The following is a 114,333-nucleotide window of genomic DNA, read 5'->3' as shown; positions in this document are numbered from 1 at the left end:
ATCAGTTGGGCACAAGGCAGGACACAGGCAGCAGGCAGCAATCAGTCCTGACAGGGCTGCTCCCTGCACCCACACCCAGCCCTTGCCCACCTGCTTTTGCACAGCGACGGAGATAAAGTGGGGGCTGTCTGGGGGCATCCCCCTGCCCCTCAGCAGTGTTTGCTCCAGGAACCAAATCCTATCAGATCAAAGGAATTTGGCACTGCCCTCACTTCCACTGCTGTGGCCTGGGGTTGGGCATTTCACCAGGCACCTCTGAGCATTCCCTGCCCACATAAAGAGATTATCCTGATCCACCTTTCCAAGGCTGTTATAGAGAGATGGATGAAACCCAGTGTAGCAACAAGATTAGTCTCAGCACCGAAGTCACGTCCTGCCCTCGGTTCTTGCTGCCAGCTTGCACTTAAAACTTTAAACATGGCCTGAGATAGCATCGCAGAAAGCAGAGCTGGGACTCAAAGGCTCATCCAGGCCCTGGCAGGAGCAGCCCTTCCTCTGTTATCCCTGACAGCTGTTAGCCTAAGCACTTCCAGCGTTCTGCAGCAGGCATAAACAACTGGCATGGAGGTTCCGTGAGATCCCCTCTGGCTGTGCACAGGCACACCTGCAGCCTGGGCCTGGCATGCTAAGAGCTCCTCAGCCAGGGAGGTCTAACGCTCAGATCCCATCGCCCGCGCTGGCTGTGCTGGGAGGAGCAAGACAATGATAAACAATGTGCTGAGCTAACCTGGACTGCATCCCATAGGTGGTAATAGCAAACATCCCAAGCCACAGCTGCCGCTGCCTCTCTTACAGCACCAAAAGATTGAGTGCCTAAGATGAAACTTGATAAACTTCCCCCTCTTGGCTCTCCCGAGGGCAGAGAGGGCTGCAGCCTCCCCTCGACGGCTGCTCCTGCTTAGGGTTCCAGGGAAGGAATGCAGATGGCTGGGGGTGGGAGGGGGGGGGGTTAAACTTCCTCCCTCTCTCATTGTTTTGCCTGAGCAGCTTTATCAGATTGAATTCCAGGGCGCAACCTGGACCCTGCTTCTGGTCTCCAGTTCCCTGCCTTTCGAGCAGTTTGCGTAACCAAAACGTCTCCGCCGCAGCCTCTGTGCTTGCCGAGATGCTTCTGGAATTTCTCACCCACTCAGGGCTCGTGTTGTGGGGTGTGGGTGGATCTGAATGGCTGCTGAGTGCATGACCCAGCAGACAATGTAAATCTTGACTGCATTAAGGCATTGGCAAGGAGAGGCCCGAGATGGGTGCCAGGTTTCCTTCTTCCTCCGGCAGGAGCAGTGCCATGCACTTGACACAGGGATGAGCTCACACCACGAGGATTATTTATGTCTGCTGCCGTCTTCACCTTGAGCACATATGGGGCCATGTGGGAACAACCTGATCTGACTAGAAAGCTGCGATGGGATCTCCTGAGACTGCAGCTCCATCTCCCCCAGCCCTCCAGACGTGTCAGGGAAAAGTTTCTGCTAACAGGAGTGGAGCTGAGCTCTGCTGCAAAGCGAGAGGCACCGAAGGACAGGGCTGGGTGCTCACATCTGCGGCTGCTGCAGACAGCTCCTCACGGAGCAACCTGCAGCTCCTCACAGCAGATGCAGCTGAGAGATTGCAGGGAGGAGGCTGTGTTTACTCATGGCTTGTTTGTTATCCTCCAGGTCCTCTGGAATTGCTCTGGCAGACGAGATCCAGCTACTTCCCTGCTCTTCCTTAGAGGCTCCAGAGGAAGGTGTGAGGCTGAGCAGTTTACACAAGAGCAGACAGCACGAGATTGAGACTTAATTCAGGAGAGAGCTACATGGCTCTGCCTGCAGACACAAAGATTTCCATCTCTCACACTTCCTACTTAATGTTCCTGTTGACGTTCCCATTATCCTCACAGAAGAGTATCCCGGGGAGTCCACAGAGTCCCAGAGCTATGTTGAACTCAGCTCCAAACTGTGCTTGCAGCGGGGAAAGGCTCTCAGGTTTCACTCGGAATTTGTCACCATTTCTCTCATTGAACAGCTCCTGGTGTCCAGAGGGCAGAGAGGCAGCTGGACCACAAGGAGGGGCTGGAGTGGGTCCAGGGAAGGGCAACGAAGCTGGGGAAGGGTCTGGAGAACAGGGCTGGGGGGGAGCAGCTGAGGGACCTGGGGGTGTTCAGCCTGGAGAAGAGGAGGCTGAGGGAGACCTCATTGCTCTCTGCAGCTCCCTGAGAGGAGGCTGGAGCCAGGTGGGGGTTGGGCTCTTCTCCCAAGGAACAAGTGACAGGACGAGAGGAAATTACCTCAAGTTGCCCCAGAGGAAGTTTAGGTTGGACATGAGGAACAATTTTTTCCCCAAAAGGGTTGTCCAACCTGGCCCAGGCTGCCCAGGTGCAGTCCTCACCTCTGGAGGGTTTCAGAGCTGTGTAGATGTGGTGCTGAGGGCCATGGTTCAGTGGTGTCCTGGCAGTGCTGGGGTAAGGATTGGACTTGATGATCTTAAAAGTCTTCTCCAGCCTAACCAACTCCAGGACTCCATGAACTGCCCTCTGTACAGCACTTAGCAAGTCTGATGAGCAAGCAAAGCAGCTTGCAGGCATGCAGGGCACTTAGTTCTCCACCTCACCAGTCCCCTGACATCCTGACATGAGTTTCTTGACCATTCCAAAATCACAGCAAGCAAAGGCTGCCTGCTAACAGGAAATCTTCTCATTTCTCCAGGTCCTATCTGCTGCTCTGAAAGTCTTTGGCAGCCACACAGAGGATTCTGTTAGAGTTATTTTTCCCAGAATCAAGGCTTGGCTCCATACCACCCTGAAGCAAGAAGCCTTCCCATGCTGCAGAGCTGATGTGGGAGCTGGTGGAGCAGCAGCCACTTCATGTCCTTCCAAAGACTACACTGGGATGGCAGGCAGGGCTCTGTGGGCAGCACCAAGCAGTGAGGCACCAGCAAGGACCCTGCACTTGACTGGAACAAACATCTCAGTACTCAGAGATTAGACCCTGGCAAAGCAAGGGGTGGGTCAGAGAGGCCTGCTCAGGAGCAGGATGTCTCCTTCCAGCAGATCCAGGTTCAGGGATGGCTCCCTGCCAATGAGCTACAGTCAGGGAACCATGGAATGGCTTTGCTTGGAGAAGCCCTTTCAGATTCTCCATTCCAACCATTCTCTAACCACCAAGGCTGGGGCTGAACCATGGCCCTCAGCACCACAGCTCTGGGGCTGTGAAACCCCTCCAGGGATGGGGATTCAGCCACCTCCCTGAGCAGCCTGGGACAGGCTTTGAGAACCCTTCCAGGGAAGAAGTTTCTTTTAATGTCCAACCTAAACCTCCTCTGGAGCAACTTGAGGCCATTTCCTCTTACTTGCTGCTTAGGAGTAGAGTCCAACCCCCACCTGGCTCCAGCCTTCTCTCTGGGAGCTGTAGAGAGCAATGAGGTCTCCCTTCAGCCTCCTCTTCTCCAGGTTGAACACCCCCAGCTCTCTCAGCTGCTCTTCCCCAGCCGTCTTCTCCGGACCCCTCCCCAGCTTTGTTGCCCTTCTCTGGACCTGCTCCAGCCCCTCAGTGTCCTTCTTGGAGCGAGGACCCAAAACTGAACACAGCGCTGGAGGTGTGGCCTCAGCTCCTGGGCACCTCCCCTGTGCTTGCAGAACATCTCTGCTCATCCAGGCACTAACCTGACCTCCTCCCGTGGGGATGCTCTGGTTTCCTTCCCAAGGAAAGGCCACACTTGGCACAGGGAAGCTTTCATCCTGCCAGAGCCCAGGAAGCAGGCAGCACTCAGGTCCTGTCCTGCAGACTGCACTTCAGGGCAAATTTCTCTCTTGCAAAGCTCAGTGAAGTTCAAACATTCCTCCTAAATCCAGCTGTAAACTACTGTCCTTGGGGCACTGAGGATCCATCCTGTCAGGGAGCAGAGCTGCCTCCATAAGGAGGCTTACATGTTGGAACCAGCCCCCAGGCCACAGAGAGGAGGGAAAAAGGAGACTCGTTTGGAGCTAACCATTGCAAATTTTGTAGGGAGCTGCAGGTCAGCAGCCTGATGGCAAACAGCAGAAGCCACCTGGAGAAGTCTTGTTAGTGCCTTTTGAAAGCAGTCTGACCCGAAGAGAGGCATCAAAACTCTGAGCCTCAGCTGACAAGGGATCAGTCCTGCTCTAGGTGCTGCACTTTCACTCGTGCAGTGGCTTCTGAAGCCTCACTCCAGCCAGAGAGCCTCGCAGCCAGCAGCAGCCTGGCTGGCAGCCTGCACAAACAAGCAAAGAATATTTTCATTTTTTAAGAAGCCATATAAACCACTTCAGCTAATTATGTGACAGGGCCCTGGGTGTGAAATAGCAACGGCAAAGCCTCAGGGACCGAGCCAGGAACCTTTTGATTTGCTCTCTGCAGCTCCTAAAACCTCCTGAAGAAGTTTCTGCACCAACAGCTTTTCTGCTTTCCATGGCAAGCTGCACTCAGAGCTCCAGCACTGCCCTCCTGCAGGACCCTGCCAGCACTCCTGACTCCATCTTTACCCTTTTTCTGATGATCTGAGGCTAATTTCAGGGTGCAGAGCTACAGCAGCAGCTGTTTCCAAGCAGAAAGCACATTTTGTGTTCCCTGTGTGGAACGGTCAGGGCTGGAGCTGTCGGAATCCTACCCACCCTGCAAATAAAAGTTTCAAACTTCCCAGCGAAATTCCCTCCAGCTGAAATATTCAACTGAGAAGTGCCAGACTTGGGTAACTGAGCTTCAGTTATTGGTTTGGAAGGAGACAGCAAAGTTCTGGAGCCTGTGGGCTGATCCTGTGTGCCTGCTCAGCATTAAAATGCAGAGCAGAATCGAAGCTGTCTCTGCACAAAACTCCCTTGCAGGCAGAGCTGTCTCTGAGCTGCCTGCTCCCAGGTGACAGCCAAGATGCTGAGCCCTGTGAGGAGGAGGAGGAAGATGCTCTGCAGCTCCACTCTTGACATGCCAGCAGAGCCAGGCCAGGCTCCGTTTGTTCAGCCACATTCACTTTTCATGGTTCTTAAGTCCCAAGTGCTGAAATCTCATTCATTTATGCAAGCAATTGAAAGATTTATTGTAAATAAAGTTCTGCACATTACACAACTGGCTAAAAATCATAATTAGAGCTGCACTGGGAAACATGTTTGATTTATTCTGACAGTAGTCTGGCTTCAGTGATCCCAGCATGATGAATATCCCTCAAGTTTGGAGAGTTTCAGCAACTGCAGCCCTTATCAGAGACCTACAAGTGGAAATGTCTGCCTCGGTTTGCTGTGGCTCACCAGAGGTCCCCAGCAGCTCTGCTGTGCAGTGTCAAGCTTCAGTCAGCAGCAGGGCCCTGGGAGCTGGGGGAGAGCCTTCCTGCCCCTTCACAAGGGCAATTTCCACCACCGTCAGCCTGCCGGGGCCAGGCAGGGAGGCTGGGACCTGTCTGCACACATGGGCAGGGCTCTAGGAGAGGGAAAAGCGCCGGCAGGGCCGCCGGGCTGACAGAGCCTCCCCAGAGGGCTTGGGGGCAGCAGCGATGAGATGCAGCCAGCCCCGGCCCCCAGCCACGCTGTGCCCTGCCAAGGCTGTGCTGCTTGCTTGCTTTATAGTTTTAAGTATAATTTCAGGCCCATAAAACACCAGAGAAGACAGAAGCTATTATCCTGGCCCCGGCAGGAGTCCCCAAAGGGACCTGCACACTTTGCAGATACCCAGGACTAACGATGCTGAGCTTTTACTGCTCCCCATCTGTCCAAGGGCATTTCCAAATGTACCAAATCAGCTTCACCCCCAGCACGTTTATGGCTGCTCTGAGACTAATAAATGACTCTGAGCTCAGTCAAACATTTATCTGGCTGTGCTCATTCCTGGGGAAGAGAGGAGCCCAGTCCTGCCCCAGTGCTTTCCACCTGGGGCATCCTGTGAAGGAGCTTCCCCCAGCCCAGCACCGCTCACATCTATCTCAGCCAGCAGCCAGGTGGCTGCAGGAAGGCAAAAGAATCAAAGCCATTGATCTGCAGAGTAAGTGATGCACAGAACAGCCCAGAGCCACACCTGCATCCTTCACAGGGATGAACCAAACTTTATTATCCATATGGATGATATGTCCACAAACATTTTAGCCAGGCTCTGCTAAATTTAGAACAGGCAGAGCACCTCCAGCCAAGGGTATGAAAAATAGTTCCTCAGATTGTTATAAAAAGAACATTCCAGTAACAAAGAGAGGGGATGCACAACCCTGGCCCAGGGAAAGGAGCTGGAAACCTTCCACAGCTCCCCTTGGCAGCGCCAGGGAATGGGAATGCAGGTACCAGGCAGGCAACAGCTGCTCTGGTTAGTAGAGTCCCAGCATGGCTTTGTGTCTCCTCCTCTGCACAGTCACCACCATGAATGAGCACAGAGGGGAAGTGCAGCTTTGCTGAGGTGACAGAAGTGACACCCAAGATGCCTTCTCAGCTCTGCAAGGGTCACTCTCCCTCCACCCACCTTAGAAGCTGCAAGTGACAAACCAAACACAGTTCCCTCATGCAGAGATGCCAGCCATAGGCACTTCTTTGGTGTGAGGGTGCTGGAGGCCTGGAGCAGGCTGCCCAGAGAGGTTGTGGAGTCTCCTTCTCTGCAGAGCTTCCAACCCCCCCGGCCATTATGCTCCTGGGCAAGATGCTGTATGTGTCCTGCTTTGGCAGGGGGGGTTGGACTGCGTGAGTTCCAGAGGTCCCTTCCAACCCCTCCATGCTGGGGTTCTGGGATTACGAGAATTAATCATATCCCACAAACAGGGAAGCAAGGAACCTCCTGTTTGTTACTAACCAGAGGAACCCTTCTCATAAACATATGGAAGTATTATAAGCAGCAAATCCACTCCTCTGTACCTTTGAAGCTTGCACTGAACTGCATTTCACCCTTTCAAAGTGTGTTTGTTGTCTGCCAGGGCTGCTCCACAGCCTCCCCAGCTTCTCTGCCAGCCCAAATGAACAGAGAGAATGGAGCAAATTAACTGCCTGAGAGCCAGGCAGTGCAACTGCAGCACTCTGCAGCAACAAGTTGCCTGCCATTAATTTATTAGCAGCAAAGAGAAGGCAGCAGCTGAAACTGGGGACCATTGCCTCTGAAACTGAGAATTCAGAGCTTCACCAAGCAGTCTGTGCCCTCCCCTGCCACAGCCAGAGCTGCTCTGATGTCAGTGCTAGAGCAAAATGTCTGGAAATGGGTCTGAGGTGTGGAGTTCTTGCTTCACACAGCCCTGCCCCATGGCTCCTCAGCAGAGCAGACACTGGATGCTGTCCCTCAAAGTCACTGCCCAGCATTCACTTAACTGCAAGCTGCTCTAGAAAGGAGACCACAGACGTCACAATCAAAGTGATCCAGGTACAAAACAAAGCCCTTGGAACAGAATACCTGATTGAAGGAGCACATTTCGATTCATTAATCAGTCAAATTAATTAGAAAGCATGGCTTGGAGGAAAGGAAAGTCCAGGGAGCAGCAGTGTCCCCTGCTGTAAACATGGATTTGACCAAAATGACAAAGTCCCCTCAAATGAATCTCTGGATTTAAAAATCCCCACTTGAAACAGCAACAACCCCCACCCAGGTCCACTGAGACTCCCCTCAAGTCATGGCACCAAGTCTCTTATTTACAAGCCAGGTGAGAAAACCTTCGAGATAATGCAGGACCAGCCCCCAGCTCCTCTGCTGCCCAGCTGCTGGTGGTGCAGGGATGGGAAAGGCAATGCCAGGGGGTTCTGACCCCAGAGCCTGCAGGTGCCAGAGTGGCTCAGCCCAGCAGGGCTCTTATTGCCAGGGAGGCCAAACAGGGATTGGCAGTTAAACAACTCCTATGGAATCAAGCTCTCCAGATGGCTTTAGTGTGGCAAACTCAGGACCCCAGGGCAGGGAGAGCTCCTGGCCTAGAGCATTGCTGCTCTCCGGAGGGGGTGAGGAAGGGAGCAGGCAACAAGAGCCCAGAGGGGTGCAGGGATAAATGTTCCCCTCTCAGGAGGGGTTGATAAAAGGAAGCCACCTCTGAGATGCAAGAATCTGCTCTCAGAATCCGAGCACCTGAGTTCTTGTAGCTCCTTTATTGCTTCTGGAGGTCAGGGTGTTTGTTAGACAGGGTCTGGGCTCTTTGTTTGCTGAAAGAACTCAGCAGAGTGACAGACAATGGGTTTGGAGTCACACCTGAGCTGCTTTAAACATCCCACAGCACCTGGTGACTGCTCAGCTGTCAATGCCTGCAGTGTGTGACACTGGGAAGGAGTTGGGAACTCAGCAAGATGCACCCCAAAGAGAGGGAAGGAAAAAGAGGCAAGGCAGGAGGCAAGGCAAGCAGAGCTTGCTCCTGCTGTAACATCTGTGCAGCCTAACTGGCTGACAAGTGCTGCTGAGGAGCCAGGCATGCCAGAACAGGACGCAAGAGGAGGAGGGACTGCATGCAGGAGGCAGCAGCAGCTCTTCCTCTGCTTCCCTTGCCCACAGAGCACACAGGACTGGCTGCAAACCACGGAGAAGGAGGAGGGCAGCCTGGCGAGGCGCGGCGGAGGTGATGCCAGGTCACCTCTGGGTGGGTACCTGGGGCAGGATGAGAGGGGCACAGGCGATGCCAGCGAAGGACTCTGGGAAGTGCAGGTCCCTCTCCCACTCGTCAGTCTCTGTGTTGTACACCTGCACGATGCTGGTGACGTTGTTCAGGTGCCAGTTGTAGCCCCCCACGATGTAAATCTTTTTTTCCAGCAGACAGCAGCCAGCCTCCGACTGCCCTGCACGCATGGGGCTCACCATGGTCCACTGGTCTGTCTCAGGCAGGTAGTACTCCACAGCCAGCACGTCAAAGCAGCGATCCACGTGGTCCATGCGGCCCCCCAGGGCGTAGATCCGGCTGTTGGCACTCACCATGGCGTGCAGCACCCGGGGCTCGTTCATGGGGGTTTTGAACTCCCACTGGTCCGTGCCGGGGTCATAGCAGTGCAGAGCCTTCTTGTCCTCCACGGAGATGCCGTAGCCGCCCGAGATGTAGAGCCTGTCCCCCGCGGTGGCGCCGGCGTGGCCCCAGGTCCTGCGCTTCAGGGAGCAGACATAGCTCCACTCGTTGTCCTTGGGGCAGTACTTCTCCACCGAGGCCAGGCTGCCCGAGCGGTTCCTGCCCCCCGTGGCGTAGACCATGCCACGGAGCACGTTGAGCTGGAACTGGATCCTGCTCTCCTGCATGGCCTGGATGCGCAGCCACTGGTTGAGGTGGGGGTCGTAGCGGTAGCAGACGTCCACGGCTCCCTCGCCGCTGCGGTACTGCAGCTGCTGCCCACCCACCACATAGACAAAGTTGTCCAGCACGGCCACGCAGGAGTGGCTGCTGCCCACCTCCATCTGGGTGAGGTCACGGAACTGGCGTGCGCCGGTGTGGGGCAAGCAGAAGGCCTTGGCGCTGACGGTGCGGTCGTTGTCCGTGTAGGGAGTGCCGCCGAAGGTGACCAGGGACAGCACGTCCGAGCGGATGGCCGTGCGTGGGGACTGCATCTCGTGCTGCCGGAAGGGCAGGATCTGGTAGTTGAAGGCTTCCAGAAGGTACTGCCGGCACAAGACATCCTCCACCATGATGTCCAAGGTCTGGACGCTGTCCACCAGCTCCGAGGACTTCATCAGGGGGAAGCGGATGTGGCACAGCACCTGGCTGGCACTGGCGCGGCGCCCGGGGTCGTGCTGCAGCCAGCGCACAGCGGCGCGGAAGAGGTCAATCTCCCTGCAGCTCTTCAGCTTGTTGCTCTGCAGGAAGAACACCAGGCGCTCCAGGGGCAGGTGCAGGAAGTCCTCCTCCTCCGAGATCTGCAGGAAGTGCCTGAAGGTGAAGGCATCCACGGACTCCTTGAGGGAGGCCAGGCTGAAGGTGGTGGCCATCTGCCCGATGTTGAGGCACGTCTCCACACTCATGGCAGACTTGAGGAACTCCTCGCAGAGCTCCACCACAGGCACCATCTGCAGGAAGACCGCAGCTCCCAGCACGTCCTGGATGCAGTCGAGGTCCAGGGTCACCTCGGCACTGTAGGCAAAGTCGATGATGTGCTTCAGCCCCTTGGCAGAGACTCCCTTCAGCTCGATCACGTCCTGGCTGGCCTCTCTCATCCCACCCGTGAACATCGCCCTGCAGGGCACAACACAGACAGCAGGTTTGCCTCTCTTCAGCAGTGTCCAGTGATGGAGCACCGCGGCAGCTTCACCAGCACCCCGATTCTCACAGGGAGGATGGGGAAGGAGGGGAACAATGGAGGCTAAACCTCTCCAAGGCAGGAGAAACTTGAGCATGCAGTCACCTGCAGCACCCCTGCACAGACAGCACTCAGAGCGATGCTCAGCGACCACAGCCTGAAGCTTTGCAGCCCTACTGGCAGCAGAACTTTGAACAAAGGACCAAGCTTCAAGGAGGCAAAGCAGGCAGTGCACCAGACACCAGCAAACCTGTGACACTCAGCAGCCAAATGGGACCTGCACCAGCAGGGCTGGGAACCATTCCCTGAGGGTCTGAGCATGCAGGGTAAGCACAGAGCAGGAACCTGCTCCAGCAGGCCCTGGTGCCAGGCAGGTCAGGGAGCCTCTGAGCTTGCCAGCAGCACTGCCTTGAGGCAAGGGCTTCAGTGAGCACTCTGCATCCTAGGCCAGCTACACGTCTCCTGAACAGCTCTGGTGATCCCAACAGAGCCTCCTCTCCAAGGTGCATCCCCAATGCCTTATGAAAATGCAGAGCTGCAGCATGGGGCTGCAGCCTGTGTCATGTTGCAGCATGACAGCAGGGGGCTAAGCAGGCAATTGAAGCCCGAAGGCCCCAGGTTTTGTTAGAGCACAGCTGGGAGCACATCAGTGGACCAGGCCCTAGATCACCTCCTTGGGAGGCTTCTAAATTCCACAGGAAGCACAGAGCAGGCCCAGAACTGCACACAGGCATCTCCCAAACCACTCCTGGGGAGCTGTGCTGTGCTTCCCAGCTGTGGGGGTGCAGGGGACACAGCAGCACCCTGGGGGTTTGCCTTTGTGTTCCACTCCTGCAGGTTTTGGTGTGCACAGGCAGCTCAGGGGCAAGGGACTGTGCTCTGTGCTTCAGCAGGCAGCAGCAGAGCCAAAGTGAAAGCAGGTTGCTGGAAGAACTGAGGTGGATGTTCACAGTAGGGTGCAGGCTGTCACACAAAGACCTAACCTGGGGGCAGCTGCCTGCACCTTTCCTCACAGGTAAGCTGCTCTCCCCCAGCAGAAGGTCAGCTCCCTGTGAGGGCAGAGTCAGCAGAGCTGCCTCAGGAAGCTGCAGTGACTCCATGGTGCAAGTTAGAAGGCAGGGTCAGACCCTGCTGCACTGACCCAGGAACAAAGAACATCTTGGGAACGCTGTCAAGAAGCACAAGTTCCAAGTTTCCTGTCCAAGCCAGGCTAGAAAATCTGCTGCCGTCCAGCACAAACCCAAGAAAGCCTAAGGAAGGAAATACCTGCATGTGGAGGCAGCTCCCTGCAGCCCAGCGACCAGCAGCACTGTTTGCAATTATTTGGCCCCTCCCATGCCACGGGGCTGTGCTCCTGCCTCAGCTCGGCGCAGCTGAACGTGCAGGGGGGAACAAAAGCAGGATTGTTGCCACGCTCAGGACAAATCATCAAGCAGAATGCAGCTCCTTCCCTGAGTGCTCTGCCTCTGAGGTGCTGATTGCAGGACTGCTGCCATTGCACTGCTTCCCTCCCCCTTCCCACAGCAGCCTGCAGTCCTTGCAGACTCCCTTATGCTGACCCCTCCTCAGCTCCGCGAAGTTCTAACAAGAAACCTACTCAGCAATCATGTGTCAGGAGCGAGCACAGCCTGGCAGCAGCACTGCCACAGCATCTCTGCATACAAATAGTGCCATTAGCATCTGGTGGGGGAGCAGCTCCATCCTTAACTGCTCTGTGAGCGAGAGCAGCATGCTCGGGAGGTTTGGCAGCAAAGGGAGAGAGAAGAGAGCAGCCTGGACAACACCTGTGTGCAGCAGGCAGGCACTGTCAGAGCAGCTGAAGAAATGGGTGACAAGACACATGCCAAGAGACACTGAAGTCCCTTCCTTTTGTTTACCTGCTCAGCAAACCAGTCTGCTTGGGTCAGGCAGGGACCTATGTGGCCGGGACCTGCAAGCCCTGCTGGTGGCCTTTCTCCACCTGTGTTTGCTGCAGCCTGCAGCCCAGCACAACACCCAGCTGCGTGCTCTCTTCTGACCCTTCCCTACACCCCTGCCTGCAGCACACCTCCCAGTCAGAAGTCAGAGAACTGTTACAAAGGAGCTGGTCAGAGGCAGGACCCAGACTAGGCAAAGGGATTTTATGTGATGAGGGTGGTGAGAGCCTGGCCCAGGTTGCCCAGAGAGGTGGGAGATGTCCCATCCCTGGAACCACTACAGGTCAGGTTGCTTGGGGCTCTGAGCAACCTGCTGTAGTTGCAGTTGTCCCTGGCTGCAGGGGGTTGGACTGGAAGAGCTTCAGAGGTCCCTTCCCACACAGCCCAGTCTGGGATTCTCTGGAGCTGGATAACTCCATAGCTTCACTCAGGACTCTTGCTCTGCCACTGCCTCACTGCATTCATGGGCCTGACAAATCTGCTCTCTGTGCTCCATGTCCTCACAAAGATGGGATAATTCTCCTCTGTCTCACCGGGGCCTGGAGAATGCTCCAAAATGGTTCAGGCTCCTCAGCCTGTGCACAGTGAGAACTGGAGACAGATCAGAGGTGTTTGCACAGAGCAGGAGTGGTTTGACACAGGGCACTCAGGGGATGACTCACTTCAGAGCCCTCCTGCCACGTGGCAGCAGCTCCAGGGCAAGAACCTGTTCCCTGCAGCAGGCAGAGCACCTACCAGGGCTGCCAGGTGGGGTCAAGACCTGGGCTTGAACTTGAGTCTGGCCCCAGCAAACCTCAGCTACGTGCAGAGGGCCTGACTACAATCCCAGGGCAAACCCTGCCTCCAGACAGGGAGGGCTTGGGGTGTGGTGGGAAGGTTGGGGTAGGGGAGGATGGGGAAACAGCAGACCAAGGGGAGAGGTAAAAAATGCCTGCTTCCTACTGGGTTCTCACCTGAAATAGTCACTGCAGGCAGCCAAGACAACTTTATGAACCTGAAACACTTCATTATTTATAGTGAGGATGACATCAAGCAGCTGAGCCTGAGCTCGGAGCGAGGCCAGTCCCTGCAGCAGCGTGGTGCTGTGGCCAGGAGCAGAGAACGTGCACTTCAGGGTGCTGCTCTTGTCAGCCATGCTAAAAACAGAACAAGAGAGACAGGCTGGTTTGAAATTAAAACAATATGTGGTATACCTCCAGAGCATGCTGGGGAGGAGAGGGAACATGAGGCAGTGTGAACACCAATCCCCAGCTCAGCAGCCACACCATGACATCAGAGCTCAGTTGTGTTCCCTTCTCCCAGCACAGCAAACACTTCCAAACCTTCACCTTACTGCCAGCCCGTAGGCTGCAGCACCCGGGGGCTTCCCAGCTGTTGCCTTCTCAAGGCACGGTGACCTGGTTCAGAAACAGCACGATGACCAGTCCCAGGTCGCTCAGGTCACCAGCACACTGACACCAATGTGGGGGATGGCAAATGGCATTTATTGGTATGCAACACCACATTATATAGCTTAGGTTTACAACGTAGCTTCCGTCTGCTTACATCAAAGGTTAGCACTATTGGCTAGCTGGAGGTGCCTTATCTTTCCGTACAGCGCGACATCTTCCGACCACCAGGCCCTAACTACCCACACCCAGCCCAGCCAACACCAGCTGCTGGGGCCAAAATCTCCAACCCACATTGGTGTCCCCACGCTGCAGCTTCTCCAGGATCCACCCTGACCTTGCCTTCAACCACCAGACAGAATGACAGTTGCTCTCTCCTCTCACCACCTCTCCTGACTGCAGCTGTTAGATCCTCTGGACCGTCCAAGGATGGCCCTGCCAGCCCCATTTGATCTCTTCCTTATGCCTGAACCTCAGGAGAAGAGCAAAAGCAAAACACTTGCACAGCCCTGGACCTCTCACTAACGTCAGCTGTTTGAACTGCACTTGTAAACAGTCCCCTCCCAGTGTAAATATTTCCTTGCTTTTCCCAGTGCCTCTCACATGCTCCCCACGCCGAGAGCATCACTCTTGGAGTCACTTGGCCTCAGATGCACTTGTCAGTGAGAAGGCTGCAGTTGGAGGTGAACACCAGCACTGGCTGTAAGAGGCTGGGAGATGCTCTGTGCCTCTCTGCAAACAGCCACAATCAGGCTGCAGCCTCCCCATGCCCTGCCCTGCCCTGCCCCGTCCACCCAGCAGGCTCCGTGCGTGCCAGCAGCACCAAGGGATCCTAAATCCATCTGCAAATTTAATCCCACTCTGAACTACTTTTCAGGATCGAGATCCAAGTGGGGATCTTCCTTCTGGGAAGAGAAATGCAGGAGCAGCAGGGTTTACATTTTCAGAAGAATCTCCTGGTTGGCCTCTGCTTTTGAAAGAACTATTCTGTGGCTGCATGGCACGAAGGAGAGTGAGGCCAGCATGGTGAGGCAGCTTCTGTCCCTCTACTCTGCCCTGCTGAGCTCACGCCTGGAGGACTGGGGCCAGTTCTGGGCTCCCCAGTTCAAAAGAGACAGGGAACTGCTGGAGAGGGTCCAGAGGAGGCTACAAAGCTGCTGAGGGGCCTGGAGCAGCTCTGTGAGGAGCAGAGGCTGAGAGCCCTGGGGCTGAGAGCCTGGAGAAGAACAGCCCCAGAAGAGATCTGAGCAATGCTCAGCAAGAGCTAGAGTGGGGGGCAAGAGGCTGAGGTGAGACTCTGCTCAGTGGAGCCCAGGGACAGAACAAGGAACACTAGGCACAAAGTGGACCCCAGGAGGTTCCATCTGAACAAAAGGAGAAAATTCTTCGGTGTGAGGCTGCTGGAGGCCTGCAGCAGCTTCCCAGAGAGGTTGTGGAGTCTCCTTCTCTGCAGAGCTTCCAACCCCCCCTGTCCATTGTGCTCCTGGCCAAGCTGCTGTGGATGCCCTGCTGGAGCAGGGGGGTTGGACTGGGTGAGCTCCAGAGGTCCCTTGCAAGCCCACCATGCTTGGGGTTCTGTGACAATATCCCAAGCAGCTCACACCAAATCTGAGATGCTGCATTGCTTGCTGCCAAGGCCCAGTGGGCAAGGGCACCCAGCTGTGCTTGGAGGGGACTGCGGTGGTGTTATTATTAACAATATTTAGGTCGACTAAGCCAACAAAGGCAGCAGAGAGCCGAGGTGCAGGGTGCTGGGGGCTGGACCATTCCATGTTTGCTAACAGCTGCCCCTCAGTTCACTGCCTAAACAACAACAGCCACACACAATGGAGGAAGCAGGCCGGCAGGGGCAGGGAGGAGTCAGGGGTTTGGATAACAAAACGGGGACATAAACAATCCCCAAACAATGAGTAACAATGGACAGGGCTTGCTCCTTGCCCAACTTATCGGGTTGCAATTTCCTGCAGGCTTTGCAGAAGAGGAGAGCTGGGGGAAGTCTGTGATGCTCATCAGAGCACCCAGGGCAGGGCTCCGTGTGAGCAGCTCCACAGCTCTTTGGGATGCTGCAGGATGCAGATATCAGATCCTTGCTGGCCGTTTGGAAACACCTCAGGCTTGGGAACCCACCTTGAAATTCATCGCAGTTCCTGCTGGCATGAGTGGTACTGGTCAGTTGTGCTGCTTGTGGCAGACATCTGAAACTCCTACCTTAAAGTCAAAGAATACTAAAAAGTCTCAGCTGAGAGAGTGGAGTCCAGCTACAACATCCTGCTTGTAATGAGAAGGATTAGCAGAGAGCTGCTGACAAGACCTTTATCCACTGCTCCGCCGGCCAAGAGTCCTCTCTCCACTCCAGCTCTTCCCATGGCCAAAGAGGAAGGAGCCTGGAGGGAGCAGCACATGAATATTCATCAAGTCAAACTCACTTCCCTCTCCCTTCTGGAACAATGGCCTCCATTCGCTGCTCTCCAGAGGAGGAAAGGCTGAGCACAGAAGGGATCCTGCCCTGAACTCGGGCTGCTCCCTGAGCAAAGCCTGGCCAGGGGAAACACACAAGGGCAGCTCTGCAGAGGGCAGCTCCCGAGGTGCGCAGAGCTGCCCTAGGCTCAACCCTCTGCAGGAGCCTTCTCAGGGGAATTCCCTTCAGCCTTTGCTTCCAGAACCATTTTCTAGAATCGTTTTCCTAGCCCAAGGGCTCACTCACAGGTGGCTGCTGTCCCTGGACCCACAGCCCGGCCAGTGCAGGAGCCTCTGCAAACAAGCAGCTTTCCCTGAGCAAACATTCTCCTTCCTTTCCTTTTTCTCTGCTCACTTGCACAGGCTCTCTGGACTCACATTCGAGTTGTTCAGGTGAGTGGAGGACTGAAGCTGGGCTGGGGGATGTTTCTGTGCTGGGAGAAGCATGTTTGCAGATGGGGGTGGTTTCAATAGGTCATTGTGAGCAGCTACCTCTGAAAAACTGCCTGTACTCCTTCCTCTGTCTGTTTACAGGGGTAGAATAAAAGGATCCAATGATTACACAATCGTGCAGGCAAAGCAGAAAAAAAACAGACAAACCACAGCAAAAGCGACCAGTAAGAGACACACTGATCAGGGCTGGGTTCTGGGAAAAAAGAAGTTTTGGAAGCATCAGACAAGCCGGGAGCTACACAAAGCAGGGGAAATCAAGGAGGAGACAACAAAGAACAAGGCAGGAGGAGGGGAGGTGATAAAGCAGCACTGAACAGGGCAGTTAGTAAGAGATTAGTGATCAAAGCAGGCTGGGATAACACCAGGCTGCCCAGCCACCGGGCACAGCAGAGCACGGCAGGCACTGTGCCACCCGGCCTCGCCTTCTGCTCCTTGCCCGCATTAGGAACAGAGGCAGGAGAGAGGCAGCAGCTGCATCTCAGGGGCTGAAAAAACCAAAAGGCATAAAAGGAAGGCTCGAGCATGGGAAAGTGGCTTGGTGAGGCTGTGCTGTCTCACTGCAGATCTGGCTGTGCCCTGCACTTGCTGCTTAACCATTTGGACAGGAGGAGCAGCCCTGCAGCCCAGCCTGGGGGGAGCTGCCTCCACTCCCCTGCCCTCCAGATAAAAGCCTTTCACCAGCAACAGTGAGGAAGCCTTCGTTCCACTCCTGCCCCCCTTCCCTTTCTGATGGAGGCAGGGCTGGAGAGCTTCTGGAATTTTCCTCTGGCTTTCATTTTTGTCCTCAAAAGGCCAGCACAGAGTGGAGCCCTTCCCCTGCTGCAGAGCTCTGCGGGGGGTTCCTGTGGCCGGAGCGTCCCTTGGCAGCAGCTGAGCGCCGCTGGCTCGGGGCAGGGTCAAGCGTGTCTGGCTGCTTCCACTCCCATTTATCCTTGAGACATGGAGAGCAGCAAATCACCCCCACACGGAGCAGCTCTGCCTCTGCACATCCCAGGGGCCTCTCAGTGACCTGCCAGGGGATCTGAAGTGTTGGTGTGACCCAGCAGCGTCTCTGGCATGGATGCATCAGTGTAAAGGGGATTTCTGAGGAGCACAAATCCTGCTTTCCACATCCTGCTTTCCACCTGGAAGCAGCTGTGGCAGAGGAAGGCAGCTTCCTGCTCCTGTCACTGCATCCATGGCACAGAGGCTGGGGCTCCACAGCCACACTGATCACCAGGGTGAGCCACTTGGGGCAGCAGAGCCCAGCAGCTGCTGGAAGCACTGGTACCCAGTTTTCAAAGAGAGCCTCTGCCAGGGAACAAGTAATGGGATTGAGGATTTGTCTCCAAGCTGCTGCTCGGAAGCCAGATTGCTTTCAATCCTCTCCAGTCACTGCAGGACAGAGTTCAGCACAGGGTGTGTGACCACTGCTTGGGGGAAAATCAACACAAAACCAGGCTGCAGGCTTGGGAATGCCTTCAAGCCAGGGCTGAGGGAGTGGCTGCAGGCAGGCAGCAGGCGGGGAAGGCAAACAAGGCCAGAAACACTCCTGTGCTGCTGCACCTACTGCAGGAGCTGGGCCACCTGCTCATCCTTGCCCTGAGCCTGCTGCCTGAGCTGCCTTGTTCCTGAGCAAGGGCTGCTTGGGTTTCAACCAGCAGCAGCTGCAGTGAGGAACCCTCTGCACTCAGGGCTGGATACCCAAGAGGCCTCGAGAGCTGCTGGGCTGAGAGAGATTCAAGGGCCCCACTCCAAGAACCAGTTGAGAGGAGGCACAAGGAGCATCCCAAGGAACAATCATCCCCTGTCTCTGCCTCCCTGCCTCTCCACACCATCACGTGTAACCCAAAATGTGTTCCAGGCTAATGAATCATTTTTACCAAATCTGTGCTGATGATTAAAAACATCAAAGCTGGAATTAAAGGCTTACCAAGCCTGAGTTCATATTTCAGCATGTTTGTAACTACTGCACAAGTACAAATGGAGGGAATTATCCTAGAGCAGATTAGAACATTTCAGTGATTTCACTTGAATCAGAGAAATCTTTTGCTACACAACTGCCTCTGCACAATCTTCCTCCTCCTCTTTGTGTAGCAGGGTCCTCCTTGGAAGGAGGGCCAGTCCACTGCTAACCAGGCTCATTCTGCAGCCTGGCTCAGCATCCCTGCTGACATCCACCCACGTTCTCCCACTCTCTGGGCAGGTGGTGCTTGGTCATTTTTCATACAGGAGGAAAACTCAAGGGGGTTGGCAAGATTGTGGAGCAGGGCAGCCTTCCAGCAGGCAGCCTCCCCAGCACACACAGGCTCTGGAGGCAGCACCCCGCAGGGCATGGCTGGGGTACAGAAGAGGAGGGAGGAAAGGCAGCAGCCTGCCTGTGTTTGCAGCGAGCCTGGAGTGCCACAGCCTCCCTGCAGGCAAACAAAGGCCTGGGCACTGCACAACAGCCAGAGAGGCACCTGGGGAGCACTCAAGCCTGCAAAAGATCCTGTATGGGGAGAGCAGCAGAACCAAGAGAAGGCTGAAGAGTGACTTTATTCAGAACCTCAGGAATGAATATTAAGGACCCTCTGTCAGGCCTCTGCCAGGCAGCATGATGGATGTTTGAACAATGCAAATCATTTAATGCCTTTAGTTTCATGCCCAAGGAAAAAAACACTCTCGGATTCAGATTGTTAAACTACAATTAAGACACTTAAAATCAAAACAAAAGTCAAACTCCCTCAGATAAGTCCCTGGTAGCCATGGTGACTGCAATATTTCAGATCCTGAGGCTTTCTGTCACATGCCCAAACGATGAAAATGAGCTTTCAGCACTTTGCACTAATGTTACGTTTGGGCTGAAGCCTTTGCTGCAGAGCTGCTGTTCCACAGATGCCTGGCAGGGCTCTGGGCCAGCACCCCCGTGGCCTTTGCACACCCCTGCAAAAAGGGTTCCTTGAAGTCTGGGTGCAGGGAAGATCAGAAGCTGCCAGGCAATGAGACTTAAAATACCTGCCCTGTTAACCTACTTCCACTGCCACCAGCAGCACCCCAGCAGACGCAACATTTACCATCACGTCCCTGGCCAAATTAGCAACAACAAGAAGCACTTAATGATTAACAACTAATTAAATATTAAGAGGTGGAGTGAAGGGGATGCTTTCCAGAGGAACACAATCACCCACAGCAAAGATATGGCAGCAAAATCATTTAATCCCTTCCTTTGTTCCTTCTCCACCTCAGTCCCTTCAGTTCTCCAGTTCCTCTCCTCTGCCTCTACTCACTCTCCTCTCCTGACACCTCCTCTTTCATCCAAGGCAACAAATAAAAGCAGAATGCCTGAGAGTAATATTTCCATTTAAAAGCAACCAGCAATTGGGAGCGCTCAAATAAAAGGACTCAAAATGAGTGTGAGTTTTACAAGAAGCAGTAATTTGTGTGAGAGTTTGTGTGCCACACTCTGCTCAGTGGTGCCCAGGGACAGCACAAGGGACACTGGGCACAAACTGGAGCCCAGGAGGTTCCATCTGAACAGAAGGAGAAAATTCTTTGGTGTGAGGGTGCTGGAGGCCTGGAGCAGGCTGCCCAGAGAATTTGTGGAGTCTCCCTCTCTGCAGAGCTTCCAACCCCCCCGGCCATTGTGCTCCTGGCCAAGCTGCTGTGGGTGCCCTGTTGGAGCAGGGGGTTGGACTGGGTGAACTCCAGAGGTCCCTTCCAACCTCTCCATCCTGGGATTCTGGGATCCCATTATTGGCTTATCTGCATCCTGCTTCTCCCAAGCTGGAAAAGCAAGGAAATCCACTACCCAAAGGTGAGGCAGCAGCTGAAGCCAGAGGCATTTCAATTTATTTTTCTGAAATATTATTTTTTGTCCCTTGAGGAGTCCCAGACACATTTCCAAATCTCTGTTTTTCTTTCTTTCTGAACTGGACTCACACAGGGCCCAGTAGACACATACAAACACACTCTGCTCCCGGGCTTCCATTGGGAGGCTGCTCCAAGTCAAAGGAGGAGGGATTTTGGGTTCTGCTATAAGCACCAGTGAAAGGGGATGGCTGTCAAAAGCTGGCCTGGTAAAAAGGAAAAGGCAACCAAAAAGCAGAGGGTGAAGTATCTGAACACATTAAATTCTGTGCCACCTGCATGGAGCCTCAGTGTGAGGGGCACACTAGGTGCTGTATCTGGATCAAACTGGGGTGAGAAGGAAAGAAAGAAACAATAGGGCTCATAAAAATCTCTCTCCATGCTGGTGCAGGGACCAATGGCAGAAGCAGATTGGTTCTCTTCAGTCAGCCCCCAAAGTGACCAATGTGACTCCCAGCTAAGGGCTCTGTGAGCCCCAGTTTGCATCCTGGTGGCATTAGGGTCGTGGAGGGGCACAAAAATGTCAGTCTGAGAAGACCATCGGCCAGGATCTGCCATTTTCTTTCTATCTATATCCAGAGCTACCACAGAGGACCTCAGTCCTGCCCCACATCTCCTCCAGCAGTAGGGAGTACAGAGCAGGGGGCCCATCACTACCACCACACTGCCCCTCCACAGTCTCAACCTGTACTTTCACAGAGACTAAGGATGAGAACCCAACCCCCCAAACCTCTGCGTGGTTTTATTCTTGTCAGCCCCAAACCTAATCCCACGGAGCCAGGAACAAACTGAGCAAATATAAAAATCCCTGGAAGCACATAAATTACTCTGGCAGCCAGAGGCACTGTGACAGCAATGGAGGAGGCAGCTTCTCTCCACTGCTCCCCAGCTCGGCCGGCCACAAGGACCCCCAGAAGCAGGGCGGCTTTGACACCAACCACCCAAACCCTGCCTGAGTGCCCTCGGCACAGCGCTGAGTGCAGGCTCCTCACTCCCTGGGTACTGCTGCTGGCAGCACTGCCCTAAACGCTTCCACATCGCCCCCACCACGTGCTCTCGGGGTCCAATCCTGCCAGCCCTCAGCTCTAGGAAAGCGCAAGCTGCAGCCATGCGGGATCAAACCCCCTCAAAAGCCAGAGGCAGAGGCGCCCCTCTGGCCAGGCCCCGCGGAGCACTGGGCAGCCAGCCGCGGGTACCAGCCCCACAGCTCTCCCAGCGGCGCCCGTGGCACAGCCGCTCAGCAAAGACCGAGAGGCACCTAGTGGTGTCGGGGAGCACAGCAGAGCCACCAAGGCCACCCCAAAAGTCACACCAAGCCCAGCTGTTTCGCCTTCTAGATGCCACCCTGCTCTGCCTTCCACCCTGCTCCAGCAACACATCTTCACCTTTGGAAACAGAGTGAAGCTGATCTGTGGCACGGCGACCACTGCTTCGGCCATGAATCCATTGGGATCTTCCCAGCTTGTCAACGATCAGCAGTGGCTGGGTTGTGCTCCTGCTGGGCACTGCCCATTTCAGCTCGACCAGCAGCTCTCAACAAGGCACAGAGCTGCCCCCACGGAGCATCTCCCTCATGACCACTCCAGGCCCCTCGCTCACAGCCTGGGAAACTCAGCAGAACTCCAAAGTCAGACTGCAGGGCACCTGGAGCCTTGTTTGCCTCAGCCTGCTGCTGAGGCATCTGATTGCATCCTCTGGGCTGTGTGGGAATGCCAAGGACAGGAGTAGTTACACCTGGAATAGCTACTACAGTGTGCAGCGAGCTGGAGCCTCTCCTCTCCCCTCCCCGCACCTCCACCCCCCAGATTACAGCCTCAGAGCAGCCGAGGAGCACAGAGGCAAAGACAACATGAGGTGAGTGAAGCAGCAGATGAGAAACAGAAGCCAGCATCCCTTCAGTGCAAGCTGAAGCAATCAGGTTTACTGGCAGATGTCAGCAGCTGCCCCAGCACTTGGCACAGTAACAGCAACTCCAGTTCAGCCCCAGGACCAAATGCTCTCACTGCCCTGGCTGCTTGCAGCCTGTTTTCCTCCTTACCCAAAACCTCAGCGCTTACCTTCCAGCAGACTAGTGTCCATCCTACACTTCATTACGCTCCCCAGCTCCTGGGGCAGTTCAGCTCTGCCACCCTCACCCTGCCAGCTGGCTGGGACAAGCCAAGGCCACCACAACTCCCTGATTTCTGTGCAGGTTCAGCATTTCTCCTCCATGTAAAGGAGGAACTGGAGGCACCGTCCTGTGCTGCAAGGCTGCTCCTCACGAAGCAGTCAGCACTACGCAACACTTGGAGGTAAGACAAGAAGAGCCTTCAAAGAACCACTGAAGTTTACTTTTGGCCTGAATAAAAGCTCCAGCTCAGAAGCCTCCCCACGTTGGAACAGAAAGCTGAAGTTATTTTTGCAGCCATTCAATGGGAGCGTAAACATTTACACCACGTCTACCAGATCTAACAACTAAATCTGTCTGCAGATCTCCATGTGGCAGGGCAGGGAACACAGAAACCACAAAACCAAACTTCCCACAGTTGCAAAAGCAAAAAGCCAAAAGTCTAATGGAAGACTGAAGCTACACAGGAGACCACAAGGCTCAGCATCACCTCCCTGCCACGGTCCTGCTCCAGCCTCCTCCACCTTCACCCTCTCTCCCACCACTTTCTGCAGAAGACACAAGGTTGGGGGACTTGAGGTTGACTTTCTCTGGATGTGAATCCAGAGACAGGGATCCACAGGCCTCTCTTGCCCATTTATTCTGCCTTTGACAAGTGGGGTTGCCTTCAGCAGGTAATGGTATCAGGGAGAGGTTTGAAAGGTGCTGGCTGCCCTCCTTCCTTCAGCCTCCTCCATGTTGCACAATCCCAGCTCCCTCAGCTGCTCCTCCCCAGCCCTGTTCTCCAGACCTTGTTGCCCTTCTCTGGATCCACTTCAACCCCTCCATGTCCTTCTTGGAGTGAGGGGCCCAAACCTGAACAAAGTGTCCAAGGTGAGGGCTCACCACTGTCAAGTACAGAGGGCTGGGAATAAAACAGAAAACTCATTTGTAACTCAGGAAATTCTATCCATAGAGGAAGAAAGGGAAAATTAATGTTTTGTTTTGTTTTTTTTTAAAGAAAAAGTTTATTTCAAAAGAGAAGATTTGGGCTGTCTGCTCTTCAGCCTCTCTCATGCCATCAGTGTGTTGAAAGCCTCTTGCCCACAGCAGCTCACACAGTGTGTTTCTTGTTGAAAGCAGGGACAGGCTCCTCAGCAGACAAGTTAATTTTCCTGCTCTGCAGCCTGCTCAGGGCAAGCAGCATCAGCCAGGCAGTAGCAATTCCAAAGATGGAAATTCTGCCCTGGCTGTGTGAGTAAGAGAGTGCCAGCAACATGGCACGGGAGGCCTCAGGCTTCTTTGCCTTAGAGAGGAAATGTTCAGCAAGTGCAAAAAGCCACAAGTGGAAGCACCTAACAAGGAATGGCTAGGGATGGGGAATGCCCTTGAAGGTCTCCTCTTGCTCTCTAGAGATGATGTGGCATGTCCAATGCCCCCACCTGGGTTCTCCCCAGTAATTCCATCCTTGGAAACAGAAGGCTAAGGACCAACAAGGAGCAGCTCCAACCTTCAGCAGGCTTTGCTTTGAAATTAACAAAGAAAATAAACAGGCAGCGATAGGGAACAGGCTGGAGCTACAGCTCAGGGAACAAAAGTGCTGCGGCTCCAGCCTGGGTGATTTATCACGGCCCTGAAACAAATTACTTCCATCTCTCACCGCTCCACACCCAGAACCAGAGACTCCCCAGCGCCCAGCCAGTGTCCCGACCGACACCTGTGTGCAAGAGCTGCTGTTCCTGTTCTGAGAGGGCAGCAAAGGAGGTGCAGGGAGGGAAAATGAAATGCCCCAAGCAAGACAACATCTAGTTTGCACAGGTGGTCATTAGATACAAAAATTATAGATCTAAGGTGAGAACTGAGAGAGGCTTCTCCAGCACTCAACAATGGCTGTGAGAACTTCCTCCACGGCAGGATTACTGCAGGAGTGCCTGCAGTGAGAGTCGAGGATAAATGATGCTCTGAAGCCAAGTGACAGGTTGACAGCACAACATCCGAGAGACAAACCACACAGCTCTGGACACTGTCCAACACAACAACTTCTGGAGGATGACAGAGGGAAGAGCCCTCAGAAACTGAAACTCCTCCACCAATGAGTCCCAGCCACAACCATCTGCTCACCACCACCAGCTCTGTGCTGCCTTTGCCAGCTGAGTGACCCCAGAGGGACCAAAACCAGTGACCCCAGGAGGGGTCTGCAGCCTGGAGTGGTCAGGGCACAAGAGAATGGACCTCAAACCAAAAACTTGGTGCTTCTGTAAGCCTATAAACATGGTGTCTCTACAGACCAAGGGCGAGCCAGGTGTGATTTGTAATACTCCATGTTTGAGAGCCTCCCCCAAACCTCACCCTTCCTCCTCAGAAGCCTCACCGGGCAAAGCATTACTATTAATTATTCTCCTCACCTTTCAGAGGACCCTCAGCCACCGGGGCCTGCTCTGGAACACCCCTACCCTCTTAACTCCCCCCTCCCCAAGACACCGGGACTCCCCGCCTCGCCAGGACCCCCGGGGAGCGGCAAGGCCAAAAAGAAATGGAAAAGAAGGGGCAAAGAAATGAAAGCCAGGGCGCTGCTGGGTGTCGTAGGAAAGCAGCAAACCAGCGCGGCCCTCGCCGGGGTTCACCCTCCCGATCCCCGCCCGCCGCCGGGCCCAGCCGGGCCGGGCCCCGCTTCCCCCCGGCCTCCGGCCTAGGCCGCGCCCGGGTCCCGCTCACCTGCTCGGCCGCTCCGCGGCGAACTCGGCCCCGCCGGACTCCGCCATCTTCGCTGCGCCGGGCCCCGAGCTGGGAGGCGGCAGGAGCCGCCGCGTTAAAGGCGCAGGAGCGAGCGGGGCCCGCGGCGGGAACCGGGGAACGGCGGCACCGCGCTGCTCCCGCCGGGCCTGGCACCGCCCCGCCGCCACCGGGGCCTGGCACCGCCCCGCCGGTGAGGGGACCCGGGCGATGTCGCTGCCCCGCGGCTGAGGGTTCCCCGGAGCTGTTACTTCCCTGTGGCTGGGGGGGCCCCGGGACTGCGAGTGCCCCGCGGCTTAGGGGGCTCTGGGGGCTGTCAGCATCTGATGGCCGTGGAGCCCAGGGGGCTGTCCCCTCCCCGTGCCCGCAGGGTCACTGAGAGCTGTCACCGCCTCGTGGCTGAGGGGACCTGGGAGAGGTGTCATCACCCAGCTGAGGGGTCCCAGCGCTCTGTCACCACCGCCCACAACTGAGGTGTCCCAAAGCTCTGTCACCACCCCAGAGGCCACCATGGGCCTGCTTGTGCCACCACCCTCCAGCTGACCACTGCCCAACAGCAGCCGACGGCCCCAGCCCATGACCTGCAGCCAGGCACATCCCATAGGGGCCGTGGTGCGTGCAGCCAGCCCGGGTCTGCGGGGACAGCCCTGCTCCCACCGGCGGGGGCACGAAGGTTGCTGCCACGCCAGCCGGGCACCCGTGGCGCAGGCTTGGCTGCCCGGGCCGTGCAGCAGCAGCGGTACCCTGCAGAGGGTGCAGTCTCGTTGGAGATCTCAGCGCTCCGGCGGCGCCGCTTCCGTGCCAGAGCTGCCAGCGCTGCCAGCGTCCACACACATGGTCGGCACCGGAGGCGCTCCCGGCTCTTCCCAAAGCGGCCGGCGGAGGCTGAAGCCGAGCCGTGTAATTTCTAAAGCCAGCACGCATCTGGAGAGAGCAGAGGGTCTAGAGGGCATTCCAGTCATCAGTGGAAATCAGGAAATTATTCATAGCGGTGGCTCTGCCAACGGCCGGGGGTAAATGTCTTTGATTTCTCATGCCTCAGTGTCCACATCTGTACGAGGGAGAGGGGGGATTCGTCCATGAGAATAAACGTGCTTGGAAAGCCGTGAAAATGCTCTTTCAAGTCAGCCTGATGAAAACTTCATGTTCTGGAGCTCTCTGCTTCAAGGAGAGCAATCTGTTTCAGAGGCAGGGATGTGTATTTTTCTTATTTAAACCTTCTAAATCTGCTGGAGCATTAAAAATATTTGGCATTTCCACAGCACATTTCATTCCCGGCTCCAAATGCGTTTTACAGACATTCATTAATTAAGCCTCGTAAAACCTTTGGGAGAAAGGGAAGCAGTGCTTATTAATTTGCTATTTGTATTGCTGCAGAGCACGGAGACCCCAGCCAGGACCTTGGGGCCCTGTTATTTTAGACCCGACCTACGCAGAAGAGGAGATGTCAGCGCGGGGAGCGGCAGCGGAGGGGAGTGAATGCCGCAGGTGATCGGCAAAGCCCGCAGCGGTCGCTCCCCAGCCCTTTCCACCGGGCAGTGCTGCCCTCAAGGCAGAGCAAGCGTGGCTCTCGCCCCACTTCTCTCCCCACAGCTGTCTGCTTTGCATTTTGATGGTGTTTGGGGGCTCCTACCCCTCGTTACCAACCCATTAGGCTTGTCCTGCTTCCTCACCCACCAGCTCTGCTTCATTCGATCCCTTCCATTGTCTCCTGCGGCTCCTTTCTGCAGGCTCAGCTTTGCAGCGCACCCTGCTCTTCCAAACAGGTTCGGAAGAAACTCTTTCCCCTTATCGTCTGTCAGGTCCATGTGGGCGTTTTCAGGGCAGTTGGTTTAGTGCATGCACAGCAGTGAAGCAGCCCTGCTGAGGGCTGCCCCGGCCGGGCTGCCTGCTCGCCGTGGAGTTCTCCACGCCAGGTGGGGCAGCGGATGGGAGCTGTGAACGTTACACCTCTGCTTCCCCTGCAGGAAAAGCCAGGCTGTGCCACATGCTGTAAATGCCTTTCACATGTTCCCCAGATCCAAGTTAAATCAAACCCCAGAAGGTCTCTCCAAGCATGAAAAATGCATTTTTAAGACGCTGGAAGGAAGATGTATTCCATAACTCCTCTGGTGAGCAGGCGTGCTGACTTGTGTCCTGTGGAGCAGGAACCAAGAGGGCCTATTTCTTGTTATTCCATCCTGCTGATGGGATTTTATCTCTCGCAGCAAATCCAGGAACTTTTTAGTTACCATTATTCTTTGATTTTTATGGGCCATTTGATATTTATTTTTATTCCTATTCATTATTTGTTGAGTGCACTTAGCCCCTTCCCCAAGGAGCCTGCCTTATATCTAAGGTGGTTTTTACGACAGCATCTGAGCAGCTTGCACAAGTTTAATACATCCATCCTGCACACACAGTATATCACAGCCCTGGGGCTCCTACTGTGGAGAGCAGCCCTCTGCTGTGAAATCACAACTCCAACCTGCTGCCTGAACAAAAAGAGAATGAACTCCAAACTCTTTCCATCCTTCTTTCTGCTCTTCACTCTAAGCCATCAGGATGTATTTGAGTCATCTTGTCACCTTTTTTTTCCCTCCCTTCCTGCAAAACATGAGGTCCTAGCAATGTACCTTTTACTGCAAGCCAAGCTCTCACAGATCCCAAGGCTCCCACAGCTGGGGCTTTCAAATCCACAGCCAGCACTGGGAGGCTAATGGCAAAATCATGAGCTGGCAGCTGCCTTTCCCCCGACCTCCTTGTTCCATCCCAGCAGCGCTCGGGAACAAGAATTCCTCCGGCTCGCAGCGCTCTGGGTCCATGATCTGTGTTGGGTGGAGGAGGCAGGCAGCTGGCCCCAGCAAGCTTTTGTTTTTTCCCTCCCAATTCTTGCTACATTTCCCCCAGCACGGCAAAGCCTCCCAGTCCCTTCCTTTGCTGTTGTGATGGAGGAGGCTGCGAGTGTCCTCCCTTCTGCTCACTGCCTCCTTGCAGCATGCATGGTCAGCACAGCTGCATCCCCAGCCAACACTGCTCCATCCACAGCCAGCACAGCTCCATCCTCTGCTTGCCTGGAGGGTGCTGTGGGCTCTTTGGCTGTCTGTGCTTCTGCCTTGCCTTATTCCTCCACCCTGTGCTTCTGGCTGCTTTCGTTCCTGCTCCATCCTAGCTAATCCCTGGATAATCCTAGCAAGCCTGGGGAGGGGTCAGGCAAGGGGCTGTGTGTGTTGGCAGAGTCAGGGTTCTCCATGCACATTTGGGGTCATGGCACTGCCTGAACTCGTCCTCCCCATCCCTTTTATTTTTGCCCCATCAGGACACCCTGCTGGCATCTCCCCATGGTCAGGGCTGGGGGAGAAGAGGAAATGGCCTCAAGTTGCAGCAGGGGAGGTTCAGGTTGGATGTGAGGAGCAGTTTCTTCCCCAAAAGTGTTGTCAAAGCCTGGAACAGGCTGCCCAGGGAAGTGACTGAATCATCGTCCCTGGAGGTGCTTCAGAGCCATGGAGATGTGGTGCTGAGGGACATGGCTGAGCAGCAGATTTGGTAGTGCTGGGTTAAGGCTGGATGATCCCAAAGGTGTTTTCCAGCCAAAACAATTCCACCACCACAAGAGCACGTGGGGAGGAGCAGGTGTGAGCAGGGAGCAGACACAGAGCTGCGTGGGGCCTGGCATCAGGGGAGGCTGAACACCTTCTGGTACAACCCTTGGGCTGTAGGCACGTCCTGATGCCCTCTGCATGTGCTGCAGTGCCCGAGGCACATCCTGATGACCAAGGCACATGCTGCAGTGCCCAAGGCACGTCCTGATGCCCTCTGCACATGTTGCAGTGCCCGAGGCACGTCCTGATGCCCTCTGCATATGCTGCAGTGCCTGAGGCACGTCCTGATGCCCGAGGCACATACTGCAGTGCCTGGGACACATCCTGCCCGTGGGGTCAGCGGGGTGGCCATGGTGACCGAAGGCAAGCAGGTGCTGCCCCACACCAGTGCCTCAGGGCAGCCCAATTCCCATCTGCTTGGCCAAGGCACAACTGGAGATCCCAGCTCCCCCTGGCCAGCTTGGCTGCGCTCCTCACCTGGCAGGAGAACACAAGGCAGGAACATAAACACGGCAGGGAGCGAAGCCCCTCACGGGCCGGCGAGCAGGGCCTGCGTTCCAAGAAGTAATGAAGGCCAGGGAGTGGAAAATGTTCGTCACTTGGCGGGCTGGATGTGCGCAGGCGCTGCCCAGAGGGTGCTTCGCCTCCACACGGCATCACCACGGCTCAGCAGCTGCGCCAGGCCCGGCCAGCAGCACCGTGCTGAACTCTGACATTTGAAGAGGGAGAACAATTTGGCTTCCTTAGCACCCCCCTCCCCCCCCCCAGCCCCAGCCCCGAGTGGTCCCTCGAGCCGGGCTGGAATGTGCGTGGTAGGGACAGAACCAATCCCATTAGCACGAGGAGATTGTTTTTCGTTTGGTTCTGTTGTTGTGGAGTCGGCCGGGGCTGAGCTTCTTTGGGGCAGGTTGCAGGAGGGAGGGTGGGGAGAAGAGGAACCCCCTGGATGCGTTCTCCCCTGTGGCATGGCGCTCCCCTGCCTGTCTGGCTGCCTGCTCTCGGCAGTGCCATGAAGTTTCCATCTTTGAAGGCCGCATGAGCTTTGCTGCTGGCTCCAGATGGTGCTTGGCATTGCTAAGGACGAGGGCTCAGCTATCCTGGGGAGTTGGGAAGGTGCTGCAAGCCAGTGGTGCTGCCAGAGCTCGCTTTGAACCCCCATCCAACTCCCCATCCCACATCCTCATCCTCACTCCATCTCTGGTCAGAGATTCACCTCTGCAGGGTAAATTTACAGCTCCACTGGTCAGGATTGCAGCCATGTGCTAGCAGGAGCAGGGCCAGGGGCAGCAAGAGGCAGCTGGAGCAGATAACAAATATCCTTTCCCCAGCTGAGAGGGGAGCCCAGGCTCTTTTTTCCATCATCTTCAAAAGCCCTGCTCTGGCAGGGCCCAGACCCTCTGTTTCTCCCTTGGCTATGCTTTCTCAGGAAGATTCTGGTTCCTCTAGCACAAGGCAAGAACAAGAAACCTCCCTCAGCTGCTCTGTGCCAGCAGCATCTCACTGGGACATGAGTAGGGAAGGGCAGCAAGGGGCAGAGAGTCAGGTGAGCCAAGAGTGTGTCCACTCTGAGCCACAGGTCAGGGGTGAGGGCTGGTTCCTGTGTACTTCTTGGAGTCATTCCCCACTCTGCTCTCCCAGTCCTGGGCCTTGTGCTCTGTGCATCATCCCTGGACCACAGACCCCAATGCTCTTCCCAAGAAGAGACCTCCTGGCTGGACACAGCACAGGGTTCCAGGTACTCAATAAGGGACATGGAGCTGCGAGGGCTCCTGAAAACATCCTCAGCAGAGAAGTGGGCAGGGGGGACAGCAGCGCTGGGAGCAGGCAGTAGCAGAGGAGGGAACCTGATGCCCGCAAACAAAACCGCCCCTGCTCGGCCCACGGCCAGCCCCCAGCGCTGGGATCGGGACATGCTCTGGAGGGGACATCGGCAGCCACAGAGTGGCAAGGGAGGGGACAGCTGGCAAGACCCCTGCAACCCTCATCACCAACTGCTGGAGGCTGAGCGACAGCATCTGAGGAGATGGAATCAGGGAGTCACAGAACCTCTTGGCTTGGAAGAGACCTTTCAGGGCATCGAGTCCAAGCTGTAACCCTAATGGCAGGACTGCAGGAGGCCAGCAATGCTGGCTGCTGAGGCCACACACCATGAATTCTGCTTCCCCGCCCCGTGAGCAAATGAAAGAGGGAGAGAGAAGGAAAAGGCGTCGGGTGGAACACCCCCGGCTGCCTGCTGGGGGGAGTGGAACCAGCTGATTTCATGCAGCTCCTTCTCGTTACAGTGGGGTCCTTCCTCACCTGCTCCTGGGCACAGTTCCCTGCACCCCGAGCCAGCAGCAAGGAATCTGACTCCAGTTTAAAGGCCAGGAGCTTGTCCACGGTTCCTAGCCCGGCTCCCATCCCAGGAGGGGACCTACTGCCCGCGTCAGGCAGATCTTGCCACCAGCTGTCTGCACCCATCTTGTGCCTTGCTACCTCCCTCTGCACCAGCCTGTGGCAGGGGCATATAGAGAACCTGGTGCTGGGGGTCTCAGCCCCTGGCAGCAACCATCCTGGGAGTAAGACCCCGGCCCAGGGTGCCCAGAGGGGTGGGAGATGCCCACCCCTGGAACCATTCCAGCTCAGGTTGTTTGGGGCTCTGAGCAACCTGCTGTAGTTGCAGCTGTCCCTGCTGACTGCAGGGGGGTTGGATGAGCTTTGAAGGTCCCTTCCCACCCAATCCAGTCTGGGATCCCATGATCCTACAGCTCCAGGATTCTCCTCGTTCCCATCTCCGCATCCCAGAGCAAGCAAGCAGCTGAGGCCAGCCCCAGCCCCGGTTCCTCAGGGGCCCCGCATTGCTGCTGGCTCCGAGGAAGGGACCCTGCTGAGCTACTGAAGTGCTAGAAACGAGGCTGCAGCCCTTGCGTGAGCTCTTGTGTCGTGCTTGGCATGGGGAGAGCTCGACTGTGGCGTGGCCACGGGCACCATGCCAGGACAAACCCCTGCTGCGGGGAAAGGTGGATGCACACACGTGCGAGCGTGCCCTAGCCCTGCCGCCCGGGGGGTGCCATGCCTGGCGCTGACGTCCGGGGCCTGATTTACGATTCTCCTCCACGGAGTGGGCGCCTGGGTGCCGCTGGGTGATCCTCGGTGGGAGCAGCCCTCGTTCCCCAGCCCTCTTTTGCGTGCAGCAAGAACACGTCCAAGCAGCCCTCCCCGCCGCGGCATCCCTTCCTCCTTTTCCTTGCTGCCAAGGGGTGGTGTTGGGGTGCACTGCCCCCTGCTCACCCAGCACCCCCCACTGAGCCCACCCCTCCCATGGGCGTTGGCAACAGCCCCCAGGGAACAGCACATCGGCTCTGGTACTCGGTACTGAATCTCTCCATGCAGATTTGCCATCCCCAGAGCAGAGCACTAGGTCGCTCTGCGTCTGGGCAGAACAGACCAGGCAGGGGTCTCTCTCTGCTGTGCCAGGGGTTTTATCCTGGCTCAGCTCGTAGAGACAGGATGACAGGTAACAGCCCTGTACCCTTCTCTCAGCTCAAACCTGCTCCCCAGCCACTGATGGGCACCTGATGTGCTTCTGTGATGTGCACATTGATGTGAAGCCACCAACTCAGCCTGGTCTGGTACAAACCTTTTATTTCCCCTCTGCCCACACCACCCAGCCAGCCTGGGGCTGGGTCTGCCCTTTGGAAACGAAGCTGGGGAGGGCTCTATGGCCACCCTTTGCCCCAAGCTCATGGACTGGTTACACCCCAGAGACAGAGAGAACCACCACGGCCAGGGTCAACACCTCAGACCTCCCCAAGCTCTACACCGAGCTGAGCGGCTAAAAAGCGACAATGAAAAGTGCACCCCAGAATGGACACAAGACCCCCTGCACCCCCTCCCCAACCCGGTTCCCTAACCCCAGATATGTTGCAATGGTGAAAGTGATACGGAGCAGCATGGAACTGTCAGGGATGGGGACAAGAGTCCCCTGCCCCACCATGCCATGGCCCCCCAGAGACCACTCAGCACTGGGGAGCATCTGGCACACGGAGAGAGCCCAAAAAACCCAGGGGAGGGAGTCGCAGGTAATAAGTTAAACTGTACAGATGTGTTAGGGGGACACGGGGATGGTGGGGACCGCCCCCCGGGAGCAGGGGTGTCCCCGCGGGGCGCCGGGGGCCGAGGAGCCACATGCCAGTGCAAATCAAACCACAAAACGACGCACAGTCAAGTGATGGAGAACGGTGGGGAGCTGCCCCGGCTCACACTGGGCCCGGCGGCGGCAGCAGAGCCCCAGGGAGTAGGGGCAAAGAGGGGACACCTCCGTGCCGAAGGGGTGTGCTGGGAACAGCCGAGGGGGCTTTGGCTGTGAGACCCCAGGGCTGGCCCCTGCTCCCAGGGCAGCACTGGCAGCCTGGAGACCCGGAGGCTGGATGCTGCCGAGTCCTGCCATCAGCTACAGTCCCTCAGGCTGAGCTGCTGCCGGCATCAGGCAGAGATGCTGAGCCCAGGCTGGAGGTGTCCCAGCAGCTCTCACCTCCTGCCCAAGCTTGGACACATCGCATCAGCAGCACAAGTCAGGGAAACACTGCCTCGTTCCTTGCTCCATCCCACCAGGAACCCATCGGCATCGGTGCCAGCCACCCCAAGGGCATAATGGAGCAGGGAGAGGAAGGAACCATCCCGGGGCCCCTCCACAGGCCCGGGAAGGGGCCGGCTGGGTCCTCGTGTGGGCATGGAGGCAGTGAGATCTGCTCCTCATTCCATCTGCCAACGCCAAATCCATTCGCCACGTTTCGGCTGCCCGAGGCAATGGCTCCGGCGGCGGAAGGGAGCTCCCAGGGCCGGAGCCGGCGCCTTGGAGGCTCAGCCCAAGGTGGGAGGCCGTGGATGTACCGAGCCAAAGCCCAGAACTCTGCAGGCATTCTCCATCCCCCACCGCAGCCGGCTCCCTCCTGCCCAGCGCTGGAGCCATGCCCGGAGGGCTGCGGGGCCCCGGGGGGCTCCGGTCGGGAGCAGACAGACCGGGAATGGGCTCCCCCCAGCCTCCCCACTCTGGCGGCTCCTCTCTTGGCTCTTGAGTGCTGGAAACCAGAGTCTCAGCAAACAGCACATCCACTGAGGAGGCAAAGCTGCTGCCCAGTTCGTGGGAGCCTCCTCCACAGTGGCCATTCCTGGGGAGCCACATTGCACCCTTGATCCCCCCCACTCCAGCACCAGAGATGTCCCTCCATGAACTGGGGACATGGGGCAGTGGAGTGGGACCAAGGTTGCTGCCTTGGGGATGGTGACAGGGAGGTGGCAGGGAGGTGATGGGAAGGGGTGGGAGCACTACAGGATGGTCTTGTCCAGGTCGACTTTGAGGGGCAGTGGTCCTGCATCCTCGCTGCCGTGCACGGGGCACAGGGTGACAGCAATGACAGGTGGCAGGGGGAAGGGGCTGGGGCTGTCCAGGTCCTCCAGGTACTCCTTGTCCCCGTTGATGCTCAGAGGCTGGAAAAGAGGCAGTGGGGCCTGTGCAGCCCAAGAGGAAAGGACAGGACCCCTTCGTCCCCAGCCTGGGACAGCATGGGGCTGGCTGGGGATGTACCACACAGCAGGGACAGTCCAGTGAACCCAGCAGCATGGCCAAAGACCACAGAGACCAGAAGGCCACATCTCAGCCCCACAAGGCTCACCCAGCCTGACAGGGAGCCCCTGGGTGTCAGGGACTCCCGCAGGACCCCCCTGGGCTGCATTGAGCACAGCTCACCCCATACCTGGGTCTTGACATGCTGCTCGGGGGCAGTCACCAGGCTGGCACAGCTCAGCCACAGCATCACCACGATGGAGAGGAAGAGGCAGGCAGCCAGGATCCAGCGGGGAAGGCCTGAGCGCCTGTAACACCCCCCCAGCCCCCACCAGAGGAGGACACCAGTTTATGGCAGGACACGGGGTGGGCATTGGGAGTGGGGGAGCATCAACTCCTGGTGCTCCCAGGCCCCCATGCAGCCCCTTCTGCACCTACTTGGCCATGCAGCCCAGGAAGTCATGCTCTGGCGGGGGGGCGTCCGGGTGCTGTGCCTTGGCTTTGCCCCGTGGCTCCTTCCTGGGGGGTTTCTCCCCCTTCCCGCGGGGGCCTGGCAGGGGAAAGGTGATGCTGAGCCTGGGCACAAAACTTGGGCATGCCTGCCCCTCTCATCCCCTTGTCAGTACCCTGGTTGGGTGCTGAGGAACCTGCTAGGGGGGCACAGAGAATCCCAGCAGCTTCTTGGAGTGGGTCCCGAGTCTAGACTCTCCCCACCCCCTGCCCCCTGTGTGGGTGTGGGGCATGGGATGCTGATCAGAGCCGAGAAAGGGGAATTTGCTCAGCTCTGGAGAAATCGGATGAGAGCCAGGAGGGCTCCAAAGCTCCCAGAATCCCTCCACCCCCAGCAGCCCAGACCCTCCTGCACCTGTGTGGGGCTGGGGAACGCGGGGACTGGCCCCCGGTGCTGCCCCTACTGGCTGGGCCTCTGGAGCCTCAGGCACTGGATACTCCATCTGGGGCCGGGACTGGTGGGTCAGAAGGGAGAGAGGGGTGAGCAAGGGGGTCCCCATCCCTCTCAGCAGCCAGCAGAGAGGGGACATGGGACACCCCCACCTGAAACACCACAACTTTGCCATCATCTGCCTGCAGGTAGAAGGTCCAAGTGGAGGAGATGAAGCTCTGGGCAGAGCTGACAATGTCGTTGCAGAAGGTGGAAACCAAATCGAACATGGAGAACGACGTCTCCTGCAGCTCCAGGCTCTGCAAAGGGACATCAGACCCCCAGCAGCCCCTCACCAGCCACCCCCAGACACAACATCCTGCCACAGGATGCGGACAGGCTGAGCCAGGCGCTCAGACTCGGGGCTCAGTAATCTTCTCCCAGGGATGGGGACGTGCAAGAGCTGTGCTCCAGCCCTGGGAGAGTCACCAAGGGAGGGGCTGTAGTCCTAAGGGCCCCAGCCCTTAGGGGCATCGCCCAGCCCCGGGTCCATGGCCCTGCCCCCTGCATTGGCAGCTTCGTGCTCCCACCCAGCTCTTTAAACGCCGGGAGCGGAGCGGTGGCGCTGCCGAGGGCGTTGCTCGCCTGGCAGCCTCTCCGTGCCCTGGATTTTTGGCCGTCGCGGCCGTTTGTTATTTTTAAAGCATCCCTGCTGGAATCCGCTTGGCTGCTCCCTGCCACTGGCTCCCAACATTTTCCGACAGCCCCTTGCACGGCCAGCCCAGCAAACAGGAAATAAATGGGTCAGATTCTGTGTCTAATTATTGTGCTAAATCTGCTCTGCCTGCCTGCCTGGGAACCCGAAGGAAAAACGCTTTGGGTGGGTGAAGGGGGTGACAGCCCCCCCCGGCAGCCTGTGCTCCCCGATGCTCATCCCTGACCTCGCAGAGGGCTGGGAAATGGGATCAGAAATGGGATCAGACAGAGAAGGTCTCAAACACAGGCTGCAAAGTGGCTTTCCAAGGCTCGCAACTTTCTGCAGCACAACCTCATCCCTGTCTGCACCCATGCGAAGCCAAAAGCCTCCACCTCGGGCTAAAGACTAATTTAATTAATTAGGCAAAAGCTGTCGTAGGGACGTTGCTAATTGCTGGGAAGGGTAACAGATAATTGAGGGGATCTGCAGCCACCGCCCGGCAGAACCTCGCACCCGGGGAGCTCGGTGCCATCAGCCTGCCTGGCCCAGCCCTGCAGGAGGGAGGGAGGGATGGGTGGAAGGAGGGATGGAGGGAGGGAGGGAAGGAGCGATGGATGGGTGGGTGGATTGATAGGGGGAGGGAGGGATCTCCCCACCCCTCACCTTCTCCTTCCTGCTCTCCACCTCGGGCAGCTGCTTGCTGCACCCAGTCACGCAGCCAAGCTGCTCCTCTGCCTTGCTGTAGGCTTCAGTGCATGCTGCCGGGCAAGAGAGGGGGACAGGGTTAAGGGGTGCCAAGTCACACCCCTAGTCTGCACCCAGTGGGTGCTGCTCTGCTTGCAGCAGGGTCAGGATGCAGCCATGTGGCACCACGTGGAGCTGAGCAGAGGCAGGGTGCTGGGGAGGGTGGGAAGCACCACAGAGGTGCTGGTGATGTGTGGAGAACCCCCTCCCGGGATAGTATTTAGGGGGCAGGGAGGGCCCTTGGCCGCCAGCTCCTCACCTGCCTCGCACTCGGCTCTGGTTGTGTTCAGCTCTGCGCTCACATCCACGAAGTGACAGATGGAGAGCAGCCGGCAGCCGCGGTAACAGGCGTTGAGAACAGCATCCTGCAGCGAGGAGGAGGAGGGCAGCCCCGAGCTGGCACCAGGAGCCAGCCCAGTCCCTCAGCTGCACCCCCACCCTGGCCCCCCTGCACCCAACTGGGGGGAACTGGACACTGCTACCTTCCTGCAGGACCGCATCCCAGGCTGGCATCCTGTATGCAGGAGGCTGGCATCCCAGGGGCCTCTGCCCCCCCATTTTGCATCCAGTGGAGGGGTTTGCAGGTGGCCTCATTCCCATGGAGGACGTGGCAGGTGCCCACATCTCTGTTAGAGTGCTTGGCACCATCCAGGAACCAGCATGGGCCGCAGGAAGCAGAGGCTGCACTGGTGGGCTGTGCAGGGGGGGCTGGGAACACAGTGTGGGGGCTGCAGGAGTGCATTGAGCCCATACAGAGGTCACTCTGTGTGTCTGTGGGGGTCCACATGCCCGTGGGGAGCGTGGGCAGAGGTGGATGCTGGCAGGAGGCAGCTGGAGCCCGGATGGGAAAACAACTCCATCCCTCTTGGCAGTGGAGGCTCCTGCCAAGACAATGGCCTAGATACAGCCCTGCCACCACGGGGGTTCAGCGACAGTCCCGGGTGCCACCGCGTGGCCCCTGGCACAGCACAGCCCTGCCGGCTCTGGTCCAGGCCTTTCCGTGGTGCCCCTTGCCCAATGATCAGCACTCGGCTCCATCCTGGTCCCTGCTGCCAGGGCTCAGGGCTGGCTCCCCCCAGCAGCAATGTCAGCTGCCAACCTGCCCTGGGAGCCCCCTGTGCCACTGCAGCTGGAGATTGCTCTGCCACGCCACTGGGGGTGGGGGGCAGGAGGGCAGCATGGGGATAACTGCCTGCTGTGTGCCCAGTAAGGCCTCACCAGTGCCATCCCCAGCCTGGGGTAGCTGCCACCACTGAGGGCAGCCCAAATCTGGCACCAGTGAGACCTGGGGGGCACCCCCAAAGCTGGCATGGGCAAAACCACTGTGGGCACCCCAATCTGGGCTGGATGTCCTTACTGGAGCATCCCAAAACTGCAGTGGAGACACTGGGGCTCCCACAGTGACCCTCCACGGTGCTCCCAGTGCCCCCATGGTGTTCCCAGTACTCCCCATAATTCTCTCCACAGGGGTGGTCCATTGTGGGACTGTGTGGCAGCAGTGCCCATGCAGGGCAAGCTGGAGCCCCCAGTGCTGCCAGTGCCCCCCAGTATTCTCGATTCTGTTGCTGCTCCCAGTTCCCACAACGCTCCCAGTTTCCCCTGTTGCTCCCAGTATCCCTGATGCTCCTGGTACCCTCGGTCCCTGCAGCGCTCCCGGTACCCCCGATGCTGCTGATGCTCCCCACGCTCCCGGTCCCCCCAGTGCCCACGGGTGCCCGGGCCCTCCTGGACTCACGGCAGCGGCCTGGCGCGGCAGGCTGCGGCCGCACTGCCCGCGGCACCCGGCGGTGTCTCCGAGCTGCGGCGAGAAGAGGTCGGGGGCGGCGGTAGCGGCGGCGAGGGCCAGGGCCAGGCCGAGGGCGAGCAGGGCCCGGGGGCTACGGACCGCCATGGCGGGCGCGGAGAGGCGCGGAGCGGAGCGAACCTAGCGCCCGCCAGCCCCGCCGTGACGCGCCGTGCGCCGGGCGGGGGCAGCCGGGGGCGGGGGGAGCCGCCGCAGCCTGCGCAGGTCCAGCGGCACCGGCAACGGCCCCGGCGATGGCAGTGGGGAGCGGGAATGGGGGGAGGGGGGTGCGGGAAGGGTTAGGGATGTGCGGGCACCGGGGGGTGCTGGCTTCGCGGGGTGCTTGGGCACTGGGGCATGCGGGGGTACCCCGGGATGCAGAAGGACTGGGGAGTCCTAGGGACTGGGAGATGCTCATGGACTGGGGGATGCAGGAGAATAGGGGTCCTGGGCACCAGGAGATGCTTGGGCACTGAGGGATGCAGCAGGACTAGGGGGGCAGGCACGGGGCATGCCCTGGTGGGAAATATACAGGGACCAGAAGGTACAGGGGGAGCAAGGGCTGTGGGAGGGACACTGGGGGATCAAGAGGTATGCAGGATCAGAGAGGCACAGCAGGACTGGAGGATGCAAAGGGAGTGGGGAGCAGCAGAGTGACACCAGCAATACAAAGGGTGGGCATCGGGGCGTGGGGGACATAATTTGCACAGGTGGCACACAGAGATGGGGTACAGGATGATGGAGCTGCCCTGACACTGGGCACCGGTGAGCACCAGCAAGCAGTAACACCGGAACCTCACTGCCCCCAGGGCCAGCACTCCAGGAGGGGGCACAAGCTTCTTGTCCCCAGCCAGCACTGGACCCAGCTGTGCTACCCTCCGTGGCCTTTGGAGTCTGCCCAAGGTGCCCTGGAGCACGGCACCCGCCTCCCCAGCTGGGCAGGGCCCCTCCCAGCCGGGCACTGGGCTCTCCCTGACACCCCAGATTTACAGCTCTGATTTCCCAGGCTTTCGAAGACATAAAAGTCGCAGGCTTGGCCCCGCGCTCGCTGTCCTCCCATCAGCCTTATTTATGGCAGCACCCCAAAGCCGGCCCGGGGGGGAGAGGAGGAGGAGGAGGGGGACTGGGACTGGGGGCTTCGCTAACCTCCGGCCCTAATGGGGAACACATGGCAGGACCCCGGCATGGGGAGACAGGGAGGGGGCTCCCCATCCCAGCTCAGGTTGAGAGGTGCTCCACGCCATGTGGTAGGAGGACAAGGGGGGGCCGTGGGTGTCTGGGTCCCTTTGGAGAGGTCTGGGGGAGCACAACCCTGTGCCCCACCCGGGAGCAGGAAGCGGGGCCTCTCCTCGCCCCGCTGCTCTCCGCCAGTTTATTCATCTTGTTAATCAAACCAGGGCCGTGCTCGGCCCGGGCCGGCGGCGCTGCCGGGTCGGCTCCGCTGCCCCTTCCCCCTCCCGGAGCCCCTCCAGCCCCTCGGCCTCGTGTCTGGCACCAGTGACTGATGGCCGAGCGAAGGGGATGGCCTGGGGCTGTCACCACGGGCCCGGCACCGTGCCGCAGGTGAGGTTTCCATCAGCTGGAGGGACAGAGCCAGACTCCCACATCCCAGGTGGTCCCAAACCCCCCGGATGGAAAGCTGGGAATGCCACATCCAGCAGGCAAGGCTCCCACCGCACCTGCCCACAGCGTGCCTGGCACCAGCCCATGCTCCCCCCACTCCTCTTTTAACAGCAATCCCCTTTTCCCAGGCAGTGATCTCCAAGTTGGCAAATATTTACTGCCCTCCCCCATCCCAACACTCGCTACCTTTTGCCTTGCTCTCTCCCGACCCACATTTTTCTGTCAGAGCCTCTCACAAAACCACAGCCTCCCCCCAGCACCCCATGGCAAGGGAAACCTTCACCCCACACCTCCATGCCCCAGAGCCCATCCCTGGTGCTCCAACATCCCTTCCACGCCAGCTGCATTTCCCACCCCCCCTCTAGAGATCCACAAACTCCATCTGGGGACTTTTTGTGCCTCCCAAAGCAAACAGAGGCGGGAAGGTGGGGCCAGCGCTGCGAAGATGCTCTTGAGCGAAGCGGCTGTGCCAAGCGGGGGTGGAGGGGTGGCAGAGAAGGGGTTAAGTGGGTTATAAATTACCCAGAGATGTGGAAATGTGACTGAGAGGAATAGAAAGCAAACTCTGACTGCTGGATTCTTTGCATTTCTAGCCTCTTTATTTTTCCCTCAGGTCACTTTAAAAGGATGCAGGCAGTCAGAGGCAGCTCCGCTGTGCCTTCTCCTATTGCTTTTTCTGGGGGTTTGGGTTTTTTTGTTGTTTGTTTTTTACACCCTGGCCCTTGAGCCAGATGCTGTCTCCATCCAAGGGCTTTATGGAGCAAGCTCTGGCTGGGAACTGGAGTAATTAGATTAATTCAGGGTAAGATGTGCTGGGCCCAGCCCCACATGGGACACAGGATGGAAGGCTAGTGGGAAGGTGATGGGTGGTGGGAAGCCAAAGCCAGGATGCTCAGTCTGGGTGTGGGGGTGTCACCAGGGCCACCCTGGAGTCCTGGATCCATCCAAAGGGATTTGCATCCCCCCAGGGCAGAGCAGGGAGACGAGGGAGCTGGGACCCATGGCCGGATTCTGCACCGCAACAGGGCAAAGAGGCCCTGGGAACAGAGCCACACTGGGGAGCTGAGGACAGCCGGACCACGCCAGCCCCGGGGGACCCTCATGCTGACGCCACAGCCTGGGCTGGGGGTCAGAGGGGGCTGCCTGGCTGGATGCTGTTGCGGGAGCCTGGCTGGTGCCTGCGATTGCAGCAGCTCATGGGCGGGAGGGAGCAGCTCTTTAAAGGTCACTGTCAAAGGGCAGCACTGACCACATCTGCCTGTTGACCACATCTGTCCACTGACCACATCTGCCCACTGACCACATCTGTCCACAAAACACATCTGCCTGCTGACCACATCTGTCCACTGACCACATCTGCCTGCTGCCCTTCACACTGACTTAGAGCAGGGCAGGGGCTCTGTCATCTCCAGCTACCCCCTGACACTGTCACTGACCACATCCTGCCACCACAGTGCCACTGCCAACCTTCAGGGACCACAAGCATGGCAGGGCTCACTCAGGGCTGCCTTTTCCCCTCAGCCTGTCCCCATCCCACAACATCAGGCCATGGGTCAGGGAGGGTGAATGTCCCCAAGCCACCAGGGGTGACATCCTGGACACATCTAGGTGACACCAGTGGAGACCAGCTCTCCTCTCCTCCCAAACCTACTGTGCCCCTGACTGCCCAGCAAAGTCTCAAGCCCCCTTCTGCTGATGCCTTTGCCAGCCCCTCCCCAGGAGCTCTCCCACCACAGCCGCACTCAATCCCACCTCATGCTTGGCTGTGGGTGGGAGCTGAGGAGAAGGCAATGGGGGCTGCAGTTCGGCGGTGCAGGTGGGCAGCCTGATCCTAGCTCCAGCTGCAAGGGGCGATTTCGCTTTCCTTGCTCTCCCTCCCCAGCACCCAGCGCTGGCTCCGGGCCCAGGGTGGCTGCCCAGGCGGGGGCCGTGGCCATGGGTCGGAGCGCGGGCGGCTGGCGGCCCCCGGGGCGGCCGTGATTCACTCGGCCAGACCGCGGCCGGCGGGGCTGAAGTTTCTCAGGCTGGGTGGCTCCCGGAGCCTGACATTTTTGGGAAATTTCAACAAAAACAATTCAGAAGCTTCCAAAAAGCAGGAGGATGGGAAAAGGCATCGCTTTGTCTGCCTCCCGCTCACTTTCATTGTTCTTTCTTTTCTGATCCATGCACTTCCTTCAGCCGGTGCCCAACACCTCAGAGCCTGGCAGTTACTTCCAGGCGATGTCACCCCCACCTTGTCCTCAGTCCAGCTCAGCCCCTCCCAGTGTCACTTCTTTGTGTTGGGCACCCTGGGCCACTCAGGTGTCCCCTGCCACCCCTGGTTTTGTCCCCCAATGCTCCATCCATGGCGAGGAGCCATGTCCCTGCCCTTACGGCTGAGCGGGCACAGAGCACAGAGCTGGGACAGGGAGCAAAGGGACAGGGAGTGCCACCGGGCAATGTCCTCATGGGATGGAATCCGTCCCCCCAGCTCTGAGCCCCCAGAACCACCCTCCAGCCTCAGCCACAGCAGCCAAGGTCCCATTGCCTCGGGGTCTCACCCCTATCCCAACATGAAGGTCAGGGTCACAGGGTCCCTCTGGGTCCCCTGTGCTGGGGAAGGCCCCCCTAGCATGGAGTGCTCTCGGGACACCCCACTGCTCCCCAGAGCTCAGGCACACCTGCAGCTGGGGACAGCCTGCGCTTGGGCACAGTGGCATTGCCACAATCAGGACCTGCCCTCCTGGGGCTCTGCCACCCATCTGGGGGCGCTGCAAAGTTCCTGGTGCCACCGAGTCTTGGGCAGGAGGACACGAGGGGACACGGGGACCAGCGTGCGATGCCTGAGCAGATCGCTTCACCACGGTGCTGGTGGCACAACTGGACATGCCAAGTGCGTGCCCGAGACTCTGGTGCCCCCACCCTGGGAGGGCTTGAAGCCACTTGGGGCATTTTCCTACTTTTGGAGGTGTTTAAGTGAGGAAAATCAGAGGTGATGGATTTGATGAAAGCCATCGGGATCTACCAGAGGATATTCCTGGTTTCACACCCCCAAAAAAAAGCTAATTCCGCAGTTTTTACCCTTTAAAGACACTTTTGATGGGGGGGACCTTCTCTGACGCCCGGCCCGGCCGCGGGTGCAGTCTCAGAAGCGGCCCCGTGGGCACGGGAGGGTCCGTGGCGGCCGCGTATGAGTCACCCGTGGGAAGGCTCTTACTCAGCTCCCGCGGGGCTCGGCGGGGAGCGGGACACCGGCTCCGGGATGGGCAGGGACGGGGGTTCAACATCCCGCGGCAACACCGGGAGGCGCGGTGCGGGAATTGGCACCCGGGTGTTGGTACCGGAGCCGGTACCGGAATGGGGCGGAGGGACCCTGGTGCCGGTGCCTTTCTGCCCCCCCGGGGGCGGGCCCGGGCCGGGCGGGGCGGGGCCAGGGCGGCATTTAGGGCTTTGGTTACCGGGGGCTGCTCAGACTTGCTCGGGACTTCCCCGGACGTGCCGGTGCGCTCCGCTGCCCCGGGCACCGACGGGCACCAGAGCCGGCCATGCCGTCCCTGATGTCGTTCCTTGTCCTGCTCCTGCTCTGCTTGCGGCTCCTCTGCGCCGAGCCCATCGCTTGTGAGTACCAGGAGCACCGGGCGGCTGCTGCAAGGTGGACGCGGGGTGGGAGGCTGGGGGATCCCGTCGGGGCCAGGGCGGGCGCTGCGCGGTGCCCCCCGGGGCTGTCCCGCTCGGTGCCGGCTACATGAGGCCGGTGCATGTGGAGGGTGTCTCGTCCGTCCCGTCTGTCCGGTCCGTCCCGCGCCCATCATCTCGCCCCGGGAGCGGCAGGGACATCACTAGGCGCACCTCGGGGCTGTATGTCTCAGAATAACGGGGACCCCCCCGGGGAGGGCAGCCGAGTCCCCACTCTCGCATTGATCCCGCAGCCCAGATGGGACCCCCCCTCCACCTCCCCGCAGAGAACAATAGAGGAACCTTTCTGTGTTCCCCCCCAAGCCCGGACAGCATCCAGAACCCCCCATCCTGCCCCGGGAGCAGCCAGTGCCCCTCTCCCCATGGAGATGGGGCACCCCCCTGCCCGAGAAGGGTCTGTCCCCCCTTGTGTGTTCCCCCTGCGCCGCGCAGAACCCCCTCCTGGAGAACAATGCAGCTCCAATCCCCACCCAAGACAATGGAAACCCCCGGCCGGAGAACAATAGCGAACCCCTTCCCCACTACCCCCGGGAGTGATGACCCCCCCTTCCCCTCCCCTAGAGCCTTTGAGACCCCCTTCTCCTGCTGAGAGCAACAAGGGACCCCCATTCCCCCCGGAGAGTTCTGCCCCCCCTCGTCCCAGAGAACAATGAATCCCCTTTTCCCCACCAGGAGCAATACGGAGCTCCCACTCCCGTGGAAAACAATGACCCCCCTCAAACAAAGTACCCCTGGGGGGCTCGGCCGTGATGCCCATCTAGGGGCCCCACCCAGCAGTGGCAGGTCTGGGAGATGCCACCTGTGGGCTGAGCTGTGGATGGCCTCAACCCTGTGGGGACCGAGGTGCCCCCTTGCTGTGTGTGGGGACACAGGAGGTTCCTCGCAACCGCTCAGTGCCCTAAACCCAAACTAGCCTCCAGTCCCCCGCCCCCACCCCAAAGCCTTCTTTCTTCCCCTCGGGCCCAAGCGAAGGGAGGCGAGGTCTTGCTCCCTGCAGCAGGAAGTTTGGCTTCCTCCCTATGATGAGAATTTCTCAGGGCTGGGGGTGTTTGGATGTTCTCTCTGACACCCAAACGGGTCCCAAACAGGTTCCAAACGAGTCCCCACCTCTCAGCACCTCCTGCCACCACGGCAATGGCAGGAGGACCTGGCCACCCAGGTCCTGTATCCGCCAACCCACACGTGTCGCTCCCAGGGGAGTCTCACACAGCAATAATTAGTTCAGGATTGACAAAAGCAATGGAAAAATATGAAAAAAAAGTCCAAAATTCCCTTTTGGACCCATTCACGAGAGCCCTGCGACCCCTCGACGTGTGGCGCTGGGGGAAGGCAACGCCAAATCTCCTTTTAGAGAGCGAAAGATTCCCCTCGGCCGGCTCGGCCGCGCTGGCTGCGGCGCCCGGGCTTTTTATAAACCCTCCTGCAGCTGAGGGATGACACCAGAAATGCCAGCTGGGATGAGAGAGAGGGGGGGATAAAGACTAGGAAAGGAGGGATGAAGTGTGGGAAGGATGAACAAGGCGTTTTCGGGCGCCGTGTCCGCCCGCAAGCCTTGCTGCTGGAGCTGCAGCAGAGCTCTCAGTGCACGTTACCTACATCGCTAGAGCAAATTTTTTTGCCCAATCCAAGGCTGCCCAAATCTCCCTTTGTTCTCCGGGGCAATTATTTGCACTTTTCCTTCCTCCCTCACACCCCCCCAACATCTTAATAAATCTTTTTTTTAACTGCCTGATCTCCAACACTTAGCGGAGGGTTTTTTTTTTTTTTTCCTTTTCCTTTCCCAGCCTCTTAAAACAGTGATAGAAAAAAAAAATGAAATGAAATCCAGCCCTTTGGAAGAAAAACATAAACGTTCCCGACACCTTGGCAATGTGGTTTTACTTTATTGCATTACTTAGCACCTGATCAGCATTTTTTTTGTGTCATAGGAAAGCCATAAACCTTCGCCCCCTCCCTCCCCCCCAGCCTCGGAGCAGGTATTTTCCTTGCGACTTGCACATTCCACAGCCTCCCTGCGTCTCTCCCCGGCCCTTTCCTCTCCGATTGGAAAACTTCACACTTTTCCCTTTTAAAACACATGTGGAGAAGTGAGGGGGAAACGGCAATGGGGGGGAGGGGGGGGGGGGGGGGAAGGTTAAATAAATAAATAGGTATAAAATTGGCCTCTCCTGAGGGGTCCTGAGGGAGTTAAAAATAGCAGGGAGAAAATAAATTAAAACGCAATATCGATCTAAAATTGGCTTTTTGCAGAGGATCCCGCTCGGAGAACAGGGAATATGCCTGGGCTGGGCAGCTCGGCTGTGTTTCTGGTGCTGTTTAGATGAGAATTTGGGAGAACGAGGGTCTGGAGCTCTGGGTTCATTATCGGTGGAGCCGCAGCAGCCCCAGCTCCGCTAATGGAGGAGCTTGGATCTGGGTGGGCTCATTGGCAGTGTTGTTTGGAGGCCTCGCCGGAGGCTGGGGTCATCTGGGGAGGGGGCCCACCCCCACCCTAGGGAAGAGTTTGTGTTGGGTGGGACGGAGCTGTGGAATCGCCGGTGAATGCTCGGCGTACCCCGGGGTACCACAGCCTGGCTGCTTTTACACCCACCCCAAGAACATCCCGGGAGCTGCTGGCAATTAAAATTGCAGCAGGATAACGAGAATTTGGGAGCACTAATTGCGCCGGGGTGGGATCCGGGGCGGGCGGCGGGTGGTGAAAAGCGATCGGGGCCGGGGAGGCTGGAGGGGAGAGGAGGTCGCGGCGCTTTCCGGGAGGTAATTTAGGATACGAGCCTGGCGCGTGCGGCTGGGGCGGCGAGGGCTCGGGACACGGAAACGCGGAGCGGGCTCGTGGGGGGGGGGGGGGGGGGCTCGGTCCGAGTCTCACCGACGAGGGGGTCTTGAAATGAAAGAGCAGAGGAGAGTTTTCCCATCATGAAGGGGCTTCCCAGGGTGGGCCAGCCTTGGGGAGGGGCCTCGGCGTGCCCGGCGCAGGGACCACGTGCCGAGGTGGCAGCGAGGGCTTTGGGCGGATCCCAGAGGCACACAGCTGGGACCAGGCGGGTGGTGGTTGCCAGTCTTGGCTGGGAAGCGCTGCCTGGAGTGGTTGGGAAAAAGGGGGGCAACCCACCCCAAAACTTCCCAGAGCTGCTTCTGAAACCCTTTCGTGGCAGAAAGATTACAAAGGCAGAACCCAGCCCTGGAAAGAGGCCAACCCCCCCCCCCCAGTCTCGCCCTGCCCAGCGCCCCAAAGGCTGCCGGTTCTCCCCGGTGTGACTCCCCACCTCAGACCTGCCGAGGAGCCCCCGGCTGGGGGGAACATGGCCAAAACCCCCATGTCGAGTGAGGAGAAGGAGAAGGAGGAAGGCAAGCACGGCTGCAAAGGCTGTGCCAGGATAGAGATGTCAATACAGAGAGAGGGAGATAAAATAGATATAAAATGGATTTAAATATGGGGAAATGAATACCAATAGGTATAGAATAGATCTCAAAATAGAAATACATCCATACATAGGACAGAAATACAATTAGAGGTAGAAAAAATAGGCATAAATTCCAGTTAAATAGATTAAATGTGGCTATAAACACCCTGAAATATTAATGAAAAGGTATAGATTAGATTTAAATATAAGAAAATATACATAAAGTGGATTGAAATATCTAAAAATAGATATAAGTTGCATTTAAATAGAGGAAAAACAGACATAAACTGCGTTTAAATATAGAATCAAAGAATTGTTTCAGCTGCAAAAGACCTTTAAGAACATTGAGTCCAACTGTGGAATATTTAAAATAGATATAAACGCCCTTAAATATCTATAAAATAGATATGAATTGGATTAAAATATAGAGAAAAGAGAAACAACTATGCCTAAATATCTAAAAAGAGATATATTTAAATGTGATTTCTATAAAAGATATAAATAGACTTAAATATCTATAAAATAGATAATAATATGCTTAAATAAATTTAAAATCTATAAATGGTATCTAAATATATTAAAATAGATATAAATACACCTAAATATCTATGAACTAGATAGAAGAAGACTTAAATACCTAAACAATATCCAAATACCCTCAGCTGTACCCAAACCAGCTCTAACTCCACACCCCACCCCCCCCCCCCACCCCCCGATAGCTCTCACAGGATCCATCTGATCCGTTTTAACCGCGCCCCCCCCGCTTCCCTTTTTCCTCTTCCCCCTCTGTTTCTCCGGCTGCAGACCCCGCGGTGATCTCCCCCCAGGACCCCACGCTGCTGATCGGCTCCTCGCTGGTGGCCACCTGCACGGTCAGCCCCGAGTCCCACCTGAGAGCCGAGGACCTGTACTGGACCCTCAACGGCCGGCGCTTGCCAGCCACCTCCTACACCACCCTGGGTCCCACCACGCTGAGCGTGGCCCTCAGCCGCCTCAACGGCTCCAAGCAGCAGTCTGGGGACAACCTGGTGTGTCACAGCAGAGACGGTGGCATCTTGGCCGGCTCCTGCCTTTACGTTGGACGTACGTCGGTGGCTTTGAGCCGGCACCGCGTGCTGGCACCTCCCCACCGGCCAGGCTGTGTCCGTGGGGTAGCTCTGGTGGAGCCATGGGGGGGATGTGAGGGTCCCCATGGGGTTGAACACCACAACTCCTGCCCAGACGTGCCGTGAGCTGGCCCTGCTGGATCGATCTGAACCTCCTGGGGGTTTGTGCCTCGCCCCGCGGCCTCGGGCTCCGGGCAGCAAGCAGCAGGCAGCCGAAGGGTGTTTTGGCAGCGCCGGGGGGGGGGAGATGACTCCTGTCCGAGTCAATAATCGTTAGATTTTTATCTGGGGCTATTTTAAGGCCGACGTCCCAGGGACACAGCCCGGGAACGCAGCTCGGGTTGGTTTTTTTGGGTTGCTGTTGTTGAAAGAAAACAGCTTCAGGGCTGCGGGTGGAAAGGAGCCTGAACACCTCCAGCAAAGGCTTTTACAGCCACGGGGCTGGAGCCTTGGGGACCGTGGTGGCATCGCCTGCCGCGACTGCAGGCTTCATTTGGCTGCCCTTTTCATCCCACTCTGCTTCTTCTTTTTCTTTCCCTCTCCCAGTACCCCCAGAAAAACCAGTCAACATCTCCTGCTGGTCCAAAAATATGAAGGACCTCACGTGCAAGTGGGCACCAGGGGCCGAAGGGGAGACTTTCCTGCACACCAACTACACCCTCAAATACAAGCTCAGGTGAGGTGCCCTCCTTCATCCCTGTTGTTCCTAAAATTCCTAAAGGCTGGAAGGAGAAGGGGGTGCCCAGGGCCTCCTAGATGGTGCTGGGTCTCAGCCACTGTGCTGTGCGTGTACCAGAGAGGAGGGTGAGGGGAAGCAGTAACCCAACATCTCCCCAGCAGGATGCTGGTAGTGATGAGTGGTGAATAAATGAGGTGCAGTCCCCTGCTCTTTGCCGTGGGGATGGGTGAGGGTCGACCCGCGGCACCTGGTGCCAACTCTCAGTGCCTGTCCGCAGGTGGTACGGCCGAGACAACACTTGCCAGGAGTACCACGCGGCTGGGACCTACTCCTGCCGCATCCCCAAGGACCTGGCCCTCTTCACGCCCTATGAGATCTGGGTGGAGGCGTCCAACCGGATGGGGGTGGCTGTCTCCGACGTCGTCATGTTGGACATCCTCGACGTGGGTGAGCGGCGGTGCCATGATGTCACCACATGCCGGTGACCTCAAGAAGGGGAAGTGGGAGAGGGTTCAGCGGTGGGCTGCTGGGGAGAGGCAGCAGGAAATGGGCGATCTGTGAGCAGAATTGCTCCTTATCCAATTAGGCTTCCTCCCAGGTTGGCTTTTTCCCTTTTTTTTTTTTTTTTTTTTTCTCGGCATCTGCATTTCCTTAACCCCCGCGGCCCCGCGGCGCTGCCTGCCCCAGCCCCACCAGCCCCTGTCCTGTCCCCGCAGTAACCACTGACCCCCCGCCGGACGTGCATGTCAGCCGGGTGGGGGACCTGGAGGACCAGCTGAGCGTGCGCTGGAGCTCCCCACCAGCCCTCAAGGATTTCCTTTTCCAAGCCAAGTACCAGATCCAGTACCGGGTGGAGGACAGCTCAGAATGGAAGGTGGGTTGGCATCCCCTGCCAGCGGCGGCGCAGGGTGCCTGAGCACACCAGCGCTGCCATCTCCTCCTCCTGCAGGTGGTGGATGATGTGGGCAACCAGACCTCCTGCCGCCTGGCCGGCCTCCGCCCTGGCACCGTCTACTTCGTCCAGGTGCGGTGCAACCCCTTTGGCATCTACGGCTCCAAGAGCGCTGGCATCTGGAGTGACTGGAGCAACCCCACTGCTGCCTCCACACCGCGCAGTGGTGAGTGCCACCCGCCTCCTTGGGCCTCCGGGGAGCCGATGCCAGGCCCCTCCCCTGCTCTCACTGGGCATGCCGGGGCGGGGGGGGCTCTTCCCTGCCCCACGCCCAGCACCTGATTTCTTGCCAAGGACCAGCCAGGAGTTCCGCTCAGCTGGTTTTCCAAAATCAGCCAAAGGCCGCTGGTTTTCCTCTCCCCCACCATGATTTACAGCAGGGAGATGCTGAGGGGGCTGAGGACTGTCCCCTCACGGTGCCACTGAGACCCCCCTGTCCCCGCAGAGCGAGCTGCAGGGGGCTGTGACCCCAAGGGGGGAGAGCAGAACACGACGCTGCGGCGGGAGCTGAAGCAGTTCTTCGGGTGGGTGCGGAAGCATTCGTATGGCTGCTCCAACCTGGGCATCAAGCTGTACGACCAGTGGCGCGTCTGGCTGCAGAAATCCCACAAGGCACGCAACCAGGTAGGTAAGGACCCTTCCACTCTTCTTTTCCCCCGTGGCGAAGTGGCTGGGGGGCGACCCCAGGGGTGGTGGGGCAGGGGGTCACGGTGGGTGAGAGCGGCTCAGCCGGCGGCGACGCAGGGGCTCTGCTCCTCTCCACAGGTTCTTCCCGGCGATAAGTTGTAGCCCGCGGGGGACCGAGCGCCGGCAGGATGCCACGGGGCGCCCGGCGCCCACCCGGGACCACCCACACTCACCCCGACCCCGCCGTGGGAGAGCAGAAAGGGGACTGGGGCAAAGCATAGCTCCCCAGTCCCAGGGGATGGGATGGGGTCAGGTGAGGGGAGCCGGCACTGGCACCCTCATACGTGCTGCTGGCCCCAGGGGACGATGGCCACTCCCCACTGCTGCTTGCCCCCCGCCACAGTGAGGGGAACCCCAGCCTTGCTCAGCTCAGGAGGGGGGACACAGAAGGTTTGCTCCTTCATCACCAGCTGGAGACACCTCTGGGTGGGAGGGGACTGCAGGGGCTTGCTAGGTGTCCCCCCACCCTCAGCACAGCATCCCCCTGCGAGCGATCTTGGGGAACCCACGTGCGAGCACACAGTGGGGGCCAGCCCCTGGGGAGCCACGGGGGCTGGTTTGAGGCTGCTGGGGTTTGCCCGGTGCTTGCTCCAATTTTGATTCAAACCAGCCTTATTTTGGTTCCATTTCAGTCAATTAGGAACAGATTTAAGCTTAATGCCAATAAACCTCTGAAACCCCACCGGGGGCTGCGTCAGCGGAGCGGCAGCAGCGCGCGGGGACGGGGATGCAGCGGGCAGCCAAATGGGACTCGTGCCCCTCCTCACCCCAGCCCGAGGCTCCCAGGGGACCCAGCCACGTTGGAGGGGGTGGCACAAGCACTTTAGACCATGAGACTCAGTCCAGCTCCATGGGGCCAGGTTTATTTTTGGGTGACCACAGAAAGGACACTTGCAGGGCATTAGAGCTGCCATGGGGCTAGGGGTACCACTGAGCTCCAAGAGGTGGTTTTGGGGGGGCTCCAGCTGGCAGCAAAGGCATTGCCTGGCTCAATGAGGGTCAAAGCAAGGTGGCCCCTTGGAGCTGTGGGTTGGGGTTTAACTCGGGCAAAACCCCAGCTGGCAGAGCTGGAGAGAGGAACCAGCCCCACCCCAGGCCCCTCGGCTGAGGGATGCTCAGGACTGAGAGGAGTACTGCTTCTGAAGGGGGTTCTCCACCTCTTCCAGCCTGTGCTCGAGAGAAAGGCCTGGGTGAAGGTGCCCAGGTATGGGTGCCTGATGGCTGCCCCAGGAGGGGGCTGGGGCTGGCGGGGGGGAGTGGGGCCCCTGCTCCACAGGCCGGCCCCTGCAGCTGTTCCCACGGGGACACCCTTCACTCGGCTTCTTCCGAGTCATACTTGAGGTCCTGGAGAATTTCGCTGATTGCCTCAATGGTTTTAATTAGCCTAGAAGAGTGGATGGAAACTATAAATAAAGGCCATATGGAGCATATTAGCCAGGCCCCGCGCCTGCCCCGCGCTGTTTATGAAACACTCAGCCCAGGGAGGCCGAGGGGACCGCGGCCATGCGGCATCGCCAAGCCCTCCCTGGGGCTGCGGCTGAGAGCGCTTTTGAAGGCACCATCTGGGCCCCCCTGGGCTGCAAGGGGGGTGGAAATGTAGGGAAGGGGCTCCTGGCCTGGGTGAAGGGCAGATGCTGCCATCCTGGACGGAGGGGAGAAGCCACCACCTACTTGTGCTTGAGCTCCTGCACCTCCTGCTGATGGGCATCCACCTGGGGCTGGTCCTGTGCCTGCTGCTGAGCCAGCTGGAGCTGTGCTGTCTGCAGGGGGGACACAGTGGGAGATGGAGCCACCCCCCCAAATCGGGGGCACCAGTAGGACCCTCCAATGTCACAGCCCAGCACTCACCAGCTGCAGCTTCTCCTGCTCCCGCTCCTGGAGCCGGGCGAGGTGCTGGGCCAGGTCGGGGCGGGCGAGTTCATCCCGCAGGCGCCCAGCAATGCCCAGCACCTCCTGGGAGATGCCCCTGAAGGCCACCGTGACCTCGTGCACCAGCTGCCGGTACCGTGGGAAGTCATAGTGGGGGGCACTACTCAGGTATGCCTGGTGGCCCCTGGGGACAGGTTTGAGTTGGGGGAAGAAGCCACCATCACCACACAGGTCTGGACACTGGGGTGGCAGCAGCCCCTGGCTCCCATCCTGGTGCTGAGCTCCCTTTGCCACCCTGCCACAAGCAGCAGCAGGAGGGTCTTCCTGCCTGGATTTGGCAGCTCTCAATCCCTCCAGTGCCCAGCAGCTTCAGCCCTGGCCCAGCACAGGCTTGGCAGCTGCTTTTGGGGTACGATTGGGTCGTTTTTTCCCCCCTTCCCTCATCTCCTGCCCCCCGGGAAGTTCAGCATCTCCTAAAATTGACACAGGTGTGCCCCTGCCAGCTGCAGCCCCTCTGCTGCTTCCCTCCCAGTAGCCTCTCCCCATCAGGATGCAATAAAATCAGGACTGGGGGTTGGGTTCCTTGCTGGCACAGGTGCCCACTCCTGTCGGTGCCCATCCCTGTCGGTGCCCACCCCATGGTGCCGTACTCACTGCTCCAGCAGCCGGTAGGCCTCGACCCGCTCGCCCTGTAGCTCCTGCAGCCGCTGCAGCAGCACCCTCACGGCCTCCCCGATCTGCAAGGGGACAGCACGGCACGACAGTGCCACCGGCATGGCACAGAACCCACTGCGGGGGCTTTGCTCCAGTTAACCGGCTCAGGGTACAGCTGGCAGCCCCCGGGATTCTTGCCCTAGTGCTGGGGCCTCGAGTTTCCCCCTCCCGGTGGCGGTACCAGAACCCCGGCTGAGCCCGGCCGTAACGCCTGAGCTCAGCCCATCACCGGGATGCTCCACAGCCGCCACGGATCGGCACCGGGACCCCCCCACTCCCACGTCCCCCTCCCTGGCTCCTTGCCCACGCAAAGTACCCCCTGGCCACGTGCACCGGCAGCCCCCTCGGGCACACGCACAGGTAGCAGACCGGCACCGGGATCCTCCCCCCACCGGACACCAGGGCACGGGCAGGAGACCCCTCACCGGTCACGCGCGCACGCTACTGCCGCACACCGGGACACCCCCCCGGCCCCGGGTGCAGAGTGAACCCGGTCTCGGGCCGCCCCTCACGACTCCTACTCGAAACGACCCGGCCCCCACCCCGCCGGCCTGGAGACCCTTTCCCAACCCAGCCCCGCGCCCGGTGCCCCGGTTCCGCTCACCATGACCCGGCCCCGCCTGGAGCGCGCAGGCCCGGCGAGGAGCTGGGGCGGAGCGGAACGGCCTGCGCAGTTCCGCCGCCACCTGCAGGCACTCAGCGGTACTGCAGCCGCTTGCCGGGCACCTACCGGCTGCCCACGCGGCTCCCGGGCACGTATCCCTCCCTCCGCCCCCCCCATTGCAAACGGCGCCAATTTGGGCAAGAAACAAAACGCCAGGGAGCTGCTTGAGCTGCGATGCTTTATTGAGGGCGTGGCAGGGCTGCCGGCTCTACTTGACCTTCTTCTTGGGGCGCAGGTTGTTGGTGTGGCCACACTTCTTCTTGCGGCAGTTGACAGCGCGGGGGTGCAGCCGGGCATAGCACCTGGCCGGGGACAGGACACTAAAGCCTCCTTGCCCTGGGGGCAAGGCGCTGGGAGGAGGGTACCCACCTCGCAGAGGAGGGGACAAGGGGACAAGAGGCCAAGGGGACGTACTTGCGGCAGATCATTTTGTCACAGTTGTACTTCTGGGCAAGCTGGCGCAGGGAGGGCTCAATGATGCCCCCTCGCAGGCGCAGCACCAGGTGGAGAGTGGACTCTGAAAGAAGGAGACAAAGTTACCACGGGGTCGGGAGCAGCTGAAGTCTCTCTGAAACACAGCCCGGGCATGCGGGGGTACCTTTCTGGATGTTGTAGTCGGCGAGGGTGCGGCCATCCTCCAGCTGCTTGCCCGCGAAGATCAGCCGCTGCTGGTCGGGAGGGATGCCTGAGAAAGAGAAACCGTCACGGTAAGGCCGGCGGTGACTGCCCGCGGGGCGGGGGCAGCCTGGTTCCAGCGGTACCTTCTTTATCCTGGATCTTGGCCTTTACGTTCTCGATGGTGTCGTTGGGCTCCACCTCCAGGGTTATGGTTTTGCCTGTCAGCGTCTTCACAAAGATCTGCATCTTGGCACCGCTCGAGTCCTGTGGAGAGCGGCGGCCACGTCACCCCCGGCCGGGCCTTCACGGTGCCCTCGGTGCCCCAACCACCTCCCCCCGCCCAGGGCCCCGCCGCCGCCTCCGCGCCCGCCCCCAGCCGGGCAGGGGCCCTTTGAGCCCTCGATCCCGCTCCTGGGCCCAATCCCCTGCGTCCCCACCCCGGGATTCAGCCCCCCCAGCCCAGTCTGGGCCCAGGCCCCGCTCTCGGGCCCGGGGCCGGAGCTGCCCCGCGCGCACCCGCCGCCTCGCGCTAAGAAAGGGAGCGACCGGAACCGGAACCCTCCCGCGGTGCGTCACAACCGGCGCCTCGCCACCTCCCGCCTCCCTGCGCAGGCGCCAGCCGCCTCCGCTCCAACCGGCCGGGGCGCGACCCCACTGCTCCGGGAGCTGGCCCCAGACCGGTCCTTTGGCCCCGGGACCGATTCCACGGCCCCGACGCTGGGCCCAAGACGGTTTCAACGCCTGGAGACCGGTCCCAAACTGACACCGTGCACGGATCCAGGAGCGGCCCCGCTGCCTTAAAGCATCCCCACAGCCTCGCGACCGGGCCGACGCTGCCCCTGCAGCCGCGGCCTCCAGCCTCAATCTTCTCTTGGCCCCAGGCCAGGCAGCAGCCAGGGCGATCCTCTGGACATGGAGAGGATGCAGGGAGGGACCAGGCCGAGGCAGTCCCCTGTGAGGGCTATGCTGTGGTGAGAGGCAGGCAGGGACCAAAGGGAACTTGACCCAGGCCCTTTCTGCTGGCAGGAAATGTGGCAGAGCCAGCACAGGGCCTGCAGTAGCACAGACCTGCAGGTCAGCTGGAGCACTGGTGGGACCCCAAACCCAACATTCCTTAAGGAAAAGCCACCTGCATCCCAAATCAGCTTTCCTGCACCAAAATCTCCATCCAAGGTGGGAGTTTGCTGCTCAAATGAGGAAGGACAAGAAGTGTTTCAAACCCACATTTTACTTACTCACCCCAAAGCAAGCCACAGGGTTTATACCACAGTGGCAGTTTAGAGGCAGAAGGACACTCTGCTGCCCTCAACCCTCGCTCCCCTCACCCCCTCCCCACCCCCAAAAAAAAGAAGAAACACACAAATATAAATACAGGATAGAAAGTCCTGCAGGAGCTGCACACCTAGTCCAGGCCGTCGGCCGTGTCTTCGTCTGTGAGACTCTGTCCGTTGACAGCTGATAAATCATAGTGGCCCTGGGATAAATCCTCAAAATCCTGACTCATGGTGGGGGAGATGATGTCAGGGCTGGTGTCACAGGACTCTGTGCTCTGCTCAGAGGTAGCGATGGTGGTGGTGGTGCTTTTGGGTACGGGGTCAAAGTCGTCATCGTCTTCCAGGATGGGAGATTCGTGGATGTCTGGAAGGGAAGGACCAAACCTGAAGTGCTGCTGCAACACGAGACAAGGCACTGCCAGCGTGACACCAGGTAGGAGAGGTGCCCCAGCACAGCAGTTTGCTAATCACTGCCTTTAGATTTTGTCTGCTTGCAGCAGGAATCAGTAAGAAACTTGATGAAGAATAAATCAGCAGCTGTCTGAAACCTGCAGCTGCTTTGAACACAGTCAGGCAGCTTCCCAGGCTTTCAGCAGAGCAGCCTGGATGCCCCAGGGGCTTCTCCCGAAAGCCACCTCATGTGTCCTTAGGGAAAGGGACTGTTTGGGAAGGAACCCGACAGAAAACCTGCATCAGAAGGAATCACTCACTGCTGAAAGCCTCTGGGTACTGCTTTGCCAGCTTTCCTTTCAGTGTCCTGGGGAGGAGAGAGCAAAGTCAGTCCCCAGGGAAGCAAATCGATCAGAGCCAACTGCCCAGCCAGCTCCCTCTGCTCTCTGGACAAGGCAAATGAATCCCTGGGGGTTCCTTGGGCCTCCTGCCCACACCCCATCAGCATGCCAGGCAGTCCTCCATGTCCTGCTTTTCCTAACCATCCCTCCCAACGCCCCAGGGGAGCTCAAAGCACCCTGGCTGGAGCAGAACTCAGGAATCCCAAAGCTCTGGTGGCTGCAGCTCCTCTCCTGCTTCCTCCATGTGTTGCTTGGCCACATGTTTTCACCTCTCCAACCATTTTTCCACCTTGAACTCCTGCTTGTGTCCCGCTTTAACACCCTCACAGCCCACCTTTGGGCTCCACATTGTCTCACTCCCCACCAGCAGCCATGTCCCTGTTGCCCACCGGATCCTCCGGAAGATGCTGTCCAGATCCTTCTTCATTTCCACCAGAGTCTTGGTGTGGTGAAGGAAACGTTCATTCATCTGCTGCATGCGGACACTGGAGAGGTTGTTGAAGTTGAGCAGCATCTCATTGGTCTTCTCAAATCGATCCAACCTGCATGGAGGAAGCAAATGGAGCTCAGCAAAGATCTCATCAGGTTCCCGGTGCTGGGGTCCCTCGGGAGTCGGTTTCCCCAGGACTCACATATTTTTCTGGGCCAAGATGATGGCGTTGACGTCCTCCGCGTTGACCATGCCCAGCACCCGCCCGCAGAAGACCTGCGAGGCCGTGGGCTCCATCGCCACCTGCGGGACCGCGAGGAGTGGCTCAGCCAGGCGGCGGGAGTCTCCTGTGCCCCCGGGACCTGTAGGGGCACTCGCTCTGCCGTGCCATGCTGCCGATGCCGGAGCTAACACGCACGCACACGTGCCCAGTCCTCGGCCAGCCCCACGCGCACCCACCGGTAAACGGGGTCCCCCCTGCCCGCCCACCGCCTCCCGGTAGAACTGTCCCGGGCTCCTCTAGGGCAACGCGGGCCTAGACCCTTCCCAGTGACCCCGGAGGCTCCCGCCGGCAGCGCCCGCGCACCTGGGGGAGTCTGTCCTGCCGCTTCACATGACGGTAGCGGTAGCGACACCGGCAGCCGCACCTCGCTTCCGGGTGCGCGGTCACGGCGAGCGTGACCCTTGAACCGTCAGCGCGTCTTTGCGTCACGGCACCGAGCCGGAAGTAGTGGTGGTTGGCGAGACGGAGAGGTTCATGACCACCATTCCCCGCGCCCTCGGGTGTCACGGGGCTACTCCAGTGCCAGTACCGAGATTCCTGGACACCCCTACGCCATGACCGCACCGCTCGGAGCCACCATTCACTCGCCGAGGTCCCTTTAAGACAGCGCCGTGTCCGTCCCAGCGCTTCGCTGACGAGCATTCTCCTCAGCCAATTGCGTCAGCGTAGTGGGTGGTGTCGGTCCAATACGAGCGGCGGGGCTGGGCTGGCGACCGCGGGTTCGCGGGGTCAGGTAGGAGCGGCGGGGAGCGCGCGGCTGTTGCTAGGGGGATTCCCAGCGCGTGACGGTGACGTGGGGGTCCCGCGGGCGGGGGCGACACCTGGCGGCGGGGGGTGCGTTGGGGCGGCCCCTCGCGGTACCGGGCCGGGGCCGCGGCTCCTCGCTAGTGGCCTGCTCTCTCCCCGTGGCTGCATCTCTAGCCCCCGGGGCCAGCGGGATCTCCCTAGCCCGAGCTGCGCATCGTCTCCGGAGGACCCTGGGCCTGGCTCCCGGCTGTCGGCCTCGTCCTGTTCTCTTCGCGGTAGGTGTAGGCCTGATCTGCGTTCTCCCTCCTCTCTCCAGGTTGCTCCACCGCGATGGCCTCCAACGGGGAAGAGCAAAGGAGCGGCTCCCCGAACCGAGCAGGCACCGGCACCGAGCCATCACCCACGGCTGACGCCGCTCAGCTGGACACGACAGAAGATTTTGAGGTCCTGGAGGAAGAAGAGGAGGAGGAGGACTTGAGCGAACTGCCTCCCCTGGAGGACGTGGGCAGGCCACCTGCCCCACTGCGGGAGGATGCTCAGCCTGCAGGGGAAGCAGCTGAGGACCCCCAGGAGTGGGTCGATGTTCTGGGTAGGAGCCTGGGGCAGGAGGGCACTGGGCTTGCAGGGCTTCACATGTTCCCCGTGGCTTCACCGGTGCTCCCCACACCATGGAGGCCAGGCAGGGGTCAGAGCAGGGTGGTAGGAGTGAGGCTTTTCTTTCCCAGCCTTGGCCTAACCCACCTCCTGCTTCTCCTTGCCCAGGGAGCGGTTTGCTGAAGAAGACGACACTGGTGCCGGGGCAGGGGGTGGACACTCGTCCCCGCAAGGGCCAGGACGTGACCATCCGGCTGAAGGCCAGGCTGGAGGATGGCAGTGTGGTGGAGGAGGACCCTGCCCTCACCTTCACACTGGGGGACTGCGATGTCCTGCAGGTCAGGGCTGGCTGGGAGGAGGCTTGCTGGGCTTCCTCGCCTCGGGGTGCAGGGAGGATTTGGGGTTGGTGATGTTCCTGTTTGTGGGTCAGAAGCAGCTCCTCTGCCCTTGCTTTAAACTCCCTCCTTACGACATGGTTCTCTGCAGGCCCTGGACCTGTGTGTGCAGCTCCTGGAGATGGGGGAGACAGCTCTGATCCAGTCGGATGCAAAGTACTGCTATGGTGGTCAGGGCAGGTGAGCTGGGATGGCTGTGTGGGGCAGGGTGGCCCCAAACAAAGCAGTAACAGTTGTTCCCTCTACTACTAGTGACAGCCCAGTCAGCCACAGCTTCATGAGCAGAACGAAGCTTGGATGGAGCTGCCAGCATGTCCTACCTGGGGGGAATGATTTGTACCACACCCTGAGCTTCTGTGGCCTGCTGGGACTGGCAGAGGTGACAACAATGTCAGAGCTCTGTGCCCTTCTCTGTGCAGGAGCCCTGACATCCCACCCAACGCGGCCCTCACCCTGGAGGTGGAGCTGCTGGCAGCTCAGGATGGGCCAGACCTGGAGCTGCTCAGTGGGAAGGAGAAGGTGGAGCTGGCCAACCGCAAGCGGGAGCGCGGCAACTTCTTCTACCAGCAGGCAGACTATGTGCTGGCCATCAACTCCTATGACATTGCCATCAAGGTCATCAGCTCCAGCTCTAAAGGTACCTGCTCCCACCCAGCCAGGGCCACCTGGGCTCCCTCCCCACTGCAACTCATCTCTGGCGTCTTTGCAGTTGACTTCAGCCCAGAGGAGGAGGCCGAGCTGCTGGATGTGAAGGTGAAATGTCTCAATAACCTGGCAGCCTCTCAGCTGAAGCTGGATCATTATGAGGCAGCTCTCAAGTCCTGCAACCTCGTCCTGGAGCACCAGCCAGGGAACATCAAAGCTCTCTTCCGAAAGGGCAAGGTGAGGCCAGGCATGCAGCTGGCACTGCTGCCCCTTCTCCGTGGGGTGGTGGAAGCCTGGGCTGAGGGCAGAGCTTGGCTCCATCCCTATCTCACCTTTCAGGTCCTGGCTCAGCAGGGTGAGTACAGAGAGGCCATCCCCATCTTAAAGGCAGCATTGAAGCTGGAGCCTTCAAACAAGGTAGGCAGCTGTGTGTCACCAGTGGTCCTGCTGGGCTGGGTGTCTGCAGGGCTCCCCGTGCTTGCCCATATCCCTGAAAATCTTGGTATCCCCCCATAACTGTTTCCATCTTCACCCATGAAAGGGCCTGGGCAGCTGTAGGGTGATGCACAGCATGGTGAAATGTCTGAGCTGAGCTGGGCTGGTGGCTCCCTGAGCTCTGTGCTGTGATCTGTGCCTGTGCTGTCTCCCTTTAACCTTCGGTCCTTGTGGTGAGAGGAGTCCCTGCCAGCCCAGCAGCCATCTGCTTGCATGGTCCTGGCTGCTCCAGCTTCCCTGGGTGGCTCCAGCAGCTCCTGCCATGACTGCAGGAAGCAGAGCCCAGGCCCTGCCAGACTGGCCCAGCCAGCAGCCTGGAGCGTGACTCAGTGGGTAGCAGGAGCAGCCCAGACCTCAGTCCAGCACCCAGGCCAGGGCGAGATCTGGGTGAGGAATTTCCTGTTGGTTAATGATCAGCTGCAGGACTGGAGCCTCAGGAGAAGTCAGCAGCGAATGGCCCCAGTAGGAGCAAGCCTGGGCAAGCAGGGGGAGAGGCAGGGAGGTGCTGCCTGCAGGGGGCTGGTTCTGCAGATGGCATTTAGTCCTCGACTGGGTCTGGAGTTTTACCCACCTCTTCTCTGGGAATTTCACCAGACCACCATAGTTTGTGCCATGATCTGGTGTCAGCAAGCAGGTGCAATAGCAGGGCTGGTGGTCCTCATGGGAAGGGTGAGCAGGATCTCAAAAGCCTCCCCTTGGCAGTGAGGTCAGGCTGGGCAGCGGCCGTGCCCAGAGCAGCTCCTGCTGCGTGTCTCCAGAACATCTCTGTCAGTGGGGTGGCTGGTGCTAGTCCCAGGAATGAAGCTTTTAATTGGAGAGGGCTGACAAAGTGCCTGGCAGTGACATCACCACTCCAGCCACAAGGGCAGCAAATTACTGAGCTCCCAGCTGACTGCTGGCACTTCCAAGGAAGTGGCAGTGCCGCTCCAGACGCGCGTGGGTGAGTCACAGGCTGCAGACTGGAGCAGCCCTGGGCTCCACCTGCCTGGGATCAGCACAGCTCTGGGCACCACCTGCCTGTTACAGGCCAACAGCTACTGGGTTCCCTTCTGCCAACCCCCTGGAGAAATCCCTTGTTCTGGGAGCTGGGGGATGCCAGCCCTGGGGAGCTCAAGGGTGCCTTCAGGTGCTTTGCACCCTCCAAAATCTCATGTTTGAGGCAACAGTGCCAAGGTGTCAGTGTGGTGAAGTCCTGGCTTGTGTCTGGGCGAGGCAAGGACCAGACCTGCTGTGGTCTGGTGGTGGTGTTTCCAGGAGCCATCCCCAGCAGAGGGCACAGTTAGGCCATGGCACCAGGCAGTGGTACCACTGTGGCCTTCATGCTGCTGGGCACAGCTGGTGGTGCCATACTTGGCTGGCCAGTGCCTCTCACTGCTTTTTGGGAGCCTCAAGAGTTGAGTGCAGGGCATGGAGCTTTCTCCTGCAGCTGCAGCCAGTGCTTGGCACAGCCAGGCAGGTACTGGCACGCTCCTCAGCCTTGCTGCAGCCCTTTTGCCCAGCCTACATCCAAACAGAAAGGTGAGAGAGCTTGGGCAGGTCTTTCCCCAAGGCAGGAACTTTGCTGACTCCATTAAAGGATCAAATCCTTCTTGTGATGTCTGGCACCAGCCCTGAGCAGTGGGAGCAGCTTGGGTGGCCAGAAAGGAGAGGGGGACACTCAGGGTGTCTGATGCCAGCCCCTCAGTGCAGGGAGAGTGGCAGGATCAGGCTGTCAGCACCCCTGGCTGCTTTTAGGCTGTTTCATAAAGCTCCTGCATGGCCCCAGGCTGATCAGACCTGCTGGTGGTGGCACTCTGGTCCCCCCAGGGCTGGTAACAGCAGCACCATGCACCCCTCCCCAGACCATCCACGCTGAGCTTTCCAAGCTGGTGAAGAAGCACGCGGACCAAAGGAGCCTGGAGACAGAGATGTACAGGAAGATGCTGGGGAACGCCAGTGCTGCCAGCACCCCTGGCAAGTGCAAGGACAAGCTGCCCTGGGTAAGGGCTGGTGCTGCCCTGCTGTGGGGTGGCAGAGTGGCTGCGGGCACCCCTGGGCTGGGGAGGGTTGGGTTAGTGTCCCCTGAGTCACTGGGGGTCAACACTGCCCTGCTCCCAAGCAGGGGCATGCTGATGTGACCCACAGCAGGGCTGTATCAGGGCAGCCTGCTGGGAGCTGGGGAGCCACGCTCTGGCAGCCCTGCCAGGAACACACCAGAGCTGTGGCTGTGCTGCTGGCTCCGTCCACCGGATCCCGGCGTTGCCAGCTGGAGGCTCTGGACTTTGCTCCCAGCTGCTGCGCTCTGGAGCCAGTGCAGCACACTGTCCCTTACGACGTGCAGGGCACCGGGCAGCGCCACGCCAGCCTTTGCCTTTTTGGGCTCTGCCGTCTGGGATGGGTGCTGGGTGCTCAGTGCTGCCCCGCAGCCCCGCGCCGGCATGGGCAGGGCTGCCCGGCCCCGGAGCCAGCCCCGCTGCCCCCGGCGTGGCCCCGCTCCGTCGGGTGTGCAGCCATCCTTGTGCCTGCCGTCACCTCCTCGCTCTCTCCTCCTCAGTCCATTCCCTGGAAGTGGCTCTTCGGCGCGACCGCCATCGCCCTCGGCGGGGTGGCATTGTCCGTGGTCATCGCGGCCAGGAACTAAGGATGGCAGCAGGGTTGGCCCCGTGGCACAGGACCTGTGCCAGATTGTGCCTCTCTCCTTGGGGCTTCCCTGGGGCTCCACCGACGCCTTCCCATGGACTCGCAGTTGCTTTCTCTGCCGGAGGTGCCAGATTCCTCTCTTGATGTCCCCCCCATAGCCCTCTCAGCGCAGGGGCAGAGCTGCAGGCAGAGCAGAAACCCCCAAGCATGCTCCTGGCCCTCAGGGGCTCAGTGCCCAGTCCCAGGCTGTTGGAGGGGAGCAGGAGCTCCTGCACAAAGGTCTGCTGTGGCTGTCCCCAGCCCAGGGCACCCTGCGGGCACTGTGGTCCTGCTGTGGGCAGACGGGCAGGGGGCAGGCATGATGAGTCCCACGTGGGTATTGAAAGGGCATGGTGGGTCCTATGACTGGGCCCAGCTGTGCAGAGGTGCCATGGGGCATGAGCAGTGAGATTCCCTGTGCCTGGGGGCTGCCAGCCACTCAGCCCTCTCCAGGCCCCCACACCCCTCAGCACTTCCCAGGCCATGCAACGTCCAAAGAAAGCCAAAGAATCCTGTGGTGGGAAGGGTACAGGAGAGGAGCACTGGAGCTCTCCTCTCCAGGCTGTCTCTCATGGGTCCAAGCTTTTTGCCCTACAGCTTTCTCCAGCCTGGGGGCCTGCTGCTGTTCCTGTCTCAGCTCTGCTAACGGAGGGCAGGGGAGTCTTGTAGCACTGTCCTCCCACTCCCAAACCAACTGTGAACTTCCCAAATAAAGGACAATTTCCTTCGCGTTTTGCCCTCTTCATTGCTAGCAGAGTAGGGATGCTCCTCTTGGCTGTCCCCCCACCTCTTGCCACACATCCATGGCTGTAGTGGGGGCCACTGGAGGTATGGGGGGTATTTTTTTTGGACCCTGCACAGCTCTGCTGCAGCTGTGGCAGGAGGGAGCAGACTCCATTGCAGAGAATGATCCGGGGCTGGGGTTGCTTGGCTCTGAAGAGGCCTGGGAAGCACAGAGGTGTCCCATGCGTGCCCTCAGGCCCTACTCTGGGGCTGGGGGGAACCTGGAGCCTATGGACCCTGCCCTGGTGTGGGGGTGCCTGGGCATGCAGGCTCTACCTGGCAGGGAGATCCAGGCCCTGCTTGTGGCAAAGGCAGGTCCTGCCCAGGGACAGGGCGAATCCTGGGGCCTAGGGGCCCTGTCCTGAGAAGAAGAGGCCAGGAGGAGGCCTGGGCCTGCAGGCCCTGCCAGGGGAGGGCACACCCAGGCCGTACCTGGGGTGATGCCCGTGAGCCGGAGATGCCCGCCTGCCTTCCCCTGCCCAGGGTCCTCTAGCGCTGGAGGGCTACACCAAACCACCCTCCCCGCCATGCCCCGCGGCCCTGATTTACATATCCCCACCTTCTTCCTCAATTCTCCAATCCATCGCGGCTGCCGGCGAGGCTTGACTAATGGCAGAGCGCGCTGCCCACCTCCTCGCCCCAGCAACAGGCGCAGCGGATGGGCGGGGCGCGGCCGGGAGGGTCATGAATAATGCATAAAGGGGCGGGGCGGGGCGGTGGGAGGCCCCGGCGGCCCAGGCGCGGAGGGGGAGACGGTCCCAAGATGGCGGCGCTGCAGGCGGAGCGCGGGTACGGTCTGTCCTGCGGCCGCCTCGGCCGCGGCACCCGCGTCTCCGTCTTCCACGTCAAGCTCACGGAGAGCGCACTGCGCGCCTTCGAGAGCTACCAAGCCTGTAAGGTACGGGGTGAGGGGCGGTGGGCACGGCCCGGCGGTGGGCACGGCCCCGCGGTGGGCAAGCGGTGGCCACGAGGCCCTGGCCGGAGCCCTCGGGTGGTACCGGTGGGGTTGGCACCGGCGTCGGTAAGGGGGGAGGGGAGGTTTCCTTACCGAGTGGAGGGGGGGGGCGGCGGCCCAGTCCTGCCAATGCGGAGTGTGTGACGGGGGCGGACCCCGGTGGATGACCGGGGAGATTCGTGGACGGGGGGTGGGGGTGTGGGGCCCTCCCCGGTGAGGGGCTTGAGGGGGTGCGGGGAACTCCCGGTCTCATCTGTGCGAGTGACCGAGGAAACCGGAGTGGGGGAGGGGGGGCAGTCCTACTGTTGGGTAGCTGAGGGAGGCCGCAGGGGTCTCTCTTTACCTCCCCCCGGTAACGCCCCGGCGGTATCCCGGTTCCTTTCCGTAGTGTTTGGGGGGTCCCTGTGGGCTTCTTCCTTGGTGGGTGACCGGGGAGGGGTCAAGATCCTCCGGTGTATGTTTGAGGGGCACCGGGAGGTGCCGGTGAACCCCCCGGGAACTGCTGGGGGAATCGCAGTGTGTCGCTCCCCTCCCGCAGTGGCTGTCCGGGGGACCTGGGAGCCGAGGTCTCGGTGCCGTCTCCCGGTAGATAAGGGGCTGGGGGGGCAGGGCGGCTCTCGGCTCTGTTTCTGTCAATCCCTAGTGAGTGGCTGGGGAGGGGAGCGACGGTCACCGATGCTCCCTCCCCACCCCGTCAACGTGTGAGAGGGTGCGGCCCCCCCCCCCCCCCCTCGGTGAACGTGACGAGGGCCCGGGGGGGCCGGGCTGTCCCCGGGGATGTGTGGCTCTGGGGGTGGCGGCGTGGTTCCACCCCGGTGCTGGCATCCCGGGTTGGTGCGGGCTGGTCCCTTCCTTGCTGCCTCCTTCCCCGGAGCACCCAGCTCTGCGTGTCCCCCTCCCGCCGCCGCGGGGCTCCTGGGGAGGGGCACAAGTTGAGGCTGGAGCTGCGATTTGAAATTTCCAGATTGGCTTTTCTGAGATATTTCCTTGAAACGCATCCAGAGGGCTCATTAGGCAGGGAAACAGCAGCTGGCGGCGGGATGGACCCGGCAGGGACTCAGAGCTGCCCTTTTTGCTGGGATTTTGTTTGGTTCGTTGCTTTTTTAAATTTTTATTATTCTTTTCTTTCCACCTCTGATCCTGGGAAGAGAGAATCTGGCTCCTCACCTTGCCAGGGAGCTGAGGGAAGCTGGGAACCTAAGCCATTTGTCATGAGGAGCATCCGGCCTGCCAGCTCCTGTAGGATAAGCCATATGTTGTCACAACACTATTTTTAATTTAGGGTGTTGGTTACATCACAGCCCTGAATTGGGCAATTTCTGCATGAGGACGAAGGTAATGACTGTACCCAGGCTTTATCAACTTGTGCTTTAATGAGTGTTTATCAGCATGAGGAGAAGTCAGTGGCACTGAGTCCCTCAGCTGGGCTGACTTCAGAGCTGCTTTTTGGGTTTTCCTCTTAAAAGGAGGAAAAAAAAAAGAAAGAGAAGCTGGCAAGGAAAAGCTTTTCCTATAGATTGGAGCAACCTTCTTTTGGGACAGAGAGAGTAGGAAGGGTCTGGGCAGCTGTGTTAAATATTTTGGGAAGCTATTCTGAGTCCCTGTCACACACCAGCAGTGGTGTTTATTTTCTAAATGAAGTCTGCTCTCGGATTGTTTGGTGGCCAAGGGCCACTAATGAACTTCGCTTCCTTCACCGCCACCCAAAAGAGAAATAGTCAAAGGCTAGTGGTGATTAAATGGGCAGGAAGGGATAAGGGCAGAAGAGCTGCTTGTTTGTGCAGTGAATAACGCCACAATTAGTGGCTGTTAAACACATCTGCTCCTTCTGCAGTTCTATAAACAGTTTCTGCAGCCTGTGGAACATCCCAGCCCCGTCCCAGCGCCGCAGTGCCAGAGCAGCAGCTCCAGAGCACACCTTGGCAGCCTGGCTCGGGCCAGTCCAGGCTCTGGGTTCATTGGGGGCTTGCAGTAGGTAAATGGAAGAAATTTGCCAAGGCTCCTTCTGACTGGGCTTGGTTTGCAGTGTGGTGGAGGTGAGGGCAGCCTTGTGTAATGGCCTGGAATCCAGCAGCGCTCTTGGTGTCAGCTGCAGCCTGCCCAGCCAGGCCACCCCTGCACCATGGCTCTGTCCCTCTGCCAGGGAACAGGCAGGGCAGGGGCTTGGGTGGCTTTACTTGAGTTTGTTCTTGGTCTCATAATAATATATTGGGATTACATAATCCAAAACTGATCACCCAGCCGGGCCAGCTGGCCTGCTTGGAGTGTCCCTTGTGCCAGAGCAGTTGGGTTCTTGGTGTGGAGCTGCACCATGCCTGCAGCAGGGCTCTGCACAGAGATTGCTCTTCTGGAGGCTCTCCTGCTGGGCTCTCTCTGCAGTCCTCTGTGTCCTGGTGAAGAGATGATCACAGGTCCCTGTGTTGCTGCTCAGCCCTGTTCCAGCTTCTGGTTCTGTGTCATGTGCAGAGGCCATGGAGCTGCTGCTGAAGAGGTCCAGACTGAGCAGCTGCCAGCTCCTGGGGAGGGTTCCTTTCTGCAGTAGCAGGGGGGTTGTGCTCACCTGAAAGGATTACAGCTGAAAAACAACCCCAGGTTTACAGAGGTGACATTTGCAAGTGTCCCCTCTGCTCCTTGTGAAACCTCCTGCCCCCAGAACTGCTTCCCCAGGGTTGTGAAACGGGGAATGCTGACTGCTGAGCTCTGCAGCTGAAGGCTGAGTGGAGGCAAATGTATCTCAGGTCAGTTTGAACACTGCTGAAATGGAGCCTGGCTGGTGTGCGAGTTTAAACCAACTCCTGCTTCTCAGGCAGTGTAACCCAAGAGCAACTGGCAGTGCTCAGTGCTCCCTCTGGGGGTGTGTGCAGGCTCTACTTTGCCCTCCCCCCCCCCAGCCCAGGCCATGACTTTCCCTACAACTTCTGGTCTGCCTCCAGCTTCCTTGCTGCCCGTGTCGAGGTATGAGGGAGCTCCTTGTGCTCATACCTTGTTTTTCCCTCTCTCTCTCTCCTGGACCCTCTCTGGTGGGATGATACGTCTTCTCCCAGCACACCTGGATGTCCCCAGCAGGGGCATTCATCCCATGCTTCTCACCCCCATTTTTCTGGCAGTGTCAGGGTTTTTGGGGTCAGCAGAAATCTTCCCACACAATACCAAGTGACAAGGGAGGAGGTCCCTCAGCTTCTGCTGCTGCAGTGCAAGAGCTGATGGCAGTGCTGGAGTTGTTCCTGGCACCCTCAGCTGGGAATTTCCCGACTTTCAGGTATTTAAAAGCCCTCTTTGAGTCTTGAGGAGCAGGACTGGTGAGCTTGCATGATGGATGGTGGCTGCAGTCGCACACTTTTGATACCTGCAGCTGATGTGTTGACCTAACCGTGGCTGGCGGAGGCCAGGCTGGGCTCTACTGGGCCCCAGGGTGGCTTTGCTGGCAGCCTGGTGGTGTCAGGAGGATCTAAAGAGGGTTGTAGCAGCCTTGCTTTGGTCAGCACCAGCTGCAGCAGCTCAGCCACCTGCTGCTCCACTCCTACCCCTCTGCCCCTGCCACAGGGAGTGCTGTGAGCTGGGGCCAGTGCCTGGCTGCCAGGTGAGTTGTGGCAGATCAGATGCACAGATGTTTGCTGGGGGTTGAGCTAACTGCAGCACATTGCCCCCTGCTTCCCTGAGTCCTGCTGCCTGTGTTTGCTGTGCTCCAGGAGAGGTTTGGGTTAACTCCCCCCTGGTAGTCACTGCTTATCGAAGGAACTTTCTGGGGTTCTGCTTTCTGAGCAGGTTGTTGGAGAAGCCTTCATCTTGCTGTGTTTAAAGCAGGAAACACAAAATGAAGGCTCCTGCTGTCATCAGAGGGTCTTGAGGGTGATGCTGTTCCTGCTGACTGGGGAATTGAAAGCTGCTTGCAGGTGTCAGGAGGCAGCTTTTGAATCAGAGTTCATTGAATTATCTCAGAGCCCTTTTGCATCATCCCTGCTTTCCTGCAACCTGTTTTTTCCTGTCCCATTAATTCTCTGATGCTGGAGTCCGTCAGAACCGAAGCTCTTACGACATCAGCAACATGAGTCGGTGACAGGACCGCATGAATCAGAGGCTGGCTGAGAGGAAGCTGATGGCACACACACAGCTCCCTGCCATCAGCAGAATCGGGGCAGGCTCTGCAGAACTCGCTGAGCTGCTCTGCTCCTGCTAATCTGAGCCTGCTGGCACCTCCCGGCTGCAGGCAGGGGACAGGGAGGTGCTGGGGGCTGTGCAGGGAGCACTGCTCTGGCCCCCAGCACTTGCAGTGCTTTGGGGTAGCTGTTTCTCTCCCCATCCAGCCCTGGGATCTGCTCAAATTACAGATTCATCTCTGTACTTTTGAAATTGCATGGGGAGGAATCGTCTGTAATTTACATCTGAAGGGACCTTCAGTTGCTATGGGATTCAGTGGCAAATTAGAAACCCATTATGCTTTTTTTTTGTTTGTTTTTTTTTTTTCCCTGGTAGCAGAGTGCAGCAGTGGGGCTGACTCTGACACAGAGTCCTTGTGGCTGGTGGGGCTGCCCTGCAAGCAGGAGCTGCTTTGGGTCAGCCACTCCTACAGCCTGAGTCCCAGCAGGAGAGTTTGGGCATCAGTAGCTTTGTGCTGCAGCAGTGCTGGGGGAGGCAAGCCTGGAGGCTAACCCTTAGATTATTTTGGGGAGGCTGGGGTGGGTTTTTCTGAGATATGTGAGCAGGGTGTTTCAGTCCCCTCCTATCGGTGGCTCCAGCAGCTGGGCTGTGGTGATTGTATTCAGTCCCCACCTCGCTCTCAGCACGTCCTAGGACTGGTTTCTTATTCCACTGAGCAGCAAAGGGCAGAAGGGAAGCTGTTGGGATTCTCTTTACCTCTGTCTGTGGTGTATCTGACCAAGCAGAGCATGCTGAGAGGTCTCCTCAGGGCAGTCCCTCTCCCACTGACTTCTCAGCTGGGCACTGTGTGCTGCAGTAGGTCCTACTGCTCACCAGGCAGCTCTGGGGCCAGAAGCCTGCAGCTGATGCTCCAGCACCAGGGGCTTCCCTCCAGCACCAGGGGCTTCCCTCCAGCACCAGGGGCTTCCCTCCAGCACCAGGGGCTTCCCTCCAGCCCTCCTGGAGTGCCCTGCCCTGTTGGGTTGGGTTTTGTCAGGGTGCTGCTTGGGAGCTGTTAGCTCACTGTGTCGTGCTGACTGCTGGGAGAGCAGAGCAGCTCTTACTGCTGGGGAGGGTTGGTCTGAGGTCTGTTTAGGGGCTGCAGGTGTCACCTCCCCCAGGGCTGGCACGTTCCACACTGTTCCAGCATGGTGCTGCCTGACACAGGGCACAGCACCTCCAGATCCCTGCTGTTTGTGCACGTTGGAAAATGGGAAGGGACGGGCTGCCTGCGTCACTGCCCTGCTGCTTGGTGCCAGCTAATCCCTGGCAGGAGAATACATTTTGGCTGACTTGGTGCTTTTGCTGCTAATGCACAGGAGAATGCCTCTGGATGGACAGGGTGGCTGCAGGGCTATAGGTGGAGTGGAGAGGTGCTGGGTGCCTGGGATCCTCTGCCCAAAGCCCTCCCGTGTGACCCTGGTGCTGGTTTTGTTTGGGTTTGGGGGTCTGAGAGGAGGTGCTGAGGAGAGGGGAAAGCAGCCATCAGCTGGTTGTCATGTCAGGAAGGTGGAGCTCAAGTTACCTCTGAATAATTAAGGTGAATGCTGCTTCTGGAGCAGCCATTATGTGGAGTGGGCTCAGTGCTGGTGAAAAATAAGCAGTCTGCTAACCTGAACTGTGCTGAGCTTTGATCCAGGGTGGGCACAGAGGAGACAGCACCACAACAACCTGCCTTAGCCTGACTTAGATGCAAGGAGCTGGGATTTGCTGATAGGAGGTCTCTGTAGTAGCTCCTGTGTTGCTTAGGAACGTCCCATATGCAGAAGGCAACTTTCACACAGGTGGTAACCCAGGGCTGCCTTGGGGCTGGGGCTTTCCGAAGGCTTCATCCAGCAAGGAGCACCACAAAGCCCTCAGCAGTGGGTTTGCAGAGCAGTGCAGGGCCAGCAGGCTTCCAAAGGCAGCCCTGTGTGCACTGCTCCAGAGAAGACAGCCCAGGAGAAGCCCTGCTGCCTGCCTGGGGCTCTCCTTTCTTTACATTGGATTTGTGCCTCTTGGAATTTAAAGAAACCAGCACTTGTTTAGCTCAGAGCCACCACTCCTAAGCACAACTTGACTTAGCTGCCCACCTCCACCCACCTCAAGTCTGCCCTGACCTGGCACATTGTGGTGGCAGTTAACCCTCTGCTGTCCCCCTCTGCAGCAGAACCTCTCTGGGCTTCTGCTCCCCAGCAGAGAATGCCTCAGCCCAAGGCACTTGTGGAAAACTGAGGCCAGCTGCCACCACCAGTTCCTCTTTATTCTCCCATGCAGAACCTGCAGCCAGCCAGGGAGCTTCAGGCATGGTCCTGGGGCACAGTGCTCTCTGCAGGGGAGCAGGGCATGGGCTGGACCAACATCTCCAGGGGTGGTCTGTGTGGCATTGCCAGCAGATCTGGAGCTGTGCTGCTGACCTCAGCCTCTGGTCAGACCACGCTGTTGGGTTTGACAACAGACACAGACTTCAGGTTGGTGTCCACGTGTGCTGGTGGTCCACAGGCACCCTGCAACTTCCCAAGCCCAGCTGGGGGCCTAACCCTTTGCAGCCTTTGGGTTTCAGCAGCACAAACATCCTCTTGGCTGCCTGGCTCACACACTCAGCCTGGTGTAGCTTAGCTGCTAGACCAGGCTTTGTTAAGAGCAGCCACCTGCCACCCGTGGCTGTTCCTCATGTCCTCAGTGCTGCCAGGAGACCTGAGTTGTCCTTATTCAGCAGGAGCAGCCATGTTTTACTGGAAAGCCTCCCCAGGAGCCCAGCAGGACTGACTGGATGCCAGCTCAGCCCCTCTGCCTGTGCCCAGAGGAGCCATACTTTCTACAGCTGAGGTGGAAGACACTAATTTAATCTTTCTTCTATATTCTTCCCCACTGAGGGCCTGTTCCATGATGGGCTGCAATCAATACATTATGTGCCAGTTGTGGTTCTTTGAATCATATTTCCACATTTCAGTGTCTAGACTTTGTGTTTGTGTGAGTTGTGTTGTACCTTTCCAGCTCCAGCGCTGGTTTCAGTTGTTTTTGGCTGCTGGCTTCTCGGAGAGAACCAAGCAGGGCTGTGTGTCTGTCTGTCCCAGCCCTGAAAAAAAGAGGGGAGCAAGAGAATTAGCAGAACTTGGTGGCAAAGGAGCTTAACCCCCTGCCCTGATTTTCTGTCATCTGTGTGTGGAGGAGCTGGGTTCTGCTGTTGGGTGACTCTGGGCAAAAGCAAGGAGCAGCCACTGGTGGCTGGGGGTAAGTCTCTCCCTGCTGCTCCTTGCACTGGGGAAACAGGGCTGGTCTTGGCACAGGCAATCCAAGCTGGAAAAAATGAGGATGCCCCCAGTAGGAGAACCAAAACCTTGAGGAGCCACAGAGTAAAGGGCACTGGGTGAGGGTGAAGCAGTTTTCTAACTGCCTGCAGCTCCTGGGCTTCATTTTCAACCAGCAGCTCTCTTGCCCTTGCAGGTACTCAGGGCTTGGAGGTGATTTTAGATGTGACCAGGAGAGAGTTCCTCTGTGATGCTCTGAGGAGCTGATAGTGCCAGGGACCCACTCACATTAACCCTGCTGTGAGCAGAGGCCAGGCCAGGCTCCAGGAAGGCCCCCAGGAGCTCAGGGGCAGGTTGGGCTGTGCAGGACACAGTGTACACATGAGCTGGGATGGGAACACAACTCCTGCTGTCCTGTGGATCAAGCAGTGGAAGAAAACCCTATCCCCAGCTCCTGATGAACCTGTGAAGCTTGCTGCCCTCAGCTGTGGAGGGCTTAGGTGCACCTGCAGGGCAGGCCAGGTTGGTCAGGAGGTGTGCAGAGAGCCGAGGCTGTGGCTGTGGCTTCTCCAGGCAGCGCTCCTGCGTGTTGGCCTCTGGGCTCCTCCCCTGCTGGTCCAGGCCCTGCAGCTGCCCCAGCCTGGCTTTAGCTCTCCCAGGGAGCTGAGCTGCACACAGCAGTGTAACTTCTTCCATCCCTCTCGGATCCAGTGCTCACTGGATGCTTTTGGGAACCTGGCATGGGCGGAGTAGCAAGGAAGCAAATTTTTCCACCCTGCCCGAGCTTGGGCAAGCGGAAATTGTGCTTGGGAGCCATATAAGGAGCCAGGCAGCAATCCCTGGGCTTTACCTCTCCATGGGCAGGCTGCAGGAGGGAGCAGCCCTTGCTCACAGGGAGAGCTGAAGGGCTGCTGGCCCTTTGAAGTTGTTCCCTCTGCGTCTGCCGGAGGTGTGGCAGTGCTGGGGCAGACCTGATTAGGTGGCAGCAGCTCATTACCTGCCTGAGCTGTGGGGCTGCAGCACCCCAAAGCAAGGTGTGAGCTGTGATTCAGAGTGAAGCTGCTGGCAGGTGAGGAGCTGGGACAGGGCTGGGGCAGGCCAGAGCCTGGCAGCTTTGTCATGGGTGGCTTCAGTTCCTTCAGCAGCGTCTGCTGGGGGGAACAGGCAGGGCTCTGCTCCTCAGCAGTGGTTCTTGTGGCCTTAACAGAGGTTTGGGGAAGCACTGGTGGCACCTCTTGATGCTTCCAGGTCTGTTCAGCTGTCAGAGCTGCTGGAGGCTGAATCCTGACCTCTGCTGCTTCTTTCAGAGTTAAGAACAACTTCTGCTCCCATAAATAGTCCCTTAAGAAGTGCGTGGGAGCTCTCCTGGTCAATTTCTTCTGAAAAGTGCCTGCAGTGACACCTGTGACAGTGACCTTGCTCTCTGCCTGCCCCCTGTGGGCAGCCCTGTTTTGATGGGAGCACTTTGGTGCTGCCCACAAGTTCAGCTTCCTTATCTCCCACTAGATACTCAGGAAGAAAGGAACCCTTTGGTTATCTGTGCTCCCCCCTGCTTTTCAGGGTCAGGAGCTTTTGGTAGGGAAGTTGCTGCTGCTTCTGTTTGCTGCTGCTGCTGTGAGAGCCACGTGCCTCGGTGAGGTCCATGTTCCCTCTAGCCACTGATGAGGTGAGGGTGGCTGATGTGCAGGTTCTGAAGCTGCTGGGTCCTCTGCACCTCAGAGGTGGCCTGAGATATGTGGTGGATAGCTGCCAGCCCTCGCCCTGACTGCAGGAGGGTTTCTCTAGAGGAGAGGGATGCAGCCAAGCATCCTCTAATGAAGCAGCTCTTCCAGGCTGGAGGCTGGGAGCAGAGCAGGTGCTGATGAAGAGTTCCCACACAGCAGCTTTTCACCTTTGGAAGTGTGGGAATGGGAAGGGAGGTGGTTAGTAATGGATAAAATCAACCAAGTTCAGCCTTTCTGAACAGAACTGGGCTGGCTCAGAGCTGTTTGGAGCAGGCACTTCAGCTGACCTGGGGCTCAATGCTGACCAAAAGCAGCCGCAGACATTTTTCCATGGGTTGATCCCAAGGTGGTTTGTGAATCGTTAAGGACTTACTGCATGAGAAGGGAGCAGTGGGGATCCCTGCCTCAGAAGCTAGGCCACTTTCCTTTTGGGGCTCTCACCATGAAGGAAACAGAGAGATGCAGTGCCCAGGAGGTTTGGTGCTGCAGTGGCAGGAGTGCTGCCATGGCCTCCCTGCCAATTCTGCCCTCGTTTGTACCAGGGATGTGTCTGATGCAGGTGCAGCCTGCATCTCACTGCAGGTTTTGGCTCCCTCCCCCCATTAAGGCCACTGCACTCCACACAGAGGCCTTTAGCTTGTCATTAAGGCTGAATTTATGGCCAGTGACAGCAGGAAGCTGCACTCTGTAATGCTGAACTCAGATGGACTCAGCAAAAGCAGAGCACTTCAGCAGACTGCAGCCTGCACAGGTTGATGGATTTAGACCCCAAGCCCTGGGCAGACACTGGAGAGCCAGCTCAGGGCCACACCACTGCTCCTGCATGGCTGAATGAGAGGAGCTGCTGCTGTCCCCTGACAGGCAGGAGAGCTTCTGTCCTGTGTGAGGTCTCTCAGGAGGTTTGGGCCTGGGAGTCCTTTCGCAGCTGCGTGGCCAGGCTGTCCTTGGGCAGCAGGGGAATGTTTTCCCTCTTCTTATCAGAACATTCTGCCTGTTCATTTCTGGGGTTTGGTGTAAGCTGAACTTTCATAGGTGCCCTTGTGGGGAGCCAGGCAGCATCTGAATGCTGAGCAGGAGGCCTTGCCAGTGCAGAAGAGAGTTCTCTTTCTTCTGCTGTTTGTCACTGTATTTTTGGAGCAGGTTTGTTACCGACCAGCCTGGCAGTGCAAACAGAGGCAGCTGGAACAGGGCAGGTTCTGTGCTGCTGGCTGGAGGAGAGGCAGCACCTTGTTTAACTTGGTGGTGGCTTCTCCAGCCAGCTGCCTTCACTCTGCTGTGGGAGACAGCCAGTACCTGTGGGAGATGGTGTCAGGGGGAGGCTGCTGGCAGCAGGTGGGGAACAGCAGGGAGGGTGTGACACAGCCCAGGACCCACTGAGCTTAGTTCTCAGGACTTCCAGCTGGAGGGATTTGCAGGCAGCTCCTCTCAGTGCTAGGAGAACCTGGCATTTGTGATCCCGTCACCCCTCAGTCCCCCTTGGAGATGGTGGGAAACCACTGTGTCATCCCTGTGGTGTCCCCAGAGTCCTGCTCAGCTGGAGCAGCTCTGTGCCCGAGCCAGCAGCAGCCCTGTCAGAGCATCCTGCTGCAGCTCCTGGAGGGTGCTGGGGGCATTTCTCTGGGTTCCTTAGGGTGCTGGCTCTGGTTGTCATAGCCTTTTCCAGCAGGGCTGGCTCTGACTGAGGAATGTCTGAAGATCATCTTAAGCAGAGCTTTGGCAGATTGCTAATTATGCTTCCCTTTAAGTGTCAATAGGATAGAGCTGGGCACAAGGAGCAAACTGGCCCAGGCTTGTTTTCCTGGGCTCAGCAGTGTGAGATCTGCTCAGGGATGGCTGAACAGCTTCCTCAATACCATCTCTGTTGCCTTTCTGTAGTATTTTTGTTTTTCCTCCTGCAAGACAAGCAGCAGAGCTGTGGCAGATAAGCATCAGGCTGATGCTCCAGCAGCTCTTTATGAGTACCTAAGGAAGTGACCCAGCCCTGGTGTCTTCATGAGCACTGAAGTAAGGGAGGCCTGGGTGGGCACATGGGGTTCAGTTCTCTGTTTTCATGCAAAGATTGCAAGTGGAGAAAACACTCTTTGAAAACCCAGCCTGAGGGTTATGTTGTTCATTAACTGTGATCCCCTCCTGTTTGCCCTGTGATAAGCACAGTGCCCAGCACCGCTGCGCCCAGCACTGCTGCCCTCGCTGCTGCCCTTCCCAGAGCTGCTGCCTCTGTGTGCCCTGCTGCACTGACAGGTGGCTGGTTTGTTGTTGTTTTTAACTAAAATAAATGCAAATAGCCAAAACCTAGCTCTCCTAATCACGGAAGCAGGCTGCTTGCTTGGGTTTTGGTGTTTGTTGCTGTTTTTCCCTCTGTTCTCAGCAGCTTGGTAATGCTGGTGGTGGTACAAAGGTCAATTAAAGCTCTGCCATGGCAGGCCAGCAGCTCACTGCTTCTTAATGAGGCTTAAACCCAGCCTGGAGCTGCCTGCTGGAGTAGTTTGACTCTGGAGCAGCAGAACAGAGGGAGAACTGGGGTGGGATCACTGTACCCCATAGCTCTAACTACCCCCCCCCATCCTTGCCCTTCACTCATTAAGGAGGTTTCATTCTCCCCTTGATCTGCAGTTGAGCAGTGTCTGACCTCTGCCTTCTCACAAGGAAAGCAAGGAGCCATCTCCCAAAGTACACACAGGGGCTGCTGAGTGCTTCCTTGCTGTGCTTCAGAACCTGAATCTCTCCTCCTAGCCTTGGCTTCTTGCTGCCCCACAGCCACCACTCAGCCAGAGGGTGAGGAGGTGGATGGAGGTCCTGCGACACCTCGCTTACTTCATCCTCATCTTGCTCAAGCCCTTCTTCTGTCCCTCCTCCCCAGGATGTCACTTGCCATTGAACTGCAGCTCTTGAACCTCCAGTTCCTTGTTCCCTGAGCAGCTTCATCAGTAGTTTGAATATGAGGGCTTGAGCTCTAGTCCTGTTCCTCAGCACTTGAAGCTCTGGTACTGGAATTTCAGCACCTTCAGCCTCGCCTCAGCCTCTTCGTCTCTTTGACTGTTCTCCAGTTAAAACTAGGTCAGAAACAGCTGTCAGCTGCTGAGATTTCACTGTTCCTGTTCTCTGAGTTGTAACCCAGTGCTGCTGTGCTTAATCGCTCGCTTTAATGGTAGCAAATTAAATGTCTCCTCTTGCTCTGCACCAGCAGCCTGCCACAGTGAGCTGGGAAAGCTGCTCCAGAGAGCATCTTGGCTCTGAAAGCAGCCTTACCTTGACTGGGTCTGCAGAGGTGAATTATCTGTTTGTTGCATCCAGTGCCTGGGATGCCACAGTGACAGATTTTTTTTCTCCAGCAGCTCTGTACCTGTAGCTTTGCTGGCAGTCTGTGTGCAGGTTTCTCGCCGTAATTAACCAGCTTTGGGTGCTGGATGAGCAGCTTTGGAACCTGATGGGTGGAAGAAAAATAGCTTTAAAACAACAACAACAAAAAAACCCCAACCCAGCCACAGCAAGTAATTGGAAGGCAGCAGAGTGGTGAGGAGTAGAGTGCAGTGGGGATGGTGGAAGTCATTAAAAGGTTTATTTTTAACTGGGTTTAGCTGGCTGCACACATTTGGTGTTGGGGCTTGAGGTCTGTGCCCAAGTGCCTCAGTGTCACTGAAACCCACCTGCTGGAATTGGAGAGGATCCTTCCTCCTTTCAGACAGGCTTGGGGCTGCCTGGCACTGCTGGAGCTCTCAGACATTCTTGCTCTCATGGGGTTTAAAGGAGTTCTTGCTTTTGAGTGAGCTGGAAGGTTGTGGGTTTAAAATCCTGCCTGAGTGTGAGTCCTGCAGGCTGGCAGGTTGGGTTGTTCAGCACTGTCCTCTGTGCAGCTCCTGCTCTTTGAACCTCATATAGGGACTGAAGTTGGAAGCTCTTGGCTTTGGAGCTTCCAGTGCAGCCCTGAGACCTGAGGTCCCCATGTACCACCCATCTGTGTTCCACAGGTGGAGAAGTTTGTCCAGAGGTGAAATGGTTTCTGTCAGGTCAGAGGAGGAGAGTTCCTGGTGGTGAGCAACCCAGACAAGTCTCAGCTCTAAATCTGGGGCTGAAGTCTTCCCCAGGAGGGTGTGGAGGCACTGGAACAGGTTGTCCAGAGAAGTTGTGTAGGCTTCAAGCCTGGAATTGTTTGAGGCCAGGTCAGATGAGGCCTTGAGCAACCTGGACTGGTGGGAGGTGTCCCTGCCCATGGCAGAGGGTTGAACTGGATGATCTTGAAGGTCCCTTCCACCCCAACCCATTCTATGAAATGGGGACCTCTGGTTCTGTGGAACTGGGTCTCTGCTTGTCCCCCTCCATGTGCTGTGGGTGTCTGGAGGTATCTGTGCTGAGCTCCCAGAGAGTGTGCCCCAGCCAGCCCCTGCTGCCTGCCCCTCCAGGAGGGGAGCTGATCTGAGCCCTTCCTGTGCGTCACTGCTGCCTCTGAATCCCTTCAGCCAAGCTCTGGAGCTGACCATTTCTCAGCTGTGTCCATGCTTCAAGCTTGAGCCTGCTGAGGGTGTGAAGGGTCAGGGACAGAAACGCTGGGGTGCAGCTGTGATGCTTTTTGGGAAAGCAGAGCAGAAATGGCTCCATCTCCACACTCCCCAGCTGGAGCTTCTCTTGCTTCAGAAAGGCCAATTGGTGGAAAGTGCCCCCTCTGAGCTGGGCCAAGTGACTGCCACAGCTGAGCCCACGCAGTCCTCAGTGTGCTCACAGCTCTCTGCTTGCCTTTCAGAGGTGGCCACGTCCCCAGTGTCTGGTAAAGAGGTAGAGCAAAGCTCCCTCTTCCTCCAGAGGAGGCACAAGGCTTGCATTCAATATCTTGTAGTACAGGAATGGCTTTTAAAATATTAATCTGAGAAAATTTAAACCCCCTTACTGATCCCTGGTTCCTGGAAGTGTTTAAGCAAAGCCTTCAGGGAGAGGTAGAGCTGCTGGTCACCTTTAGCAGAGTTGGGGGGCTGGGATGATTCAGTTTCCTTTTGCCAGTTTGTTCTGTTTGGTTTTGTTTTGGTTTGTTTTTCTCCTCAGTCCTTTCCCAACTCACCAAAATCATCTGATAGCTCCAGTAAAACCCTGCTGCACAAACAAGCAGCCTTCCATGCAAGAGCTGAGCACCCAGGGAATTTGCAGCATGGATGGGATCCTTGCCAGGCTGAGGGCTCTGTGAGCTGCCTTGCAGTGCAGATGCTGAAGCTGAGCTTCCACGTGAACAGAAGGAAAAACCTTCTCACTGTGAGGGTGCTGGAGCCCTGGAGCAGAGAGGTTGTGGAGTCTTCTTCCCTGAAGAGATTCCAAACCCACCTGGATGTGTTCCTGTGTGACCTGCCCTAGGTGATCCTGCTCTGCCAGGGGGTTGGACTCAATGAACCCTTCCAACCCATAACATTCAGTGAATATTTAGTAAGAGGGACCCACTGCTGGAGAGGGTCCAGAAGAGACCATGAAGATGGACAGAGGGCTGGAGAACCTCCTGCATGGGAACAGGCTGGGAGAGTTGGGGCTGTTCAGCCTGGAGAGGAGAAGGCTCCAGGGAGACCTCAGAGCAACCATCTAGTACCTGAAGGGGCTCCAGAAGAGCTGGGGAGGGACTTTTCATAAAGGCTGGGAGTGCCAGGATGAGACACAATGGCTTTGAGCTGGGAGAGGGGAGACTGAGACTGGAGATGAGGAAGAAATTCTTGACAGTGAGGGTGGGGAGAGACTGGAACAGGTTGCCCAGGGAAGCTGTGGCTGCCCCCTCCCTGGAGGTGCTCAAGGCCAGGCTGGATGAGGCCTGGAGCAAGCTGGGCTGGTGGGAGGTGTCCCTGCCCATGGCAGGGGGTTGGAGCTGGATGATCTCTGAGGTCCCTTCCAGCCCAACCCATTCTGGGATTCTATGAATTATGCTGACCCTGGTTTCCAGTCTTTGGGGGCAGCCCAGGAAATGCCTTTGTGGAATTGTGTTTGTTGTTGAAAACTGCTTCAGAGCAAATCCACTGCTCTAAAAGCAAATCCAAGAGTTTGTTTTCCTTTGCCTGCACTTTAGAAATACCAATATTTACCTTCCTTTTTTGTGCCCTATCTTTAACTTCCAGTATCTGAACAGATTGAGCTGTGCTGAGAGATCCTGCTCTGGAGGAAGGGCTGGATTCAGGCCACAGGAGCAAACCAGTTCAGACTTAATTGGGTTTGTTGCAAACCCTTTTTCCCCTCCTCTAAGCAAAGGACTGCAGGGTTGCTATTATGACCAGGGAGTGAGGCTTGGGGTGTGTTCATTTCACTTTCCCCCAAACTCCAGACTACAGCTGCTTGCAGAACTGATTTCAAAGCTTCTGCTCTGGTTTTTGGTGCTGGTTTGCCAGTGCAGTGTTGCCTTTGCTCCAGTGCTTGGGGAAGGGCTCTGCAGCTTGCTGTCTGCCTTCCTGCATTTGCCTTCTGTTGCTTTTGGTCAGAGTTACAGAAGGGGGAAAAAATAAAAGGTCCTAGCAGTTTGTGCAGTTTTGCTGGGGTTTGATGTGCTTGTGGGGCAGGCAGGGGGGTGCTTGAAGCTCTGTCTTGGGGACTGGGTTGTGGAGAACTGCCCAAGACCCTGAGAGAAAGTTTGGGCAGATATGGGCAGTTTTGATTCAAAAATGCAGCAGTGACTGAGAAATAACTTTGAGGGCAGCTGGTTCTTGGTTACAGTGAGGGTCTGGAGCAGCCTTTAGTAGTGAGTAATGGAGGCAGAAAATCCAGCAGCAAGAAATGAAACTTGGCTTGAAGAAAGATGCAGCAATTCCAGGGTCTGTAGCTGGGATGGAGGAGACCTCCTGAGGACTGGGCACAGTGTCTTCTGCTGTGGTAATTCCTCCACTGTAGACATTTGGCCTTGGTCACCAGACAGCCTGGACAGTGGTGCTGGAAGTAAAAGCTGCACAGGGATGCAGGGGATGTTTTCCAGCCCAGAAAAAACTCTTTCCTTCCCTCCTTCCTTCCCAAGCCTTGTGGAAATTGGGGGAGCTGGCTGCTGGGCTTCTGGCAGTACAGCCTCAGCAGCCCCCAGCTTGTTACCAGTGACACTGGTGGGAGGCTGCAATGATTGAACTGCAGAGAATCAACCTTTCAGCTCTCATGGCAGTCTGGTGTCAGGCATCAAGAGCTGAGACTTGATGATTATTGCTTCTCTTGCTGGGCTTAATGAGGAGGAGGTGTCCCTGAACTCCCCAGAAAAGCAAAGATGAAAACACAGGCAGGAGAAAGGAGAGCTGTGCCGTGGGGAGAGGAGTCTGAGTCTCCCAGCTGGGATTCCCAGATGGATCTGACTTCTGCAGCAGTGCTGAAGATGCAGAGCTGTGTCTGAGTTAATTGGGAGCTGGGGGCCCTGGATGCCACAAACCCAGCTTTGATCTTTTCCGGTTTCTTCCAGTCTGTGTTGCCTGTGCCCTGGGCTGCAGGTCCCCTGCTGTTAGCTGTGGCACTGCCCAGCTCTCCAGCCTTGCCAGGTGGGCAGCTGCAGCTGCTTTGTACCCACACACCAGGCAGTGATGCTGGATGCCTGGCAGCAGTGCTGGGATTCAGTGACCAAGTGGCCATCTTCAAGGGAAGTGCTTTTCAGAAGTGGTGTGGCTGTGACAGTGACCTGAGTCTTGCCTGTGTCCATCCCTTGGGCTTGCTCTGCCCTTGCAGTGTCTCTCTGCAGTAACCTTCTCCTCCCTGGTGAGCCCTTCTCTGGAGACAGGGAGATTTAACTCCTCAGCGACCTCTGGGAGTCCCAGGTCCACTGTCTGCAAAACCAGAGCCTGCTGCTGCTCCAGGGGCAGCCCTCTGCAGCCTTGCAGCATCTCCTGCAGCCCAGCCAGCTGGTGACTTGCAGAGCAGTTGGGTGTCCGGCTCAAAGCTCCTGGAGGAGCAGCTCAGTCACTTCATTTGCACTGCTGGAGATACTTAGGACTGGGGATTCCAAGAAGTCCTTTGGTGGTTCCTGCTGCTGGGGAGGAGTCTGGCAGCTTTGATCTGTGTGCTGTGGGCAGGTCCTGCAGATCCAGACCAGGTGGCCCTGCTGCATCCACAGTGATGGGAGGGAGCTCGGTACCAAGTGACAATGCTGATTTCTCTCAGGGGTTGAGCCTCCTTTTCATGTTCTTCCTGAAAGGCACTGCCTCAGCTGCACACATCCATGGCTTCCCTTCCTAGTGGAAAACTACTGCAGCTGGTGCTGGCCAAGCTCCTGGCCTGGCACTGGTGTGGTTTGTGCCAGCACTCTGCAGCTCCTTTCCCAACCACCTTGCACAAGAGCTGTGGGCTGCTGCTAACGATGAGCAGAGTGGCAGAGGCATCTGAGCTGTGCCTCTGGAGCCTCAAGGTTTGAGCAAATGCAGCGTCAGAGAAAAGTTCACTGGGGTTGTGGGAAGGCACTGAAGCCTCTCTGTGCTTTACTGGAAGCTACCAGGTTGAGGCGAAGAAACTGCACTGGGCTTGAGCATGAACCTTCCATAGAGTCACAGAATGGGTTGGGCTGGAAGGGACCTCAAAGATCATCCAGCTCCAAGCCCTGCCATGGGCAGGGACACCTCCCACCTCCAGGGAGGGGGCAGCCACAGCCTCCCTGGGCAGCCTGGATCTTTGACTCCCCTGTGTGTCAGACACCTCTGGAGTGAACTCTGCTTGAATGCTGTGGTGCTGTGGCGAGTGCACCCCTGGCACCGAGGGGCTGCCCTGCCTCACCAGTGCTTGCTTATTCAGGTTGAGGTTTCAAAATGAGCTCTGCAGCAAGAGCTGCCTCCACAGTTGCCCTGTTTGGTTCAGGAGGATCTTTTGAGCCTGGATTAGGGAGCTCAGGAGCTGCAGGCATGCGTGAGAGCAGGCTGCAGGGCTGGCTCAGCTCTCGTGCCTGTGGGGTGACATCTTGATGACAGTGGAGTTTAATTGCTCTCTGCTTTGCTGATACAAGCTATTGTCCATTGAGGGCCTGGCTCCCTGCTTTGCAGTGCAGGCACAAAGCCTTTTGGTCAGGCTGCAGGGGCTTTTTCTAACTTCATCATGTGTCTTACTCTAAACTTACTCAAAGGTACTTTGGGTTTTGGCTTTGGTTGTTTTGTTTTGTTTTGTTTCCTGCATTTCTTTATTTCCAGCAGGGCAGCAGCTCTGCTGCTCAGCTTTGGCTGCTCAGTGCTTGCACTGCAGCCTCGAGGAGCTGGAAGTGGTGAAACTCTGTGACTCAGAACAGTTCCAGGGAGGTTTTTGTTGTTTGGGTTTTTTTTGTTTGTTTGTTTGTTTTTTTGTGAGCTGACGTTTAAGTAAGTTCTCAATAAAAGTTGTCGTCTCCCTTCCATGGGGAAGCTCTTGGGTTGTGACCCTGGCAAGTTGAACTCCTGTGAAGTGAGGTTTGTGCTCTCTGAGCCCGCTGGATACTGCCATTCCAGGCAGGGCTGGGTGGGTTTGGCAGGTTTAGCAATTAAGAACTTGAAAACGTCCAGCCCAGCGTTTTGCCTGATGACTTAAAAGCTCTTCCTGGTTTTATTGCTGCTTTGCAGTGTTGTGTGGCTGGGGTTTGGAGGTGCTTTAAGATTGCAGTGCTAATATGCAGCCATTAATGCATATTAAGGGAAATGATAGATTAGAACAAATGCAAACTCCAGAGTCCTTTAGAGCTCTGCAGCTCCTAAACCTTCATCAGAACACCTTTTCAAACATGATCTGTGTTAAAAGCTTCTGCCCCAAACAAATCCTGCTTCTCAGCCTTGGGCTGAGGGAAGTGGGGTGGAGCTGGGCCCAGCAGACAGCTGCAGTTTGACAGCCCTTTGCTTATCAGAGTGATAAACAGGGTGAGCTCAGGAGGAGCAAGGAAAGGAGTCCATAGCTCAGGCTGGGGGCTGCAGCCCAGAGAGATTCAGGGAATCAGAATGGGTTGGATTGGAAGGGACCTTGCAGATCATCCAGCTCCAACCCCTTGCCATGGGCAGGGACAGCTACTGCTAGCCCAGGCTGCTCAGGGCCTCATCCAGCCTGGCCTTGAACACCTCCAGCTTTGGAGCCTCCACAGCTTCTCTGGGCAACCTGTTGCAGCATCTCACCACCCTCACTGTCGAGACTCCTCATGCAGGGAGGCTTTGCAGGTGCCCATCCTGGAAGGAGGTAGAGGGACCCTCCAGAAGCATCCCCATAGCTTCATTTCTCACCTTGGCACCTGGCCATGGCTGCTGACACCTCTCCTGAGTAGGAAGCTCAACTTTTGCTTCAGGAGTTGGGGATTTACTCAGGATCTCCAGGACTCTGAGAAGATTGGGTTTGAATACTGAGGCCTGTGTAGGGTATGAAGAGGTCTGGGAGGCTTTGTAGTTTAGGTCAACAAAAATTATATAGGATCTGTAATTGCCAAGCCTCAGCAGACTGGATCCCATCTGCAGCCTGTTTGTGTCCTCAGCTTCAAATGAGGTCCTGGGGAGGGCTGACACTGCAGATGGAAACTGTCCTGCAGGGACACCATGGTGATTTAGCTCCAGAAGTGATAGATGTGGCATAAAAAAGAATGTTCAGGAGGCTTTTTCACTGCTGTGTTGTTGGGAGGAGGTAAATAGAAGCCTTGGAATAGAGGAAGGTCTTGGGAGAAGCCTTTTGTCTCTGCCTCATTCAGGGGTTCCCTCCTGGGCCAGCTTCAGCTAATTGTGTAGCAGCAAACTTCCCAGCGAGTCCCTCGGAGTTGTGAGGCTTATTTCCCCTGGGATTTATAGATCTTGCTGCTAATGAACTGTGGGACTCTGAGGAGGCTCCTGTGAGCCTGTCATAATGAGGCACTGGATGCAGTTGCTTTGCTTTGGGTCTGGTTTGCTGTGCAGAGCTTGCTGTAGTCTGTTTGAAGTGCAAATGGAAGTGCTGAAGTTCTGCTCAGTTCTGCAGGACCTCTCCTCAGGCCCCTGGCTCTGTCTGATGTGAGTTCCTCCCAAACTGGATCTGACCCTTCTCTTTTCTTATCCTGTACCCAGCTGTTCTGAGAAGCTGGAGGAAGAGGAGGAGGGTTTGTGCCTATATTTGGAGCAGGCTGTGTGGGCAACAGAAGCATCAACGAGTCAGAGGCAAAGAACGGAAGAGGAACTTTCCGGAGTTTCATAGAATCGTTTTGGTTGGGAGAGACCTGCAAGAGTCAGAGATTCACAGAATGGGTTGGGTTGGAAGGGACCTCAGAGATCATCCAGCTCCAACCCCCTGCCATGGGCAGGGACACCTCCCACCAGCCCAGGCTGCTCAAGGCCTCATCAAGGCTGGCCCTGAACCCCTCCAGGGAGGGAGCATCTACAACCTCCCTGGGCAGCCTGTGCCAGTCTCTCTCCACCCTCATTGTCAAGAATTTCTTCTTCATCTCCAGTCTCAATCTGCCCTCCTCAAAAATTGTTGCTGCTGATTTTAAAGGTGTGCAGGAAGCTTTAAATCCCAGAGTGAATTCCCCTGTCCCAGCACAAGAAGCTCTCAGCTGCTGCTCTCTGTGTGTTTGTGCTCTGCACACCCAGGAGAGCACAAAGGCAGTGATGCTGAGCAGAGGCCAAACCCCTTCCACCCAGCAGTGCCTGCAGAGTGACTTCCAGTAAATGTTCCCCAGGCCTTCTCTAAGCAGCCTCTTGAATTATCTCTGATTTCCCTGCAAGAGTTGGGGAGGTTTCCTGCTGGTTGCTTGGCCTGGTCCTGTGTGGGGCTGTCCCATCCAGCTTCTGCCTGGATGCTTTCAACCCCCCTGCCAGCTCTCATGGGGAATCTGAGCAGTTTGCACTGCTTTCTGCTGGGGTTCATCTCTCCTTGCTTGTTCCTCCTGTTCTCTGCTCAGGCTTCCAAGCTGGATGAGGCCTTGGGCAGCTGAGTCTGGCTGAGAGGTGTCCCTGCCATGGCAGGGGCTTGCAGGGGCTGATCTCTGAGGTCCCTTCCAACCTGGGCTCTTCTGTGAACTGCTGGTTTCTTGCTCATGTTTTTGTCCTTGTCCATGTTTTGTCCCAGCTTCCAGTGGCTGTTCCTCAATGTGCTGAGGACTGGAGGAGTGCACATTGGCTCCCCCAGCTCCACACTGAGAGGCTGCTGAGTTTCTGCTTTCTAAATCCAGATTTCCTTTTCTTTCACGTTTCATGTTGTTTGCTCAAGTATGCTCCTGTGGATTGCTGGCCAGGCTGCACAGGACATGCTGACAGGGTGAACACAGAGCTGGCCAGCCCCTGTGAGCAGCCTGCTATGGTATGCAGTGCGTGGCACTCAAGGAATTCACTGATCTCTGGACCAAGAGCAAGATGTTGTTGATTGCTTCTCTGTGGAGGTTGTTTTGGGGCTATAAAACTGCCCAACACAGAGCAGGAGCTGCCAGCTCCCAGCCCTTCCTCCTTGGACTCCCTGGTAGCTCTGGGAAGGCTTTGGGGTGTGCTGCAGATCTGTGCCCCCCATTGGATGGGCTCTGAGGATGCTGTCTGCTAGGAGCTTACTCAGCTGGGCTGCAGAAGTGTTTTCTTGGTGGTGAATCTGATATTTGGTGTTGCTGTCAGCGTGTTGGGGCTCAGATCCTTCACTTCTGAGCTGAAAACATTGGGAGAGGTTTTAGGGGAGGTGCAAATGAACTTCCATGCTGTTAACTCCTGTGCTGCTGGATGCAGGGATCTGCTTCTGTAGTCCTGGGGAGGTCACAGTCCCAGCATGGTGAGGTTGGAAGGGATCCAGCCTAACCCCCTTGCTCCAGCAGGGCACCCACAGCAGCTTGCCCAGGAGGGTTTGGAAGCTCTGTAGATGAGGAGACTCCACAGCCTCTCTGTGCAGCCTGCTCCAGGCCTCCAGCAACCTCACACCAAAGAACTTTCTCCTTCTGGCTTCCAGTTTGTGCCCCTTGTCCTGTCCCTGGGTGCCACTGAGAGAAGTCTGGCCCCAGCCTCTTGCTCCCCACAGATCCTTTAGCTTTTGCTGAGTGTTGATCAGATGCCCTCTGGGGCTGCTCTTCTCTGAGGGGGTTCAGAGCTGCAGGAGTTGGGGGTTCTTGGGACACAAGGGCAGGAGTGTGGGGGCAGAGGCTGTTGCTGAGCTGGGCAGCAGGGTTTTGCAATGAGGCTGCAGTTTGCTTTTGCAGGGAACTGCCAGCTTTCTGCTGGAAAAAATGTGCTTAGGCTGTTCTCAGACCTAGGGCTGGGATAAATTTTTCCTCTCAGATATCCACAGTTTAACTCCAACCTTACATAAGCAGGACACAGACACAGCTGAGCTCTCTGGTGCCTGCAGTGGGGCTGAGGGAAGAGCTGAGCTGGGGGTGCTCAGAAATTGTCTTCTGCTGAATGTGCCCTTGCATACAAGGCGGCCAAGGGTGTCCTGGGGTGCATGAGGAAGAGTGTGGCGAGCAGGGTGAGGGAGGTCTGGTAAGGCCACAGCTGGAGTCCTGGGGACAGCTCTGGGCTCCCCAGTTCAAGAGAGACAGGGAACTGCTGGAGAGAGTCCAGTGGAGGCTGGGAAGATGCTGAGGAGCCTGGAGCAGCTCTGTGAGGAGCAAAAGCTGAGAGCCCTGGGGCTGAGAGCCTGGAGAAGAGCAGCCCCAGAGGGGAGCTGAGCAATGCTCAGCAAGAGCTGAGGGATCTATGGGGGGCAAGAGGCTGAGGCCAGACTCTGCTCAGTGGTGCCCAAGCAGGGGGCTTGGACTGGATGATCTGCAGAGGTCCCTTCCAAGTCCCCCATGCTGTGGGGTTGGTTAACCCCGGTGCTGCTCCAGTTTGTCTGTTTCAGGAGGTTTTCTCTTTTCTCCTTTGGAGTTCTGTGCCTTTCCCTGAGCCTTTTTCCTTTCAAAGCAAAGCAGAGGTGAAGAGTCCCTGCTGAGTGGCTTTTGGCAGTGAATATTTGGCTTCAAATTTCTCCAAGGTAATCTTTTTCTTTTTCCTGCTTGTTTTTTTTGTAGGATGCTGTGACATCCAAGCCAGTAATCCAGTTCCAAGGAAGTCAAGGGGTAAGTTTCTCTGGGGGTTGCTGTGGAAAGTTCTTGACTGAGTTGTACAATGAATCCGAGGAGGTGTTTGTGCTAATTCCAGTGCAGGCAGTGATGTTCTGAGGAGCAGGAAGTCCAGATGTGGCCTGGGAAAGATTATTTGCCCCTGGAGCACGTGGATGAGCTTTCCATGAAAACTTTTCCTCCTCTTTATGTTCAAATCCCACACAAAGGAGACTTCCTCACCCTGCTGAATCCAGGGCAGCAGCCCCAGCAGTGTTGCTGTTGGGGAAGTACAGCTTTCTGAGGCTGAGCTGTTGGGTAGGACAAGGAAGGGAAGGTTCAGCCCTGTCAGAGCTGTGCTGGGTGCCACAATCCATGGCAGCCTTGCTGGTGCCCTGAGGAGAGGCTGTGCTGAGCCTGGGGCAGCTGGCGTGGGGCTGGCTGGGACTGGCAGTGCTGGGAGGCTGCTCAGATGCTCCTCACTCTGCACAGCTGTGCAGGTTCTGTGAGCACCACAAGTGGTTTCTGTTCAGGGGTTTTACTTCTTCAACTTGTGTTCCACTGGCTGAGCTCCTCCAGGGTATTTATAGGCACTTGAAAGGCTCTGCCCCTGCCAGCAGAGCGATTAAATAGGTGATGTTCCTGATAGTCATGCAGCTCTTCACTGAGCCTCAGAGGTGGCACCTGGATCCCTCTTAGCTGTGTTTAACTCTGCATAAGGAAGGGGAATTGAATTCAGTTCCTCTCAGCCATCTGAACTCTGCTGTGAAGGTCTCAGTTTTATTGGGTGTTGTTTTTTGTAGTGGCACAACAAAACTTTCCCAAAGGCTGGAGTGAAGCAGGCAGTGAAGCACAGCCCAGTTCTCCTTGCCTGTGTTTTACCTCCTGATCTTAGCCTCACTCCAACAGAAGGTAGCAGCAAAGATCTGATTGTTATTGGTAAGAAGAAAAATCCAAACCTTCTCATCCTGGGAAATACAGAAAGGAGCAATTTCCAGGTTGCTTTTTTCACTGTTTACAATTAAACTGCTCAGCAAGCTCAGCATGAAAGCTCAGATAAAAATCTGCAGTTGGAGTTGGCAAAGTGAGGAGAGCTGTGCAGGGTGAGTGATTTATTGCTGTTAGGTGAGCAAACAGCTTTGCATGGGAGAAAGAGGCTCAAGAAGCCCCCAGATGCCTTCCCTGGCCTTTGGAGGGACCTGTGGTGGCCTGCACCTGAGCTGTGCTGTGCAGCTGCTGGGGGAATGGCTCTCTGCAGCCTTCATCCTGGAGGGAGATGCAGCAAACTGAATCACCACAGCTTCAGACACTCTGCTACCCTCAGCTGCTGTGCTCTCCTTGCAGAGGGTTTCCTGTGGGGCTGGGCTGGCCAGGGGAGTTCTCAGGCCTGAAGTGTGGCAGTTGCTTGGAATTCAGCAGGTTGAGAGGAGGCAGCTCCTGCTGACACTGAGCTCTGGTGCACTTGGCATGGACTCAGAACTGTTTAGGCTGGAAAAGGCATTTGAGATTGAGTCCAACCTGGTGCCAGCCCATGTCCTGTCTCAGACCATGCAGCCCAGCCAGCAGCCCAACACCACCAGGGACATTACCTTAAGACCTTGAGTACCAAAGTGCTGCACAGTTGCTGGGGACAGGGCTGTCCAGGAAAGGCTGCAGCTCCTTCTCTTTTGGGTGAAGCCTGGACAGAAATGGAGCTTCAGCTGGGATGAATCAGCAGAGGCTTCCTGGGGAAGCAGGGAAAGAGCTGAACTGGGCAGGGGGAAGCCCCTTCAGGTGCTGAGTGCCTGGATTTGTGTGCAGCTCTGATGCGAGTGCTGGGAACACAGAGCCTGAGCCTTACATGATTGAAATCAGGATACTTCCCCCTGGTTGCTGGTCTGAGCTTGTGCTGCTGTCCCTAGAGAAGGGTGAAGCTGCTGCTCAGTGAGCTGTGCACAGAAGAGTTTCTTGAAAGGAAAAAAACCCAAACCAAAAACACAACAAACCCCTCAGCAAACCACCCCAGGAGTCACATCTGCACTCGAGCTATTTTTAAGTGTCTATGGTTACTGGTGTCATGGTCGGCACCAAAATTAGGGCTCCCTCAAAGCAGTTTCCATGCTGTTTTGGTGGCTTGAGAAACCTTCTGTTTCAGCTAAAAATAATTCCTAGATAAGGGCCAGTTTGCATCTGCTGAGGCTTTCCAGGACAGGCAGCAGCAGCTCACTCACTCCTGCCTGCCTTAGTTTCCAGCCTTTGAAGGAGCTGCAGGAGCTGCCCAGGAGGGCCTGAATCAAGGCCTTCACAAGGGTGAACCAGGAGCTGGAGTTATTTTGGTGTCTGAATGTCTGAGCTGGGGACATCTTCTGGGGTTTGTTTTACCAGCAGCAGTCCCCAGCAGCAGCTGCTGCCTGGTTGCCTTTCCCTTGGTGCCCTGTTCCCAGCAGGGTGACCCATGGGTGAGTGGTGCCAGCTGCAGAATGCCCACAGCCTGCTGCTGACACAGCTTGGTGCAGCCTCTCAGCCTGCTCAGGAAGCAGGAGATAATTTTGGTGGGGGCTGGGTGGGGGCAGAGGGTGCTGGGGCAGATTAAGGGCTCAGGGCTGCAGCAGGCGTTTGGCTGAGGAGATAACAGGGCAGGGCTGCTGGGTGCCACCAGATCTGCTCTGGGGGCTGTTAGGGCCAGGCCATGGGATTGGGTGGGGGATAACTTGTCCTGTACAGCTCTGGATGTCTTCATGGAATGGTTGGAAGTGACCTCTGAAGGGTTTCTTGTCTTCATGGAGAGTGGCTGGGGTCTGCTGCAGGGCTTCAGCACAGCTCACTCAGGCCTTTCCTGCAGCTTCTCAGAAGGTCTCTGTGGTTTAGCAGAATGGCCCAGATGTGCTCTTTCCAGGCTGCTGCAGACGCCTGAGGTCAAGGGGAAAGCACCTAGAAAGCCTCAGTGCCAGCAGAGAGCCTCTCTGGAGCCTGGGTGTGTGGCTACCCCAGGCTGGTTAGCAGGAGGGAGGATTTTGGGCCTAGATGTGGCAGTTTGGGTAAACACAAATCTGCATGGTGGAGCTGAAAATAGGTTGAAGCTGCTGCTGCTTGTTCTTGAAGCCACCTTCATGGTCCAGCACTGATGTGGGAGTGGAGCTGAGGTTGGTGCTGGATCCCCAGGGCAGAGGGGGAGCAGTTTCCCTGCTGGGGGTTCAGGGCAGTGGTGTCTGGGAGCACACTCAATGCTTGGGTAAATATTGAACCTAGCAGCAACATCTGCCCTGCTGTGAGCCCTGGAATCTCCTTATGGAATTAGAACCTCCTAATCAGGAGGGATCCCTGCTGCCTGGTGCCCTGGAGGGGCTGCCTGCAGTGCCCATCACTGATGCCCAAGAAACCACCCAAGAATCCAAGCAAGAGGGCTGGGCCAGGCCTGAATCACCACAGCTGGGTCAGATTGCTAGAACAAGATGATTCTGAGCTCTGCTTTGGGAGGCAGCAAGCTGCCAGCTCAGATCTCTGCCCTGGTGCAGGCACTGTTGTGCCCCCTCTAGCACCTTATCTGTGCCCCACACGAGGGTTTGCCAAGCTGAACCCTTGGGGCAGCTCCTTGCTCCTCACACTCTCCTGGGCAGCAGTCCCAGAGCTTCAGGCTGCAAAGTGGCTCAGCCCAGGGTGCCTGCCAGAAGAGTGCACCTGGTGTGGAGTGCCCAAGGCACCAACCTTCCCCTCCTGCCCACAGCACATCGCCATCCCGAGGCCTGACCGACCCTCGGAAGTGAGGACCTTCACCTTCTACCTGTCCAACATCGGCAAGGACAGCCCCCAGGGCAGCTTTGACTGCATCCAGCAGTATGTCTCTAGGTGAGTGGTGCAGCAGAGGGCATCCAGCCTCTTGGCTTTTACTTTTTATCTTCTCTTCTGTGCAGTCTGTGCCCTAACAAACCTCAACACAACTTTGAATCGTGGAAAAGGCACCAAAGGTCCACTCCAGCCATTCTCAGACTCTGCCAAGGCTGGGGCTGAACCATGGCCCTCAGCACCACAGCTCTGGGGCTGTGAAACCCCTCCAGGGATGGGGATTCAGCCACCTCCCTGGGCAGCCTGGGACAGGCTTTGAGAACCCTTCCAGTGAAGAAGTTTCTTTTAACGTCCAACCTAAACCTCCCCTGAGGCAGCTTGAGGCCACTTCCTCTCCTGCTATCCCCTGTTAGTAGGCAGAAGAGACCAAGCCCTGTTTCCACTGCCTCTCTTTTGCAGCAATGGCAACATCCACTTGGACTGCCTGGGGAGCATCCAGGACAAGATCACGGTGTGTGCCACAGACGACTCGTACCAGAAGGCGAGGCAGAGCATGGCGCAGGCCGAGGAGGAGACGCGCAGCCGCAGCGCCATTGTCATCAAGCCCGGCGGCAGATACCTGGGTAGGCAGCACCTGGGCCTGGGGGGTCAGGCTGCCTCTGGAGGCACAGCCTGGCCTGTGCTTGGCCAGGAAGGGCTTCAAGAAGCAGCTGGGAGCTCCTTATGGATCTTCCATTTCCTAGGGTGCTCCTCTGCTTGCCTGGTGTCTCCTTCGTGGCTTCCATCTCCACCCTGGGGTGTGGGTGGTGCTGGGGTGGTCCCTGAGGGCTGTCTGTGTGCAGTGATCGCACCTGGGGATGCTGTTGGGCCAGCAGAAGTTTCTGGGGGGTCAGCTCAGGGGTCCCTCCATGGCTGTCACACAGCTGGGGTGTGCCTGTGCTGGAGACCACAACACAGCAGCTGGGGTGCAGGTAGCAGGGCCCTGCCTTGTGCTGCCTGCAGCCTGGGGCACACCATCCTGTGACAAGGGAAGGAAACAAACCCATGGCAAATAGCTATGGGCTCCAGAAGGAGCCTGCAGAGACCTGGCTTTGGCCTCAAGTCCCTGCATAACCCCAGCCTGGTCACAAACTGAGGCCACAAACATTAAGCAGAAAGCAGGGCTCTGGGGGTGTCTCCTGGGGACAGCTCTACCAGCCCCTGCTCAGAGAGTACCTCAGCCCAGTGGTGAGTGGCACAGAGCAGAGCTGCCCCTGACTCATTGTTCCATTGGCCAAGTGCTCAGAGCTGAGAAATCAGATAGCAATCAGGAAGGAAATGGATTGATTTCCTGTAGGCTGGGGGTGGTTTTGTTTAGCCTCTCTCTGACAGCATTACAGTAAGGGCATGGAGCTGGGGAGCAGCTGAGGGAGAAGCTTCCTGGAAAGATGGAGCAGAGCCTGGGATGTCAAAGCGCTCCTGCAGAAGCTCTGGGCTGAGGGTGCAGCCTTAGGAGGGCTGTGCTTTGCAGGTGAGAAGTCAGGGTTGAGACACTGCTCCAAGAGGGAAGGAGCTGGGCAAGGGCAGTTCCCTGGTGGGCTGTGCAGACTTGGCAGTGCCAGCCTCAGCATCTGATCCTGCTGGCTGCAGGGAGAGGCCTGGGGCTCACCTTGCCATCAGAGCCCCAGCTCAGCACTTCAGCCTCAGGGGAGCTGCTCCAGGCAGCTCAGATGTGGGAGAATTTTTATGGAATGTTGAAATTGGAGAGCAGCAGAGCAGGGGAGGTGGCCAGCAGCACCTGAAGGGCTGTGTGTGGGTAGCTGCCATGTCAGCAGGGGACGTGTGCTGCTCACACCCCAGCTCTGGGGCTGGGCAGCTCTGGATGTTCACACTGCAGTGGTTTAAGGCACCTCCTGTTCTGCCTTCCCCTAGCTTCTGCTTTTGCTGTCAGTGCTCCTTTGGGCTCCATCTTCAAGCAGAAATGTCCCAGTGTGGTATCTGCTGCCCATGCCCTGGTACAAGAGTTAAAGCAGGTCTAGGAAGCTGACAAATCTCTTGTCCCATTTCTGGCAGCCAAGTGCAGCTGAACTCTGACTTCTGGGGATGTTCTAATGTCTGAGTTGTTGTTTTGCTCCCTCCTGCCCTGGCTGGGCTGGGCTTGCTCACATCAGCCTGGTGCGTAAAGAGCAGGCAGGAAGTGGAGCCTGTTGTGCAATCTGCCTGTCAGTGGCACAAGCATGCAGCCCAGCACAGTATCTGCAGATGACTCAGTTGCTTCCTAGCACTGCAGGTCTGCCCTGCTGGGAGCAGCCTCCAGAGCTCACAGTGACTGCTGGGTGCTGTTTGTCCTGCTGAAGGGCACTGTCTGGAACCACAGTGATTATTGATTGCTTCTGCATGGCTTAGACCTTGGACCCTACACGTTTATTTCTGTCCAGATGCTGGGTTTGCCTTTGGGAGCAGGAACCTGCCCTTATGCCCTGTTCTCTGTCCTAACCCCTGCAGACCTTTGGTTTGTGCTGGGAGTGATGTGGGACTTGGGCAGGGCTCTCCAAGCTGCTCTTCCATAGGAGTGGGAAAGATGAGTTCTTGTTTAAAGCTATCAGAAACTAAGAACCACACTGGGATGGAGTCGAGGAAGCTGCCTCTGAGGGCTTGGGATGAGCTTTGGAGACAGCTTTGTGCTCTCCTGTGTGTGGCTGTGCAGGAGGCTGTCCCACCAGAGCAGGCAGCACACTGATGAATAGGCCATGGACCATGCTAGACCCTGCTCAGCTGGGCCTGCTCAGTGGGGGGAAGGGAGATGGACCCAGCCCCATAAAGTTGCCATTGTTCTAAAAGGAGAAACATCTGCTGGAGGAGAGCTTCTGCTGAGCTCAGCAGCAGGGAGCTGCTCCTTGACCACTTCTGGTTTCTCCACTCCATATTTTGTCTCGTCTCCATAATAATGCAGAAATTCCCTCTCCCAGGGAGGGGAAGGAATGGTTAGCTGAGCCGTGGGGATCCATGGGCTGGGGAGAAATGAAAAGCTGGCAGACAAAGAGGGCTTTATGTAAGCCTGTGGCCAATAATGCTCAGGTTTCCAGGCCTGGTGTTGCTGTTTACTTGCTCCAAGCTTGTCAGCAGTCATCAGGCTCAAGGGGTGCCGCAGCCGAGCGGCTGGGGCTGTGCTGCTTTTGTTTGTCCTTCCTTGTCACCCCCTGGCACTTCACATGCTCTGCTGCACTCCCTGTACGTGTTGACAGCCCACTGGCCTTTGCAAGGTGACTGCTGCAGTGACTGTTCTCATCTCACCCCAGGCAAGAAGGTTCAGGTGCGGAAGCCTGCCCCAGGAGCCTCCGAGGCAGTGCCCTCCAGGAAGCGCCCGACGCCAGTCAACCTTGCCAGTGCAATAAAGAGAGGCAACAGTGCCATATCCCAGAGACCCTTCAAGGACAGGGTTGTGCACTTACTGGCACTAAAGCCTTACAAGAAACCTGAACTTATTCTCAGATTGCAGAAGGATGGACTTTCTCAGCAGGACAAGGATTTGCTGGACAGTCTTCTGCAGCAGGTATGTACCCTAAAGGGCCATGTCCTCCCTGGGGTGAGTCTGAACCTAACCTGTGTGCCTGAGTCCAGCTCCATGGCTCTGAGGGCCGTGTCCACCAGCAGTTCAGCATTCGTCTTGCTGTGCTGCTAGAGACAGCAGAAGCCTCTGGTGTGGACACCTCGGTTTGGGTCTGGGCAGCTGAGCTGCAGTGCACCAGATCAGTCCCCTTAGAGGAAGACTTCTGGCTGGAATTACCTGACAGAGGCTCTGCAGCTCTGAGTTGTGAGAGCCTCTGAACCTCTCTCTCCATTGACATGGAGCATGTTGAGTCACTTCAGAGGAACACTTTCAGTTAGCTGTGAGGAGAAGCCTCCAACAGAGGCTCTCCAAGCTGCTTGATTCCGCAGAATTGCTTTGGTTGGAAAAGGCCTGGAAGGTCCTGGGGTCCAACCTATAAATCTAAACATTTTCATGTACATGGATGTAAAGGAACCTGTTGAGTCACTCTGGGATTCCTCTAACAGAGGGTCTGCGAGCTGCTCTAACCTGTAGAGTGGGTGTTTGGAAAGTGAGGTTTTAATTTGGCAACCTTGCTAGAGCTGTGTTGGGTTATTAACTCCTGGAATGCTTTAGCTTGAATGCTTTCAGCCTGAACCCCTCACTTGTGTCTCATTCCTGGGGTTGATGCAAAATCTTCTTACAAAATCCACTGAGGGTGCTGAGACTCTGAAAGAGGCTGCCCAGGGAGGCTGTGGATGTTCCCTCCCTGGAGGTGTTCAAGGCCAAGCTGGATGAGGCCTTGAGCAGCCTGGGCTGGTGGGAGGTGTCCCTGCCCATGGCAGGGGGCTGGAACTGGATGATCTTGAAGCTCCCTTCCAGCCTAACCCTTTCTGTGACTCTCAAAATCTCTCCATTTTTATTACCATGAGCAGCAAACACCCAGTGCAGATCCAGAGAGGGTAAAGCCCTGTCCCTCCCGACTCAGCTTTCCACCTCAGAGTGCTCAGCCCCATGCCCTCCCTGCTCAGAGCTGCAGCAGATCCCTCCTGTGTCAGGGGTGGGAGCTGGCTGCCAGCTGAACCAGTCCTGGGTACTTGGCATCATGGTAGTGGTGCCATTTTAGGAGCTGAAGTAAATACCTTTTATTGCTCAGGGCAAACACAACCATGGGGATTTATTGAAGTGCTGCAGCTGCACTCTGCTTTCTTGGGGTTTGGTTTTTTCCTTGACTCCTTTCCCTAACTGCAGAGCAGGCAGTGAGGAGCTGCTTTGCCCACAGGCACAGGGCAGGTCATGCTGAAAATGGAGTTCTTGCTGGCACTGCTTGCTCCTTCCCTACGTCTTCATCCTGGAGCCCTGAATTTTCTGGCAGTGCCAGAGTTCCTTGGAGCACCCTGTTGAATGCTATAAATAGATTTAACTCCAGAAGTGCTGCTGCTGGTGAGCAGCTCCTTTACCAGTGCCCCCCAAAGTGCTATAGCAGGCAGGGGAGGTGTTTGGCAGTGGCCATGGGCAGCTGCCTGGGCTGAATGCTGAGTCTTGGACTGTAAATATGTTGCTCATAAACTTAATCTTCCCTCCAGCCCTAGCAGAGCTCCCATCCACAGGCAGACACAGATAAGCTAAAAATTACAGGCTGGGAGAGAGCTCTCTGGCTAAATGCATCGAGGTGTGGGTTTCATTGTGCTCTCCCTTCTCTCTCAGGACTCTCTGTTCCTGCTGGCCTTTTTGCCTCATTTTGCAAGGCTTCTATTTTTGGGAGGTTTGGGGTGGAGCTTTGCAGAGTCCCACACCAGCAAAACAAGGAGGTAGCAACCCTCAGCCTCTGTGCAGAGCAAACCCAAGTGGTGGTGGTGGTGCCTGGGCTCCCAGCCTGGCCCAGCAGCACAGCTCCTGCCGTGGGAGGCAGCAGGAACAGGAGAGGCTCTCAGAGAGGTTCTGAAACAGAAACCTGGTTTGGCTTTTGTGTCTCTTGGGGCTGTTTACCAGGATCTCTGAATGTAAAACACAGCTCAAATTCTCCTTGTGTTTTGGCTCAGGCTTTTGGAAAGCTGACAGAGCTGGAAGGAAAAACAAAGTGTTGGTCATGTAAGCTGATAACTGAGCTGCTGGTTTTCACCTATCAGAGAGCTTTGCTCTGTCAGCTCTGCAGCCTTTTGCTGTTAAATCCACTGGGGTTTAACATTAGGTTGTAGTCTCCCTAAAGCAAACAAACTGAAGAGCATCACTTCAGTGAACTCCAGGGGCCCCACTCCTTCCATTGCCTTTCTGAGGCCCTCAGTGCTGTGGTGGGTACCAGGAGCCTGTAGGCAGGGCATCTCCTGAGCCCTGGAGAGCACCAATGGAACAGATCCCCAGTGCCTCCAAAACCTTTGGCAGCTCAGGTACAATCCAGCAGCCAGGCTGAGCAGCTGAAGGAGGGGATTTGGGCTCTGCCAGCTGCTCAGCCTGGCTGCAGGCACAGCTTTTACCTCCTTTGCTCCACCTTCCTTTTCTTTCCAAACCTGCAGTGGTCTGCAGTCACCCAGGAAGGGCTGTGGGGATTTGGGGGTTGTGCTAACACCTCCTCAGATGTGTAACCAGCAGCAGGCAGTTAAGTTTTGAGCGGAGCTGTGGGATAACTCTGACCAAGTTGTTTCCATCCTAACACAACCCTGCCAGACCCAGCAGTGTTTCCTACCTGTGCAGACACCACACAGGGCTGGGGGGGGAAGCTGCCCAGCATGGGGTGGGATCAGATGTCAGAAAGCTCCTCCTGCAAGGGCTGCTGCAGCACAGCAGAGGTGCAGAGTTTTACTGTGTAAACCCTGGGTTACAAGCTGGTAATCACAGGTTTGGTTCTTGCCCTCAAGTAGTTCTCAGAGAAGTTCTCCTCTGTGAAGTGCAGCTGCTGCTGGTGGTGCACTGGGGGGCAGGGGCAATCTGCAGCCTTACCTGGGCAGTGCCCACCAGGCATTTCCTTCCCAGCTCCTTGGGAAGGCCTCTGTCTGCTGCCTGCTCTGCTGGCTCCTTAGTGAGAAATTATCTTCTGGCAATTGTTAACTAAGCTGTGGCCACGAGAGCTGCCCTGTCAGCTCCAACTGCTGCATCTGAGCTGGGGAACAGGTGTGATAAGGGAGAGCTGCCTGTTCCCATCAGGGTTCATTTCCAGGTATTTCCATGAGGTGATCTTGTACCACTCCAGACTATCCAAGCTGAATAATCTGCTTAGATATGCCTGGTTGCCCAGTAAACTGGACGTGCTTTGGAGCCTCAAACTCTGGCAGTGAGCAGGCAAAAGGCAAGGCACAGTTGAAGTAAATCACCTAAGTAATGAGGAGATGGAGTTGAAAGCCTCTCCCTGTTCCCTCTCCCCACTGACTGCTGCTGAGTGCTGAGGTTCTGCCTGCACCTTGGACCTCCTTTGGTAGGAGTGAGATAAACCAACCCTCTCAGCCGGGTTTTTTCAAATGGCCTCTGTTTCAGGTGGCAAATCTGAGTGCCAAGGACAGCACTTTCACACTGAAGGATTGTGTCTACAAGGAGGTGCAGAAGGACTGGCCTGGCTACTCAGAAGGGGACCAGCAGCTGCTGAAGAGGATCCTGGTCCGGTAATTATTGCACCTGGAGCTGGGAAGCGCTGGGCCAGGTCGAGTTGCTATGCATCAGGGTCACTAATGCATCAGGGTCACTAAGTCAGCAGAGCTGTGGCAAGCTGAGTTGTCTGAATACCAAGCAGGCCTGGTTGTCATCCAGGCAGCTGCAGAGGTTGACTAAACCTGGCTTTCAAAGTGGATGCACTCTTCAGGTGGTCTTAGGTTGACTTCAGATCATAGGAACAGCCAAGGGAGAAACCTGGGTGGGAAGCAAAAGCTGTTCCAGTTGGAAGCTGATTTAAAGTGGTTGGAGGTCCTGGGAGATGGATGGATGAAGGCAAGCAGAGTATGATCCTCACTGTCCAGGGCATACCTGTGCTGCTGCTCCTCCCTGCAGAGCTGGGGTGATGGCTTGGTCCCATTGCTAAAGACTTCTCTCTTCCACAGATACAATTTCCTTAGGTGAAGCTTTGGCTGGCAGGCAGCAGAATGCATCTCCCAGGTTTCTGGAGGAGGATTCTGCTCTGAGGGTACCTGGCTTGGCACAGTTTTTTTTTGTCCTGCAGCTGCCTTGGTTTTGAGGCTTGTTTTGATGCACTGCTGGTCAAGCTGAAGTGGAGCCTGCTCTGCTGGAACAGTTTCACCATTTGAAAGCACAATTGGCTTAGAGACGACTTTGTTAAACCAACAGAAACTTGCACTTAGAGCATTCTAAAGAAAACCCAACTGGTTTAAATGGCCTTGCTGGTGGGTTCTAATGAGATGGAAAAGTACAGCTGCCCTGCAATCTTGGTGCCTTTCACAAGCAGCAGATTTCTGCCTGTGGAAAGCCAGGGGGAGCTGCTTTTTTTTCTAGAATTGTGGCATTCAGTTATGTGGAGGCCTATAAATAGACCTTGGAAAGGATGTATTCAACTGTACAAACAAAGCCCTGCTCAGGCCAGTGCAGGTAATGAGGCTACAAAATGGAAAAACCAGGCAGGGGTGAGGGCAGGAAGAGAAGGCTCAGAGGGAGCAGGCACCGGCCCCGGGCCTTACGTTGCTGCCTGCGGTCGGCTGCGTGGTTGTCTGGATCCAGCCAATTGTTCAGTGTCCTCTTGGTTTGCAGGTCTGGCTGCCGCTTGGTGGTTCATTGGAGGCAATAATCAGCACATCTGCAAACCTTAGAGCTGTATCTGGCAGTGCCCAGCTGGGGCTAGCTCTGTGTTCCTCAGGGTGTGATTTCCACCCTGCTAGTGGAGTGGTTTGCTGCTGCTGCAGGGCTGCAGGTTGAGAGTTGTCCTCTCTCATTCACTTGTCTGAGATCCAGGATGAGCATCTTAGGAGATCCCAAAATCCCAGCATGGTGGGGGCTTGGCAGGGAGCTCTGAAAACACAGAGCGGAGCAGCACAACTTTGCATGATGCAGCTTAAAGCTGTTCTTAGGAAGCTCTGAATGCAAACCCTGGTGGCCCAAAGATGTGACCCTGGTGGTCACATCTTTGTCGGTGCCATGGACAGAGGCATTGAATGCACCCTCAGCAAGTTTGCTGATGGCACCAAGCTGTGTGGTGCAGCAGACATGCTGGAGGGAAGGGATGCCATCCAGAGGGACCTTGACAGGCTGGAGAGCTGGGCACAAGCCAACCTCATGAGGTTCAACAAGACCAAGTGCAAGGTCCTGCATCTGAGTAGAGGCAATCCCAAGCACAAATCCAGGCTGGGCAGGGACTGGCTGGAAAGCAGCCCTGAGGAGAGGGACTTGTGGGTGCTCGTGGACAGGAAGCTCAACAGGAGCTGTCAATGTGCCCTTGCAGCCCAGAAAGCCAACCAGAGCCTGGGCTGCATCAAGAGAAGTGTGGCCAGCAGGGCAAGGGAGGTGATTCTCCCTCTCTGCTCCGCTCTGGTGAGACCCCACCTGGAGTACTGCATCCAGTTCTAGAGCCCCTATTACAAGAGGGATATGGACATGCTGGAAGGTGCCCAGAGAAGGGCCACCAGGATGATCAGAGGGCTGGAGCACCTCTCCTATGAGGACAGACTGAGAGAGTTGGGGCTGTTCAGTCTGGAGAAGAGAAGGCTCTGAGGTGACCTTATTGTGGCCTTCCAGTATCTGAAGGGGGCTACAAGAAAGCTGGGGAGGGACTTTTTAGGATACCAGGTAGTGACAGGACTGGGGGGAATGGAATAAAGCTGGAAGTGGGGAGATTCAGGCTGGACATGAGGAAGAAGTTCTTCCCCATGAGAGTGGTGAGAGCCTGGAATGGGTTGTCCAGGGAGGTGGTTGAGGCTCCATCCCTGGAGGTGTTTGCAGCCAGGCTGGATGAGGCTCTGGCCAGCCTGCTGTAGTGTGAGGTGTCCCTGCCCATGGCAGGGGCGTTGGAACTGGCTGAGCCTTGTGGTCCCTTCCAGCCCTGACTGATTCTATGATTCTATGAACAATGCTGCTCACAGTGCCTGGTAGAATCCTGCTTTTCCTGGTCCCACGGGGGCCTGCTGCTGTTCCTGGAAAATTTGGTTTAATGATGCTGAGGAGTGGGAGAAATCATTCCTCAACATTTGAGCTTGGGCTTCAGCCCCTTTGCAGTGTGCTTGCATCCTGAACTGCTGCCTCCTGAAGTCGATTCTAGCTGAGGCAAACTCAGCAGAAACCACTGTCAGTAATGCCTTATTGAGCTGTGCTGCAGCCAGCAGCAAGGGGATATAAATAAATAGAAATACCCTAAACACCCTAAAGTTCACTGCCAGCTCTCACTGAGCTGTGGATTGCATTCCTGAGGCTGTCATTCCTTTGGTGCAATGTTCATGGCAGCAGCTCAAGAGAAAAGAGGTGAAGCTGTCAGAAAGTTCTATCCTCGGCAGGGAATCCTCCCCTGCTCCCTCAGCCCTCTCAGCCACAGCCCCAGCTGAGACACTCCAAGGTGCTGCCTCCATTCACAGATTACAGAAATCATGGGGGGGCAAGAGACAGAGAAGCAGCTGCCATGGGTTGTTGGTTGATGGTTTCCTGTAGTAGTTTCTTCCTTGTATTTTGTCAGAAACCAAAACTGTCAGTGCCTGACCCAGCTCTCAGGGTATCTTCAGGCAGTCAGCATGGGAGCCCCAAAGGCTGTTGTGGCATGCAGGAAGGTTTGGAGTGGCATCAGTTGGCTTGGCAGGCCCAGAGCTGACCTGCCCTGAATTCTGTCTTGCAGGAAGCTCTGCCAGCCCCAGAACAGCAGCGGATTTCAAGGAGAAGCTCCTTCCCTGAGCCCACCAAAAGACAACGTGATCTCCAGCTCTCCTCCTCAGGTGGGTGGTTGGAGAGGGAGCAGCCAGGTCTCCTCTGGGGCTGCTCTTCTCCAGGCTCTCAGCCCCCTCTCAGCCTTTGCTCCCCACAGAGCTGCTCCAGGCCCCTCAGCATCTTCCCAGCTACCACTGGACTCTCTCCAGCAGTTCCCTGTCTCTTTTAAACTGTGGGGAGATCAGAGCTGGACCCAGTCCTGCAAATGTGGCCTCACTGGGGCAGAGTAGAGGAGGAGACCCTCCCTTTACCTTGCTGGCCACACTCTTGATGCATCCAGCTGGCTGCCTGTCAGAGTTGCAGGGCAGGGAGCTGCTGCTTTACTCACTGCTAATAACTGAGTGGCAGGAGGCAGTAATAAGCAGCTCCCAAACACGATTGACTTATTAAAAACCTTGACCTTTGGCAGCCTAATTGCCTGACAGATCAGGGGCAGGTTGGGCTGCTCTTTGATTTGTTGGGATGCCAGCTCATGGAGCTGTCAGGAGGCCATGGGGACTGGTTTGCCATGGCAGTGCCCTGGGAAGGAGCAGCACTGCTGACATGGGGCAGCATCAGTCCCGCTCCCACTGGTGCCTCGGAGCAGCCATTCCCTGCTGGGTTGTGCAATGCCAGCTCCTCCTCTGCTCTGGGGCAGCCCAGACAAGTTGAGAATTTATCCTTCTCCTGCCAGTGGAATGTGTAATGCCTGCTTGTCTGGACAGACACAGTGAGGATTAGTGGCAAAGTATATGAGCAGGTAACAAAATTCAGGAGCTCTCTGGCAGCGAGAACCAGGACCCTGCAGCTTGTCTGCCAGGTAGCTAAATTCCAACCCTCCTGCCCTGCTGTGGGCATGTTCCTGGTGAACGAGGAATGATCCCTGTTGTTGCAGCTTACTCAGGCACAATGCTGCAAAGAGGCTGGGCTGGGGCTTTCTTAACCTGACTCCAGAGCAGATCAGCTGATTTTGGTGTCTCTCAGAGAGAGGATGGTAGAAGGTGGCAGTTCTTAGCCCTGCTCCTGTCCTGGCCCCTCCTTCCTGGAGAGGGATGTGGGGAGGCCAGGTGGGGATATTGCAGAGCAGATTGAGCTGCCCTGGGCTCTCCAGAGCTGCCCTTTCCCTGATGAGGAGCTCCTGCTCCTCTTCAGAATTGCCCTGGCATGTGGAAAGGTTGCCTGCCACGGTGTCCTTGAGACAATCGACCCCCCTCCCCCCAGAGTCAGCAAATAGAAATGAAAACTGGGGAGAGAGCAAACTGGCAGCTCCCTGGCAAAGCAGCCAAGCACCCAGCAGCCCTCCTGTGCCAGGAGAGCGTCCAGTGGGCAGCACATGGCAGTCCTCCCTGAGACACAAAGAAAACAACCAAACACCCAAAGCAAACAGCCAGGACTGCCCTTTGTTTTCCTCTGGGCACTCAGTAACCTTTCCTCAGAGTTCCTGCAGCCCTGTGCTGCCAGGGCAGGCACCCAGCACTGTGCCGAGGGCTGCCTGAGGGCAGCTTGGCTCAGCTGAGGCCAGCAGCAGTGGTTCTGGCTCCTTTCTGCAGACTTACAGATGGCTCCTTCGTGGTGCCTCAGCCTCACCTGCACTCTGGGGGCTGTGGGCACACCAGAGCTGCTTCAAGTGGCTGCTGCAGGGCGAGGGGGAAGGTTTTCCTGAAGTTCTTTCCAGCCTGCCTGTGATGCTGAGCTTCAGAGCTCTTTCACCAGGCCATGGCTCCAGAGCAGCTGCTAGGGCTTGCCTGGGAGAGCTTGGGATGGATCAGCCTCTGTAGGACCTGGTGGGCCTGGAGCCTGTCGCAGCCTGTGAGCTGGGACGGTCGGTGGCAGAGCTCTGCCCCGGGGCTGTCCCTGGTTCTCCGGAGCTGTAGCACCACCTAGCGGTAGCCACCCGGAACCGCCATCGGAGACCCCGAGATTATTTTTCTGCTCCTTTTTGCTCCCTAGAAACGATCCCAACCTCTGGAGTTTATCGATCCCTTGGCCAACAAAAAGCCCAGGATCTCACATCTGGCTCACAGAACTCCACCCACGTTCAACGGGAAGCTGAACTCCTCCAACGGGAAGGATGCTGCTGCCCCGGCATTGCCGCCGCCGCCGCTCCCGGAGTCCGTTGGCTCCAGCTCCAGCCTGCCGGTGCTGGAGCTGCCCAGGCCTCACGATCCCCTTTCGGATGTCAGCAATGACCTGACTCACAACGGCAGAGACTGTGAGACCCCGGAGGCTGCTGACAGACTGACTCATCCCCTGCCAACAGACTGTCCCCAGACGAGCAAACACAACTGCAGCTTGTACCTCAAAAGCAAGAAAAAGTCCAAAAAGCACAAAGACAAAGAGAAGGAGAAGAAGGAGAAGAAAAATGAAGAGAAGTGCAAAGAGGAGAAGCAGGACTGTGAAGTAATAAAAAATGCTGACTTACTTAGTGTTCCCCAGGAGCAGGTCACAGGTATGTATGGGCTGGGAGGTCTTCCTCAGCCTGAGCTAAGGTCTTGGTACCAGCTGTGGGTGGTGGTCTCTGCTTGATGTTTGAGGGAAGCAGTGGTGTCCACTTGCAGAGCCCATGGCATTAACAAACCACAGAATCCCAGCGTGGGGGGGTTGGAAGGGACCTCTGGAGATCATCCAGTCCCAGCCCCACTGCCAGAGCAGGTTCATCTAGAGCAGCTTGTCCAGGGTCATGATGGCCAGGTGGGTCTGGAAGCTCTCCAGAGATGGAGATTCCACAACCTCTCTGGGCAGCCTGCTCCAGCTTCAAAGAAGTTCCTCCTCATGTTTAGATAGAACTTGGCTATGTTGCGGTTTGTGACCTTTGCCCCTTGTTCTGCCACTGACAAAAGCCTGGCCCCATCCTCCTGCCACCCCCCAGAGGTATTGATCAGCCTGCAGAAGATGCCTGCAGTGCCCCTCCCTGCAGATCCCATGCCTGCTTCCTCTCCAGGTTTTCCCTGTGCAGCCTTTGGTGCTGCTGGAGCTGCCTCAGCCTGTGTCGTGTTTCTCCTGGTAAATTCAAAGCTGCATTCATGTGGGGCTGGAGCTTGGGCACCCAGAGCAGCTGGAGAAGCAGAGCTGCTGGGGGTGCTGGGTCTCATGCTGGGGGTGGGGTGTGCTGAGTATTGCATTGATTGGTGACTCATTGAGGAACAGCTGGTGACAAAAGCTTTTCAGGAAGTCAGAGGTGAGCCTGCTGAGGAAGGCTCTGAGACCAGGACACAACCAACTCCTTCAGGCTGGAGGAGCCTCCTTATGTCCCCCCCCACTTTGCTCTGAGTTTCTGCCTTTGGGGACTGACACAGCCATGACTCAGCTCTGGGGCTGTGATGAAGATGATGTCCAGCAGCCCAGTGCTTGAGTCACTTCTGTCTGCTCTTAGGAGCTAGAGCAGAAGGCTGTGGTGCCCAATCCAATCCCTTCCCTTGCCTGCTGCTTTCCTGGCCTGTGGGACATTTCCCTGGAGCATTTGGGCTTCCCCTGCAGCCTCTGGGAATATTCCAGCCCCTTGTTATGTTTGCTACTCTACTCCTCTCCTTTCCTTTGCCCCATTGCTGCTCTCTGAAGTTGCTTGGTGCCTGAAAATCATCCAATTTGGGCTCAAAAAGGAGAGAAACTTGAAGTGGGAACTCGTGGAATTCCTGGTAAGGGAAGAGCTTCCCAGGGCAGGGAGGTTAACATGGTGCCAGCTCTCACCTGCTGCACAACCTTTGTGGCACCTGCAGAAGGCTCTTTGGTTGTTCCCTGGTGATGCTCAGTGGCAGCCATAGTTCTGCTGTTTGTGTGGTGCTGCAGAGCCAAACTCTTCAGCTGCTGCTTCTCCTTTGGCTTTGCCTTGGGAAGACTCTTGCCTGTGGATGCTGTTTTGTTCCCCATGCCTCGGGAGGTGCTGGACCTGCAGACAGCTTCTCTCTTGGTGCATGTTTTTGCCAGGGCTCCTTATAGACACCCAAATGTCCTGGATCCTCCCCCTGTTCCTGACTCTTCCCCACTTCTCCTGCTTTGTTTTCCAAACAGCTTTTAATGAGTGGCTCTTGGTAATTAGTGGGAGCTGGGGTTTGTTCCTGCTGCTCCCCTGATGTGAGGGAAGGAATCAGAGCTGGACTCAGAGCAATCATAAACAGGATGTGGTCAGCAGCTGCTTGGATCTCACATAGCCAGCTCCCAGCTGATACATCTTCTCCTTCTGTGCCTTTCTTCATGAGGGCAGTGTGGGGCTGAGCCTGCTGCTTTTGTCTGCACCAAAGAGCTGACAGCCCCTCACCAAGCCCCCTTTACCCAGGGGCTGCAGAGGGTTGCTCAGGGGGGGCCTTGGGGCCCTTCCCACTGTCAGTAGGTGGCACTCACAGGCAAAGCAAAGTTCCTCTGCTGCTGCCTTCTCCTTCAGGATATTCCTCACCCCTGTTCTGCTTCTGTCTTGCTGCTGGTCAGGGGAGGATGGAAGCAGAGCTGCCTGCAGGAGGGGGTTGAGCCTGGGGGGTGAGAGCCACACCAGGCTCCTTGCCATCCTGCATTCTGCTTGGGGAAGCCTTTTCCTGGAAGTCAGAGAGAAAAAAGCTCTAATGAGGAGTTGCTTTTCCATGCCTGGGGTGTTCTGTATTCCCTCCAGTCTGAGGCAGTGGTGGTGCTGCAGGTGAATGTGGGGCTGGGTGAGGCTGGAGGCTCTGCAGCCTTTCCTCTTCAGCCCTGAGCCTTGCTCACTGATGGTCCTTCAGCCTCACAGAGCAGGGAGACTTGGATTCATCTCTGGGGTGGGTGAGGAAGAGGCTGTGTGCCTCAACCCTCCCTCCTGTCCCCTCTGGGAGCCTGGAGCACCAAGAGCAGAAGCATGAGGCTAGAGTATTAATAGCAGTGGTGGCAGGGTCAGAAGGAAGGATTTCCACCTTGCTGAGCTCTGTGCTGCTGCTCTGGGCCTTGCACTCTGCTGCCAGAGCCACCCCATGCTGCAGGGCCTGCTCAGAGGCCAATTCACTGAGGAGGGTTCTGCTCCCCAGCACCTCAGCCCAGGCTGGTGATGTGCTGCTGACAGACAAATATCAGAGCAGCCTTCAAGTCCCAACCACCTTGCTGGGGATCTTTTCTCTCTGCCAGTTGAAAGCCAAGCAGAAGCCTTTCTGGAGTTGGATAAACTGGAGGCTGTGGGGTTTGAAGTGTAAGTGCTGAGAGCTTTGACCTTCTCAGGCCATCTCTAACCAGGTTTTTGCTTCTTGCAGGTGTAAATGGAACATGCAATAACCCTAGTGTCCAAACAGCAGCTTCAGAAACACCAGATTATTTATTGTGAGTATGCTTCTCACTTGCTTCATGGCTTTGGGATCACCTTTCAGGCTGGAGGTCACAGTGTGCTGGGGATTTGTGCTGTTGCTTGATAGAGCTTTGGCTTCAAAACACAAAGGAGCAGAGTCAGTGCAACTGGGCAGATAGGCACTGAGACTAAACTTGATACCAGGTCTGCTCCCTGCCTCCTCCTGGAGCTCAAGGTTGTCTTCCTAGAAACCAATTGTGAAATGCTTCAAGACTCATTGCACACCTTGGGAGGCTTGGGGAGGATTGAAGCTGGAAGCTTAGGAAGGGATCTGCTGCAGTGTTCCGAAGGACAGAGCCAAGGAGGAGGGTTGAGAGGCTGGCTCAGTCCTCCCTTCTGCAGAGCCAAGGTCACCCACAGGAGCCAGTGAAATGCTCCTGAGGAGGCTGTAACCCCTGGGTGAGGTATTGAGGTTGTTTCACCTCTTGACTCTTCAGTCAGATCCTCCTGAGGTTAATCAAACCAACTCCTGTCTGCTGAGGCATGAAAATCCCTCTGCACAGAGCCCAAACCTGCTCCACAGCCCTAAGACAGGGCAGCAGTGAAGCTGGGGGGCAGGGGGTCAGCCTGGACTCTGTGCCGTCAGGTCTGCTCTGGCTGTGCCCTGGCACTGGGAGGGGACAGGAGGAGACCTCCATCCAGGCTTGGCTCTGCAGGGGCAGTCACTGGAGCTGGCTGGAGGCTGTGGAGGGTTCTGGTGTGGGTACAAAGCTGTGGCTTGCTGGGCTGGATGAGCCACACAAACCACTGCTTCCAGTTGGCATCTCAGAGGAATGTGGATGGCTGGGGGGCATTTTGCAGCAGATGTGCTGGGCCCTCCTATAGACACTGCAGCTCCTTGTCCCCTCTCCAGAGACATCCTGGGGGGCTGGGGATGCCTGGGGCCTCTGTCTCACCTTTTGCTACCATCTGACTGCTCCTGTGGTCAGCTCCTTAAATCTTGAGAGCTGTGGCTTCTGTTTTGATCACAGAGACATAGCTCTCATACCAGTGAGGACAACTCCCTCATCCCACAGCAGCCTGTCCTGTGTGGATGCTGATTTGTGCTGACCCCCAGCAAGAACTCAGCCCCTGAGGGCTGGAGGGTTAGAGTCAGCTCCTGCAGGCTGGATGAGCAGAGGGAAGGTTCTCCCTTCCCTGGGTACCTGATGTAGCTCATCCCTGCTCCCACATGGAGCTGGCACTGCTGCAGACACTGAGGTGGCAAATGAAGAGTCATCAGCTCCAAAGAAAGATGAATCTTACCCTGGAGAGGGCTGCTGCTGGGCTCTCTGCTGAACATCAGCTCTGTGAGCTGAGCAGCTCCCAGAGGGCCTCAAAGGCTCATCTGAGCACAGACCCTTGACTTGGGTTCCCCTTGGGGGGACCTTCAGGAGGTGGTGGAGATGTGCTCAGAGTGCTAAGGGTGGCTCCTTGTGGTGTGCTGGGTGCCTGCTATATGCCTTTGCAGCCTCCTGACGCTGGCAGTGTCCTATCCCTGCTGTTCCCGGGGCTGGCACCGACACAGGACTCCACGTTCCGTGGTGCAGCAGTATCTGAGCGTCCTCCTACGCCCTCAGCTGCTCCCAGGCTTTGCTGTACCTGCCTGTTCCAGGCTATCTAGCAGAGATAGGGCAGTGTGGGAGCAAGCCGTGCCCTGCCTCCTCTCCCCGGGCCCCAGCAGCCCTGCTGCCAGCTGCTAACCCCTGCGCCGCTGCCACCCGGGCTCTGGCCTGGCCCCCACCGCCACCTCCAGGCTGCTTCTGGCCATGCCGTGGCCGAGCGCCGCGCAGGCTGCCCAGGAGGCTGAGCCCTACTTGTCCCTGCAGGAAGTACGCAGCCATCTCCTCCTCGGAGCAGCGGCAGAGCTACAAGAACGACTTCAACGCAGAGTACAGCGAATACCGCGACCTGCACGCACGCATCGAGCGCGTCACGCGGCGCTTCACACAGCTGGACGCGCAGCTGCGCCAGCTGCTGCAGGGCTCCGACGAGTACAAGGTACAGCAGCGCCTCCGGCCGGGGCTGCAGCTCCTCCAGGGCCGTGGGGCTGGGCCGGTGCCGAACTTCCTGCCTGGTGCTCCGCAGCCCGCTCGGTGGCTCCCTGCTCCTGGGCTCCTGAGCCCCAGCACACATCGTGGGACTTGCTGAGAAGGAGAGGACTCAGGCAGACAGTTGGTGTCCTTGGCCAAAAGCTGCTGGAAGCTATTAGTGCAGCCCGGGCAGAGTGCTGGGAGCTGCACATGTGGGAGCACATCGGGGCTGCGGGGGAGCGAGCGCAGGCTCAGCGCTGCTGGGGAGCTTTGGTCCCAGGAATGCTGCAGGGTTTGTCCTGTCAGAGTGATCCTGAGAGCTTTAACTGCTCGTTATCTTGAGAGCACCTCGCTGAGGGCAATCAGCAGAGCTGTTCCAGAGCAGCTCTTCTGCTTAGTGCTGTTTTCTGCCTCAAACATCCTTCCCCCTCCTCTTGGGGAGGCTCAGGGATTCCTCACTAAATTATTTTGATGTCTGGGAGAAAAAAGTTTGTTGGAGCTGCCAAGGAAATGGCAGCTGGCCTGGCACCCAGGATGTCTGGCACAGGTAGTGCTCGTGGGGCCTGATCCCTTCAGTGCCCTGAGTCCCAGAGTGGGAGTTGGTGAGGCTGGTTGCAGCTATCAGCTGTGCTCAGGGAAGCTGGGAGGGTGCAGGTTTGGGTTGAGATGTGGAAGAAATGTGACCACTGAGCCAGCAGCAAATGCCTGCTGCATGAGCGCAAAGGGCTGTGGGCTCTCTGGAAAATAAGAAGTTTTGTTTTCCTTTTTTCAGACCATCCATGATCAAATTTTACAGGAATACCGGAAAATTAAAAAGGTGAGTCAGGAGCAGCCACAGAAAGGCTTCCTGGGAGGTGCCCTGGTGGCTGAGATGGGTCCTTGCCAAGGGGCACAGGCAGCCTCTGGAGCGTTCAAGCAGATCTTTGTTCAGCTTGAGCTTCTCCCAGATGTGATCCCTTCTCTCAGGAAGGGTTTGGGGGGAGCTGGGGCTGGTCCTGAGGCCCTGGGGAACATTCAGCTGTGGTGGTGCCATGCTGAGAGTGGGAAGAGTTCAGTCACTGCCTTTGACCCCCTAGGGAGAGCACAGCTTGGGGCTCAGCTGCAGAGGCTGAGTGACAGCCTGGGCTCTGCTTTGGTTACAGGATGAATCCTTTGGGTCCTTTGGGTGCAGAGTGCCCTGTGGGGCCCAGCATGGCCCTGTGGTATGTGGGGCACGCAGTGCTGTGCAGCAGCAGCTGCTGGCTGGAGCTGGCTGAGGTGGAAGTGCCAAGGCACACACCACAGGTGCCTTTGGCTCTGGAATCTGCAAATCCACCCTGAGCCCTGCTGCCCAGGAGAGATTTAGGAGCTCTCTGGAGAGGCTCCCTGCTTGTTCCAGAGCTGCCAGGCTCACAGAGGAGGGGACAGAGGGCAGGCAATGCCTGCTGGAAGATGTTGTGTGTGGCCCAATGCTGGTACTTGGTGCTGAGGCTCCTGGGGCTGGATGCTGGTGACGGGGGCGGTTGTTCTTTGCCTCCTTTGAGCAGAGCAGGGTCAGGGCTGCTCTGCTCTGCTCTCCTCTGAGCCTCCCTTGGGTTCAGTGTAGGTGTCAGCAGGTTCTGAACCACTGCATTCTCCTTTCTGCTTTCAGACTAACCCCAACTACAGCCAAGAGAAGAATCGCTGTGAATACCTCCACAACAAACTGGCCCACATCAAAAAACTGATAGCAGAGTATGACCAGCAGCAGTTCTAGCTGGCACTGCCCCAGCCTGGGGAGGGCAAAGCAAAACCAATCCAACACCAACCAAACCAGGTCACCTGGACATTATGTTCCCTTTTGTACACTTGGATACCTTCAGAGATGAGAATTGATCTTCCTGGGTGAAGAACTCGAGGTCGTTGGCTCTGCCCTGGCTGGGTGGCAGTGCCCAGCACGACCCTCTGCAGCCTCTGGATCTTGGAATGTAACAGGAAAAACAAATCTGCTGGTTGGCAGCCAGCCTGTGACACTGAAGGGAACCTTGCCTGGAGTGACCGAAGCTCCCAAAGGTTGAGAAGCAGTTTCCATGGAGGCCAAGCTGGGCCTGAGGTATAACTGGGGCCACTGGGTTACAAATTGCCCTTCAGATGGGAACTGGAATGCTGCTGGGTTACCTTTTCTGGCACCTGTGACTGTTCCACCTGTGACAGCACCAAGCTGCCTGCTCCACAGCCTGGAGATCCTCCACCAGCTCCCCACAGCTTCTTGCTCCTGCTGCTGTCACCCCCAGGGTGTGCTTCTCGAGCTGGCTGTGTCCCAGGAGGGGGACTCCCTTTGTGCAGTGCAGGGCTGATCCTCCATGGTTTGCTAACCCCAAAACCCACTCAAATCTCCAGATTTTTTCCTTTCCCTGCTTTTGAGTCTGGAAGCAGCAGGGGGAGGTTCTGCAGTGGCCTCTCCAGCAGGCAGGGTCCTTCCTGCTGGGGCTGGGGGCAAGCAGCCCTGGCTGGCCTCTGATCCCTTCCTAGTGAGGCAGCTCCTGTTTCATTCAGCCCTGGGGACCTTCCCTGCTCTGGTTGTGCATCAAAGGCTTACAGACAAAAGCAGCTTCTCCCCTACCACTGCCTCCCTTTCTCCTCTCAGCCCCAAGTGCTCCAGACCCTTGGCCAGTCTCACATCTGCAGTGTTGTTGCAGCTCATTGGATGTCCACCCAGAGTTCCCCTACCTTGAGGGGGGTTGAGGTTTCTTTTCCCTTCCTGCTTTTGGTTTTTTCCTTTTCCCTCTTGGTTTTTGCTGCTTGTCTTTTTTTTTTTTTCCTCCTCCTGGTTTAGTGTGGGTTTTTCTTCCCTGTTGTTGGGTTTGTTTTCGTTTCCCTCCTGGTTTTGTCCTGTTGGGTTTTTCCCTCCTGTTTGTTTTTTCTTTTCATGTGTTTGGGTTTTTCCTACCCCCACCCTTTTTTTTTTTTTTGTTTTGTTTTGCTGTTAGCTTTGGGGATTTTTTTTCCCCTTCTTTTTTCTGTTGCTTTGGGTTTTTTCCTCCCTATTTGGTTGGGTTTTGGTTGTTTTGGTTTTTTTTTTTTTTTCACCTCTTGGGTTCTTTCCTTCTCCTGATTTGTTGTTTTGTTGTTTTCTTCTTGCTTTGATTTTCTTTCCTCCCTGGTTTATTTTGTTTCCTCCTGGTTTGGTGTTTTCTGTGGTTTTTTGTTTGTTTGCTGTTTCTCCTCCTGGTTTGAGTTTAGTTTTTCCCCTTCTGTGTTTTTTTTTCCCTCCTGGTTTTCTGTTGCTTTATTTTTTCCTTATGGCTTTTTAAATTTTTTTTCTCCTGTTGTTCGGGTTTTGTTTCCCTTTTATTTTTTCTCTCAGTATTTCTAAAGAAGCAGCAGCAGCAAATCCTCATTCCCAGAGCAGGCAGCTGAGCGTGAGAGCAGCAAGGTGCAGCTTTCCCATGTGGGTCACTTCCACCCTGGGCTTTATCTCCCAGCTCTCTGCTGCATTTTGGGTTGGGTTTTGTTGTGGCTTTTGGGGTTTGGTTGGTTTTGTTTTGTTGGGTTTTGTTTTGGGTTTTTTGTTTTGTTTTTTCCTTTCCTTTGGCCTCGAAGGGAACGTTTTTAAGAGTATGGCCAGGGTGTGAGAAATGCCAAAAAGCACAAAGGTGTCCTTTAGCTCTGCTGATTCTTTCTCTCCCCTTTTCAACCCTGCCAGCCAGGATTTGACTCCTTCCCGCTTCCGTTTATCTCGCAGTCAGGGATTCCTTTCCCCTGGCATCTCCTGCCCTTGGAGGTTGCTCTGAAGTCTTTTCACCCATGGGCAGAGTTAAGGAGGGGAGCAGGGTTGGTCTCTTTCTCCCCTGTCCCCTCCCCACAAAGTGGCTCCATCTGCACAAGAGCAAAAGGAGCCAAAGCAGCAGCTCTGCTCAGCCAGCCTGGGTCACTGGTTTGCTTCCTCCCTGCAGTGTCCTCAGTGTCTCTGCCCTCTGCCTTGCACCCAGAGCTCACCAGGGCTCTGCCATCCCCTTCAAACCACAGATGCCCAAAGGGACACTGCTGAGCTAGTGACCCTCTGGCCATAAGCCACCAATTGCCACTGCACAGCCACATTCTGCTGGCCTGCAGAACCCAAAGCTGCTCAGAAGTGGAGGAGGAGAGCAGGGGAAGAGAGGTGATGGCCAAGTGCTCTTCAGGGTGAGAGCCTCACTGGCGAGGTCCCAGGGAGTGTCTGGGGGCTTTTGGAGCACTTCAGTCCCATCTCTTCCTCTCCAGATAGGTGGCTGGAGGTCAGGGAGCAGTTTCTCACCACCTGCCTCCTGTGCTGCTGCTTGGCAGGGAATGCTGGAAAGCAGAGGGGGGCAGAGGCAAGGAGTTGCTGTCCAGAGAGCTTTGGGGGGTGGCTGGTGCCTTGCTCCTGCTCCAGCTCCCCAGACCTGCAGCTGTGAACTCTTGCACCAGGGTGGATTTTGGTGGAGCTGCAGGGAGCTGGGGAGGGGGCTTTAGGCTGTGTGGAAGAACCAGGACCTGCTGTGAGCTTTGTCACTGCAAACCCAGCTGGTGGCAGCCCCCCAAGTGGCATCAGCAGGCACAAAGCTGCTGGTGAGTGCCTGGATCACAGATGGCAGGAGGGGCTCCAGCTCCAGGATGAGGAAATTCCTCCATGGAAACTCTTCTCCTTCTGACCCTTACTCTTTTGAAGGGGGATTTTTGTTGCTTTGGGGAGGGGGTGGGCCACAGAGATGGATCTCAATCTTTATACATCTGCTATAAGATATTTTTGCAAACAGAGTTGTATACAAAGATGTATTGTGTACATTTCCTGTATATTCTGGAACTTGGAAAATTTGAATATAAAAGAAAAAAAAACCTGAAAATATTTAATGAATATCCAAACTGTGAGACCCAAATAGCATTCAACAACTTTCTGCTTCACTTTGTTTTGTTTTGTTTTTCTTTCTTCTTTTGGATTGTGTTAAAGAACTGTAGTCAAAACCTGCCTTTTTTGGGGGTTATTTTCCTTTTTTTTTTTGTTTTTGTTTTTCTTTTGCCTTTTTTTCTTTTTTCTTTTTGCCTTTTTTTTCCTTTTTAGAGGTTCTGAAGCTAGGCGGAAAAAAATTCTTTTTGTGCTTTTTGGGTTAATAGAAACCAGTTCTAGGTGATTAAGTATGATCTTAACTTATTGATACTGTGTTTTACTTTGTAATATTGTACTGTGGATTAAAAAAAAAAAAAGACAAACAGAAAAAACAAAAAACTTACCTTGAGCCATGGAGTTGGAGTTTACAAAAGAGCTTTTCACTTTGCCAAAATGTTACAATTTAAAGGCAGCGTAGTCCTTCAGCTTTCCTAATCTTTTCTTAAGAGCCTAGTGTCCTTTTTTTGTACACTAAGAAGCTGAATGCTGATTTTGCAACATATAATAAATTCACTGTATTGGAAAAGGAGCAGAGCTGGAGGTCAGCATCGTTCTGTTCAGGGCTGCTCCACCGCAAGGGGAAAGGTGACAAAAAAGGCTGTGGGGAGGGGGGAGACGACGCTGGGAGCAGGACAGGGAAAGGAGCCAAGGGTTGGGTTGGGTTGAAGCAGCAGAACTGTGAGCACCAGGGGTAAGAGCTGGCTGTGGATGGGCAGAGCCTCACCCAGAAATGCTGCCTCTGGCACAGCCTCTGTCCCTGGGATGTGCTTCTGGTTGCTCCTGTGGGATTGGCAGTGCCTCGGAGTGGCAAGAGCTGGGG

General features: G+C 56.9%; 8 protein-coding genes across 10 annotated transcripts; 3 read left to right on the top strand and 5 right to left on the bottom strand.

The window, feature by feature from the left end:
• Window positions 1-8,489: 8,489 nt before the first annotated feature.
• On the bottom strand, window positions 8,490-13,186 carry KLHL26 (kelch like family member 26). Of its 2 annotated transcripts, none has more exons than XM_054396304.1 (2): window positions 13,005-13,186; window positions 8,490-10,071 (listed from the first exon to the last, which is right to left on the bottom strand). In XM_054396304.1, exons 1-2 carry the CDS (start codon window positions 13,184-13,186, stop codon window positions 8,490-8,492), a joined length of 1,764 nt encoding a protein of 587 aa, XP_054252279.1. The 2 variants fall into 2 exon arrangements, with proteins under 2 accessions (XP_054252279.1, XP_054252280.1); XM_054396305.1 differs by having other exon boundaries at window positions 8,490-10,102; window positions 12,901-13,177.
• A 20,698-nt stretch (window positions 13,187-33,884) lies between these two features.
• Window positions 33,885-38,334, bottom strand: TMEM59L (transmembrane protein 59 like). The gene is made up of 8 exons (XM_054396325.1): window positions 38,182-38,334; window positions 36,703-36,808; window positions 36,363-36,457; window positions 35,176-35,322; window positions 34,988-35,087; window positions 34,561-34,672; window positions 34,313-34,430; window positions 33,885-34,046 (listed from the first exon to the last, which is right to left on the bottom strand). Exons 1-8 carry the CDS (start codon window positions 38,332-38,334, stop codon window positions 33,885-33,887), a joined length of 993 nt encoding a protein of 330 aa, XP_054252300.1.
• A 5,039-nt stretch (window positions 38,335-43,373) lies between these two features.
• Window positions 43,374-51,179, top strand: CRLF1 (cytokine receptor like factor 1). Its single transcript, XM_054396057.1, has 9 exons — window positions 43,374-43,446; window positions 47,733-48,011; window positions 48,581-48,710; window positions 48,991-49,160; window positions 49,430-49,587; window positions 49,663-49,831; window positions 50,111-50,288; window positions 50,431-50,605; window positions 50,985-51,179. Exons 1-9 carry the CDS (start codon window positions 43,374-43,376, stop codon window positions 51,177-51,179), a joined length of 1,527 nt encoding a protein of 508 aa, XP_054252032.1.
• Window positions 51,180-51,663: 484 nt separating this feature from the next.
• On the bottom strand, window positions 51,664-52,997 carry REX1BD (required for excision 1-B domain containing). Its single transcript, XM_054396056.1, has 4 exons — window positions 52,876-52,997; window positions 52,201-52,405; window positions 52,024-52,112; window positions 51,664-51,736 (listed from the first exon to the last, which is right to left on the bottom strand). The coding sequence occupies exons 1-4, from the start codon at window positions 52,995-52,997 to the stop codon at window positions 51,664-51,666; spliced, it is 489 nt and encodes a 162-aa protein (XP_054252031.1).
• A 767-nt stretch (window positions 52,998-53,764) lies between these two features.
• On the bottom strand, window positions 53,765-54,766 carry UBA52 (ubiquitin A-52 residue ribosomal protein fusion product 1). Its single transcript, XM_054396312.1, has 5 exons — window positions 54,734-54,766; window positions 54,361-54,481; window positions 54,198-54,284; window positions 54,014-54,116; window positions 53,765-53,901 (listed from the first exon to the last, which is right to left on the bottom strand). The coding sequence occupies exons 2-5, from the start codon at window positions 54,461-54,463 to the stop codon at window positions 53,808-53,810; spliced, it is 387 nt and encodes a 128-aa protein (XP_054252287.1). The 5' UTR covers window positions 54,464-54,481; window positions 54,734-54,766; the 3' UTR covers window positions 53,765-53,807.
• An 853-nt stretch (window positions 54,767-55,619) lies between these two features.
• Window positions 55,620-56,796, bottom strand: KXD1 (KxDL motif containing 1). Its single transcript, XM_054396053.1, has 3 exons — window positions 56,672-56,796; window positions 56,202-56,248; window positions 55,620-55,855 (listed from the first exon to the last, which is right to left on the bottom strand). Exons 1-3 carry the CDS (start codon window positions 56,794-56,796, stop codon window positions 55,620-55,622), a joined length of 408 nt encoding a protein of 135 aa, XP_054252028.1.
• Window positions 56,797-56,923: 127 nt separating this feature from the next.
• Window positions 56,924-63,238, top strand: FKBP8 (FKBP prolyl isomerase 8). Its single transcript, XM_054396310.1, is given in 10 exon segments — window positions 56,924-57,009; window positions 57,011-57,054; window positions 58,059-58,331; window positions 58,505-58,674; window positions 58,823-58,911; window positions 59,151-59,368; window positions 59,441-59,613; window positions 59,716-59,793; window positions 61,713-61,850; window positions 62,405-63,238. Coding segments are annotated over 10 exon segments (1,347 nt in total). The 5' UTR covers window positions 56,924-56,932; the 3' UTR covers window positions 62,492-63,238.
• An 837-nt stretch (window positions 63,239-64,075) lies between these two features.
• On the top strand, window positions 64,076-110,417 carry ELL (elongation factor for RNA polymerase II). 2 transcript variants are annotated; one of them, XM_054396203.1, is made up of 12 exons: window positions 64,076-64,210; window positions 87,223-87,270; window positions 90,956-91,077; window positions 91,474-91,637; window positions 94,293-94,546; window positions 97,991-98,115; window positions 101,274-101,370; window positions 103,292-103,766; window positions 106,546-106,612; window positions 108,446-108,617; window positions 109,422-109,466; window positions 110,280-110,417. In XM_054396203.1, exons 1-12 carry the CDS (start codon window positions 64,076-64,078, stop codon window positions 110,382-110,384), a joined length of 1,809 nt encoding a protein of 602 aa, XP_054252178.1. In that variant the 3' UTR covers window positions 110,385-110,417. The 2 variants fall into 2 exon arrangements, with proteins under 2 accessions (XP_054252178.1, XP_054252177.1); XM_054396202.1 differs by having other exon boundaries at window positions 103,292-103,790.
• The last annotated feature ends 3,916 nt before the right edge of the window (window positions 110,418-114,333 follow it).

Source organism: Indicator indicator, chromosome 36 (assembly GCF_027791375.1).
Source record: "Indicator indicator isolate 239-I01 chromosome 36, UM_Iind_1.1, whole genome shotgun sequence".
Lineage (NCBI taxonomy): Eukaryota > Metazoa > Chordata > Aves > Piciformes > Indicatoridae > Indicator > Indicator indicator.
This window is presented reverse-complemented; position numbering and strand designations above follow the sequence as displayed.

Excerpts from the sequence above, each read along its gene's own strand:
- CRLF1 (XM_054396057.1), top strand. The coding sequence starts at position 43,374 with ATGCCGTCCCTGATGTCGTTCCTTGTCCTGCTCCTGCTCTGCTTGCGG. Across the intron at positions 43,447-47,732 it reads CTGCGCCGAGCCCATCGCTT|ACCCCGCGGTGATCTCCCCC; the intron begins GTGAGTACCAGG and ends CTCCGGCTGCAG. Across the intron at positions 50,606-50,984 it reads AGGGGATGGGATGGGGTCAG|TCAATTAGGAACAGATTTAA; the intron begins GTGAGGGGAGCC and ends GTTCCATTTCAG.
- UBA52 (XM_054396312.1), bottom strand. The coding sequence starts at position 54,463 with ATGCAGATCTTTGTGAAGACGCTGACAGGCAAAACCATAACCCTGGAG. Across the intron at positions 54,285-54,360 it reads CAAGATCCAGGATAAAGAAG|GCATCCCTCCCGACCAGCAG; the intron begins GTACCGCTGGAA and ends TCTCTTTCTCAG. Across the intron at positions 53,902-54,013 it reads GACAAAATGATCTGCCGCAA|GTGCTATGCCCGGCTGCACC; the intron begins GTACGTCCCCTT and ends GTCCCCGGCCAG.
- REX1BD (XM_054396056.1), bottom strand. The coding sequence starts at position 52,997 with ATGCCGGTGGCACTGTCGTGCCGTGCTGTCCCCTTGCAGATCGGGGAG. Across the intron at positions 52,406-52,875 it reads GCCTACCGGCTGCTGGAGCA|GGGCCACCAGGCATACCTGA; the intron begins GTGAGTACGGCA and ends ACCTGTCCCCAG. Across the intron at positions 51,737-52,023 it reads GTGCAGGAGCTCAAGCACAA|GCTAATTAAAACCATTGAGG; the intron begins GTAGGTGGTGGC and ends CCACTCTTCTAG.
- KXD1 (XM_054396053.1), bottom strand. The coding sequence starts at position 56,796 with ATGCTGCTCAACTTCAACAACCTCTCCAGTGTCCGCATGCAGCAGATG. Across the intron at positions 56,249-56,671 it reads AGCATCTTCCGGAGGATCCG|GACACTGAAAGGAAAGCTGG; the intron begins GTGGGCAACAGG and ends TCTCCTCCCCAG. Across the intron at positions 55,856-56,201 it reads GTACCCAGAGGCTTTCAGCA|ACATCCACGAATCTCCCATC; the intron begins GTGAGTGATTCC and ends CTTCCCTTCCAG.
- ELL (XM_054396202.1), top strand. The coding sequence starts at position 64,076 with ATGGCGGCGCTGCAGGCGGAGCGCGGGTACGGTCTGTCCTGCGGCCGC. Across the intron at positions 98,116-101,273 it reads CTGAAGAGGATCCTGGTCCG|GAAGCTCTGCCAGCCCCAGA; the intron begins GTAATTATTGCA and ends TCTGTCTTGCAG. Across the intron at positions 109,467-110,279 it reads AATACCGGAAAATTAAAAAG|ACTAACCCCAACTACAGCCA; the intron begins GTGAGTCAGGAG and ends TTCTGCTTTCAG.
- TMEM59L (XM_054396325.1), bottom strand. The coding sequence starts at position 38,334 with ATGGCGGTCCGTAGCCCCCGGGCCCTGCTCGCCCTCGGCCTGGCCCTG. Across the intron at positions 36,458-36,702 it reads CAGAGCCGAGTGCGAGGCAG|CATGCACTGAAGCCTACAGC; the intron begins GTGAGGAGCTGG and ends CTTGCCCGGCAG. Across the intron at positions 35,088-35,175 it reads GCAAAGTTGTGGTGTTTCAG|TCCCGGCCCCAGATGGAGTA; the intron begins GTGGGGGTGTCC and ends CTGACCCACCAG.
- KLHL26 (XM_054396304.1), bottom strand. The coding sequence starts at position 13,186 with ATGGCTGACAAGAGCAGCACCCTGAAGTGCACGTTCTCTGCTCCTGGC. Across the intron at positions 10,072-13,004 it reads GCCTGCAGTGACTATTTCAG|GGCGATGTTCACGGGTGGGA; the intron begins GTGAGAACCCAG and ends TGTGCCCTGCAG.